The sequence below is a fragment of the Pseudorca crassidens genome, chromosome 2, assembly GCF_039906515.1.
Source record: "Pseudorca crassidens isolate mPseCra1 chromosome 2, mPseCra1.hap1, whole genome shotgun sequence".
In the NCBI taxonomy this organism is placed as follows: domain Eukaryota; kingdom Metazoa; phylum Chordata; class Mammalia; order Artiodactyla; family Delphinidae; genus Pseudorca; species Pseudorca crassidens.
In genome coordinates, this window is record NC_090297.1 from 151,943,113 (window position 1) to 152,061,765 (window position 118,653).

General features: G+C 38.2%; 4 protein-coding genes, 1 non-coding gene and 1 pseudogene across 18 annotated transcripts; 2 read left to right on the forward strand and 4 right to left on the reverse strand.

Moving 5' to 3' along the window:
- Positions 1-1,061: 1,061 nt before the first annotated feature.
- SNRPE (small nuclear ribonucleoprotein polypeptide E) lies at positions 1,062-62,773 on the reverse strand. 4 transcript variants are annotated; one of them, XR_010941332.1, is made up of 6 exons: positions 62,546-62,731; positions 62,022-62,048; positions 60,915-60,977; positions 59,887-59,965; positions 57,456-57,562; positions 52,994-54,037 (listed from the first exon to the last, which is right to left on the reverse strand). XR_010941332.1 is itself a non-coding variant. In XM_067729348.1 (5 exons), exons 1-5 carry the CDS (start codon positions 62,597-62,599, stop codon positions 1,462-1,464), a joined length of 279 nt encoding a protein of 92 aa, XP_067585449.1. In that variant the 5' UTR covers positions 62,600-62,773; the 3' UTR covers positions 1,062-1,461. The 4 variants fall into 4 exon arrangements, 2 of the variants coding, with proteins under 2 accessions (XP_067585449.1, XP_067585448.1); XR_010941331.1 differs by lacking the exon at positions 52,994-54,037 and adding an exon at positions 54,429-54,632 and having other exon boundaries at positions 62,546-62,729; XM_067729348.1 differs by lacking the exons at positions 52,994-54,037; positions 57,456-57,562 and adding an exon at positions 1,062-1,517 and having other exon boundaries at positions 62,546-62,773.
- LOC137219315 (small ribosomal subunit protein uS19-like) lies at positions 32,598-53,947 on the forward strand (annotated as a pseudogene).
- On the forward strand, positions 37,333-37,405 carry TRNAK-UUU (transfer RNA lysine (anticodon UUU)). Its single transcript has one exon. It is a non-coding gene; the product is annotated as a tRNA-Lys (tRNA).
- A 7,927-nt stretch (positions 62,774-70,700) lies between the features above and the next one.
- Positions 70,701-109,841, reverse strand: ZC3H11A (zinc finger CCCH-type containing 11A). Of its 11 annotated transcripts, none has more exons than XM_067729355.1 (20): positions 109,635-109,770; positions 109,061-109,122; positions 103,742-103,795; positions 102,338-102,400; positions 97,639-97,837; positions 96,434-96,553; positions 89,490-89,613; positions 86,956-87,159; positions 86,714-86,830; positions 86,347-86,427; positions 84,989-85,099; positions 84,117-84,179; positions 82,658-82,756; positions 80,515-80,583; positions 74,512-75,018; positions 73,923-74,002; positions 72,725-73,040; positions 71,950-72,116; positions 71,525-71,592; positions 70,701-71,107 (listed from the first exon to the last, which is right to left on the reverse strand). In XM_067729355.1, the coding sequence occupies exons 5-20, from the start codon at positions 97,690-97,692 to the stop codon at positions 70,849-70,851; spliced, it is 2,439 nt and encodes an 812-aa protein (XP_067585456.1). In that variant the 5' UTR covers positions 97,693-97,837; positions 102,338-102,400; positions 103,742-103,795; positions 109,061-109,122; positions 109,635-109,770; the 3' UTR covers positions 70,701-70,848. The 11 variants fall into 11 exon arrangements, with proteins under 11 accessions (XP_067585456.1, XP_067585455.1, XP_067585454.1 ...); XM_067729354.1 differs by having other exon boundaries at positions 109,616-109,757; XM_067729353.1 differs by lacking the exon at positions 109,061-109,122 and having other exon boundaries at positions 109,635-109,774.
- Positions 102,853-103,276, reverse strand: LOC137219964 (uncharacterized). The gene has a single exon (XM_067729362.1). The coding sequence runs from the start codon at positions 103,274-103,276 to the stop codon at positions 103,178-103,180; it is 99 nt and encodes a 32-aa protein (XP_067585463.1). The 3' UTR covers positions 102,853-103,177.
- On the reverse strand, positions 103,728-108,808 carry ZBED6 (zinc finger BED-type containing 6). Its single transcript, XM_067729349.1, has one exon. The coding sequence runs from the start codon at positions 107,882-107,884 to the stop codon at positions 104,942-104,944; it is 2,943 nt and encodes a 980-aa protein (XP_067585450.1). The 5' UTR covers positions 107,885-108,808; the 3' UTR covers positions 103,728-104,941.
- Positions 109,842-118,653: the final 8,812 nt, after the last annotated feature.

Genomic DNA, 118,653 nt, shown 5'->3' on the forward strand with positions numbered 1-118,653 from the left:
GGCAGCAAGAAAGGCTTCATCAGACTGGCTCCATGGTATGAGCTTGGCTATGTCTGTGGCTGCCTCCCTCCTCTTTATTTATATGCCCATTTTCAGAGCTTGAGTTCCCAGGAAATCCTATGAACCATCCAGCTCCTCCTTCTGGCTTCCCAGGCCCAAACTTTGGAGATGTCTTTGAGTCTTTTTTGTAACCCTATGTCCAATCCATCAGGAAATTCTGAAAGTGGCTTCTCTCCTCCACCAGTACCCCCTGGCCTGAGCCACCATTATCCCTCACCGGTTCCTGCAACAGCCTCTTAACTGGCCTTCCTGCTTCCACCTTTGTTCCCATACCGTTCTGTCTCCATGTAGTAGCTGGTGATCTTTTAAAATCTTAAGCCAGACCCTGTTACTCCTCTGATCAAAACCATCCCACATCTCTGATCTTACTCAAAATAAATGTCAAAATACTTACTGAGGTCTCCATGATTGGCCCCTTGCTTGCTCCCTTTCTAATCTTATCTCCCTTCTCTTCCTTACTTGCTCTGTTTTGGCCACACAAGCCTCCCTGCTTTGCTTCAAACTGCTGAGTACACTCCTGATCCCAGACCTTAGCCTTGCCATTCCCTCTGCATGGAGCACTCTTCCCCAAGATGCCAATGTGACTTGCTGCCTCACTCAGTCAGGTCTCTACTTAAATGTTATTTTATCAGGTAGGCCACCTTGACCACCCTATTTAAGATAGCACTCCTTTCCTCTGCCAGATCCCCTCTCTTTTTTTTTCTCACGTCTGAATCATTCCTCTTTATTTTTCTTCTTTAGCACGTGAAACATATTTATGCGTTAGTTGGTGGTTTATCTTCCCTACTACAATGTAAATTCCTTGAAAATAGGGACTTGGTTTTCTGCTATATCCCCAAGGGCCTAAATAAAAGCACATCGTGAGCACTCAAGAAATATACATTAAGTAGACGTGTTGACCAAATAAATTCCATTTCTGCTTTTACCAGCTACAGTTGGTTTCTGTTTCTTACAACATAAACTCCCAAGAACCTTATCTGATAGACATCGTGTAAGGCCCAGTACTCTGGAGCATCAAATTGATCTTTCGTTTAGCGACCCTAGGCAAACTTACTTAACATCCAGGGACTCAGTTTCTTTATATGTTGCCCCTCTTTAACATAACTTTACAATTTCTTTAAAAAGCCAAATTTCAAAGCAACAACAGAATAGTGGTTTTTCCAAATTACTTCATTCTTTTCTTTTTAATAAATTTATTTATTTTTGGCTGCATTGGGTCTTCATTGCTGAGCACGGACTTTCTCTAGTTGCGGCGAGCAGGGGCTACTCTTCATTGCGGTGCACAAGCCTCTCACTGCAGTGACTCCTCTTGTCGCAGAGCACAGGCTCTAGGTGTGCGGACTTCAGTAGTCGTGGTACTTGGAATCTAGAGCACAGGCTCAGTAGTTGTGGCGCAGAGGCTCAGTTGCTCTGCGGCATGTGGGATCTTCCCGGACGAGGGCTGGAACCCGTGTCCCCTGCAATGGCAGGCAGATTCTTAACCACTGTGCCACCAGTGAAGCCCCCAAATAACTTCATTCTTTAACTTTTACAATTAGCTAAATATCTTCTTAGAAACGAGTCACTTCTCCTCAAGGTTTTCTTATTCTCATCTAATTCTTTTTATTTATTTATTTGGCTGTGCCGGGTCTTAGTTGCGGTGTGCAGGATCTTCACTGCAGAGTGCGGGATCTGTTTTTTAGTTGCAGCATGCGGGCTCTTAGTTGCGACATGCGGGATCTAGTTCCCTGACCAGGAATCGAACCTGGGCCCCCTGCACTGAGAGCGTGGAATCTTAACCACTGGAACTCCAGAGAAGTCCCTCAGCTAATTCTTATATATTGCCAATGCCACTTGTCACTATTGCCACCCGTATCACCATCACAATCATCACTAAATAAAAGTAACAATCTAAAATATAGTATAGGATTTGGGATAAATAAACGCTAAGGAAGTTCAGAGCAAGGGAAAGTTCATCATGAATGGGGTTGAGAAATGGGTAGGACTGGAGCTAGGCTTGAATGAAAGGTAGAATTAAGGTGATCAGAGGGGAAAGGTGGTCTATAGGCACTTTATACACATGAAACGAGCACTGCAGGTATATGATGAGGGGGTGGAAGAATCAAGCAAGGTTTCATAGGGATACCCACAAGCTATACACTAGCTTCTCTTGATTTCTAGGAAAAGATTTCGATCTCATAGTTTAAAGCTGTGTCTCAGGCCTTTCTCTAAATTGTACCTCAACCAATCTTGCTTCCTTCATCTTCTTACAATCGAAGACTGTATAAACATTTTTTTAAAGTTCGTTTGCATCATTCATTGACTTCTATAAAATGGTAGTCCTTTACCTCTTTAACTGCTACCAAACCAAGTTTTTCCCTTCCTATACTTATTATATATTTTAATGTATATACTGGACTTTCCAATTACTCCTGTACATTTTTATCTTTTAGCCCAACATTAGAGCTTATTACTTAGTATTTGGAATTCTAACTCTCTAGGTCAGTATAGTACAGTTTATGTCACCTGATAATTTCATATAAGTATTTCTTATAGGTCTTTATCCAAGTTGTTGAGGAAAATATTGTATGAAGTAAGGCCTGGGCCCTCAGAGTTCTCTCACCAAGTTGAAATTGATCTTATCAGTATTTGGGTTTAACTTTTCAATCAACAATAAATAAATTCACCCAACTATTTTTGCAGGGAAGAGATTGAGGTTTGTTTAGTAAATAGAGCCACAGACTGAGATTTCTATGAACGTGATTTTGACACAAATTTGTCACTGACTTTGTCAAGTTAACTAACTTCTTTTGACTCATTTGGAAAATGAGAGGGCTACACTAAACTCATTACTTGTTCCAAAATTCAGGGATTTTATCATCTAGTCCATATTTCCCCATGAAAAGAGACAATATTGTACTATCTATTTAAGTATCCATTTTCTCTCTCAAAGACGGAGCAATAATATTTCTCTTTGGCCTAATTAATGGCATTTCAGCAAAAGTGAGTCTCACAATATTCCCAAGGATAGTCTAATTTCAATTCATTCTAAAAAACTTTGTTGAGTGCACGCATACCGTGCCAGGCATTGTACTAAGGGTCTTCTAAAAGAAATCACCAACAGTAAAAAACAAAGTTAACTACCAAATAAACCCTGCATTCCCCAAATGCCTCCTGCTTATTGATTTTGGATGTGTGCAGAACTATGGAAGTGTGTCTCAGACTCCTTTCCATTGACACTAGCCATTGTAGTTTCCACAGCATCAATCATTACTCATTTCATTAAAAGAACTGTATCTTGTCCTTGGATTCTCTGAGATATTCTCTCATTCCCTCAGCGGCCTTATGCAATTAATCGTTTCCTTCATTCTATTTTTCCAGTGTTCCTTCTGGGACCTTTAGGGAAATGGGAATTATATGAGTTAGGATTTGATTAGGGATGAAGACCACTAGGAATGACATAGCATAAAGGATTTATTATGGGGATTGGGTCTTTTACAATCCTGGCAGCCAGTTAAGCAATCTACGTAAATCTGTTGCTCCTGCATCCAGTGCTGGGCCTGCCTGAAGTCAGCAAGGCCAGCGGTTGCAAAGGGGAGATAGACTGAATGTGGGAGACACAAAGGCCCAAGTGCAACCTGTGAGGACAAAATGGAACTGTGTGTGGGTCTTTCTCACTCCTACTCTAAAAGCTGGTTTTCCTTAGCATACAGGAAAATTTCCTGTACATGCACATGGCCCAGAATTTGGAGAGAATGAAGGAGGATATCCAGTGGGAGATGTAGCCTGCACCAAACCAACAAAATGAGCCAGTAGATAACTGATGATGTGTGAACTGCGTAACTGCAGAAACCCTACACTGACCTTCAGAGCACAAAATTGGCTACTACTTCACTTCTACTTTCAAAATCTCATGCAAACTTCTCTTGTGGACAATTCTAACCAAGAACCTTGCAGAGAAGGAAGGAAATTATGGGAAATGTAGTTCTAGCTTAGCTACTGTTGACACAGTACAAAGCCATCATAAGAATCAAAACACAGCTGGACAGCTCTTACAAACTTTTTCTCTTTTATTGTTCAGAATCTTTTGAAGTATTCATTCCCAAATTCCCTGCTGCTGTACTTGTTTCTGTTATCAGGCTATGGGGAAAAAAAAAATGAAACCTACAGAAAAAAAAGACTTCAAATATTTTTACAGAGGAAATTCTAAAAATTATTTTAAAATATAAAAAAACTAAATAAAAAAACATACTCTATGTTCATAGATGGGAAGCCTCAATATTAAAGTTAATAAGAAAGTAAGTTAGGGGCAGCGGTCCCCAACCTTTTTGGCACCAGGGACCGGTTTTGTGGAAGACAATTTTTCCACGGACGGGGATTGGCGGGGGGATGGTTCAGGCAGTAACGCGAGTGATGGGGACCGCTGCGGAGCGGCAGATGAAGCTTCACTCACTCGTCCGCCACTCACCTCCTGCTGTGTGACTCGGTTCCTAACAGGCCACGGACCAGTACCAGTCCGCGGCCCAGGGGTTGGGGACCCCTGGTTAGGAGATTTCCCTAGTGGACCAGGGGTTAAGACTCTGCGTTCCCAATTCAGGGGGCGCGGGTTTTATCTCTGGTGGGAGAACTAAGATCCCACATGCTGCATGTCTCAGCCAAAAAAAAAAAAAAAGTAAGTAAGTTGGGACTAAATTAATCTAAAAATTTGATAAGATTCCAGACAAGGGCTTTCCTGGTGGTGCAGTGGTTAAGAATCTGCCTGCCAGTGAAGGGGACACAGGTTCGAGCCCTGCTCCAGGAAGATCCCACATGCCGCAGAGCAACTAAGCCCGTGCGCCCCAACTACTGAGCCTGCCCTCTAGAGCCCGTGAGCCACAACTACTGAGCCCACGTGCCACAGCTACTGAGCCCATGTGCCTAGAGCCAGTGCTCCACAACAAGAGAAGCCACCGCGGTGAGAAGCCCTCGCACCACAATGCTGCTCACCGTGCGCAGCAAGGAAGACCCAATGCAGCCATAAATAAATAAATAAATAAATAAATAAATAAATAAATAAATAAATAAAATTTATTAAAAAAAGATTCCAGACAAAATCCTAAAAGTATAAGTTGTAGAACTTATACTTCACATAAAAGATTAAAAGGTCAAGAATAGCCAGGAGTATCAAAACCTATAGGTGGTTGCCAGAGGTGGGGGTTTGGGGGAAGTGGGAAAAATGGGTGGAGGGGGTCAAAGGGTGTAAACTTCTAGTTATAAAATAAATGTCATGGGGATGTTAAAGAAAGGCCTATAATAAGGACATGATATTGAACACCATGGTAATAGTATAAGGATTGTCAAGGCTGCCAGTGAAGCAGAATAAAGAGGTAGGTGCAGATACATAAAATGTGATCAATGTGACACCACAAATTGTGTAGCAAAAAATTAATTATTGAAAAATTGATACTAGAATAATCAATAATCCACAACTGAAAAAAGTATAATAGATCTCTATTTTATATCATGTACAGAAAGAAAAATCCAGGTAGATCAAGACTTAAATGCAAAAAGCAAAATTTTAACATTTTTAGAAGAGAATTGGAGAACTCTCCAATTCTCATTGGAGAATTTTTTTATACTTCGGATGGAAACCTTACGGAAAAAAACCAATAATTTTGAAAGTATTATAATGTAAAAATTCTGTACAACAAGACACCATAAAGTGAAAAACAAGCCAAAGGCTAAGGGAATATAATTGCAATAAACGTAATTGACATGGGTTAACGTTTAGAATATGTAAAGAACACCTACAACACAATAAGAAAATGAAAAACAGCTTAACAGAAAAATGAACAAAAGATATGAGCAAGCAATTTGCAAAAGAGAAAATGTAACAGGCAAGAGCCAAATCTGACTACATGTTGGATCTGTGTCTTTAACTTTTGCTTCCCGTTACTTCTGTTCACTAAAAGGGTACTGTCTATACATAGTGGCCTGCCTCGAGGAACCCTGCCCCTATGCCTGAATGTTAAACCAAAGTGCCTTTGCTCAGGGAAACATCTGGACCCTGTCCACCTGTGGATGGCTGCAAGAAAGAATACTTAACACATCCCCTCCACGAAGCTGACCATTCCAGGGGATATTTGCCATTAGTCTGCCATCTCCTCAGTCTGCCGGCTTTCTGAGTAAACTCGTATTCCTTGCCTCAACAGCTTGTCTCTGATTCATCGGCTTGTCATGCGGCAAGCAGAGCGAGTTTGGACTTAGTAACAAAAACACAAGAAAGGAAACTCAATCTCTCTACTATGAGAAACGCACATTAAAATAACAGATCACTCATATTCATCAGATCAAAAAAAAAACATTTTAAAGTCTACAAAAACAAGTAGTGGTGAGGACGTGAAGAACTAGAGCCTTACACACTGCTAACATCTCTATTCCTAGGTATAAACAATCTACTCTAGAAAACCCTTTGTGTATGTACAATGAGAAATGTATAAGAATATTCATTGCAACATTGATGTAACATTGAAAATTGCTAATGATATAAATGTCCATTAATAGGTCACCAAATAAATATAAATTGAGGTATATTCATTCAATAAAAATATTCAATAGTTAAAATTAATGTATTAGAGTTACATATACCAACATGAATAATATATAAAAAATAATCTGGAATAGAAAAACAATTTGCAGAATTGTATATTTATAGTGTGACACCATTTAAATGAAGTTTAGACATACGTAAAACAATAGAATATATTATAGTATATAGTAAATGTATAAAGGCATGCAGGAAAATGATATATACTAATATAACGGACACCCCTGGGGGGAAAGAGAAGAGGATTATATCATAAAGAGCACAAAGTGGTTCAACTATATACATTAATGTTTAATTCCTTTTAAAAAAATCTGAAGCAAACATGGCCAAATGTTAAGATTTGAGAACCTGGGTGATGGATACCTTGTTTTAAAATTAGTCACTATATTTCCTGTTTGCCTGAAATAGTTTGTAATTTAGTGGAAGAAAAGAAGACAAGAAGTTTGTAATTTAAGTAGAAGGAAAGAAGACAAGAGCAATTCCAATAGGGGCACCCCACCCATCTCCTACTCAATGCCACAATTTTGCTGCTGTGTCTTCTTCACAGTAGATCACCATGGTAGAATGAAGAGAAAAAAGTCCTGTTTTTCATAGATTTGAGTTCTGGTCCTAACTTGGTCCCTTTTGAGTTGTGTGAGTTAACTCAAGTCACATGATTCAAAAGGTACAGAGCTAGGATTATTTGAATTAGTATTGAGTTGGTTTCCTTTCTGTAAAATAGAAAAAAAGTAAACCCAGTTTTCAAAGTGGTTGTGAAGATTACCTGAAGCAGCTTATATAAGATAACTCACAGAGTGCCTGTCTTATAGACATATGATAAACAAACGCAGAGTGAATGAGTGATTTCCTTCACCTATTTCTGACTTCCTGCCCTTCTGTTCCCACTCTCGGTGCCCTATCCTCAGCCTGATTTGCTGAAAGGCATGAATTTTCTTGGTTTTCTCATAAACCTTCAAATTTTTCCTGTCACTCCTAAAAGGTAAGGGCAGTTTCTTTTTCGCATTCTGTAGATGAGGAAACTGAAACCCATAAAAATGAAGGAATTAGACAAATATGGTATTTAGGAGAGTAGCTGGCACTGAATCTCCTGATTCTTGGCCTGCTATTCCAAACAGTCTGCCATAATATTAACAAAACAAAACCAAAAGTAAACAAACAAAGCAAAATCAAAAACCTTAGGACTTCCTAAAAGATGACAAAGATTAACTGTGCTCAGACCCTAAACTTCCCATACTCTTTTTTTTTAAACTATTTATTTATTTATTTTTGTCTGCGTTGGGTCTTCATTGTTGTACGTAACTTTCTTTAGTTGCGGCGAGCAGGGGCTACTCTTTGTTGTGGTGCGTGGGCTTCTCACTGCGGTAGCTTTTCTTGTTGCAGAGCACAGGCTGTAGGCATGCAGGCTCAGTAGTTGTGGTGCATGGGCTTAGTTGCTCCAAGAAATGTGGGATCTTCCTGGACCAGGGCTCGAACCTGTGTCCCCTGCACTTGCAGGCAGATTCTTAAGCACTGTGCCACCAGTGCTTAAGAAGTCCCCCATACTCTTTAAGTTTCAAAAACAAATCATTGAAACAGTGAAATTTCAGTATCAACAATAAGACTCAAAAAATTAAACTCAAGGCAAAAGTACACACAGAAGTTAATACAGGGCCTATAAAAATAGTAATACCACATTAGCTCACAGTTAACCCAACCATTGAAATGGCTGAGCCATAAGAAACACAAAAATATGTTAGAGAGGAGCTGAAAATTAATTCCTGAAGAAGATGCAAGGGAATATCCAGTCTAGAGAATTCTCATATGTATGTACCAAGCAACACCTGGTCAGATTTTCACATTACCAAGTAAGATAATTGTGTAAAACAGTGAAAAGCAAAATAGACTCAACAGGAAAAAGTCAAATCAGTGAAATGAAAAATAATTTAGAGAAATATATTAGGAAATAAAAAATATAAGTAGATTTTTAAATAAAATGAAAGAGGAAGGTAGAACCAAATTTTGAATAATAGAAGTCTCAAAGAATACAGAAAAACCATCACAGGTATGATCAATAAATGTATAAAAGAATATTTTTTCACCCCATAAAAGACCCAAGACTGGACACAAAAAAGTTCAGAGGATATCAAAATTAACTAGCAGAGACCAAGACCATGGCTTTGAAAAAAGAAATTAAATTACTAATAAAAATGAAATAGGGCTTCCCTATTAAGAATCTACCTGCCCCACTGGGTACCAAGTTTAGTTAGTATGGAGGCTCTGGGCAGGTCGAGCCTGGTCATAAAAAGGACTGGGGAAAGGACTGGAGGCCTGAAGTCATGCTTCCTTAGCCCGAGAAAGCATAGGCTCAGATCCCAGATGCGCTGTTTAGACAAGGCCTCCAACAACCACAGTGCAGTGAACTGAAGTGAGGCCAGATTGTGTGCGTGCATGTGTGTGTGTGTGTGTGTGTGTGTGTGTGTGTGTGTGTGTGTGTGTGTGTGTGTGTGTGGTGTTCGTAGCCTTAAAGGTGATATGGATTCCTGTTCTAGAGTCTAGAAGGTCTTGGATTCCTGGCACCTGTGAGTTGTTCCAAGTTTAACATTGCAATTAGGTTGAGCTTAGGGCCAAGCCTAGAGCAGACGCTTTCTTACCTGACAGCACTGGGGGCTGGGCCCTTAGGTTACTGGTCAATTGAGAAATGATGTTAAAGAGCAAAATCATTAAGTCACTTAAAAATTACACATTTGTATCCAATTTTTTAATTTAGAAGCTTCTTTTTTTAATTATTGTGGTAAGAACACTTAACATGAGGTTGATCCTCTTAAATTAAAAAAAAGAATACGTCTGCCAATGCAGGGGACAAGGGTTCAAGCCCTGGTCCGGGAAGATCCCACATGCTGCAGAGCAACTAAGCTGATACACCACAACTACTGAGCCCATGTGCCTAGAGCCCGTGCTCCGCAACAAGAGAAGCCATCTCAATGACAAGCTCACGCACCACAATGAAGAGTAGCCACTGTTTGCCGCAACTAGAGAAAGCCCGTGCACAGCAACGAAGACACAATACAGCGAAAAATAAATAAATAAAATAAATAAATTTATCAAAAAAAAAAAAAGAAATAATTCTAAGCCTTCCAGCCTGAAAAGAAAAGCAGGCTATAGGCAAGTTAGAGCAGCTTTACATTTTGCCATTAAAACAAAACTGAAGGAATCAAAGGGGAGAAAAAGACATTTATTTCAAATACAAGTTTCATTTGTAAATAAATGGACAAGGAAAGTGATATTAGTTTGGCAAAGTGTTGATAAAATCTAGGAAGCCTTTTTTTTTTTTTTTTTTTTTTTTTTGCGGTACGCGGGCCTCTCACTGTTGTGGCCTCTCCCGTTGCGGAGCATAGGCTCCGGACGCACAGGCTCGGCATTCATGGCTCACGGGCCCAGCCGCTCCACGGCATGTGGGATCCTCCTGGACCGGGGCACGAACTCGTGTACCCCGCGTCGGCAGGCAGACTCCCAACCACTGCGCCACCAGGGAAACCTAGGAAGCCTTTTGTATTTGGTGTCTTTAAAAGCACCAAAAGCTTTGAAAGCTACTGTTTGAAGAAAAGTGATTTTGAGGAAAAGTGATGTATTATGTGTCAGATTGGCTAGGCTATAACCCTGTTATTCAATCAAATACTAAACATTCAATATAACCCTGTTATTCAAACACTAAAAAGGTATTGCTATCAAGGTATTTTGTAGATGTGACTAACATTTATCATCAGTTAACTTTAAGTAAAGGAGATTATTCTAAATAATCTGGGTAGGTCTGATTCAATCAGTTGAAAGCTCGTAAGAGCAGAACTCAGAAGAAATTCCACTCATGGACTGAACCATCATTTAGCTCAGCAAAGAACTTCAGCCTGTTCTTCTTGATGGCCTACCCTATGGATTTCAGACTTTTCAAGCCAGTCCCCACAATTGCAAAAGCCAATCTCTTGCAATGAATCTATTAATATCTATCTCCTACTGGTTCTCTTTCGCTGGTGGAAGCTTGACTGACACAGTGATATTAACTATGGTTGTTGGTAAGTATCTTCATTGATATAATATTAGGAAAAGATATAAAAGAGAGGTTGATTTTAGGAATTATAAAACCTCATAGTAAATTAATAAAGAATGAGAAACTATGAGGAAATTATAAGACAAAGAAGCTAAATGTACTAAACTGCTCATCTTATAATGTGGTAGCCAAATTCTTATTTTTATTAGACGGTTATAAGTAAGTAAATATAGAGTTAAGGATGTTTCTGGACATAAGATATTCACCAGTAGAATTAAAAATAGGGTGCTTGAGCTAGCCAGCCTCCAAGATAGCTCCCAATATCCCTGCCTCCTGGTATTTACATTCTTGTGTTGTTCTTTCCCGCACTGCACTAGTGTTGGTCTGCATGACCAATAGAATATAGCAAAAGTGATAGTATGTTATTGGGGAAATTAGGTTATAAAGATATTATGGCTTCTACCTTGATTCCTCCCTCTCTCTGGATCATTTGCTCTGGGGAAAGCCAGCTGCCATGTCATAAACAGCCCTGTGAAAAAATCCATGTGGTAAGGAACAAGGCCTCCAACTACCAAGCCATCAAGGTCTTCTATTTGGCTGCATTGGGTCTTCATTACCGCACACGGACTTTCTCCAGGTGCAACGAGCAGGGGCTACTCTTCATTGTGGTGCACGGGCTTCTCATTGCAGTGGCTTCTCTTGCTGCAGAGCACAGGCTCTAGGCGCATGGGCTTCAGTAATTGTGGCATGAGGGCTCAGTAGTTGTGGTTTGAGGGCTGTAGAGTGCAGGCTCAGTAGTTGTGACTTACGGGCTTAGTTGCTCCACGGCATGTGGGATTTCCCGGACCAGATCTCAAACCCGTGTCTCCAGCATTGGCCGGAGGATTCTTAACCACTGTGCCACCAGGGAAGCCCCACCAAGGCCTTTTGACAACAGCCACTGAGTGAATCTAGAAGCAAACTTGCAGCATCTGCCCCTCCCCGCATCAAGCCTTCAAAAGACTGAAGCAACAGTAGACTGCAGCCTCCTGACACACCCTATGTAAGAAATACCCAGCTAGACCACTTCCAGATTCCTGACTTTTAGAAATTGGGTGTGATAATAAATGTTTGTTATTCAAGCTGCTAAATTTATCTTACAAATTGATTTAAAAGACAAAAGGAAACAAACTAAAACCTATAGAAAAGGCAGAACTGAAGAAACAAGAATAAAAGTTAGGAGACATAAAATAGAAAAAAAAAAAAAGAAAGTAAGATAAACCAAGCATAACAATTAAAATTATTCTAAACACTCGAAATCCTGCATTAGAAGGTAAAACAGCATAAATTGTTCAGAAATTAATTAAATAATATGTTATTACGATAGATACTTAATAGCCAAAAAGTCTAGGAAGGCTAAATATCAGAGAATGGACAAAGATAAACTAAGCTAAAATGGGCAAAGATAAAAAAGGAAAGCAATGATAGCAATATTCATATCAGATTGAGTAGAACTTAGGGCAAAAAAAGCACTTAAGGCCAGTGGAGTTATTGCATATGAGAAAAGGTAGTCAACAATGAAAATATAATAATAAGGAATTGATATGGATCAACATGGCATCTAAATATATAATGCAGATTGATAGACTTATAATGGGAAAATAATAAAAATACAATTATAGTGGGAGATTTTAATACTTAAATAGCAATGACAGATTAAGCAGATAATATATAAAGACATGGAAGATCTAAAATATTCATAATGTAGAATATTATTTCAGATTTTATATTCTACAAAAATGGCTACACATGTTCATATATAAAAATTGAGCATCCTGGGTCATGGAGAAAGTTTTCATTAAAGGCAATAAAGGAAAACATTTTATGGGCTATATTTTCTGTCCACAATTGAACAGTAGCAGCATATGTGTTTTCTTATAAATAGCCCCCAATCACCTGTAAATTAAACAAGTATCCAAGGCTATAAAATTGTATGGTAAATATTAGTGATTTTTATTAGTTACCTTTTTTTTTTTTTTTTTTTTGCGTTATGTGGGCCTCTCACTGTTGTGGCCTCTCCCGTTGCGGAGCATAGGCTCCGGATGCACAGGCTTAGCAGCCATGGCTCACGGGCCCAGCCGCTCCGTGGCATGTGGGATCTTCCCGGACCAGGGCACGAACCCATGTCCCCTGCATCGGCAGGCGGACTCTCAACCACTGCGCCACCAGGGAAGCCCTACTAGTTACCTATTTTTAAAAAAATAAGGAAAATGCCAACCTATCTAAATCTTTGTGATAAGTCAAAGCAGTCAAAGCAGTATTTGAAGGAAAATGTAGAGTTTTAAATATTTTATTGTTTCTTGAGAGAGAAAAAAAGATTGTATAAAAAGCAACAACAAACTCCCCAAAAGTAAATAGAAGCATGGGAATAATTAAAACCAAAATAAAATTAATTAGAAAATAAAAACAGTGTCATTATGTAAACATCATGAAATAGACAAGCCTCTGACAAATCTAATCAAGGAGAGAGAACATAAACATAAAATATTAGGAATAAGGAGGTAATATACGAACATGCCAAATTTTTCCCTGTCCTAAAGAAGAAACCCTTTCTTTTACTGTAGTTCTCTTTCTCTCTTCTTTTGAAAGACCCTCTCAAAACCAAACAATTTTTTGGAAATAGCGTATGCTTTCTGATTACAAAAGTAATACAAGACTTATATTTCTGGTAGTTTAACAGACTAGGCACTAGAGGACTAAACCACCTGTTAAAATCAACTAAAGTTACTACATTTTTTAAACTCTCAAATGTAATTTAAATTTCTTGTAATTTAAAACTTTTGTATTTACTGAAGGAGAGCTTTAGACTTTGTCATCTATTTTAATCACATATTACTCTTGGGCATACACAAACAGTAAAATATAAGTGAAAGAAATCACTTAAGTTATGCCTAAAATTTTCCATTTAATCTTACTTTTCTACATAATCAATGCTCTGTGACATCAAGAACCTTGGTGATATATTATTTCATAAAATAATTCTTAAAAGAATGAAAAACCATTGATGCTGGGCTCTTAAGCCTGACTTTGCAATTATGCAGTACTAACTTACTTTTGACTTAGGTTTCAGGAATGTTGCTAAATATGTGTGGTTCACTATGACGACAGCTTCTCTCCGCAGACATTTGATCCCTAGGGGTTAAAATATGCTCCACTATCATCCTCAAAATTTTCTTCTGAGTCACAGATGTTCATCCTGCAAGTTTTGATGCTTCACTCCTGATATTCATACATGCATAAAAAATTTGTTTATCTATGTTATGCCTGACCCTGGCTGACCATGATTGTAGGATGCCATCAATTTAAGATGCATGCTAATTTCAGAGATTTTAAAATGTTAAAGAATGTATATTTTGAATAATGAAATATGATAAAGTGGGATGAAGTGAAATATCTAGCAAAAGTGGAAGAGCTAAAGATTCAATTTATATAGCGTTGCATGGCATGCAAGTTAGAAGTCAAAGCCCAGGAGCATCTAAAATAGGGAAACTCCTTTTAGGAGATACTTCTGCTAACCACCCTCTCCACCCAGTAAAGCTGAGTTTTCAAAGTGTTACACTCTCAGTGTCAGGCAAATTACGAATCATCCATTTCCCTACCACAACTATCATCACCAGGAGACTACAACAAAAATTGCTCATCTCAAAAGTTTGTGCAAGTTGGGAAGAAGAGGAGAGTATATCCCCTAAGAATCTGTAACCAGACAATTTTAGTGCAAGTTTGCAGCCCAAACACCTCCAACCTGGACAGTTAAAAAACCTAAAGCCAAGTAATAGGTTTAAAGTAGTCCTAGTACAATGATGCCCTCAGGTGCCCAAAAGAAGCAAAAGCAAATCCCTCTGAAGGAACTCATCCTCCTCTCAGGTTTTAAAAACTTCCCAAAGAAAATGTTTTTTTAAAAAATCACTTCATAGTAAAACAACAATAACAAAACAAAACAAAAAACAAATCACAAAACCATCAGGAAACAAAGTACCATGAGCAAGAGCCAGCAGAAATCACAGAAAAATCAGAACTGCAAAGACATCAGATGTTGGAATTACCACACACCAAATAGGAAAATTAAAAAGTATATTTAATAAATTTCTAGAAGTAAAAGAGAAAGTTGAAAAAAGTTAAAAGCCAACATATATGAAAAGAAACCAAAAAGAACTAAATATATATATATATGAATTAAAAAATTTCTATACAGAACAAAGAGAAAAAGATGATAAATATGAAAAAGATAATGGAGGATATAGTGTAAGGATCTAACAAATGACTATTCAAATCTCCAGAAGGAAGAAAGAGAGAAAATGGGGCAGAAGAAATAATTGAAGAAATAATGGCTAACAATGTTTTAGAGCTAAAGAAAGAAAACAATTCATAGATCCAAGAAATCCAGGGAATGCCAAGTAGAGCAAGTAAAAAGAAAGTTATACCCAGACCTACAAAAGGGAAACTACAGAATGAAAAAAAAAAAAAAAAAAAGTTACTTGAGGCAGCCATTAAAAAAGAGAGATTACTCTCACATGTATCATAATTAGAATGACATATGACTTATCAACAGCAACAATGGAAGCTAGTGAAGCTAGAAGACAGTGAAAGAATATTTTTAAAATGTTTAATGTGCTGAAAGGGATAACTGTCAACCTGAAATTCTATGACCAGTGAAAACATCTTTTAAAAATGAAGGCTAAATAAAGACATTTTCCAAACAAAAACAGAAAGTTTGCCACCGAATATCTTCATTAAAGGAAATTCTAGAATGTGTACTTTAGGCAGAAAGTGATCACAGATGGATGGTGTGAGATGAAAGAATATATTAATAATAAAGAACAAAATAGTAAATACATAGATAAATTCAAACACTGGCCACATAAAACTATAATAATAACAATGCCTTAAGAAAAATTTTAAAATGACATTAAAATTAAAATACATGACAATATTAGCATATAAATTCAGAAGGAAATGTTTGGAGTGGGAATATTCTAAGTTCTTCTTTCTTTTTAAACTTGGCCTTGTGTTTTGGGGGGGAGGTGGCTGCATTGGGTCTTCGTTGCTGGTGCAGGCTTTCTCTAGTTTCAACAAGCAGGGGCTACTCTTCGTTACAGTGCACAGGCTTCTCATTGCAGTGGTTTCTCTCGTTGTGGAGCATGAGCTCTAGGTGCATGGGATTCAGTAGTTGTGGCATGCAGGCTCAGTAGTTGTGGCTCTCAGGCTCCAGTAGTTGTGGCACATGGGCTTAGTAGTTGTGGCTCCTGGGCTCTAGAGTGCAGGCTCAATTGTTGTGGCACATGGGCTTAGTTGCTCCATGGCATGTGGGATCTTCCCAGACCAGGGTTCAAACCCATGTCCCCTGCATTGGCAGGCAGATTCTTAACTATTGAGCCACAAGGGAAGTCCCTCTAAGTTCTTTTGTACTGTTGGAGAGGAGGTTAAAAATTCTGATTCACTATACATTTTCCATTTATCTCTTCATATTACCTTCCTTTAAATTCTTGAGTATATTTAAAATAACTTTAAAATTCTGTGCTACTAATTCCATCATCTCTGTTATTTCTGATTCTGTTTCTATTAACAGTTTCTCCTGGTATGGGTCACATTTTCCTTCTTCTTTGTATACTATTTTTTAATTGAACGCTGGACATAGTAAATGTTTCAATGTTGAGCAATGGATTTTGTTGCCTTCTTTTAAAGAGTGCTGAATTTTCTTTTAGCTGACAGTCAAATTTCTGGATCCTTTCAAGATTTGTTTTCAAGCCTCATTAGAGTGGGTCTACAGTAACCACTACTCTAGGACTAGTTTATTCCTACTAGTAAGGCTTGATCTTTCTGGAGTCTCTACTAAATGCCCCAGGTATTTAAAAATTTCTTTCCTGGCTGGCTGGTTAAAATTCAAATGTCTCTCAACTTCATGTATTCTCGAATTTTTCACCTTATTGTCCCTCATTAGTTCTTTGCCCAGCCTCAAGAAGGTTTTTTTTGTTTTTGTTTTTTTAATTTTGTTTTGTTTTGTTTTGTTTTGGCTGTGTTGGGTCTTCGTTTCAGCGTGCAGGCTTTCTCTAGTTGTGGTGAGTGGGGTCTACTCTTCGTTGCTGTGCACGGGCTTCTCATTGTGGTGTCTTCTCTTGTTGTGGAGCACGGGCTCTAGGTGCATGGGCTTCAGTAGTTGTGGCATGTGGGCTCAGTATTTGTAGCTCACGGGCTCTAGAGCGCAGGCTCAGTAGTTGTAGTGCACGGGCTTAGTTGCTCCGCGGCATGTGGGATCTTCCCGGACAAGGAATTGAACCCATGTCCCCTGCATTGGCAGGCGGATTCTTAGCCACTGCGCCACCAGGGAAGCCCCTCAAGGAGTTTTACTCTATGCATTCATAGATTGGTATTCAATCAAAAATATCAAGGGACCATGGCCCAAATGTCCAGAACCATTTCTCTATGTAACTACCTCTTCTCCAGTGCTCTGCTAAATAATTCCAACTGCCTCAGCTTCTCCAGATTCTAAATCTCTCTGTCTCCTTAACTCAACAAGTCCACTGTAATCTGATTGGGTTCTCCCTCTGATACCAAACAAGGCCTTGTGGGGCTCCTGGGCACAAAGCCTTTCTGTGTCCCCCATTTCTTTGATTACAGGAAATAACCTTCATTCAACCTCCATGACCTTCCCCAACTTCCAAGGGGCAGATTCAAGCAGTTGTTAATTAGGGAAGGGAGGGGATGTGAGACAAAGGAGAAACAAAACAGTCAAGAGAAACAATAGTGTAGCCTTGGGGCAAGGTCCTGGTTCCCCACCAAGGGATACACACAAAGATATCTTTGAGCTGTTTTGTAGATACTGAAAACCCCTCCAGGTGGGAGAAGTTAATGATTAATGATGGTTTGCTGCACACAAGCATGTAGACCCCAGACCAGTTGGAACCTGAAAGTTGATGATGCTGACTCCTACTTACCTCACCACCAACCCATCAGAAGAATGTAAGCCCATCATTGCCTTGATCCTATCACCTACCTCTGACCACAAGCCCTGACTATTAGACCTCTCCCTATTCCCCAGGGAGGGAGGCACATTTCTTGAGGTGCTACCCTGCTGTGTTCCCTCTTTGTCTGGCAAAGAATAAAGATACTCTTTCTCTTTCTTCCAAAACCCTGTCTCCGAATTTCTGTTCAGCATCAGTGCACAGAAAGTCAATATTTTGGCATCAGCTCCCTATGTCATATTCCAGAAAATGCCACCAAACTGAAAGCCGGAATGGTCACAGGACTGACCTTGTTTGTTTCTATTCTTTCAGGGATCCTAATCCTTTGCTGCCTATTGATCAATGTCTGAAAATCGTTATTTTTTATGTTTTGTCCAGTTTTCTAGTCATTTGTGATATATATAGGGAAGGGGCAAGTCCAGTACTAGCTACTCTGTCGTGGCCAGAACATTATTAACTTAGACTATGAGAAATTAGGCATACATGTTAACATTTCTAGGGTAATTTCTAAAAACATAAGAATAGATAGCATATACTTGTGGTAGATTGCAAAAATGACCACAAATTCTTCCCATCCCAAAAGAAAGTAGAGTCTATTTTTCTACTCCTTAAAAAAAAAAAAAATTATTTATTTATTTATTTTTGGCTGTGTTGTGTCTTTGTTGCTGTGCACGGGCTTTCTCTAGTTGCGGCGAGCAGGGGCTACTCAGCTACTCTTTGTTGCAGTGAGCGGGCTTCTCATTGTGGTGGCTTCTCTTGTTGCAGAACACAGTCTCTAGGCTCATGTGCTTCAATAGTTGTGGCATGCGGGCTCAGTAGTGGTAGTGCACAGGCTCAGTAGTTGTGGCGCACAGACTTAGTTGCTCTGTGGCATGTGGGATCTTTCCAGGCCAGGGATCGAACCCATGTCCCCTGAATTGGCAGGTGGACTCTTAACCACTGAGCCACCAAGGAAGTCCCTATTTCTCTACTCCTTAAATCTAGGTTGGCCATGTTATTTGCTTTGGACTTTAGCAAACAAGAGATAAGTGGAAAAATGAAGTTTTGTGTAGTGGAACTTATTTGCTTCATGCTCTTCAAACTTCAAGCTGCCACTGAAAGAAGTCTGAGTGAGATAATGGCTGACAAGAGACATGTGACCCTGTCAATAGTCACCCCTATTGGTCTGGCCAACACTCTGCCAACCACCAGACATATGAGTGAAGTCATCCTAGATCATCCAACTGCCAGCCAATCTGCTAAATGGCCACAGATTCAGAGATCCACCTAGACCAGAACACTCCCCAGATGGTCCAGGAATTGTGAGCCAAACAAACGATTGTTGTTTTAAGCCACCGTCTGTTTTTGTTTGTTTTTTGTAGAGGAGAGAAAGATCGTTGTACAGCAAGAGCTAATTATATATAAACTTCAAAGACTAGAATTAAAAACTAGAATGAGAGAAAAAAAATTATACAAGAAAAGCACAGGACAAAAACAAATAAAAAGCAAAACAAAAAAAAGCACAAAATGGCAGAAGCAAAATTTTAATTATAAGTGTAATAACTATAGTGACTACAAAAAAACTCAAGTGAACTAAAAGGTACAGCTAAGACAAAGATTGACAGATGGAATTTTTTTTTTTTTTTTTGCCGCTTCTATGCAGCATGCAGGATCTTAGTTTCCCAACCAGGGATCAAACCAGTACCCAGTGCAGTGGAAGTGTGGAGTCCTAACCACTGGACTGCCAGGGAATTATCCAGACTGAATTTTTTTTGAAAGATAACTATATGCTATTTCCTTGAGACATACCTAAAATAAGATGTTTAGGTCACAACTAAAAAGAGGAAATTAACCAGTATACTTTAAAAAATAACTCATGAGTAAAAATAAATCATAATTAGAAAAATATTTAAAAGAACACTAGCATGAAGACTATATCAAAACTTGTGGTATACAACTAATGAAGTATTTAGACTAAAATTTACAGTTTTTTTTTGTGTGTGTGGTACGCGGGCCTCTCACTGTTGTGGCCTCTCCCGTTGCGGAGCACAGGCTCCAGTCGCGCAGGCTCAGCGGCCATGGCTCACGGGCCCAGCTGCTCCGCGGCATGTGGGATCCTCCCGGATCGGGGCACGAACCCATGTCCCCTGCATCAGCAGGCAGACTCTCAACCACTGTGCCACCAGGGAAGCCCTAAAGTTTGTAGTTTTTAGTGCTTATTAAAGAAGTGAAAAAGCTAACAGTGAGTTAGACACTAACTTTGGAAAAAGACCAACAGAGAACAGAAGGAAGAAAGGAAGAGAATAACAAAGATCAGAATGGAAATCCATGAAATGTAATATAAACACATAATACAGAGAAAAAACAAAATCAAAATTACTGATGAAACTGACAAACTGCTGGTGAAATTGATCAAGAAAAAGGAATGGTGGCAGAAATAATCAGCAATACGAATGAAATAGTATATAACTATAAATGCTACAAATATTAAAATATAGCATAAACAATTTAAGGTCAACAAGTTTTAAGAGTTTGATAAAATGGACAAACTCCTAGAAAATATAATTCCTGGACTTTTCTTTGTTAGGGGATTTTAAACTACTGACACTCTCTTTGGTGATTAGAAGATTATGTAAGCATTCTACTTCTTGAGTCAGTTTTGGTAAATTACATTTTCTACAAGTTTGTCCATTACCAAAGAATTTATTCCCTAATTTATAAAAAGTTTCTAAGAATCATTGAAAAAAAATAAAATCAATAGAAAATCAATCAAAGAATATGAACAGGCAATTCACAGAAGAAATATAAACATACAATAAAGTACAAAGTATACTGTACTGATAATTCTTGATAAACGGCAAAGCATAATGCAAATAATGGATGTTGTTAACACATTACTATTTATGACACCACAAGTATTTTTTTCTCATTTAATATAGGTAAAACCTCTACTCATTCTTCTATCTCTCTTCCAGGTTTGTTTCCATTTTTTTTTTTTTTTCACTAGCTCTCTGCCTGTCTCTTATTCCATCCTTAGCCTTCTCTTTCTCTCGATCCATGTTTTTTCACATAGGGTGTTCACCACTTTCCATGGTTTCTACTATGCCTATTGAAATTATACTTGTTCTTCAATAATAATAGCTACTACTTACAGTGATTACTTAGTATTTTATCTTTATTAATCATATTGATGAGGAAACTGGGGCACAGGGCTCTTAAGTAACATGCCCAAGAGACATAACTAGTAGAACTCAGTTTTTTTCTTCCAATTTTATTGAGATAAAATGGACATATAGCACTGTATAAGTTTAGGGTGTACAGCATAATGATTTTACTTAACATATATCATTTGACTTAATGATTGTCACATATATCATTTGACTTAATGATTGTCACAAAAAGTTTAGTAAGTATCCATCATCTCAAATAAATATAACATTAAAGAATAGAAAAAATATTTTTCCTTATGATGAGAACTTAGGATTTATTCTTTTAACAGCTTTCATATATAACATACAGCAGTATTAGTTATATTTATCATGTTGTTCATCCCAAGTACTTATATATCTATATCTGGAAGTAGGTACCTTTTGACTGTCTTTATTCAATTCCCCTCCCCCCACCTCCTAATTCTGATCATCACAAATCTGATCTCTTTTTCTGTGAGTTTGTTTGTTTTTGAAGTATGATTGACATACAACTCTATGTTAGTTGCTCTTACACAACATAGTGATTAGCTATTTCTATGCATTTCAAAATGATCCCCACAATAAGTCTACTTATGTCACCATACAAAGATATTACATAGTTATTAACTATATTCCCCACACTATATACTTCATACCTGTGAATTTTTGTTTTGCAACTGGAAGTTTGTGCCTCTTAATCTCCCTCATGTATTTCTCTTCTCCTCTCATCCCCCTACCCTATGGCAACCACACATTGTTCTCTGTATCTATAACTCTGTTTCCATTTTGCTTTGTTTGTTATTTAGATTCCACACTTATGTGAAGTCATACAGTATTTGCCTTTCTCTGTCTGACTTATTTCACATAGCATACCTTCTGGGTCCATCTATGTTGTTGCAAAATAGCAAGATTTCATTCTTTTTTTTAATGGCTGAGTAACATTCCATTTGAAATATTTACCACATATTCCTTATCCACCTATTGATGGGCACTTATGTTGCTTTCATATCTTGGTTATTGTAATGCTGCAATGAACATAATGGTGCATATATATTTTCTAATTAGTATTTTCATCAGGTAAATATCCAGGAGTGGAACTGCTGGATCATATGGTAGTTCTATATTTAATTTTTAAAGGAATCTCCATACTGTTTTCTATAATGGCTGCACAAATTTACATTCCCAACAACAACACAAGGGTTTCCTTTCTTCACATCCTCTCCCAACACTTGTTAATTGTTGATAATAGCCATTCTGACAGGTGTGAGGTAATATTGTGAGTTTGATTTACATTTCCCTGATGATTAGTGATGTTGAGCATCTTTTCACGTGCCTGCTGGCCATTTGTATGTCTTCATTGGAAAAATGCCTATTCAGATCAGCTATACTTTTTCTAATCTGGTTCTTTGTTTTACTGATGTTGAGTTGTATGAGTTCTCTGTATATTTTATATATTAACCCCTTATTAGATATGTTGTTTGCAAATATCCTCTCCCATTCAGCAGGTGGTCTTTTTCTTTTGTTGATAGTTTCCTTTGCTGTGCAAAAGCTTTTTATTTTGATGTAGTCCCATTTGTATATCTTTGCTTTTGTTTCTTTTGCCTGAGGAGGCATATCCAAAAAAATATTACTAAAACCAATGTCAAATAGCTTACTTCCTATGTTTTCTTCTAGACGTGTTAAGTTTCAGATCCTTCATTTAAATCTTTAATCTATTTTGAACTTATTTTTGTTCATGGTATGAGAGAGTAGTCCAATCTGATTCTTTTGCATGTAGCTGTCCAGTTTTCCCAACATCATTTATTGAAGAGGCCGTCTTTTCCCTATTGTATGTTCTTGCCTCCTTTGTCATAGATTAATTGCACATATAAGTGTAGGTTTATTTCTGGGCTCTTTATTCTCTTCCATTGATCTATGAATCTGTTTTTGTGTCAGTACCATACTGTTTTGATGAGTGTAGCTTTGTACTATGGTTTGACATCAGGGAATGTTGTACCTCCAGCTTTCGTCTTCTTTTCCCAAGATTGTATTGACGATTTAGGATCTTTTGTGTTTCCATATTTGTTCTATTTCTGTGAAAAATGACATTGGTATTTTGACAGGGATTGCATTGTATCTGTAGATTGCCTGTGTAGTATGGTTGTTTTAACAATATTAGTTCTACCAATTTATGAACATAGTATATCTTTCCATCTGTTTGTTTCATCTTTAGTTTCTTTCATCAGCATCTTATAGTTTTCTGAGTATAGGTCTTCTGTTCTTTTTGATGCAATTGTAAATGGGATTGGTTTCTTAATTTCTCTTTCTGATAGTTTGCTGTTGGTGTATAAGAATGCAACAGATTTTTATATATTAATTTTGTATCCTGTAACATTGATGAATGTTAGTATTTTTTGGTGGCATGTTTAGGGTTTTCTATGTATAATATGTCATCTTCAAACAGTGACAGTTTCCTATTTGGATTTATTTTGTTTCTTTTTCATGTCTGATTGCTGTGGTTAGGAATTACAACATTGTGTAGAATAAAAGTGGTGAGAATGGGCATCCTTGTCTTGTTCCTGACCTTAGAGGAACAAGATCCTCAGCTTTTCACTGTTGAGTATGATGTTGGTCATATATGGTCTTTTTTTTTTTTCGGTATGTGGGCCTCTCACTGTTGTGGCCTCTCCCATTGCGGAGCACAGGCTCCGGATGTGCAGGCTCAGCGGCCATGGCTCACGGGACTAGCCGCCCCGTGGCACGTGGGATCCTCCTGGACTGGGGCACGAACCTGCATCCCCTGCATCGGCAGGCGGACTCTCAACCACTGTGCCACCAGGGAAGCCCCATATATGTTCTTTATTTTTTTGAGATATGTTCCCTGTATACCCACTTTCTGGAGACTCTTTATCATAAACAGATGTTGAATTTTGTTGAAAGCTCTTTCTGCATCTACTGAGATTATCCAATGATTTTTATTCTTCAGTTTGTTAACATGGTGTGTCACATTGATTGATTTGTGGATATTGAACCATCCTTGCATCCCTGGGATAAATCCCACTTGATCATTGTTTATGATTCTTTTAATGTAACGTTGAATTCAGTTTACAAATATTTTGTGGAAGATTTTTGCTATGTGTTCATCAGTGACATTGGGCTATAATTTTCTTTCCTGTGATATCTTTGTCTGGTTTTGGTATCAGGGTGATGCTGGCCTCGTAGAATACGTTTGAAAGCACTTCTTTATCTGCAGTTGTTTGTTTTTTTTGGAAAAGTTTGAGAAGGATAGGTGTTAACTCTTCTCTAAATGTTTGGTAGAGTTCACCTGTGAAGTCATCTGGTCTGGGACTTTTGTTTATTGAGACTTTTAAATTTTATTTCTGATTCAATTTCATTACATGAAATTGGTCTGTTCATATTTTCTATTTTTTTCTTGTTCAGTCTTGGGAGATTGTACACTTCTAGGAATTTGTCCATTTCTTCTAGGTTGTCTATTTTATTGGCATATAATTGTTTGTAGTAATCTCTTATGATCCTTTTTTTATTTCGGTGGTGTTGATTGTAAATTCTCCCTTTTCATTTCTGATTTTATTGATTTGGGCCCCTCTCTCTTTTTTTCTAGATGAGCCCAACTAACTGTTTATCAATTTTGTATATTTTTTCAAAGAACCAGCTCTTCAGTTTCATTGATCATTTCTGTTCTTTTTTTGTTTTTTGTCTCTATTTCATTTATTTCTGCTCTGAAATAAATAAACAAATCATGAAGATTTCTTTCCTTCTACTAAGTTTTGGTGTTTGTTTGTTCTCCTTTTTTTAGTTCCTTTAGGTGTAAATTTAGGTTGTTTGAGATTTTTCTTGTTTCCTGAGGTAAGCTTGTATCATTATAAAATTCCCTCTTAGAACTGCTTTTGCTTCATTCCACAGATTTTGGATTATTGTGTTTTCATTTTCATTTGTCTCCAGGTATTTTTTTTTTTTTTTTTTTTTGCGGTACACAGGCCTCTCACTGTTGTGGCCTCTCCTGTTGCGGAGCACAGGCTCTGGATGCGCAGGCTCAGCGGCCATGGCTCATGGGCCTAGCCGCTCCATGGCATGTGGGATCTTCCTGGACCGGGGCATGAACCTGTGTCCCCTGCATCAGCAGGTGGACTCTCAACCACTGCGCCACCAGGGAAGCCCCTGTCTCCAGGTATTTTTAAAATTTCTTCTTTGAGTTTTTCAGTGAAGTATTGGTCGTTTAGTAGCATATTGTTTAGCCTCCACCTGTTTGTGTTTTTTGCAGTTTTTCTCTTGTCGCTGATTCCTACTCTCATAGCACTGTGGTTGGTAAGATGCTTGACATGGTTTCAATTTTTAAAAATTTACTGAGACTTGTTTTGTGGTCTACCATGTGATCTATCTTGGAGAATGTTCCATGTGCACTTGAAAATAATGTATATCCTGCTGCTTTTAGAAAGAATGTTATATATATTTATATTGTATATATATTTATATTTATGCTATATATATACATATATGTGTGTGTGTGTGTATATATATATATATATATATATATATATATATATTCCATTTGGTCTAATGTATCATTTAAGTCCGATGTTTCCTTATCACTTTTCTGTCTGGATGATCTGTTCATTGATTTAAGTGAGGTGTTAAAGTCCTCTACTATTATTGTGTTACTGTCAATTTCTTCATGTCTGTTAATATTTGCTTTATGTATTTAGGTACTCCTATGTCAGGTGCATATATATTTACAATTGTTATATCTTCTTCTTGAATTGATCCCTTAATCATTACATACTGTCCTTCTTTGTCTCTTGTAATAGTTTTTGTTTTAAAGTCTATTTTGTCTAAGTGTTACTAACCCCAGTTTTTTTTTTTTCATTTCCAGTTGCATAACTTCTTCCATCCCCTCACTTTCAGTCTGTGTGTGTCTTTAGGTCTGAATTGAGCCTTTTGTAGGCAGCATATGTACAGTCTTGTTTTTGTGCGTATTCACCTACTCTATGTCTTCTGACTGGAGCATTTAGTCTATTTACATTTAAAGTAATTATTATTGATAGTTATGTACTTATTGCCATTATGTTAATTGTTGGGGGTTGTTTTTGTAGTTCTTTTTTTGTTCCTGTCTTCTCCTTTTACTCTCTCCCCTTGTGATTTGATGACTATCTGTATCTGTAGAGTTATGTTTGGATTCCTTTCTCTTTTTTGTGTGTATCTATTATAGATTTTTGGTTTGTGGTTACCATGAGGTTTATGTATAAAAATCTATACATACATACATGATTATTTCAAGTTGCTCATCTCTTAAGTTCAAACACATTTTCCAATCCTACATTTTTACTCCCCACCCCATGTTTACTATTTTTGACATCATATTTTACATCTTTTTGTTTTTTGTATCCCTTAACTACTTGTTGTGGATATAGATGATTTCACTACTTTTGTCTTTAACCTTTACTATCTTTATACATAGCTGACTTACTACCTTTACTGTATATTTGACTTTACCAATGAGACTTTTTCATTCCTAATTTTTATATTTCTAGTTGTGGCCTTTTCTTTTTTGGTTAGAAAAGTCCCTTTAACATTTCTCACAAAGCTGGTTTAATGGTGCTTGTGTCTTTTAGCTTTTGCCTGTCTGTAAAACTTTTGATTTCTCCATCAAATCTGAACGAAAGTCTTGTGGGTAGAAAATTTTTGGTTGTAGGTTTTTCTAATGCATCACTTTAAATATATGCCACTCCCTTCTGGCCTGCAGAGTTTCTGCAAGTCAGCTGATAGCCTTCTCAGAGTTCCCTTGTATGTACCTTGTTCCTTTTCCCTTGCTGCTTTTAATATTCTCTCTTTATCTTTAAATTTTGGCATTTTAATTACAATGTATTTTGATGTAGTCCTCTTTGGGTTGATCCTGTTTGGAACTCTCTGCTTCCTGGACCTGGATGCCTGTTTCTTTTCCCAGATTAGGGAAGTTTTCAGCTATTATGTCTTCAAATACGTTCTCTGCCCCTTTCTCTCTCTCTTCTCCTTTTGAGACTCCTTTAATGTCAGTGTTACTACACTCATGTTTTCTCAGAAGTCTCTTAAACTGTCCTCATTTCTTTTTATTCTTTTTTCTGTTCAGCTTCAGTCATTTCCACTACTGTTTTCCAGCTAGCTGAACTGTTTCTCTGTAGCATCTAATCTGTTGATTCCTTCTAGTGTATTTTTATTTCAGTTATTATATTTTTCATTTCTGTTTGGTTCTTCGTTATATTATCTAACTCTGTTTAAAACTTCTAACTTCTCACTCTGTTCATCCAATCTTCTCCTGAATTATTTGAGCATCTTTATCACCTTGAACTCATATTGGGTAGATTGCCTACCTCCACTTCACTTAGTTCTTCTTCTTGGGTTTTATCTTGCTTTTTTGTCTGGAATGTACTCTTCTGTTGTCTCATTTTGTCCAGTTTGTTATTTTTATTTCTATGTATTTGGTACGTTGGTTATGTTTCCTGACCTTGGAGAAGTGGCCTTTTGTAGGACACATCCTATATGTTCCAGTAGTGTTCTCCCTTCTGGTCATCAGAGCTATAGGGGTGCCTCCTATGTGGGTTGCATGAGTCCTTCTCTTGTAGCAGCCTAACTACTGTGGGCAGTCTGGTATGTGTGGCTGGCCCCTTGTTCAGTTAATTACCAGGCCCTGCCTTGTGCAGAAGTTGCTAGCCACTGGTGTGCAGGACCAGGTCATGGGGAGGCTGGCTTCAGAGCCCTGGGGGGTTCCAGGGCTAGTGCTGGCCCACTGGTGGGCGAAGCTAGGTTCTATTGTGGTTAGCTGTGGGACCAGGGGTCCTGGATCCAGTGTTGGCCTGCTAGTGGGCAAGGCAGGTTCCTGACATGGTTGGCTGAAGGGTCCAGTTTGTCCCAAAGCTGGTGTCAGCCTGTTGATTAGTGGGGATGGATTCTGAGGTGGCTGGTTGAAGGGTCTGAGGTGTCCCAAAGCTGGTGCTGGACAGTTGGTGGGTTGGCTGGGTACTGACATGGCAGGCTGCTGGGCTGTGTTGGTCCTAGGGCTAATGTCTGCTGACTGGTCAGCAGGGCTGGGGCCCAGGGGATCCTGGAGCTGGTGCCTGCTCACTGTTGGGTGAGGCCAGGTCCTGGGGCTAGTGCTAGCCAACTGTTGGGCAGAGATGTGTCCTAAGGTCTCTGGCTGCTGTGCCCAGGGGACCCAGAGCTAGTGTCAGTCACTAGTGAGGTGAGGTCCAGGGTGTTCCAGGGCTAGTGCCATCTCATTGGTGGGTAGAGCCAGGTCCTGGGGGTCTGCGTTCTTAATCACACAGCCATACGTAGAAAATATCACTTCCTCTGAATAGCTATTATTTTCTCAAAGAAGAAATAATTTATTCTTTTCCTGCATCATTAAAAAACTCTGATTTAAACAACAAGTAGTGCTGGGATTCAAGTGTACCTGACCCTTGCCACTTCACCACCCAGAGTAGGAGCAGGGGAGGTAGAAGAAACTGGACAGATTTTGTGAAATCCTGGATTAAGACCATTTGTGTATGCCTCTTGAGAAGCTGATAATGTGCCACACTTTTGCAGCTGTGTAGGGTTCTGGTTGGGGTGTTTGGGTGGTCAGAATTGAGAGAGTCAGCGTATTCCATTAATCTCTAAGTAATGGGGATTTATAGTAAGTGAGCCATGGGATACTCAAGCACTTGTGCTCAGGAATAGCAAGAACTTAGTAAAGTTGGGTGGTCTCACAGAAACAGAAACCAAAGGCAAGAAGGAATTTGGGGCAGTTAAGGAATTTGGGAATTGACCCTCCAGCACCTCACCCTCACCATTTGAGCATACTTCAGCCACTCATCACCTGTCTAATCCATTCTCCTCTTGCTAAGAGATCCCTTCCACTCTCCATATCTTCTCTCTGTCCTAGAACTACTCCTACTCATGGTGAATGCTTTCCCATGACTTTGTGTTCCCATGACTTCTTATTGCCCTCACTACACATTTATATCATAAGAAGCCAGGTTTTGGAGAGAAGGAACCAGAAGACCAGTTTTGGGAAGGAAGACCATGAATCTTGCTTCAGACATGTTGAGTTAGAGGTGCTCATAGGCCATCCAATTTAAATTTGGCCAACTGGGCCAATGTGAACCTTTCCTCCAATCTCCATCTAGGTCTGGAACATAGAGGACAAGTCTGGGCTAGAGATGTGGACTTGAGAGTCACTCCTAGGTAGAAACTGTTCTAAACTAACTTAAACTCAGGGTACTCTCTTAGTTCCTTCATTTTGTGCTTCTTCAGGGTTTTCATACACAGCTCATGAGGTCGCAGGTAGAGTGGCTAGAGTATGCACAGTCTTTTCAAACAGACAGAGCCAAGTAAACTCCTACTGAGCAACTTACTAGCCATATGAACAAGGAAAAGTCACTTAATGGTTTCAGCCTCTGTTTCCTCATCTTTAAAATGAAGCAATTATCTGAGGGTTAAAAAAAATAATTATACCAGAGGAGAATAAGGAGACATGACAACTAAGTGTAATGTGATATCCTGGATAAGATCTCACAAAAAAAAAAAAAAAAAAGGGGGGGGGGCATTAGTGGGAAAACTGGTGAAATTCAAATAAAATTAGAAGTTTAGTTAATAATAATGTACCTATGTTAATTTCTTAGTGTTGACAAATATACCTAGTATGTAAGATGCTAGCACTAGGGAAAGTTGGGCAAAAGGCATATAGGAACTCTCTGTACTACCTTTGTAACTTTTCTTTAAATCTAAACTTATTCCAAAATAAAATTTTATTAAAATATAATCAAATAAACAACTATTTATATATAATTTTATATAAATATAAAATTTATATAAAATTTAAGTGTGTATACTTTACATATATATGTATATTAAATTTTATAGCTCTGTTTGTTGAGATAATTAGAAGCAGTGACACCCCAGTAGCAATGAGCACGCCTGAGCCCAGATCTTGGTTTCTGAATACTATTCCCCAATAAAAAGAACCAAGGTTCCTTGAAGAAATGGGATTTCAGGGCTGGGGCAAGGAAAATACAAGATAGGCCTGGAGCACCTTTTAGTGCCAAAAGTAAGAAAGTGCTCAAAAGACAAAATGATGGGGAAGTGTCAAAGGGACACAGGAACCAACTGAAAGAGCTCCCAAAACCAAATTTGGAATAATTTGGGCAAGAAAATAGATAACACAGTATTAGATTATAACCTAAGGCATAACATAAATATTCATGAACCCATATGTATATAAATAAATGATTGAACAAATAAATAAATGAAGAGAAAATTTTTCCTTATAGAATTCCAAATCATGTATGTTGATATTTTGACCCCTCCAGAAAGTGAAGCCTAATTCCCCCACCTTGAGTGTAGGTTCCTCTTAGTGACTTGTTTCCAAAAACAGAGTATGAAAAGGGAAACATAGTAACTGTTCAGTTGAGAGATCTGGCAGACACCACCCTAACCAAGTGAGAAAGGTTAACTCACCAGCAGTAAGTCATGTTAACATCATGTGCCCCCAATATGATGCAATGAGAAGGTTGCTTTACTTCTGTGGTTTTCTTTCCAAAAATCTGTAGCTTTAGTCTAATCATGAGAAAATCAAAACTGAGGAGTATTCCACAAAATATTACTTGACCAGTATCCTCAAAATTGTCAAAGTCATGAAAAACAAGGAAAGACTGAGAAACTGTCACAGACAAGAGAAGAAAAGGAGATGTGATGATAAAACATAATGTGGCATTCTGGATTGGATCCTTGAGCAGAAAAAGGACACTTGTAGAAAAATGGTGAAATATGAATAAAGTCTGGAGTTTAGTTAATAGTGATATACCAATGTTAATCTCTAGTTTTGCTAAATGTACCATAATTATGGAAGATGTTAATATTAGGGGAGACCAAACAAAGGTATATGGGAACTCCCTGTACTATCTTTGTAACTTTTCTGCAAATCTAAAATTATTCCAAATTTTAAAATTTTATTGAAAAGAAATCATCTGGTCTATTGGATTCACAATGTGAATTATTTAAAACTTTCAAGAAATTTAAAATTTCCATATTATATAATTTATTCCAAAAAAGATGGCAAGATATAAATTCAATTTATTAGGCATATATGGTCCTGATAAAGGTAACACACACATTCAAACAGGATAATAATAATGACCAATGAAACGTGTTGAATATTTAGTATGTTCCAGGCCCTGTTCTAAGTAATTTATGTGAATTAACTCAATTCATCCTTATAACAATCCTGTGAAGGAGTTAATTTGATTATTATCATTTTATAGTTAAGAAAATTGAGATATAAGCTTAAGTAAGATTACTGAAGTAAGATGTGGTAGATTACAGACCCTAGGACACATCAGTAGACTACAGCCAGTCTTAAAATGGAATTTAACATTATATATAAGCATAGTGACAGAAAACACACTTTTTCTCAATGTAACACACTCCTAGTTGTCCACATTTTCTACTTAAGTGTCATAGTTTGTGTTCCTCCAAAAGCCAAGGCTGAGGTCAAGATTTGGGTACAAGTAGTTTATTTGGGAGATGATCCCAGAAAGCACAGTATGAAAGTGGGGAATGAACAGGGATGACAGGAAAGCTAACAAAATTGTTTTAATAAGTTGGTTAACCACTGTGGGTAAATGGGGCTCAATCTGCTGGGGACCCTCTGAGAGAATGTGCAGAATATGTCTCAGAATTGTAACATGGGTATTTTCCCTCATTTCCAGTTTCTTATTAGTTAAGCGTTGCTCTAAGAGCATTAAATCTCAGGCAGCACATGGACTGAGTGTGTGGCAGTGGCCAGAGAATGCCCCCAGGCAGAGATGTAAGAAGTGATTGTTGTGTACAGTAAATGGTCTGCAGGTGCCCTCAGTTTGAACCAAGGAAACATGGGCTGAACACTGATAGTCACAGTAACAAAAGAATGATTTTGTTTGGTGTGGTAATATGTTGAGCTAAAAATGCTGTTACAGACTGAATTGTGTTCCCCCCAGATTCAGAAGCTGAAGCCCTAACCCCCATTGTGACTGTATTTAGAGATAGGGCCTTTGACAAGTTAGTTGGGGTGGGGTCATAAGGGTGGAACCCTAAACCAATAGAATTTATAAAAAGAGGAAGAGACACCAGACACCTCTTTCTCTTTCCTTGCACACACAGAGATAAGGCCACGTGAGGACACAAGGAGAAGACAGTCTTCTGCAAGCCAGAAGAGGGCCTTTACCATAAACAGAATCTGCTGGAACCTTGATCTGAGACTTCTAGCTTCTGGAAATGTGAGGAAATAGATTTCTGTTATGTAAGCTACCAGTCTGTGGTGTTTTGTCACTGCAGCCCAAGCAGACTAATACGTTTACTTTTTCAGACATTCTTGTAGCTAGGAGTGAACAGTAAGTCTTGGTTATGGCTAATGATATACAAAGAAGCCTTTGGGTGGAAACTCTGAGAAAGTTTTTTTAAAAAGGTCAGACTCAAATGGCATGCTTCTTCAAGCTCCCTCCATTTTCCTAGTGGAACAGCAGTCCTTTCTTATGATCACAAAGGGAAAGGCATATGGATAATTCTCTCTGTGACAAAGGAAGCAGCAGGGAAAGATGGAAGTAGCCTGGGTGTCTGATGGTGTTGTTGGACTCCCATACTAGCACTGCAATGTGCTATATACCAATGGGTGGCACAGAGCTCGACTGCCTAGCTCAGATTTCTTACTGTGTGCTAAATAAATGTATATTTGTTTGAGCTACTGATACTTGGGTCCTGTGTTATTCACAAATTTCCATATGATATCATATTCCCAGATGATAAATCCAAGGAGAAAAGATGGAAAAACAAGAAGTTATAAAGTTGTGAAGCCACAGCATGAACTGAAGCATTCTTCTCCTTCAGAGAAAGAACGTGGAAGGTGAGTTAAGTTTTTTAAAACATTATTTGTTTTAAATAAAATATTAAGTAAAATGTTTTAAAATGTTAAACAATGATGAAAATAAATGGAAAAAAATATAAGCAAAATCTACATGATTTTTTAAGATAAAACTTAACACTTTAAAGAAATCTCTTTCTTTGATGCATATACAAAAGCCCAGGACCAGATGGCTTCACATTCTATCAAACATTTAGAGAAGAGCTAACACCTATCCTTCTCAAACTCTTCCAAAATATAGTAGAGGGAGGAACACTTCCAAACTCATTCTACGAGGCCACCACCACCCTGATACCAAAACCAGACAAAGATGTCACAAAGAAAGAAAACTACAGGCCAATATCACTGATGAACATAGATGCAAAAATCCTCAACAAAATACTAGCAAACAGAATCCAAAAGCACAATAAAAGGATCATACATGATGATCAAGGGGGTTTATCCCAGGAATGCAAGATTTCTTCAATATATGCAAATGAATCAATGTGATAAACCATATTAACATATTGAAGGATAAAAGCAATATGATGATCTGAATAGATGCAGAAAAAACTTTTGACAAAATTCAACACCCATTTATGATAAAAACCCTCCAGAAAGTAGGCATAGAGGGAACTTACCTCAACATAATAAAGGCCATATATGACAAACCCACAGCCAACATTATTCTCAATGTTGAAAAACTAAAACCATTTCCACTAAGATCAGGAACAAGACAAGGTTTTCCACTCTTACCACTATTATTCAACATAGTTTTGGAAGTTTTAGCCACAGCAATCAGAGAAGAAAAAGAAATAAAAGGAATCCAAATCGGAAATGAGGAAGTAAAGCTGTCACTGTTTACAGATGACATGATACTACACATAGAGAATCCTAAAGATGCCACCAGAAAACTACTAGAGCTAATCAATGAATTTGGTAAAGTTGCAGGATACAAAATTAATGCACGGAAATCTCTTGCATTCCTATACACTAATGATGAAAAATCTGAAAGAGAAATTAAGGAAACACTCCCATTTACCACTGGAACAAAAAGAAGAAAATGCCTAGGAATAAACCTACCTAAGAAGACAAAAGACATGTATGCAGAAAACTATAAGACACTGATGAAAGAAATTAAAAATGTTACAAACAGATGGAGAGACATACCACATTCTTGGATTGGAAGAATCAATATTGTGAAAATGACTATACTACCAAAGCAATCTATAGATTCAATGGAATCCCTATCAAACTACCAATGGTATTTTTCACAGAAGTAGAACAAAAAATTTCACAATTTGTATGGAAACACAAAAGACCCCAAATAGCCAAAGCAATCTTGAGAAAGAAAGATGGAGCTGGAGGAATCAGGCTCCTGGACTTCAGACTATACTACAAAGCTACAGTAATCAAGACAGTATGGTACTGGCACAAAAACAGAAATATTGATCAATGGAACAGGATAGAAAGCCCAGAGATAAACCCATGCACATATGGTTGGTCACCTTATCTTTCATAAACGAGGCAAGAGTATAAAATGGAGAAAAGACAGCCTCTTCAATCAGTGGTGCTGGGAAAACTGGACAGCTACATGTAAAAGAGTGAAATTAGAACACTTCCACCAGACACACAAATAAACTCAAAATGGATTAAAGACCCAAATGTAAGGCCAGACAATATAAAACTGTTAGAGGAAAACACAGGCAGAACATTCTATGACATAAATCACAGCAAGATCCTTTTTGACCCACCTCCTAGAGAAATGGAAATAAAAACAAAAATAAACAAATGGGACCTAATGAAACTTAAAAGCCTTTGCACAGCAAACGAAACCATAAAAAAAGATGAAAAGACAACCCTCAGAATGGGAGAAAATATTTGCAAATGAAGCAACTGACAAAGGATTAATCTCCAAAATGTACAAGCAGCTCATACAGCTCAATATCAAAAAAACAAACAACCCAATCCAAGAATGGGCAGAAGACCTAAATACATATTTCTCCAAAGAGGATATACAGATTGCCAACAAACACATGAATAGATGCTCAACATCACTAATCATTAGAGAACTGCAAATCAAAACCACAATGAGGTACCACCTCACACCAGTCAGAATGGCCCTTATCAAAAAATCAACAAACAATCATTGCTGGAGAGGGTGTGGAGAAAAGGGAGTGCTCTTGCACTGTTGGTGGGAATGTAAATTGATACAGCCACTAAGGAGAACAGTATGGAGGTTGCTTAAAAAACTAAAAATAGAATTACTATATGATCCAGCTATCCCACTACTGGGCATATACCCTGAGAAACACAAAAAGAGTCATGTACCACAGTGTTCACTGCAGCACTATTTACAATAGCCAGGACATGGATGCAACCTAAGTGTCCACTGACAGATGAATGGATAAAGAAGATGTGGCACATATGTACAATGGAATATTACTCAGCCATAAAAAGAAACAAAATTGAGTTATTGGTAGTGAGGTGGATGGACCTAGAGTATGTCATACAGAGTGAAGTAAGTCAGAAAGAGAAAAACAAATACTGTATGCTAACACATATATATGGAATCTGAAAAAAAAAGCAGCTGTGCATATGTTCCTGGAGCAGATTGCACACATCCAGGTTGGGTAAAAAGGACCCTGTTCTCCAAATACTGGAAAGTTGTATTCTAATTGGTGATGGCTGCTTCTGATCACAGAGGTGCAAAGAGGAGGTGCCATTGTTGTTGCACCTCCACCCATTGTTGCAAGCCACTTCCCCTACAGCTGAAGTGAACTTACAGGGGATTTAAAGTGCCAGTGCCCTTTTCTCCCTCCCTTTCATTTTTCTCTTTTTTCCCACGTTGGCAGCCAGACATTAAAAGACTGTGACATTCAAAACCAACTACATATATGGGGAAAATTAGAAAGTGCTCAGGCTCAAAAAAGAACTGAGAAGACCTTAAGTTTAAACCTCCAGCTGATCCTTGGTACTGAGACAACCCATAACAATAAAATAATAATAACAAAAAACCTCAGGTAAGGGGGAGAATCTGATTTCCAGAGATAACATTATTAGATTCAAATGTCCAGTTTTCAGCAAAAAAAATCACAAGACACACAAAGAAACAGGAAAATATTGCCCATTCAAAGGAAAAAACTAAATCAATAGAAACTGTCCCTGAGAAAGACCTGATTGCAGATCTGCTAGACAAAGTCTAACATATCATCTTAACAATGCTCAAAAACTAAGGAAGATGTGGAGAAAGTCAAGAAAATGATATAGGAAATCTAAAAAGAAACTAAAAATATTCTGGAGCTAAAAAGTGTAACTGAGGGACTTCCCTGGTGGTGCAGTGGTTAAGAATCCTCCTGCCAATGCAGGGGACACAGGTTTGATCCCTGGTCTAGTAAGATCCCACATGCCACGGAGCAACTAAGCCCATGTGCCACAATTACTGAGCCTGCGCTCTAGAGCCCATGACGCAACTACTGAAGCCCACATGCTTGGAGCCCATGCTCTGCAACAAGAGAAGCCACCGCAATGAGGCCTGCACACACTGCAACAAACAGTAGTCCCTGCTCGCCACAACTAGAGAAAGCCCATACGCAGCAACGAAGACCCAGCACCACCAAAAAAAAAGTATAACTGAAAAGAAAAATTCAGTAGAGGTATTCAAAGGCAGAATTGAGCTGCCAGAAGAAAGAATAGGGAAACCTGAAGAAGATAGGACAATAGGAATTATTGAGTCTGAAGAGCATAAAGAAAAAAGATGGAAGAAAAGTAAACAGAGCTAAGGGACCTGTGGCACACCATCAAGTGGACCAACATATATACTGTGGGAATCCCAGAAGGAGAAGACAGAAAGGGGCAGAGAGAATATTTAAAGAAAAGATGGCTGAAAATTTACCAAATTTGATGAAAGACATGAAAATAAACATCCAAGAAGCTCAACAAACTCCAAGATGAACTCAAGGAGACCCATTTATAATAAAATGTTCGAAAACCAAAGATAAAGAATCTTGAAAGCAGCAAGAGAAAAGTGATTTGTCACATACAAGAGATCCTCAATAAGACAATCAGATTTCTTATCAGAAACTCCGGAAGCCAGAAAGCAGTGCAGCTGATACATTCAAAGTGTTAAAAGAAAAAAACTTTCAACTGATAATCCTATATCTCACAAAACTATCCTTCAAGACTGAGGGAGAAATTAAGACATTCTCAGATAAACAAAAGCTGAAAAAGTTTATTACCACTAAACCTGCCCTGCAAGAAATGCTCAAGGGTGAAATGAAAGGACACTAGACAGTAACTCAAAACAATATGAAGGACTAATGAGAACACACTGTATAGCATGGGGAACTCTACTCAATGCTCTGTGACCTAAATGGGAAGGAAATCCAAGGAAGAGGGGAAATATGTATATGTGTGGCTGATTCACTTTGCTGTACAGCAGAAACTAACACAACATTGTAAAGCAACTATACTCCAATTAAAAAAAAAAATAAACAGAGATCTCAACAAAGGTAAATGTACAGAAGTAATTATGAAAGCTAGAATTATTTTAAAAACAGTCTCTATCTCCACTTTTTTTCTACATGATTTAAGAAACTAATGTATTTTTTAAAAAATTATTAGTCTAGGGGAATTCCCTGGTGGTTCAGTGGTTAAGACTCTGCACTTTTGCTGCTGAGGGCCCAGGTTCGATCCCTGGTCGGGGAACTAGGATCCCACAGGCCACATGGTGTGGCCAAAAAAAAAAAAAAAAAAAATATATATATATACACACACACACACAAAACAATAGAATTATTGTAATTTTGGTTAGTAACTCCACATATTGCTTTCCACAAAATTTAAGAAACTGATGCATTTAAAAGAATTATTATTTTATGTTTTGGGGCATAGAGTGTTTAAAAGATTCAATTTTGTGAATTGACAACTGAAACCAGGGGGACAGAGCCATAAAGGAGCAGAGTTTTTGTATGCTATTGAAATTAATCTGGTATAAGTTCAACTTAGAATGTTGCAACTATTGAATGTTAAATGTAATATCCATGGTAACCAGAAAGAAGATACCAATAGAATATACACAAAAGAAAATGAGAACGGAATTTAAAATTTTTACTACTAAAAAATCAACTAAACAGGACTGCAGGAAATTAGGGGGGAAAAAAACTATAACTCATAAAAACAAATAGCAAAATGGCAGAGGCAAGTCCCTTATTACCAGTAATTACTTTAAATGTAAATGGATTAAACTTTCCAGTTAAAAGACAAAGATTGGCAGACTGCATAAAAATACATGATCCAAAATATATGTTGCCTGCAAAGGACTCACTTTAGATCCCAAAACACAAATTGATTGAAAGTACAAGGATGGAAAGAGATATTCCATGCAAATAGTAATGAAAAGAGAGCAAGATTCGCTATATTAATATCAGATAAATAGACTTTAAACCGAAAAAGATTACAAGAGAGAAGGGAGATATCATATATTAATAAAAGGCACACTACAGTTCATAATAATTATGAACATTTAGGCACCTAATAACATACCAGCAAAATATATGAAGCAAAAACAGAATTGAAGGGAAAAATAGACAGCTCTACTATAATAGTTGGAGACTTGAATACCCCACTCTCAATAATGAATAGAACAATCAGACAGAAGATAAATTAGAAAACAGAGGACTTAAACAACACAATGAACCAATTACATCTAAGACATATACAGAACACTCTACCCAACAACTAGCATGCACATTCTTCTCAAGTGCACAAGGGCCATTTTACAAGACAGACTACACTTTAGACCTCGAATTAAGTCTCAATAGATTTAGAAAGATAAATGTCATACAAAGTTATCTTCTGTGACCACAAGAGGACAACGTTAGAAATCAATGAGAAGTAAAATTGGGAAATTTATAAATTGTGGAAATTAAACAACATACTCTTAAACAACCAATGAGTCAAAGAAGAAGTAACAAGGGAAATTAAACAACAGAGATAAATGAAAACAAAAACACAGCGTATCACAACTTGTGGGATGAAGTAAAAGCAGTATTAAGAGGAAAATGTATAGCTATAAAATGCTTACATTTAAAAAAAATCTGAAATCAACAACCTAAATTTACAACTTAAGGAACTAGAAAAAGGAACAAACTGAAACCAAAGCTAGCAGAAGAAAGGAAATAATACAGACTAGGGCAGAAATCAATGAAAAAGAGAACAGAAAAACAACAGAGAAAACTCAACGAAACCCAAAAGTTAGTTCTTTGAAAAGATCAACAAAATTGATACAACTTTAGCTAGATGAACTAAGAAAAAAAGACTCAAAATTACTAAAAACAGAAATGAAAGTGGGGACATTGCTACTGATTCTACAAAAATAGAAAGGATTATGAGAGTATTATGAACAACTATATGCCAACAAATTGAATAACCTAGATGAAATGGAAAAATTCCTAGAAACATAAAACCTACCAACATTAAATCATGAAGAAATAGAAAATCTGAATAGACCATAAAGGAGATAGAATCAGTAGTCAAAAATCTCTCAACAAAGAAAAGCTCTGGACCTGATGGCTTCAGTGTTGAACTCCACCAAACATTTGAAGAACTAATATTAATCCTTCCCAAGCTTTTCCAAAAATGAAAAGGATAGGGAATTTTTCCTAGCTCATTCTATGAGGTCAGCATTACCCTGACACCAAAGCCAGACAAACACACTATAAGAAAACTACAGATCCAATATTCCTTATGAACAATGACATAAAAATCCTCAACAAAATACTAGCAAACCAAATTCAGAAGCATATTAAAAGGTTATATGCCATGACTAAGTGCTATTTATTCCTGGAATCCAAGGATGGTTCAACATACAAAAATTGATTAATGTAATGTAACACATTAACAGAATGAAAGGGGAGAAAAACCCACATGATCATTTCAGTTGATACAGAAAAGGCATGTGACAAAACTCAACAGCCTTTCATTACAAAAACACTCAACAAATTAGGAATAGGAGGAAACCATCTCAACATAATAAGAACCATACCTGAAAAACTCACAGCAAACATCATACTCAAAGTTTCAAAATGGATTAAAGACCTAAATGTAAGACTGGAAACCATAAAACTCCTAGAAGAAAACATAGACACAACACTCTTTGACATAAATCATAGCAATATCTTTTTGGACCTGTCTCTTAAGGCAGAAAAAGAAACAAAAGCAAAAATAAACAAATGCCTAATTAAGAGTTTTTGCAGAGCAAAGGAAACCATCAACAAAACAAAAAAACAACCTACTGAATGGGAGAAAGTATTTGCAAATGATATGACCAATAAGGGGTTCATATCCAAAATATATAAACAGCTCAGACAACTCAACATCAAAAAAACAAACAACCCAATTAAAAAATGAGCAGAAGACCTGAGTAGATGTCTTTCCAAAGAGGACATAGAGATGGCTAACAGGCACATGAAAAGGTGCTCAGCATTGCTAATCATCAGAGAAATGCAAATCAAAACCACAACGAGGAACTTCCCTGGTGGTCCAGTGGGTAAGAATAATCCACACTCCCAACACAGGGGGCCCAGGTTCGATCCCTGGTTGGGGAACTAGATCCCACATGCATGCCACAACTACAAGTTCGCATGTTGCAACTAAGAAGGCTGCACACCACAAGTAAGAGCCCGTGTGCTGCAACTAAGAAGCCTGCATGCCGCAACTAATAGCCTGCATGCCGCAACTAAAGATCCCACATGCCACAACTAAACATGCTGCAACTAAGACCCAGCACAACCTAAATAAATATTAAAAAAAAAAAACCCACAATGAGGTATTACCAATATCACCTCACACCTGTTAGAATGGCTAACAGCAAAAAGACCATAAATAATAAGAGTTGGCAAGGATGTGGAGAAAAGGGAATCCTTGTACAATGTTGGTGGAAATATAAATTGGTGCAGCCACTGTGGAAAACAGTTATGGAGGTTCCTCAAAAAAACTCAAAATAGGGCTTCCCTGCTGGCGCAGTGGTTGAGAGTCTGCCTGCCGATGCAGGGGACAAAGGTTCGTGCCCCGGTCTGGGAAGATCCCACATGGCACGGAGCGGCTGGGCCCATGAGCCATGGCCGCTGAGCCTGCACGTCTGGAGCCTGTGCTCCACAATGGGAAAGGCCACAAGAGTGAGAGGCCCGCGTACCAAAAAAAACAAAAAAAACAACAAAAAAACTAGAAATAACTCACAGACATAGAAAACAAATTTATGGTTACCAAAGGGGAAAAAGGGTTGGGGAGGGATAAATTAGGAGTTTGGGATTAGCAGGTACAAACTACTATATATAAAATAGATAAACAACAAGGTTCTATGGTATAGCACAGGGAACTACATTCAATATACTGTAATAAACCATAATGGAAAATAATATATATGAATAACTGAATCACTTTGTTGTACACCAGAAGTTAACACAACATTGTAAATCAACTATACTTGAATAACATTTTTTAAACTAATTAATTAAAAAGGAAACTAAAAATAGAACTACCATATGATCCAGCAATTCCACTCCAGGGTATACATCTGAAGAAAACGAAAACACTAATTCGAAGATACATGCACCCCAATGTTCATAGCAGCATTATTTGCAATAGCCAAGATATAGAAGCAAAATAAGTGTCCATTAACAGATGAATAGATAAAGACTTGGAGAGAATTATGCTAAGTGAAATAAGTCAGACACAGAAAGACAAAATACTGTATATTACTTACATGTAGAATCTAAAATGTAAAGCCAACTAGTGAATATAACAAAAAAGAAACAGACTCACAGATACAGAGAACAAAACTGGTTACCAGTGGTGAGAGGGAAGAGGGGAGGGACAGGATAGGGTAGGGGATTAAGAGGTACAAACTATTATGTATCAAATAAATAAGTTACAATATATATTATATAGCACAAGGAATACAGCCAATATTTTATAATAACTATAAATGGAGTATAACCTTCAAAAATTGTGAATCACTGTGCTGTGCACCTGAAACTTATATAATATTGTAAGCCAATATACCTCAATTAAAAAAAATGTGAAAGCCTTTCCTCTAAGATCAGGTATAAGGCAAGGATGTCAACCTTCCTCACTTTTGTTCAACTTAGTACTGGTAGTTCTAACTAGAGCAATTAGACAAGAAAGAGAAATAAAAGGCATCTAATATGGAAAAGAAGAAGTAAAATTATCATCATTTACAGATATGATCTTTGATAGAGAAAACCCTAGTCTACAAAAAATTGTGACACTAAAATGTTAATTCAGCAAAGTAACAGAATATAAAGTCAACATACAAAAATCAGTTATATTTGTATCACTAATAATCACCAATAATAAACAATCTGAAAAGGAAATTACAAAAACAATTCCATTTACAATAACATCAAAAAGTATAAAATACTTAGGAATGAACTTATCTAAGGAGTTGAAACACTTGTACAATGAAAATTACAAATCATTGCTGAGAGAAATTAAAGAAGACATTAAAAAATGGAAATATCCCATGCTCATTTATTGGAAGACTTAGTATTGTCAGTACTACCCCACAGATGTCAAGACTACCCAAAGTGATCTACAGATTCCTAACAAATGTAATGCATTTCTTATCAAAATCCTGATATTTTTTCCAGGAATAGAAAAAAAACCCAAAACCCATCCTAAAACCAGGGACTCTGAATAACCAAAACAATCTTGAAAAGGAAGAACAAAGCTGAAAGACTCACTTCCTGATTTCAAAACATACTACAAAGCTCTAAATAGTGTGGTACTGGAATAAAAACAGATATATAGACCAATAGAATAGAGAGAGCCCAGAAATAAATCTTCACATGGTGAAATTATTTTTGACAAGGGTGCCACAACCATGCAACAGAGAAAGGACAGTCTTCAACAAGTGGTGCTGGGAAAACTGGATATTCACATGCAAAAGAAAATGAAGTTAAACTCTATCCAATACCATATACAATGAATCAAAGACTTAAATGTAGGACCTAAAACCATAAAACTCAGGAAAAAACACAGAATAAAAGCTACACAACACTGAATTTGGCAATAATTTCCTGGATATGACATGAAAGACACAGGCAACAAAAGAAAAAAATAGGCAAACTGGACTTCGTGAAAATTTAAACATTCTCTGCACTGAAAGACACCATCCAGAGTAAAAAGGCAACCCACAGAATGGGAGAAAATATTTGCCAATCATATATGTGATAAGGGATTAATATCTAGACTATATAGAGAATCCCTAAAACTCAAAAAGCAATTTGATTAAAAAATGGGCAAACACTTGAATAGATATTTCTCCAAAGATACACAAATGACAGATAAGCAAATGAAAAGATGCTAAGCATCAATAATCATTAGGGAAATGTAAATCAAAACCACAAAGTCAATTAATGTAAATTATTGCAGTATTGTAAGATAGAAAATTCATATAATCATTAATGAAAGCACTCTATAAAATTTAACATACATGCAGGATAAAAAGAAGGAAAAAGTATTGTACACTTACAATTTTGTTAAAGGGTAGATATCATGTTAAATGTATTTTCCACAATAAACATTTTAAAAAGAAAAAAAAAACAACACAATGAGATACCACCTCACACCCATTAGGATGGCTACTATCAAAAAAACAAAACAACAGATGTTGCTGAGGATGTGGAGAATCTGGAACTGTTGCATGCTGTTGGTGAGAATGTAAAATGGTAGGGTTGCTGTGAAAAACAATATGGTGGTTCCTCAAAAAATCAAAGACAGATTTACCATATGACCCAGCAATTCCACTTCTGAGGATATACACTCAAAAGAATTGAAATCAGGGTCTCCAAGAGATATACGTACACCCATGTTCAGAACTTTATTTACAATAGCTAAAACATGGAAGCAACCCAAGTGTCTGTTGATGGCTGAATGGATAAGCAAAATGTGAGATATATATATACGCAATGGAATGTTCTTTAGCCTTTAAGGAAAGAAATTTTAACATATACTACAACATGGATAAACCTTGAGGACATTATGCTAAGTGAAATAGCCAGTTATAAAAAGACAAATACTGTGTGATTCCACTTAAATGAGGTACTTAAATCATAGACACAAAAAGTAGAATTGTGGGGGCTTCCCTGGTGGCGCAGTGGTTGAGAGTCCGCCTGCTGATGGGTTCGTGCCCCGGTCCGGGAAGATCCCATGTGCCGCGGAGTGGCTGGGCCCGTGAGCCATGGCCACTGAGCCTGCACGTCCGGAGCCTCTGCTCCGCAGTGGGAGAGGCCACAACAGTGAGAGAGGGCTGCGTACCGCAAAAAAAAAAAAAAAAAAAAAAAGTAGAATTGTGATTGCCAGGGGTTGGTGGCAGGGTGGGGGAGATGAGAGGATTGTGGGAGTTATGAGCATAGGGTTTTAGTTTAACAAGATGAAGAGTTATGAAGATGGATGGTGACATTAAATATTGACCTGTACACTTAAAAATGGTTAATATAGAAAATTTATATGTATTTCACACAATAAAAATTTTTTTTTAAACCCATCAAGAGGTATTGAAACCTCAAATACTAACCTCTGGAAAAAGAACAGTAGAGATCCATAACCAAATTTTTGAAAATTTCCTTGCAATAGCCTGTCTTCAACAAGTCTATACAATTTCTTCACCTTCTTTTCTCTAGGCAAAGTTATAAGATCCCCAAACCCCAGGGTATGTATTTTCCAGGTTTCTTCCTCTTTCTAACCTACTTTTGTAATATATAATAAATATATAAAAATATATTTATATAGGTAAATATATATATTTACCTATATAAATGCTGGTAGTTTTTAAATACACAAACCCACTCATGGAAATATACCTCATGAAGTGCAAAAGAGATGCAAAAGGATGTTCACTGTGGCATAATTTATAGTAATGAAAAAGCTACATGAAGAAATATTTCATAAATTATGATTTGTCAACTCAGTGGAATGTTATGCACAAAGCCTGAAGGACAGCAGGAAACAGCTATTACAAGGAACCATCATTATGGGTGATAATTTAAAAATCCTTGAATGCCATAACAAACTGTTTTTAACAATGGAATCTATAGAAAAAGGAACCCTCTAGAGTTGAAACAAGGTAAAAAGACTGCAGCAGAAAGTACCTTTTCATTTCTTTAGCTGTCTGAAGGAAATTATGAAGAGGAGAAAAGGAAATGCCCTTATTGACCTTCCCTCCAGCCTTTCCTGCTGCTAATTCCTTGACACTCAACACTAGCCAACACTTTAAAAGGGAGCCTATACAGAAGTGGATTCAGCACTCAGGTTTCCTCTAAGAGGAGGTGGGAAGGTTACGTATGAAAAGATCTCAAGCTGAAGCCAAGAAAAGATCCACCTGGTAAAAAAAAAAACAAACAAACCCTCACGTCTCTTAAAAAAAAAAATGACCTGAAAAATTATTCCCAATCCAAAAGTTAAAAACTGATAAGACAGAAAAGATGGGACTTCCCAACCAGATATTCAGGTAGGTATATGAGAATCTTGTTACTGACTATCTAAAGCAAAGATAGCAACAATGTATTGAGGAATTTATAACACATCTAGAAGTATGACAGAGTATGAACAATGTGAGGAATAAGGTTCTAACGCCATACATGAAGCAGTAAAATACTATTGAAGGTAAACTATAATAAGTCAAATATGTATATTGTAATCCCTAGGGGAATCATGTAAAAAACTTTTTAAATGAGGTATAGCTAACAAGCCAATAGACAAATAAAATGGAATCATAATAAAAACAATCCAAAAGACAGAAAAATAGATAAAGGGCTTCCTGGTGGCGCAGCGGTTGAGTGTCCACCTGCCGATGCAGGGGACATGGGTTCGTGCCCCAGTCCAGGAAGATCCCACATGCCGCAGAGCGGCTGGACCCGTGAGCCATGGCCGCTAAGCCTGCGCGTCCGGAGCCTGTGCTCCGCAACGGGAGAGGCCACAACAGTGAGAGGCCCGCGTACCGCAAAAAAAAAAAACAAAAAGAAGAAATGGGACTAATAAAAAACAAGAAAGATGGATTCAAGAACTGTGAAGTATCTGAAATTTTACCCTACTTGCAAGCTAACAGGTTGGCCTGTCACAGTTTCATGGATGCTGGCAGAAGACATGAGGCATTTGAGTTACAGAAGGGCAGCTTATTATTCCTATCAATGGAAATACCCAGAGTATCAGTTTTTGTTTTTTCTACTGGTTCCCCAAATCTCAATTAGCACAGAGCAATGCAACTAGGGCCACATGACACTGACATATAGTGCTTTGTCAGGTTCAGAAAAACCGTGAACTTGGAGAACTAAATTTTTTATGTGGGCAGTAAGCATGCCTGCTCCTTGCTCTAGAAAGATACTATCTTCCAAGGCTGTTTGCTAAATAAACATCCTTGAAAAAAGACAGTCAGAAACAAAGGGCAGTCAGTACCTTGCTTGCAAGACACACAGAAATGCAAAAGACTTATGAAGCTCTGTCTCCCACTAGATGGCAGATTTATTTTTAAGTTTTTTGTTCTTTTTTGATTTTTAAATTTTTTATTTTATTTTTTTGGCCGTGCCATGAGGCATGCAGGATCTTAGTTCCCCGACCAGGGACTGATTCCATGTCCCCTGCATTGGGAGTGTGGAGTCTTAACCACTGGACCGCCAGCGAAGTCCCTAGAACACACATACTTTATAAGTGCATGTGGAATAGTCACCAAGACAGATCATGTGGGCTATCAAACAAACTTAACAAACTTAAAATAACTAAAATCATATAAAGTGTATTATCTGTACACACAGAAATACACTAGAAATCAATAACAGAAAAATAACTGGAAAATCCCCAAATATTTGGAAATTGAACAACACACTTCTAAGTAACTCATGTATCAAAGAGGAATTTAAAAAGGAAACTGAAAAGATTTTGAGCTTAATAAAAATGCAATATATCAAAATTTCTGAGACATGATGAAATGCTTATATTAAAAATGTAACCGGGCTTCCCTGGTGGCTCAGTGGTTGAGAGTCCGCCTGCCAATGCAGGGGACATGCCCGAGTCTGGGAAGATCCCACATGCTGCAGAGCAGCTGGGCCCGTAAGCCATGGCCGCTGAGCCCGCGTGTCTGGAGCCTGTGCTCCGCAACGGGAGAGGCCACAACAGTGAGAGGCCCGCGTACCGCAAAAAAAAAAAAAAAAAAAAAAGTAACCAATATTTTTATATCAATAATCTAAACTTCCACCTTAAAAAACTAGAAAATATCAAATTAAACCCAAAAGCAAGCAGACAAAAGAAAATAAAAAGCAGAAATTGATGAAATTGAAAATAGTAAAACATTACAGATTAATGAAATGAAAACCTGTTTCTTTAAGAAGTTCAATAAAAATGATAAATTTCTGACCAAGGAAAAAACTTTGACACAAATTACCAATATTAGGAATTAAAGAAAAGGTATCTCTATTGATCATACCAATATTAGGAATTAAAGAAAAGGTATCTCTACTGATCATACAGGCATTAAAATAAAATAAGAAACATTAGGAACAACTTTATGCCAGTTTGATAGTTCACATAAAATGGACAAATTCCTTTATAAAGTTTCCTCTCAAAACTCACTCAATAAATGTAGATAACCTGAATAGTCCTAGATCTATTAAAGTAATTGAATTAGTAGTAAAAAACCTTCTATCACAAAAACAAGCTGTAGAGATAGGTGAACTTAGGGGACAATGAGTTATTGGTTTTGAATACAGAGGCGTCCTAGGAGTCCTGGGGGATAAGGCGAAGTCCTGAGAGATAGATAGACTGTAGAAAGCATTGAAAGTCAGGCTAAGGACTTCAACTTCCATTACACAGATGATGTCTTTCTTTTTCATGGTGTGCCCCAGACCACCCTCCGCATTTATGCCAGTGAATCTTTTTTTCTTTTTTTTTTTTATTGGAGTATAGTTGATTTACAATGCTGTTAGTTTCTGCTGTACAGCAAAGTATGTCAGTTATACATATATCAGTACATATATCCACTCTTTTTTAGATTCTATTCCCATATAGGTCATTACAGAGCATTGAATAGAGTTCCCTACGCTATACAGTAGGTTCTTATTAGTTATCTATTTTATACATAGTAGTGTGTATATGTCAATCCCAATCTCCGAATTTATCCCTCCCTCCCCTTTCCCCTTGGAAACCGTAAGTTTGTTTTCTACATCTGTGACTCAGTTTGTTTTGTAAATAGGTTCATTTGTAGAATTTTTTTAGATGCCACATATAAGCAGTATCATATGTTATAGGATATCACTGTCATATTGTCATTGTCATATTGTCTTTGTCTGACTTACTTCACTCAATATGACAATCTCTAGGTCCATCCATGTCACTGCAAATGGCATTATTTTGTTCTTTTTTATTATGCCAGTTAATCTTTAGTATTTATATAGTGCCTTGTACTATTTTCTCTGTTGATTATATGTGTAAGAGTGCCCTAAGCAAGTCTGTAAATTCCTTAGGATAGGTCACATGATAAAGATTTCCAAGGGGGCAAAGTTACAGAAAACTTCCAACTCAGGTGGCTTCATAGGCAAAAATATACCAAACATTTAAGGACGTAATGATATGAATCCCATACAACTCTTCCAGAAAATAAAAGATGAGGAAACACTTCCCAACTTTTTGAAACTATTACCCTGATACTAAAACCAGATAAAAACACCACAAAAAACTACAGATCAACATCCCTCATAAGCACAGACACAAAAAACCTTAAACAAATAAGCAAACTGAATTTAACAATATATAAAATAGATAATACACCATGACTAAGTGGTGTTTATCTCGGAAATGCAAGGTTAGTTCAACATTGAAAACCAGTTAATGCAGGAACTTCCCTGGTGGTCCAGCGGTTAAAAATCTGCCTTCCAGTGCAGGGGACTCAGGTTCAATCCTTGGTCGGGGAACTAAGATCCCACATGCAGCGGGGCAACTAAGCCCACACGCTGCAACTACTGAGCCTGCGCATCACAACTAGAGAGAAGCCTGTGCACCGCAACAAAGAGCCTGAGCACTTCAACGAAAGATCCCGCATGCCACAAATAAGACCTGACACAGCCGAAAATAAATAAATAAGTATTTTTTAAAAAAGAGAAAACCAGTTAATGCAATTTGCCTTATCAGACAATAACAGAAAAACCATGTGATCATCCCAATAGGTGCAGAAAAAAGTGGTGACAAAATTCAACACATATTCATGATAAAAAACGCTAAGCAAATTAGATTTGGAGGGAACTTAACCAACTAAAGGGACATGTACCAAAAACCTACAACTGTATCGTACTTGATAGTATGTTTTTTCATTAATGGTATACTTTCTTGCTAAGATCAGGAACAAGACAAAGATGTCTACTCCTACCACTCATACTAGAATGGCCCTAGCCATTGAAAAAAGGCAAGAAAAAGAAATAAAAGGCTTAGTCTGGAAACGAAGGAATAAAACCTTTTCTTTGAATTTTTATTTCTTGCATTTTTATTTGCAGGCAAAATGATCATGTATGTAGAAAATCCCAAGCAATCCACAAAAAAGAGACTAGTATTAATAATTGAGTTTAGAAGGGTCACAGGATACAAGGTCAACTTATAAAACTCAGCTGTACTTTATAATAGCATCAAAAAACATGAAATATTTAGGAAAGGATAAATCTAACAAAATGTGTGCAAGAATTTTATGCTGAAAACTGCAGAACACTGATGAGAGAAATAAAAGAAAACCTAAGTAAGTGGAGAGATATCACGTTCATCAATGGAAGATGATAGTAAGATGTCAATTCTCCCCAAAACTATTTACATCATCAAGTAATCTCAATCAAAATCCCAGCAGATTTTTTTGTAGAAATCGACACGCTGATTCTGAAATCTATATGGAAAAGCTAAGGCCCTGGAACAAACTACTTTAAAAGAACAAAGCTGGCTGATTCCCACCACCTGATTTCAAAGCTTATTATAAAGCTGTAATAGTGAAGTCAATGTGGTATTGGTTAAAATACAGACCTACAGAGCAATGGAACAAAAGAGCCCCGAAAAAGTGACCCACACATACGGTCAACTGATTTTCAACAAAGGTGCTAATCAATGGAAAATGACAGTCTTTTGAACAAATGGTCCTGGAATATTGGTCATCCATCTGCCAAAAAAATGAACTCAATCTATACCTCACACTGTATTATAAAATTAACACAAAATGCATCATAGATCTAAAGGTGCACCTAAGATCTCTAGAAAAAAGCACCAGAAAAATCTTTGTCACCGTTGGTTTGGCAGAGAATCCTTATGACACAAAAAGCATAAACCATAAAAAAAATTTTTTTGATAAAGGAAAACCTTGAAAATTGAAAAAATGAAAAATTTGTGTTAAGACATTGCAGAGAAATGAAAAGATAGCCACAGACTGGGAAGAAATATTTGTAAAACCCCTCTCTAATAAGGAATTTTTTGTGCAGAATATATAAAGAACTCTCCAACACTAAAAGAGGAAAACAGCCCAAGTTTTAAAACAGCAAAAGGTTTGAAGAGACACTTCATCATAGATACAGAAGGCAAATAAGCACATGAAAAGACAGTCGGCCCTCCTCTGCATCTGAGGGTTCCACATCTGCAGAACAAAAATTTTCAGAAAAATAAAATTACATAAGTTCCAAAGTGCAAAACTTGAATTTGCCCCCACACCAGAAACTATTTGCATAGCATTTACATTGTATTTACAACTATTTACATTGTATTAGGTATTATAAGTAATCTAGAGATGACAAAGTATATGGGGAGGATGTGCATAGGTTCTATGCAAATACTACGCCACTTAATATGAGGGACTTAAGCATCTGCAGATTTTGGTATCCTGTGGGAGGAGGTGGGGGGCAGCCACCCAGAAACCAATCCCTCAAGGATACCAAAGAATGACTGTAGTACTCACAATTATTCAATATTAGGAAAATGCTAATTAAAACAATGAGATACCATTATATACCTGTTAGAATGGAGAAAATAAAATCTGACAATACCAATTGCTGGTGAGGATGCAGAGCAACTGGAACTCACATACATTGCTAATGGGAATGCAAAATGGTATAGCCACTTTCAAAAGTCTCACAGTCTCTTGTTAAACATACACTTATCATTTGACTGTCACACCACTCCCTTGCCAAAAACTGGAAACCCAAATGTCCATTAACTAGGTAATGGATGAACAAATTGTAGTATATCCATACAATGGAATACTTAGCAATAAAAAGGGAAAAAACCACTGATACAAGAAACATGTATGAATCTCAAAAGCATTACATGAAGGAAGTCAGACACAAAAGGCCATACATTGTATGATTCCACTTATATGACATTCTGGAAAAGGCAAAACTGTAAAGTCAGAAATCAGATCAGTAGTTGCCAAGGAGCTAGGGTGAATGAAGTGGATTGGCTGTGAAGAGCCTGAGGAAACCATTTTGGATCATGGAAATATCAATGTTATGTTTTGACTGTGGCAGAGGTTACATGACTATACATTTGTCAAATGTCATCAAAGTGCACACGTGTGAAGTGTGACTTTCAGTATCTGTAAATTATGCCTCAGTAAACTGAACCATGAAAAACAAAACAGATTCCCGAAGTTGTGATCTGTCTCGTTCTATGGGGAACAAGTTTACCTTTTCCCCACACATTCCTAAATAAATCTTTTAAACGACAGATCTATCCTCATTTGTAACGAGACAAATAATACTTCTTGAGCATTCCCGAGGCCTGATAGGTACTTTACATGTATTATCTCATGAAATTATTCCACCAGCCCTATGAAACTGAGGTTAAGAGGTTTGGATAATTCTAAAGTTGCTGTTTAAACCCGAGTATGTGGACTACCAAGGTCATTTTTCCCTCTGTACCTCGCTGCTTTCCCAATTCCCCAAAGACAAGGACTAAACTTTTTTTTTTTTAGTAAGTTTATTTATTTATTTATGGCTGAGTTGGGTCTTCGTTGCTGCGAGCAGGCTTCTCACTGTGGTGGCTTCTCTCGTTACGGAGCACGGGCTCTAGAGCACAGGCTCAGTAGTTGGGGCGCACGGGCTTAGTTGCTCTGTGGCATGTGGGATCTTCCTGGACCAGGGCTGGAACTCATGTCCCCTGCATTGGTAGGCGGATTCTTAACCACTGTGCCACCAGGGAAGCCCAGGGACTAAATTTTATATTCTTCACTATGTCTAACATATAACATGCAAATAAAAACTGGCACTGGTGAAAAACAACTTCCCAGAGTACCTTATCAAGTGTAGGATCTAAAGAAAGATGCTTTTCTGGGGAAAATCCTCCCTTTCCCACTCTACTCCTACCATCTCTGGTTTAGTATCAGCCCATCAAAAGGAGGCACTCATTTATTTATTCTCCCTAGTTCCTCTCTGCAATTTCCCAGCCCTGCAAAACATCACAAACTCAGGTGGCTCTGGGGATGAGGCTAATCTGTTAATACTCCAGAGACAGCAATTTCTATGGACATAGAATGATGATCCAAGATCATCTTTCTCAGGAATTATTTTCCTAACTAAGGAAGTTTACTGTTTTATTGAATAAAATCAGTCACATCACTTCATTCGTATTCCCTCCTACAGTCCAAGATTATCACTTCAATTGCCAACTTTCTTAACTATGGCATTTAACGAATCTTCATTAAACAACTAATCCCATCCCAAGTTTAAGAGGTACTGAAGACAAGTGGCCCCATTCTGACACTGTTCTCAGTTACAATGCTTTAATTGTAATCCAACCAGGAATTTTCTGCTATCACATAACAAGTTAGGTGGTAGGGAAGTTCCAGAGTTAATTCAGTGGTTCCAAAGTCATCAAAGGCCAAATTTTTTCCATTTTTCTATTCTGGCATCCTTAGGATGTTGGCAATTATTATTTCATAGTATCCTCACAATAAGCCTGTGAGTTTCATTAAAGCTGCTGCCTAACGGTTGCCTAGTATGAAGAAAACAATTTTCTCACATGTACTTTGGAAGGCAATTTAGAAGTACCTATATAATTTTTTTTAATGTGTATATCCTTTGATCTAGCAATTCCACTTCTAAGAATTCATCTCAGAAAATGTTAAGTGGACAAAGACAGGCATGAAGACGTTCATTACAAAATTTTTTTTAATGGTAAAAAATGAGAAACAGCCTAAAATACCCATCAATAGGGTGTGATTACTTAAATTGAGAGACTCAATTTTTGTTATACTTGTGCAAGTTTTGTTATAACTTGTGCAAGTTTTGTTATAACAGCAGAACTGCAAAGAGTATGTGTGTAGAAATAAATAAAAATACCTATGACACTAAAAAGGCAGCAGGGGATTCCTGGCGGTCCAGTGGTTAGGACTCTGCACTTTCTCTGCCAAGGGCCTGGGTTCCATCCCTGGTTGGGGAACTAAGATCCCACAAGTTGCAGCAAGGCCAAAAAAAAAAAGGCAACAAAAGCAAAAACAGATAAACTGGATTACATCATAATTAAAAAATTCCGTGTATCAAAAGACAATGAACAGAATGAAAAGGCAACCATAGAATGGGAGAAAATATTTGCAAATCATTTATTTAAGCCAGAATATGTAAAGAATTCCCTCAAATTAACAACAACAAAAAAAACTGTTTAAAAATAGGCAGAGGACTTGAATAGACATTTCTCCAAAGAAGACAAGCTAATGACCAATAACATATGAAAAGATGCTCAACATCACTAATCATTATGGAAATACAAATCAAAACCACAACCTCACAACCATCAGGATGACTGCTATCAAAAACAGAAGTTTTACCTCTCCGAAGAATCGACAAGACGGCAGAAATGGAGCAGAAGCAGCAGACCTTCGGCAATTTCACCTACAGCAGCGTAGGCCTTGTAGGACGTGTCCTACAAGCAGCTGGTACAGCTGTACAGCACCCAGCTACTGCTGAACCAGGACTGCCAAGGAAGCACACCCTGCTAAAGCGCCAGTGCAAGGCCAAGAAGGAGGCACTGCCCAAGGAGCCACCTGAGGTGGCAAAGATGCACCTGGAGGACATCATCATCCTGCCTGAGATGATGGGCAGCATGGTGGGCGTCTACAAGGTCAAGGCCTTCAACCAGGTGGAATCAAGCCTGAGTTCTCAATCACCTACACAGCCAGGTTGGCATCGGGGCCACTCCTCTGGCTTCACCCCCTTCAAGTAGCCTGCTCGGCCAATAAAGTCACAGACTTCTCTTAAAAAAAAAAAAGAAGTTGTTTTGCCAAGGATGTGAAGAAACTGCAACCTTTATGCACTGTTGATGAGAAAGTAAAATGGTGAAGCCGCTGTGGAAAACAGTATGATGGTTACTCAAAAATCTTCAGAGAACATACTCAAAAGAACTGAAAGCAGGGTCTCGAAGATTCACAGCAGCATTATTTACAAAAGTCAAAATAGTGGAAGCAACCCAAATGTCTATCGACAGTTAAATGTATAAACAAAATGTGGTATATATACATGCAATGTTATTCAGCCTTAGAAAGGAAGGAAATCCTGACACATTCTACAACATGGATGAAATTTGAGGACATTATGCTAAGTGAAGTAAGTCAGTCACAAAAAGACAAATATTGTATGATTCCACTTATATGAGGTGCCTAATCAAACTCAGAAACAAAAAATCAAATCCAAGGGCTGAAGGGAGGGATGGTTAAGTTGTTGTTTAATAGGTACAGTTTGTTTTTTGCAAGATAAAAAAGTTCTAAATATTGGTTGCATAACAATGTGAATATACTTAACACTACTGAGCTGTACACTTTAAAATGGTGAAGATAGGGACTTCCCTGGCGGTCCAGTGTTAAGGACTCCACGCTTCCATTTCAGGGGGCAGAGGTTCCCTGGTTGGGGAACTGAGATCCCGCAAGACGTGAAGCACAGCCAAAAAAAATAAAATAAATAAACAAGATGGTTAAGATAGTAAATATTATGTGTATTTTACCAAAATTTTACCTAAAAGAAATTTTAAAGTAATACCAAAATGAGAATCAAACCAAGCTATACATATCTGTAAAGAGTTCAGAAAGCACCTAACTGTTAACAGTGGTTATTTATGGAGAACACTGATAGGAAAAGAAGGAACTTCTGTTTTCTGCTCTGTATATTTCTGTATAGTTTACATTTGATCATAAACATGTATTAAGTTAATGCTTTTAATATTTAAAAATTCCACTGGATATAACTTTTAAATTAAAATTAAATTCTAAGTAGTAACAGACTTAAGTTCTCATGTCACCTTAAGTTTTACCAAGCATCCCCTCAAAAAAGCATGCCACGAGTATGTGGTTATGATCAGTTCTAATACAAATAATTAATTAGGGAAAAGATCCTGTGTCATCCAGTTAACATGAGATGGTGCTATTAGGTTTTCCCCAGAAAATGCCCGTGACACTTCCTGGCTAATAATGCCTTAATCCAAATTAGACAGAGATCCACTCTCTAGTCTTTAAATTGACAAATGTGATACAATAATATTTGGTGCCTGCATATACAAAATTCTAGCATTTTCAAACTATTCTTATCCTTCTTTCTCCCTACTTACTACTTACAGAACACCAGGCCCAAATCAGTACTTACTTTTTCAGAGGCTGATTCTCCTCCCACCCCTCACTTCAATAATGTTACAAGAGAGTTCGTGGGTGGTTAGCAAGACCCCCTTCGGAAACCAACAGCCATTCCAGAAAAATAACCGCTCACATACCAAGGGCTGCCAACAAGAGCAGCTTCCCAGCAGCATGTTTTAATAACCTTAATGAAGCAGACAGCAACTCCCTCTGTAATACAAATTCTGGTTGGAAGAAAAGATCTCCAGATTGTGGAAAAGTACAACTTAAAAAGTAAACACCACAGGCTCCAGTACAGCAGGAAAGCAAGCAGAGATTTCTAAATACAGAGCTCAATTTTAAGAGTTCACTGTACCTTATTTCTCACTATCACCACTTGCTCTGTCAAAAATAGACCTTTCCATGTCTTGATCCATTCAGGATAAGCCACAGCAGGCACAGCTTTGCTTACATAGGGCAGCCAGGTCAGAAAGGCCATACAGGGAACTGGAAAAAGCAGCCAGCAGGTTTTCTTAGGGATTATACTGCTCCAGTTTTTATCCTGCTTCCCAGCTATTTTGGTGCCAAGAAAGCTGCAGGGAGGTCTTTGCTCTGCTCTCAAAAAGCTTTTCACCAGAAAGGCTGAAGCAGTCTCAGGACTGCAACCCCCTCTGCTGCCCAATGTTTTCTTTGCATGCTGTAGCAGGTTCAATTGAATTTCAAACTCAAATATGTTAAAAGAGCTAAAGCAGCCCTTTATTTCAAAATATGACCAAAAAGGCACAAGTTCAAATGGAGTGGAACAGCTAGAATGCCAAGTTCTAAGCTAGACTGATTTCTACACTTACCGACAAATCTCCTCTGTCTCATGAAGTGATTCTTTTACTCAGTTTAAAGAAAAGTTCTGGGCTTCCCTGGTGGTGCAGTGGTTGAGTCCGCCTGCCGATGCAGGGGACACGGGTTCGTGCCCCGGTCCGGGAAGATCCCACATGCCGCGGAGCAGCTGTGCCCATGAGCCATGGCCGCTGAGCCTGCGCATCTGGAGCCTGTGCTCCGCAACAGGAGAGGCCACAACAGTGAGAGGCCCGCGTACAGCAAAAAAAAAAAAAAAAAAAAAAGGAAAGTTCTGTATCTCCCTCATAGGCACTTGGAAAAGCAGGAACTGGACTTTTTGATTCTTCCTTACCTACCCTTAATAATACTGCCCATTACCAGAATTTAAGGTAGGCCTTATTCATCTTTCAAGATTCAACTTAAATAACACTTAGCATGTGGTATTAAAGCTACGTTTATCAGCCTGTTTCACTGTATATATTCAACTAATAGCAGATGCTCTATAACCATTTAACAGAATTCTAACTAGAACAACCTTGAGATATTGGGGCAAGAGAGAACTGACCACATAATTTAATTAGGAAATAAGCAATTACTGGAGGAGGAACCAAAATTCTTGGAGATAAGAATAGGAGAGGTGTTTCCCCAACTAACATACTATTGTTCTGCCTAACAACAACTTACCAGTGTTGCCTGTGGGTCTTTTTCAGGTTACCAATCTCACAGTCTCCCTCCAGTTAACTCTTAACAGAGCTCCTTTTTAACAAACTTTCATTCTTTGCCTATATCCAAATACTTCTCACATTCTGATCTTAGTGATAAAAGAATTCACAAAGGCCTTACACAATAACTCTAAGAAAGTGCTAAGCAAAAACTGAGCTACTATAATGTCCCCAACCTATTGTGGTTAGAAACCCTTGTGTCCCAGCATTCAGAATTAGAACTGATGATATTGGCACCATAATCTTTACTTTTGTGAACACTCCCCTTCTCCACCACCCAGTATCAGAAGATTACATGTCAGGCAGAATTCCTACTCTTTGCCTTAAGAATCTACAGATCCCAGTTCTGTGAAAAGCAAATGCCCAGGACAAGTGCCATCTTCAGAAAACCTTAAAATAAATACTAACAGCTAATGGTGCCATTGTGTAAAAACTCTCTACAACTGGATAAAAGAAAACAATGTAAATATTTTAATAAAAACAATCCCACAGCATTTATTGTCATCTGGTAATAACATAAAGGTGAGCAAAACAATATGAATAAATGCTTTAAAACTACACTTCTAACAAAGCACACCTAAAAAAACTGTATTGCCTTCTCAACAATTTCTCACTTCATTGATCATTTCTAGTTGGAGACACTTTGGAGCAGAGTAATGTTATCTCCTTTTAGCATGATCCGACCTGCAACACAAAATTAAAAAAAAAAAAAAAGCTATTAATAGCCACTCAGACTACTTTGTAACCACCTTTTAGCCTCAGAATTTCATATCATTCTTGAGTGATTTTGAAAATGCTTTCTCTCTTGAGAAGGTATGTGACATTTTCCAATATTCATATATTGAAAGGTTGTGCATATCAGACCATGAGCACTTTTCCAACAATAACATAATGAAGGTAGAGAAATGTTACTTTACAAAAAGTAGTTTCTGTAGACTAAGTCAACTACCCCAACATTTCCTAATGCTCCGAGTTTGTAGAAGTTGAGAAATTGTTTTTTTTAGGAAATGCAGCATATTTACTATAATCCCTTTCTTACAGTTTTTTTTTTAAACATCTTTATTGGAGTATAATTGCTTTAAAATGGTGTGTTAGTTTCTGCTTTATAACAAAGTGAATCAGTTATACATATACATATGTTCCCATATCTCTTCTACAATTCTTAATATAATAGATTTCATCCTGTGGTACACAAATTTGTTTAAGTTTTACCTAACATTTTCTAAACTTATTTGAGCAGAGAATACTTTTTTCCTGAGAAATATCTATAAATATCTTCAGGAACACTGGTGTTCAGTAAAACAGTTTGAGAAATGCTAATCAACACCAATAGCAATTAAATTGTTTCACTTTCCCAGGCTTCTACAACAGGTAATATTAATCTGTTCTACAGGGTGGATATTACCATGGGAAATCAACATTTTGCAAATAATTTATAAATAACATCAATAAGGTTAGCTTGGCATTCCTGGCAAGACATGTTTAAATTCGAAAAATCCAGGCTTTCACAAAAATAGCCTAAGCAGGAAAAAGCAAAGCAAAACATTATACCACTCCTTAGAATCTACTTTCCACAGAGCTAGTATAGGCTCAAGAGAATCCTCAAGGACTGGAAGAAAGAGGCCCCTGAAACCCACCACTGATAAAAATACTAGTGAGCTCTGAAGTGGGGCATTAAACAATTAAAGACAAAATGTCTAAATAAACCTCAAGTTAATGGAGTTTTAACAGAAATGATTCAGTAGGTCTTGATGAAGCCATGAATCCTAAAGAACGTGGGTTAATAAACTGCCTTCACTGTTCAAATATTTTAAAATTTCTACTACGTGGCATGCACTGAGTTAGGCACTGAGCATATTAGGGAGCAAAAAAGACAGGACTCATGCACTAATGGAGCATGTGGTCCAGTGGCAGAGACATTAATAATCCCAGTAATGAATATTTTACTACAAACTCAGCACAGCACACCCTCCATCAATCCCCACCCCAAGCAAAACCAAACCAAACCCTGGCAGGAAGTGACATTTGGTCTGAGTCCCAAGAAACAGGTAACAGCATATACAAAGATTTATGATGGGACAAATGTACAGATTCCAAGAATTGAAAGAAGTGTGGGTGAAGCTCAGAATATGAAGTGCAAAGTGATACAAAATGAGCAGAGGGAGGTAAGGCCAGATCATGAAGGACCCTGAAGGATACATTAAAGATTTCCTTATCCTATGAGCAGTAAGAAGCCATTGAAGGCTTTCTAGCAAAGAGATAACAAGTTCAGATTGGTGTTTTAAATAAAAGATGACAGGAGCCTGCAGAGTAAACTGGAGGGAGCTGAGGTAGTTGCAGAGAAATTTATTAGCAAACTGAATAGAACTGGTGCCATTCAGCATGGCAGGGAACACTAAAACTGCTCTAAACAGTGTGTGAGGGGTTGGAACTGAGTTTGATTTCTGATATGCTAACTTTGAGGAGCCTTTGAGACATCCAAGTAGAAATGTTGAATAGGCTCATCAGAGAGGTCTAGAGCTACAAATGTAAATTTGGAAGTCAACATATAAATGTAATTTAAGGTGCAGTCTTGAGTGCCTAGGAAAATAATACTGAGTGACAGAAGGACGTAGAACCAAGACTTGAGCAACTCAAACAGTTAATGGCTGGGTCCTAAAGAATGAATATATAAAAGTCTGAAAAAGGAACAACTAGTAATGAAGAGCAAAAACCTGACTATAGTACCACAAAGCCAAATGTTGCTTAGAGCGTAACAAAATGAGGACCATTCGATTTAACACCATTAGTCTTTGGTAACCTTTGTGAGAGCTCTCTGAGTGGAGAGACAAAAGCAAAAACGGAGTGGGGTAAAGAATAAGTGGCAAAGGATGATTTCAAGAGTATATTTCTCTCCCAAATAATAACTTCTCAAATGCAAACTAAATTTAAACGTGAAATGAGTTGCAATTCAATTCTGTAAGTGAATAAAAATTTCTACAATTCTTTAAGGCCGTCTATAGTCTTACCCAGTTGTTTTCTTGACTTTGTTTTAGAATGAATTTCTTCTGCATCATCTAATACGAGGTTCATATACTCATCAAAACCCTAGAAAAATAAGCCAATTGACTGTCATCTTCACATAAGATCATATCCAAACCATTCTAAATGAAAATGGCTATATATAGAGATGCTAACTTCAGAAACTCACCTCTCCACTGATCTTTTAGCTGAAACACCACCTCCCCGTCCTAAGCCTTGTTTTTTTTTTTTTTTTTTTTTTTTTTTGGCCATGCTGCACGGCTTGCAGGATCTCAATTCCCCGACCAGGGACTGAACCCGGGCCATGGCAGTGAAAGCTCAGAACCCTAACCATTAGGCCACCAGGAAACTCCCTAAGCCTCTTTTTAAATAAAGGAAGATGGAATGTACTTCACATTACTTCTGGAACCTTTGGGACTTAAGATTTCATTAACTATGCCAAAGAGCCATTTCCCTTATCTTTTATAACGTGCTCAATATAGTGTGTGTACATATATGAATTAACTCTTCCCATGTTCCCCACAAGACACTACCACCACCAACCACTGTGCTTGTTTTCTAACTAGTAAACAGGGAAGGGGAGATTATTGATAGAATCTACACTGTCTAAAAGAAATACCAGAGTCGTAGCATAACACTTCCATCCATATCTTCCTTTTTAAAAACATTATTTAGGCTATTCTGCCATCGTGGACATCTTATTTAACTAACCCCACCCAGTTCTATTCAGGTATCACCTAACCCAGAACTAACACTCCATTAATCCCATCTCCCCGGCCCCATTTTATTTCTTTTGACCCCTCCTTTAAGGACTAATACTGTTGTTTAAATAATTTTCCCTCTCTTTTATGAATTACATAATCCCTATCAAGCAGAACAATGAGACAACGACAGTGGGTCCTGAAGAACTTTCCGTGGGTTGGGTCTTTGACTTTTTGTATATTGCTCTGCTATCTTTTGGTAAGTCTTTTTCTATAAACAAACTGCTCTGAGATAAAGTATCTTGGGTACTCACAATGATACAGCCCTCTATCCGCATATTCACTTGCTCATAAAGCCACACCTGAATCCGAGATCTCTGAAATAATCAACAAAAATAGAAATGTTAAGAAATAAGTAAATAAAATCCAACCACTTTGGTCAAACAACAGACAACCATGGCTCCTAAAAAAACCTTAACAAATAAAAGCCAAGACTAGTTACTTATCAAGAAACATTCTCACTTAATAAATGCTATATTGGAACTAAGTTAATAATTTTCCTGTGAACTTAGAACTCAATCATATTTCCACTGCTTCTAGTCTCTATACATTTAAAGTGAAAATTTGTGACAGGATAGCATTTAAAAGGGCTTCTTTCTTATCTCCTATAGCAAAATCCAGCTCCAAGACAGTTTTCTCTAGGTACTCAGTTCTCCATGTCTCACACCTAATAACCAGGAGGGGGACTCTCAATTCCTGTGATTAAAAATTACAAGAGCTTGAAATTAATCTGTTTTTCAATTGTGTTGTCACACACTAAAGTTTGTCAGAACAACAGGAGCCACATTTTCTTTCAGAGATAACTTAAATACTCCGCCTTGTCAAGTCAAATTTTGAGTTGCTAAAACTCCCCTCAAAGGAAAGAAGGCTGCCACTAAATCCTCTGAACCTATCCTTCCTGTCTTCCTTTTTTTGGGTCTTTTCTATAAATATGTGTCCCCCACCCCGCAAAGTGCTAAACACACCACTTTATGACCTAGTTTAAAGCCGACTGAATTTTTCTTCCAGTGTCTCATCCTAAAGGGAAGGGGGAAAGGTTCCAATGTTCTGGCCATACCCACTGCAACAAAAGTACCCAATTACCACTGTCATGTCAACCAATAATTACTTTTTGAAATTAGTAATTTTGGTCTTGTAAAGTAATTACGACACAATTCTTTGCATGCTTGGAGTTGGCATGGTTACACACCATTTTAACACATTAGAGCTTTCCCAGCACTCCTTCCCCTCAAATACCCTCACAATCTCCAGTTTCATCTACATTTAACTCTAGAACAATGATCAGACAGGATGAAACAGCCAAATAAATTCACCTTTAACTTAAAAAGTAATTATGAAACAGTTAACAACAAACAACTTACATTTTGCAAGTATCTGAAGATGAGATTCTGCAGCAGTAGTTAAGGAAAAAATACACGCATAGCATAGACTCTGCTTCCTGGAACTGGTCAACCCTACCCCCATCTCACTTTTCTGAACGCGACGTCTGTGCCTATGCAAAATGCCCAACTAGGCACCCATTTGGGGCTCCCTAAACACTGTAAACGAATCCCCTCCCACTCTCATTCTCCTGGAGTTTCTTCGGCGCCGACATCTTCCTCAGGCACGAGACCGGTAACTCCCGCTTTCACTGAGTACTTAACTAAGGTTGTCTTCCAACAGCTCACCCCCGCCATTCTTGCATTTCCCACCGCAGGGGTCTGCCAAGCCCACCTCCCACCTGTAATTGCTTCTTCAACTACCCGCGCTTTCTCCCAGTCTCGGCCGCCCCAGGGGCTCATGGGATGAGGGGCCGGACTCCGCTCCCTCTGGCCTGCTCCGTCTGCTCCTTCGCCCCCCATTTCCTGACCCGAACCTCCTCCTTCTCACATCCCGAGTAGGATACGATTGGCTGCACCATCACCTTCTGCACCTTCTGGCCCTGGCCTCGGTACGCCATGGTGGAAGCTCACAAAGACCACACTATCCCGCACACTACCTCAAAAAGCAACTTCCGGAATAAAGAGCCGGAAGCGGAAGTGCATGGTGCTCGCGGGGCGACCTGGGAGGCTCCTGGGAAATACCTCTCTAGCCACGGGCTCCGCTTATCTCGGTGCTTTGTAGCAACTGCGGCGACTGCATTTTGGAACGTGGGTTAGTCCTACAGCGCCATCTGAAGGGAGGCTGGAGGTGGAGCCTAGCGGCTTCGGTTGTGCCTCGGCTGCCGGGAGGCGGTGCACAGCGCTTGGCCATCGCGACTTCGTTTTCTGAGTCGGCTTTAAGAGCCAGATCGTCCCCTTGCGTACCTCTGTCTGTGAAATAGGTTGGTTTAGTGCTTTTTCTAAGGCCTGTTTCCCTGGAATTTAGGCTTGATAGCAGCGTTGTGGTGGACAGGGTAGGGCCGCAAGAAGCCCAAACTCAGGGCTCCCACAGCTGACACTTTCGGCCACAGACAATCCGAATTCACTAGCCAGATGCTCTGGTTTGCTCCAGTAACCGATTCAACTCTCATCAACTTTGTGAGGAGTTAATTGTAAGGTGGCAACAGAAGATCTATGTAGCATGAAAACCCTGAAGTCTGATTTCTGGCTTCAAATCTGGCACTGTTATAGTGTGTGACCAAGAATAAGTTATTCAGCCTTGGACTTCACTGGTGGCGCAGTGGTTGAGAATCCGCCTGCCAATGCAGGGGACACGGGTTCGAGCCCTGGCCCGGGAAGATCCCACATCCTGCGGAACAACTAAGCCCGTGTGCCACAACTACTGAGCCTGCGCTCTAGAGCCTGCAAGCCACAACTACTGAGTCTGCGTGCTGCAACTACTGAAGCCCGCGAGCCTAGAGCCCCGGCTCTGCAACAGGAGAAGCCACCGCAGTGAGAAGCCCGCGCACCGCAATGGAGAGCAGCCCCTGCTCGCCACAACCAGAGAAAGCCCACGTACGGCAATGAAGACCCAATGCAGCCAAAAATAAAATAAATACATAAATTTATTTTAAAAAAAGTTATTCAGCCTTGCCATGTCTTGGCTTAGTTGTTACCAAAGTGGAGATAACAATGTTCCTTCGGGGGCTTCCCTGGTGGCGCAGGGGTTTAAGACTCCGGGCTCCCAATGCAGGGGGCGCGGCTTTGATCCCTGGTCAGGGAACTAGATCCCACATGCATGCCGCAACTAAGAGTTCGCATGCCACAACTAAGGAGCCCGCTGGCCACAGCTAAGACCTGGCACAACCAAAAAAGAAAGTTCTTTCCTCATGGAGTTAAAGATTCAATGAAGTAGTAGTATACATGTGTACACATTAAGGTCTCAATGTTTGACCTTTTCTTTTCCTGGGTAACACAGCTGGAAGGGGAGGAGTTGGAATTTGTTAGGGTATGTTGTGGGCTGGCAGAAATTTCATTTAATTGGAATACCCATTTTATAGACAAGGAAACTGAAGCTCAGAGTTGAAGGGGCTCGTCAAAGGGGACACCACGTAGGGCAAGTAGCAAAATCCTAACTTGTTTAACTGAGGTTGTTACCAAACGAAACTTAGGTCCACTCAGCGGAGGAGCAGTAAAGCCAAGCGGTTGACGCTGGTTTGTGATGAAGGAAAGTACAGTGTTTATTGTGAGGCCAAGCGAGGGGAACAGGCAGCTCACGTTCAAAAGACCCGAACTCCCCAGTGGCTTTTAGGAAAGGATTTTTAAAGACAAAGTAAGGGAGAGGCTTGCAGGTACATGATCAGCTCATGCACAATTCTCTGGGTGTTGAGGTAACCACGTGAGGTCACAGGGGTCAGCATTATCAATCCTCAGGCTCCAGGTGGTCTGGAGGCTAGGTATTTATGGTCAAGATGCAGTTAGCTTCTTAGTTGTTTTGGTATCTGAAAAACAACTCAAGGATATGGCTCAGGATATTATCTATAGCCCTTGACTTTGTTTTATGGCTAAACTATCATGATTTTGTCTTGTTTGACTCTTTTCCTTTGTTTCTGCATTTTCTCACTTCTCTGATTAAATTTACTCTTAGAAACTCAGGGAAGTCCTAGGAGGTTAAAGCTTTTCTATAAACAAGAGGCAGGAGATACAAGGGGGTCTGTCCCCTGGAAGGCCTTGCAGGGTCCTGCTCAGTTTCAAGGCCTTCTGTTTAATGAGGATAATATTAATGGCAACCTCATAAAAATGTGAGATCAAAGGATATGAAAGTGATTTTTTAAAAAGGGCTAGATGGGACTTCCCTTGTGGCACAGTGGATAAGACTCCATGCTCCCAATGCTGGGGGCCTGGGTTCAAACCCTGGTCAGGGAACTAGATCCCACATGCATGCTGCAACTAAGAGGTCACATACTGCAAATAAGGAACTGGAGAGCCACAACTCAGGAGTCTGCCTGCCACAACTAAGACCCAGTACAACCAAATAAATAAAAATAAAAAAAGAGAGAGCTAGAAAACACACGGAATAATTATTTCTTTTTAATCAGCCCCCCCCAAAACCAAATAGAGGGTCATGATGTGCGTGGAGTAAAGTTGAGATTTGCTGAATTTGAAGACAGTGTGACTAGAACACACCAGTATACCTAGCCCATCTCATATGTAGAGATACTTAGCTACTTGTTTTTGCATTTTCCTGTTTCTGAAGTCATGATTTCTAAACTTTTAAGGATTGATCTCTATAACCAATCATTTGACTGATTATACAACTCAAATCTTTGATCCATCTAGAATTTATCCCAGTATATCCTAGAACTGATACAATTTTAAAATTTTCTAGGTGGCTACCCAGTTGTCCATCACTATTACAAAAAAATAATCCTTTGTTCCTCATTCAATTTTAAATTCCACTTTTATGATATACCAAGTGTATGTGTGTGTGTAGGTATGTGTTTTTATGTATAGCATTTATATTTTGTTCAGTTGATATTAGTGTCTATTTATAGACTAGTATCACTATCACTATCACTATCACTAGTTTCTTGCATATCAACCAGGAGCCTCAAAACTTGCTGAATGAAGCATGACAAAGAATGGGGTTGGGAAGAGACAGGGGCAGCCTAACAAAGATCAACAGCCCTTGAAATGGGCAGCAAGTATTTATTGAATGCTTTCTGTTATTTTCCGAAGTGTGCCCCCCCAAATTCATGTGTTGAAGGTCTAAACCCCCAGTACCTCTAGAATGTGACTATTTGGAAATAGGCCCTTAAAGAGGAAATTAAGGTTAAATGAGGTCATATGGGTGGGCCCTAATCCAAGGTGACTAGTGTCCTTCTACCGAGAGATTAAAATACAGACATGTGCCAGACTTGTACTAGGTGCTGAGAATATATAGGTTAGTAAGAATCTCTATCTCAAGGAGTTTATACTCTGCTGATGGAGAGGTAAACAATTTCAAAACAATGAGGGTAAACAAAGAGTATATGTCTAGTAGACAGGCACCAGAGCCCAGTTTGGGGAGAGGGAGAACAGGGTATTGGGAGAGGTAACCTGTAAGTCATGGAGTGTGTAGGAATCAGCCAATGAAAAGAGGAGAAAAGAGACCTTTAAATAGAGGACAGCATTAACAAAGGCAAACAGCTAGAGACAGATTGGTGTATAAGCGAAGTCGACTGTCAGTAATTTTGCTAGTGTAGAGCATGAAGGGTGAGTGATGGAAGAGGCTGGTACAATATGCTATTCTAAGGGACTTTAATTTTGGAGGGAAGGGGAAGGCACAGGAGGATTTCATGAAACACAGTGACTCAGATTCACATTTAAAATAGATCCTTCTTTCTTTGTAAAAGACCAGTTTATTCCTTAGCCAAGAACAGCTGACAGCAAACTGAGCAAGAATGAGACAAGACAGACTCTGAGAATACCAACAGGATTGTCAGAGGTCACTAAAAACAAACCTTACCTGCTCAATTTGGCTTTGTTTGCAGCTCAAATCATCTCCTTTGCTAAGCTACACAAAACTCCAGATCTAACACCTCAAGGAAAACTTCCCTGATCAGTCTTGAACTCATTGATTTCTCACTCATCCCCTTTATAGACAGCATCATCCACTTATTACTTGTACCCATTTCACTCTTGTTACTTTATCCTTAAAAGTATTTCAAAGGCAGGAGTTTACCTTAATCTATCCCTAGTGGCCAGCAGTGTTTAATGATGGTTAGAATTCATAATGTTCTAATTTGAGCCTCTTCAAGGGAAGGCAGTCCAAAACACTTTGCGGCAGTAACGTATTTCACATTTCCTTACAGCTTTTCTAAACTTGACTACCTTCCTTGACCTCTCAACCTAAATAAGTGACCTCACTAATCAAATACACCTACCAGGGAAGGGTTCCTTCTTATTTAGCTTCTCCTTCCCCTTGAAATTTCTCCTCCTCCTTTGAGTGTTCTTGATGCATCCAATGTCCTATTTCAGTCATTTGTCTATTCAACAAACAGCAGTCTTTTTTTTTTTTTTTTTGGCCGCGCCATGCAGGATCTTAGTTCCCCAGCCAGGGATTGAACCCACGCCCCATACAGTGGAAGCGCGGAATCTTAACCACTGAATCGCCTGGGAAGTCCCACAGTAGTCTTTTACTTAATCATTTTTCCTCCTCTGCATTCTTCAGTCTGAATATCGGGTGTTTACACCCTTAACTCAGTAGGCTATTGCTTTACTCCTATCTGAACACAGATCAGTCACAGAATCTAAAGACCAAAAAGCCCAGGAACAGGCATTACCAAGTTTTAATCCACTGTTGCTCGTCACGATTGACTCAGACTGCAACACTTTCCCAATTAAATCCAACCAAACTTTACTAATAGGCCCACTCAGTAAATTTTATGACTCCTATTTTTTAAAATATAAAATTTTAATTGCTGTTCTTATTTATGGCCATTGTTTATACTGTCAATTTTATTGTACAATGTTAAGAAAATGGTTGGGGCTTTCCTGGTGGCGCGGTGGTTGGGAGTCTGCCTGCTAATGCAGGGGACGCGGGTTCGAGCCCTGGTCTGGGAGGATCCCATATGCCGCGGAGTAACTAGGCCCGTGAGCCACAATTGCTGAGCCTGCGCGTCTGGAGCCTGTGCTCCGCAACAAGAGAGGCCGTGATAGTGAGAGGCCCGCGCACCGCGATGAAGAGTGGCCCCCGCTTGCCACAACTAGAGAAAGCCCTCGCACAGAAACGAAGACCCAACACAGCAAAAATAATTAAAAACAAAAGTACCAATGCCACCGTGGATGTGAGGATTAAATTAGTCAATGCTTAAAAAAAAAAAAAAAGAAAAGAAAATGGTCAAGTATTTTGTGTTGATGCCTCTAACATTTTGCAATTCATATAAATTAGTTTGGAGAATAAATTATTAATGCAGTTAGATGTGTAGGTTGTGGAAACTTCCACAGACTTACTGAGTAGCTTTCAAACACCAGATTTAAGAAAAAAAGAGTTCTTGAAAGGTTCAACGAATCAAACCCAACTGCACATAAAAATATACTTTCTTACTGTTATATCTGAACACACTGATTCTGACACTCCAGTGGAGATAAAAAGCAGTAATCTTCCAAGGCAGTGTAGGATTTAGTGTCAAAATGGATATGTGAATTAAGAGGCACATAATAAGTACTCAATATATGTTAGCTACTTTAGAGTGGTGTTACATAGCAACTGGAGACTACACAGTTCCTGTTGGTTCCTGACAAATTCAAAGCAAATATTTTAAAGAACTGCAGAAATATTCTGCAAAATGAAGCCACAATTTTAGAAAAGGATCATAGAACTTTGATCAATATAGAGAACAAGCTTTATTTCTGAAACTGTAATTAAACATCGACCAAAGATTGGTTGAGATGAAAACAAACTATGTTCTGGTCGTATGTGAGAGGATCCACTGGAACTTGAGGTTAAGGCCAGAACTTTAAGGATCATTTATTGAGACAAATACATGAGCTGCAAATTATCTTGAAAGTTCTGGCTATGCTATGACCAAGTTCTACAACATTTGGGCCCTTTTCCTGTTAAAACTGAAAACCATCATCACTCAAAACTGAACACACAATCGGTTCTGCTTTCTGTGAAAAGCTGACTCAACTTTTTGGGGACTACTTTTAGACTATTTGGGAAAATCTATACTCTCTGGTAAATTATAAAATTTATATGTATTCCCATAACAAAAAACTGGACTTTCCTGAAGTAAAAATTTTATATGCCTTCATGCTTGAAAATTCTAAATTGTTGGAACCATCTAAGATCACTTCTAAACCCTCTCTCCTTTAAAAAAATTAATGACATTACTCGAGTTACAATGCTAATGGCTAAGTATCAGTGTCAGAAAAAATCCTCACATATAATAGTATTTATTCTTACCTAAAGCAAATGCAACTAAAACTGAGCATACTTGTGGAGAAGTCTGGCAGTATATCTTTGTAAAAGGTTTCTAAAGACCAATAGTATCTGTGAAACTGGGCCTCTATTGAGGCAGATCCCAGGCTGAAGTGATGTACGACTACTTAACTCATAACATCAAGACTTTCCTACACCAGCTTTATTTAAAACACAAATAAAGTATTTCTCTTTCTGTAATGGCAAATGGTTCAAATAATGCTGAAAATGAATCATTGACTAATACAGGGCTTTAAATATGAAACAAAATTTTTAAAAAAGCAAAAGAATAAAGGTTATATACAAAAGGGACCTGGAATCTACAAGCCGATTCCAAAAATGAAATGAGTAGAAAATTTGCGGTGAAACCAGAACATTCCACCCTTGCTTTGGAGAAGGGCTATTAGATAACATTCAGTCAGCTGAAGATGGATTGGTAGAGAAGTGTCTGTACATAAATTTCAAGTCAGTTTTGCTTGTGTAGAATCATCCAGATCTTCCCAAAACTGAATGGGCAATCCTGTGGCTTTCTTCCTTTTCCATATTCCCAAAAACGCTACATGAAGTTCAACTCTTGATGAGCCGCTTACAACAGCAGTTCCTTAGGAGCCAACATGACAGGTGGGTCAGATTTCCCTATGAGAAACAAAACCAGCCACCTATAGCAAAATATCAAAATGGGCAGGTCCTTTCCTCTTCCTTCTGATTATGCACAGTATGTCTCCTTTCAAGACTATTATTCCCATCATACTTGTTCCTTCACAGTCTAAACCTTGAGGTGATATGAAGGAGACCAACATCAAGAAAAGAAAATTCAATTCGGAAATGAAGAAAACTGGAAGGTATACAATACACCCCCAGAGCATCTTGATAATCCCTGCTACTGTACAATTCAGCATACTGCTACAGTCCATAGATAAATAATGGCAGCTTGAATGAGTTCATTTCCGCCCCCCTCAGGTGTTTAAAGGGCACCAAATAAATACTGGGCAAGAGGAGTTTGCTAGGAGAATTAGAAATTAAAAGTTAACCAATTTTTATCCCTGTGATAATTCAATGCTAGTAAGGTGGCAAGTACTGAAGAAGAGAAGGGACAACTTTCTTACTAAAAAATAAATTCCTGTAATCATTATGTCACCATCTCTTATTAAGAATCCAAGGAATCCCAGAAATAGAAAATTAGTTTCAGAGGACCCCTGAGGCACTTTAAAGCCTTAAAAACTTACAGTAATAATAAATCAGCTATTGCTCTTCAGAGGCTTACAGAGCAGTAGAAGCATGAAAATCACATCCAAAAAGTTATGTCCAGATTACAGGTTTCCTGAGCTGCTCAGCTGTCTCTAGAGGCTTAGTTGAATTTTCCAAATACCTTTAAAAAGACATACAATTTAACACAGACTGAGTGGATTTTTTTGTTTAGTGGTGGCATGAAATTTGGTCCTTAATGGTAGCAGCTGTCTTCATCCTTTTCAAACTCAGGTAACAGTAGGTACATTAGGATAATACATAAAAGAAATAATACAACAAAGGGGAAAAAAGTCAAAACTGACAAACACCTCAAGGAGTCACTAAGTTTTCTTGTACCCTTTCACTTAGGTCTCCCGCTCAGTCTTTTTGTGGAGAGAGGGGTAAGACAGAACTTTTTTCTCAAAGATGCTAAACAATGGCATCAAATGGACAAAACGACTACCAAGGGACTTTAAAAATCTGACCCCAAGGAATCCAGAACACACATGGATAATTCAGAGGTATATTTCTTATTTGGGGAAAATTCTAGACTAAAGAAATGATCATTTTGGATAAATGTTATAATAGATGAAACTAAGTCCAGTTTTTGGTGAGTCTTTTTTTTGTGTTTTTGTTTTAAATGTTCTACTACAACCTTCAGCTATCAATCATTTCTGATAGCTCAAGCAGAAGGTCATCTTCATCCTTCCCAGGATCCAAGTCAATCTCAGCTTCTAATTTGCCTCCTGAAATCTCCCATATTAATTTCTCAAAATCATCCTCCATAGACAGTAGCGGCTTTCCTGTTGAGGCAGAGCTGAGTCGGCGAGTTTTTGTGGCCACCTGGGATGAGGAAGGGCCAGATACTTCTGGTGGGGAAGGATCTGAAGAGGACTGGGTTGGAGGCAGCACAAAACTGTAAGAAAAAAAAAACCCGAAGGATTATTAGATAATTGCCCTTCATCAATGGTTGGCTGGACCACCCAGTCTCAGGTACACAAAGAATTTTAGCAAAGAGTTGTTTCTGAAGACACACATAAACAAAGAATTGTTTTACTGATTTGGGATAAAGCATTTTCATCCTTTAAAGGAGAATCCAGACAGGTGTTTAAAAACTGCTTTCAATAATACAGGCAAAATATAAACAACAGCACCAAAAGAGAACAGCAACCTTGAATATCATGTTTTCCTGCAATTAATATGAAGTTTAGCAGATTTATTTAGATGTGGCTAAACTGTAAATTTTTCAAATTATTTAGCAGTGTTATTCTCTAGAGAGCATAAACAATAATAGCGGCCTAAACTTTGGTTAAAAAGAATTGCAAGGTATTACCTGTCTCTAGGTTTTTCTGTCTCAGGCACAGTGACTGATTTGTCTTCAGAGAGAAGTGGGACAACAGCCTACAAAAGTGAGAGTAAGGTAATTCAGTGGGAGAGTCAGGCTTTTAAATTTGAGCAGATTCATTTTCTCTGCTGCCTTCTTAGAACCATTCTTTAAGCCTGGGAATCCAAGAATAAACCCAAAGACTGAGGGTACAAATAAGCAAAATATCTTAATTAGGTTAAAAAAAAAAATTCACCCTGCCACTGCAAATGTTTAAGCTGTAAACATAATATACAGTAACAACCTAAACAACTAAAATGCTTAGGAACTGACAAACTATTAGACATAATACAGAGGGAGCTAACAGAGAATTCATCTTGCCCACTTTCCTACCACACAGACTAAAGCACCACTGAGGTGGATTTCCTTCTTACCACAGCTGCTTTTTTGACTGGGCTTTTCTGCAGGACACTGCTGGAGGTGAGTGGTTTCACAGATGCAATGACAGCAGAGTGGGGCTCCACTGCCCTGCGTTTTTGGGCCACTTTGTGTGATGAGACAACTTTAGCCACAGATGGCTTCACATTCATTTTAGGTTTAGCTACAAGACAGAAAACATCTGATTAAAAGCTAGAATAATCCCCTTTTTACATGGAGAATAACTCAGAATATCAAAATTCCTTCTCAGCAATTAGGAACAGCACAAGTAAGTAAAAAAACGAACCAACTAACCAAAAAAGAAAACCAGACTGAAAATTATCCACCAGCAATCTGCACTACACTTGGCCGTAATATATACACACACACGTGTATATATACACATGTATCTACATACATGTGTGTGCATGTACATATATGTATACACACACACACTCTCCCCTCTCCTCTCTCTCTCAAACAATTCCTTTCAGTGCCTCTTGAATTTGCTACTGCTCTTTGCTTCCCTGGTGTTTTTCTCCTTCAAAACCAGAGGGAAAAGGCACCATGGAAAGTTTTAGACAAAGCCTTATAAACAGCAATTTTAAATTGTGAAAAAGGAACTCATCTAGTCTTCCTGTCTTTTTAAATAGAATTTTCAGAAATATTACTACCCACCTGTGTGATCAGTATACAAAGGCAAATGAAATTCAACCCAATTATTGCCAGGCAGTCACTGAAACTTGGTAATTTTGAAATTCTAAAGCAAAATGCACTAGAAAAAACATTCACCTTTACCCCTTTTTTCCAAGGTCTGTGTTGCACCTTTCACATTCAGTTTTGAGTGCCCAATCCCTGAGGTTTCCACCTCTGTCTTCTGGGATATCTTTGAATGAGGCCGTTTAGTCAGGAGCCGTGTGATGTCTGGCACGGTAGCGAGCACTGGTTTCTCTGCTAACTGGGTGTTGCAAGTGTCTAAATCTCCCCGAAGGCGTGCCAAAACTGATTTTTGCTTCTCCGACAGTTTCTGCACATGCTTTTCTCTCACTGTCTCACATCTCTTGACTTGAATTTTAGTGACGTCAACTGCTGTGGTCTCATCTGAAGTCTATGGATAAATTTAAACGACAGAATTAAAATCTAGTACCTCCAACAATCTGTATGATGATAATTATTGTTTATAAGTTACCAAGCTAACATCTAAGTCAAGCAAAGTTTCACATGATCTAGAACACAAGAGCTTTTGCCTTTTATATGATATTAAATAGAAAGATCAAGATAAAAGATGTGTGGAACAATAAAAACCCAAATTCTATAAGCTAGACTATCAGGACCGTAAGTCTAACACAAATGGTTTCTAATCAGACACATTAGTATGTACAAAGACATTCATTATCTTAACTGGGTAAAACAAAATCCAGTCCAGAAACAGACTATATTTGTGTAATAGAACACTACGTGGCCGGTAAAAGCAATTGTCTTAAAGAATTATTAATATGGTAAAGTCAAAGCAGGCTGCAAAATGATACACTGTAGAGTTCTCGCCTATGTTCTAAATATGAGTTAAACATTAAACAAGTTCACGTACATACATATACAAAGAAAAGGCCTGAAAGAAATGCATCAAAAAAACTAAGGGTAGTGACATCTGGAATGTGGAATTATAGGGTTTCTCATTCTTTTTAAAAAATAAAAATTCATGAGTTTTATAAATGAGTAGCATTACTCTCAAAGGCAAGGGAAAACTTAGTTTAAAAAATATGAATGGCCAATTAAAAACAACTTTAAAAGGGCAGAAAACACCAATATACACAGAAGTACAGAAAACTCTCATAGAAAATTATAAGCATAGTGAAAGACTGTTTACCTGAATATATCAGTGAAGTGTTAAATAGAAAACTTATAAACTAAAACTAAAAAGCACATATACCATTCATCTAGCCTTTGCTTGCCATGGACAAAATTATAAAATGATTCTAAATAAACTCACCTCTTTAGCCTCTGTTCTAGTAACACTGCTCTGAGAAGCAACAACACTTTCTTCTTTAAGTTTCCTCTCTTCTTTTATACCTAGATTCACATTAAACACATCACTAGTAATTTTATTCGTGCTGCAACCTTGTAACAGATGAAGTTAAACAAAACTTTTCTTAATAAAAGTAATGATAAGATAGGACAAATAAAAATTGTGGACAAAATCTACTTAGTCCTCAAACAGATTCAAAATGCACATTAAAATATCAAGGTCTATATACAGCTGTTGTAAAGAGCGAGCTTTAACAACTTTTTTGGGGGGTGGGGTGGGGGTGGGTGTTGGCACGCCTCACAGCTTGTGGGATCTTAGTTCCCCAATCAGGGATCGAACCCATACCCCCTGCAGTGGAAGCACAGATTCCTAACCACTGGACTGCCAGCTTAACTTCTTTCAGTGCCCAGCTTAACTTCTTTTAATCCAGTGGTTTTCAAAGTTATCTGAGTAAAGAAAAGTTCTCACAGAATTCCTATGAATATCCTGTAGAATACCGCCCTTTGAAATATGATCTGGGGAAGTGGTACTACAGACCAAGTTCTTTTGTTACCTGTTCTTTTAGTGATCTGGAGAAGCCGTCTTGCCCCTGGGGTGGCCTCAGGCTGAGGCTGGGAGCTGGTTCTGCTCTCAGAACTCTGCTGCACCCTCAGAGCCTTCTCCAGTTTAATTTCCTCCAGCGTCTTGATATGCACTTCCTGCATAGACTTCGCTCTACCTGCAGGTTCCTCTGACTGTCCTCTGCTGGCTACTACAGGTGGCAAAACCACTGTTTTTTTAATTTCATTATCAGTCTTTAGCTTGATGCTGGTTACGTCCTTTTTGCTTTTTTGTCTCTCTGCTTCCTGCTGCCGGTGTTTCTTTTCAGCCAAGACCTCAGAGAACGTTTTGATTCGGACAGTGGAGGAGGTTCTTGTTCCTGTTGTAGAATCATCAACTTTTGAAGGTCCTTCTGTCTTGAGTTTAGTTTGCAATTCTCCACGTTTTTGACTGGCTCTTTCGAGAAGAATTTCTTCTAATGTCTTCACGTGGATCTCACCAACTTTAGTAACTCTCTCTGCTTTCATGGGGGAAAAACAAATCACTGTACTTGGATTTCATCTCTTAATGACTTACGATCTCTCTATTCTTGGATCAGGACAGAGTCCAATAGAGTGGTATCACTTAGGCAAGCAATTAAAATGGTCAAAAGCACATTAGTTTCAATCTCAATTTTAGATAGTGGCCCTCAAGGAAAACTCTCAGGAGGCAAAAATTAGTGATTTGGATTGCTATTCAGAAGCTTATTCTTGAGGATCCTGAAAGCCATTTACTAGTTAGAGAAGCTTGTCATTATAAATCTTATCAATAAAAATAAATTCTTCCATTCGTGCACAGATATAAACACATGCTAGACAGTATGCTAGAAATATAATGGCAAGCAAAATGCAAACTCTGCCCACATGTATTGATAGTTCGCAGTCTAACGGACCAATAATTAAACAACAACAAAGTATGGTAATGATAACAGCTTTGATAAAGGAGGTAAAGTTGACCCTTAAACAATGTAGGGGTTGGGATGGAGTACTGGGGCACCAACCCCTATGCAGTTGAAAACCCACATATGTGACTTTACAACTGGGCTCCGTATCCATGGTTCTACATCTGCAGATTCAACCAACCAACCATGGAACATGTAGTACTGTAGTACATACTTATTGAAAACAAATCCACGTATAAGTGGACCCACACAGCTCAAACCCATGTTGTTCAAGGGTCAATTGTATAATGCTATGTAGGAGCATACAGCAAGAACACCAACCTTTTTCTACAGATTGGTTAAGGGAAGCTTTTCAGAGTAATATTTAAGTGACATTGAAAGGATGAAAAGGAAGTAGAACATGTGACAAGACAGAAGAAAAATGAGAAAGGCCCAGAGACTGGCATGCCACTGAAGAGCTATTTTTAATGATACATTAATCATTCTATATTTGTTTAAACTAAAGAGAAAATTTCACACTTGGCACATATGCCTGTCCTCATTACTGAAGGGCCTAAAGAAAGAAATAATGAAGCGATGTGAGAAAAATAAGAACAATTTGGAGATTATACACACACATATTTAATCACCAACACCTTTTAAAGAAAGATCAAAACAAAAAATATCCTTTTACAACCTTAAACATATCACTTCTGTCTCACCTTCTGAATCTTTGAATATGCTGTCCCTTCTATATGGAATATTCCCTACTGGTCTCATTTCTCCTGCTGCTTAGTTAGTTTAAAGTGAGTTCAGCTTAGAACCTGACACCCTCCAGCAGTCTAGTTTGTTTCTCTGATCACAGCACTGATCACACAGTACGGGGTAACTCCTTGTAATTCCAACCATACTAGATACTTCATGAGAACAGTGACTATGTTTAATTATTTTAGTACAGTACCTGTTACAGAGGAAGTACTCACTGATTTTCTTAGGTTTTTTAAATAAAAATTCTTCCATTTCAAGATGGTAGTCTGATCTCAAAACCACTTTAAGAAAGTATGTGAATGGTCAGTGGTTAAGAATCCGGCTGCCAATGCAGGAGACACGAGTTCAATCCCCGGTCCAGGAAGATCCCACATGCCACGGAGCAACTAAGCAGGTGCACCACAACTACTGAGCTTGTGCTCTAGAGCCCGTGAGCCACAACTACTTAGCCCTCGTGCCACAACTACTGAAGCCCGCGTGCCTAGAGCCCACGCTCCACAACAAGAGAAGCCACCACAACGAGAAGCCCACACAACACAACGAAGAGTAGCCCCCACTCATCGCAAACTAGAAAAACCCTGCGTGCAGCAACGGAGACCCAATGCAGCCAAAAATAAATAAATAATACATGTATTAAAAAAAAAAAAGGATGTGAATGGTGACACAGAGACCCTGTTTCCCTACACTACAAAATTTCATCAAAACAATAGAGAAGACATTAAAAGAATAAATCCACAATAGCAATGGAAAACAAGGATGCTACTGGCAGAACATAAATCTTGAGGAAATTGAGACAGAAAGATGTCTGAAATTACAGAAACAGAAAAAGAATAGATAAAACCATAGGAGTGAGATCTGTTCTTCAAAAAACAGGCAAAGAAAACTGCCAAACTAGTATGAAAATTAACAGTGGTAGAAATTAAGGATGGTTTACAACAGAACAGCTGGATCAATCAAGACCTTCTCCTGAGAACTGCTCCCTAAAAAGAGGAGAATCTGTCAGGGAAGGGAGCACATTATGAGGATGTTGGGGCTGAAAAGAAGTAGAGCATGAAAATTTCAGGCTTTCACAAATACCAAGCAGAAAGACGAGAGGTGAGGGAGAAAAGTAAAAAGCAAAGCTAGAAAATGAAATTAGTTGCACTCTGAAAGTAAAGAAAGGCTTTCTTACCATAGCAATCATATGAGCCCTCAGCCTTGCAGCCTACAACCAACATAGGCTGCCATTTAGTGCACCCTCTCTACTTAGGCAAACAGACCTCCCAGCCAGGAGAGAGGACCACTTGGGAAAAAGATCCTTAGAATCACAGGCCCAGTGATTCTAGGTTGTAAGAAACCTCGGCCCAGTACTTACAACTATGAAAAAGCAACATTAAAAATGAACCAAAATGAAGAGAAGCAATGAGGAAGACAAAATAACATACAAACCCATTAAAAAAAAAAAGATTCAAATTAGAAACCCCAATCAATGAAACAGAATAAAGAGCCCAGAAATAAACCCACATGCCTACGGTCAATTAATCTTAGACAAAGGAAGCAAGAATATACAATGGAGAAAACACAGTCTCTTCAGCAAGTGGTGGTGGGAAAGCTAGACAGCAGCATGTAAAATCAATGAAGTTAGAACACACCCTCACACCACCATGTACAAAAATAAACTCAAAATGGCTTAAAGACTTAAATATAAGACATGACACCATAAAACTTAGAAGAGAACATAGGCAAAACATTCTCTGACATAAATCGTACCAATGTTTTCTTAAGTCAGTCTCCCAAGGCAATAGAAATTAAAGCAAACAAAAACAAAACAACCAAATGGGACCTAATCAAACTTACAAGCTTTCGTATAGCAAAGGAAACCATAAACAAAACGAAAAGACAACCTACAGACAGGGAGAAAAATATCTGCCAATGATGCGACCAACAAGGGCTTAATTTCCAAAATATACGGACAGCTCATACAACTCAACAAAAAAAAAAAAAAAAAAACCCTATTGAAAAATGGGCAGAAAACCTAAATAGACATTTTTCCAAAGACATACAGATGGCCAACAGGCACATGAAAAGATGCTCAACATCACTAGTTACTAGAGAAATGCAAATCAAAACTACAATGAGGCACACTGGTCAGAATGGCCATCATCAAAAAGCCTACAAACAACAAATGCTGGAGAGGGTGTGGAGAAAAAGGAACTCTCCTACACTGCTGGTGGGAATGTAAACTGGTGTAGCACTATGGAAAACAGTATGGAGGTTCCTCAAAAAACTAAAAATAGAATTTCTATATGATCGTGCAATCCCACTCCTGGGCGTATATCCAGAGAAAAATATAATTTGAAAAAATACATGCACCCCGATATTCACTGCAGCACTACTTACAATAGTCAAGACATGGAAGCAACCTAAATGTCCACTGACAGATGAATGGGTAAAGAAGATGTGGTACATATATACAACGGAATACTACTCAGCCATAAAAAAGAATGAAATAATGCCATTTCCAGCAACATGGATGGAACTAGAGATTATCATACTAAGTGAAGTAAGCAGAAAGAGAAAGACAAATACCATATACTATCACTTACATGTGGAATCTAAAATATGACACAAATGAACTTATCTATGAAACAGAAATAGACTCACAGACATAGAGAATAGACTTGTGGTTGCCAAGGGCGGGGGGTGGAGGAGGGATGGATTAGAAGTTTGGGATTAGGAGATGCAAACTATTACATATAGAATGTATAAACAACAAAGTCCTACTTATAGCACAGGGAACTATATTCACTATCCTGTGATAAACCATAATGGAAAAAATACGAAAAAGAATATGTATATATGTATAAATGAATCACTCTGCTATACAGCAGAAATTAATGTAACATTGTAAACCAACTATATACTTCAACAAAATAAATTTTTAAAAATAAAAAATAAATTACTTTTTAAAAAAGAAAGAAGCCCCAGAACTGCCTGAAATCAGGCTGTACAAAAGGAGAAATCAGAGAACTAAAAAAAGTTCTTGGAAAATAAAAAACCAAGTGACAAAATAAATCCAACCTAATTAAAAAAAAAAAAAAAAAAGACAAGGCTAGTAGAATATCAGCCATCTAGAACAGGGTCAGCAAACTATATAGTCCATGGGCCAAATATGGCCATGGTCTAAATTTTATAAATAAAGCTTTACTGGAACACAGCCATACTCATCCATTTACATACTGCAAATGGCTGCTTTCACACTACAGTGGCAGAGTTGAGTAGTTGCAACAAGAGATTGTGAACCTCAAAGTCTAAAACATTTACCATCTGATCCTTCATAGAAAAAGTGTGTCAATTCCTAATCTAGAAAATATAACCAAGCAAAAGTCATAGAAAGTGAGGCAAAAAAACAAAGGAATGGAAAGTATGAAGGCAAGGTTAAGATACATGGAGCGTATGTCCAAAAGTTCCAACATCTAATAACAATTCCATAAAGAGAAAACAAAAAGAAGGGTGGGGAGGACATGCTCAAAGAAATCAGAGGAATATTTTCTACAACTAAAAAAGTTAGTTAAAAAAAAAAAAAAAGTTAGTTAAGTCCTTAAATTCAAAGGACCCACTAAACACTGAGCATAATGAACAAAAAGATCCATGTTTAGATCTATCATAGTGAAGTCCCAGCCTAGTAGGAAGAAATAAGAGGAAATCCTCAAAGTTTCTGAAGAGTAAATTCAGGTTGTTTACAAAAGAATGTTTGACATCAGATTCCCTTTTTATGATACTTATCCTTATCTAAAGATAAGGATAGGATGAAAAAGGAAAAGCACAGGTTAACACCATTCATACATATAGATATTAAAAAACTGGAAATCATCTCACATGTGGACATTTTCCCTAAGGAATATGTTTCTATAATAAGAAAATAAATTTCATTCCCCACCCCCCCAAAAAAAAGATTCATATGTTGCCCTAAGACAAAAGCACTTGTATATACTTTCATAACCTTTCTTCGTTCAATACAAGGAGATAAGTTTCCCATATCATTATTGTTCAGAACATGACTTTTCATGACAGCAATTATTTTAGTACATAACTATCTTAATTCCTTTTTGTTAGATATTTAGATTATTTCTAATTTCTGGTTATTAATGCTATCATAAACAATCATTTTGCCACCTTTAACTACAAAAAGAGAACTCATTCCAGTGAGAAAACTATTACTTAAAAAGCAAACCCACAAAAAACAGAAAACGTAAGCCCCAACATAACTCAAAAGGTAAACTGGAGAAAAACCAAAGATTTTAACAGCAAGGAAAAAAATATCAGGAGCTGGCATTAGAGTTTACCTACCTGCTGCCTCCTCATTGTTTAGACCAGCTGACAAGCCTAATCGCTCCTTCAGAGACTTGGAAACTTGAACTGTTTAAAAAAAAAAAAAAAAGTTGGGGACTTCCCTGGTGGTGCAGTGGTTAAGAATCTGCCTGCCAATGCAGGAGACACGGGTTCAAGCCCTGCTCCGGGAAGATCCCACATGCTGCAGAGCAACTAAGCCCATGTGCCACAACTACTGAGCCTGTGCTCTAGAGCCCATGAGCTACAACTACTGAAGACCATGCACCTAGAGCCCACAGCAATCAATCAATCAATCAATCAATCAATCAACAAACACTGTCTTAAAAAAAAAAAGTTGAACAGAGACTTTCTATAGGTCAAAAATCTTTTTCAAAGGTCACGAATTAGGCTTATACTTGTTTTCTAATGAAAATGCTTTTCAAAAATCTATTCAGGTCTTACAACTTCTTCTTCACAGTACAGATAGATCTATACAAATAATGGATTCTCTAGAGCACTTTGGAAAGCACAAAGAAAAAGTCCTCTCTTTTACATCTGAAAAGCAAAAATTACTGAATTTAAGGAAATAATTTTGTTACTGTGCAACATTCTAAAATCTTATCATTCTAAAATCTTATTGGCATCAAAAGGCTTTTTCCCCCCTAGATCCATCTGAAATATGCTCTTTAGTTATGAGAGTCTTCAATACGATTGATAGGCAAAAGGGAAGGAAATTTGACTGCAAAGAAAAAAAAGTTAACTTCTGTTTACAGCTTTCAGAATACAGGAAAGCCCCCAAACAAGAAAGTCTACTCGTCAAAGCCTCTCGGGCTAGGGGAGAGGTGGAAAGAAGTGTCTTATCTTCGGCAGAAGTTGAAACTAAACACAAGAAGGAAAAAACATTTTTTTTTTCAAGTAATTAACACCACTGCTTCACTGCAAGTGAGACAAGGGGAAAAAAATCCAACCCTTTACTTCCTTCTATAAATAACACTTCAACTATAAAATCATTCTAACTTCCAAATCTCTCTCTAATTAGTCTGCATCTCTTCATACCAACTTCCAGAACACTAAATCTATGACACTAACTCCTCTTGCCTGGATTATTTTAACAGCCTGCTAACTCATTCCTGGACAGCACTCTTATCCCCTTTCTCCATATTTTAGATGATGGTTCCAAAATGCCAATATGAGGATCTCTGATCCTTGTTTATAACCTTCCCATTGTTTGCTACTATCTTAGGATAAGCCCAAACTCTCTAATATGGCTTAAAAGGTTCTGTTATCAGCAGTCCTCAAACTTTTTGGCACCAGGGACCAGTTTCGTGGAAGACAATTTTTCCACGGACCCAAGGTGGGGAGGGGGTGGTTTTGGGATGATTCAAGCGCATTACGTTTATTGTGCATTTATTTCTATTATTATTACATTGTAACATATAATTAAATAATTATACAACTCACCATAATGCTGACAGGAGGCAGAGCTCAGGGGGTAATGCGAGCTATGGTGAGTGGCTGTAAATACAGATGAAGCTTCACTTGCTCACCTGCTGCTCACCTCCTGCTGTGCGGCCCAGTTCCTAACAGGCCACAGACAGCTACCTGTCCGTGACCCGGGGGTTGGGGACTCCTGCTCTATACGACCAATCCCTTCTTCCTCTCCAGTTACCATGCTCTTCATTCCAATTCTGATTGAGTCACAGTGAGTCCCTTGAGCTCTGTGCCTTCTGTGTATTATACTCTCTGCCTCTGGCCCTTCAACTTTACCTGGCTAAATCATATTTCAGGTCTAAGCTTCAATATCATTTCCTCTGGGAACCTTTCCCTGACAGATGGTGAGATTAGGTGCCCTTCCTATGTGCTCCCATAACACTGTGTACTTTCTCTGTCACAGAATTTATCACAATATATGTAAAGATTCCTATCTGCCATTATACTACAAGCTCCTGAGGTCTGTGATGGTGTTTATTTTTATCCAATGGTGTCTACCTAGAATCCAGCAGAGTAAACATTCAAATGTTTGTTGAACGAATAATAAAACAGACACAAGAAGATAATAATCTTATTAACCTGAACAAAAAGAATGACAAACCATACCTGTTAACATTACAAGAGACAAGTGTCAAGATTACACACACAAAGTATATTAGAACAAAAGTACCTTTCTTTGGTGTTCTGTCAGTGTCAGTCTCTGGAGCTTCAACTTTCTTCCCTAGCCTTTGTGCAAGGCTATGCTTTAATGGAGGATCACTGTCGCAACCTACAAACAGAGAGAGGGAACTCAGTTTAAGATTTCAAGCCAACCTTCAGCAAGGTCAAGAAATACAGGCAAAAACAGACAATGTAGAATAATTCTGTAAGTTTTCTGCATTTATATGATGTGTTCATTCACTAGCTTCCTTATAACTCAATGTTAGAGAAGGAATAAAAATGTCCCAGAAAAAAAAGGTAAGGAAGGAGATAAAAAAATTAGAATGCACAAATTAACATTTACCAAATAACTAAAACTATAAATGGAGGATTATAAACCCTGATTAAAGCTGAAATTCAGGAATAGGAATATGTGAAAAAAAAAATCTTCATGCACAAAAAATATCTTTAACTGGCCAACTGTTGAATTCTAGGTCGATCTGTGATTAAATACAACTGGGATGATTAGGAGGACAGCAAAAGAACCATAAAATTAAAAATTTTCCAGGGACATGAAGACTCCAAAGGCCAAAGAGCCCCTTTCTTCGATTCCAGATAAGAAATCTAAGGTTATGAAAGATGCTGTATCTTACCCAAGTCACCAATTAGTGACAGAGCCAGGACTTGAACCAAGTTTCCTGACTCCTGGTTTATTGCATTACACTGGTCAATACAAGCTGTTTAAATGTCAAAAGTTTTTAAAAACTATTCTTTGGATCACTTGACTGAAGGTAGAACTTTAGCAGGGTCCCATAAAAACTTTAAAGACCCTACACAGAATGTACTTTTCTCTCTCCTCTTATTTGTAATTTAAATATACAACCCCAAATCACAAAGTTTATTACACATATGCTGATATTAAAATAGATTATTTCCGTAATTTTTTACCTAAATTTCTCAGGCAGCGAGAATGGTATAAAACAAAACACAAAACAGATAAGATTTCATATTCATAAGCACATTTTAAAGGAGCATGAAGGAACCTCTGAAGTCAGATAAGATTTTCAAAATAATTATTTTGAGACAGATACACTAGGGTCAGTACACAGTAATTCAGTTACATGGTAAAATACTTCCCTAAGTATAAAATAGCACTAATAAATTCAAGGACTGAATTTATATTAACTGGACACTTTGTTTTCCCTCTAAAAACTCAAATTTCAATTTATCCATACAAACAGAGGTATTCTTTACTCTTTTTTAAACCGAGTACCTTCTAAAAAGTTGTCCATAATCTAATTAAAACACTATAAATTTGTATAACTTCGCACATGTCAAAAACATGAAGAGATTTTATACATGCTTTCAGCCAGAAATACAAGGGAGTTAATATCAATATTGACACGGCATTTGTATAAAGAGAATTTTGGAGGAGATATGTAATGCACAAACAAGCAGAAAACAAAGGATATGCTCAAAACTTATCTCACCTCCTGAAAATTTGTGTTTCCCCAGTCTCTCCGTTAGACTCAATCTTACCAAAGGTTCTTCTCCTAAAATGGCAAAAACAGAATTTCTCTACCATTAGCCAATTTTTCCGTATTCAGTAACTACTAATGGGTACAAAGTATGCTCTGATATTAAAGTCTCTTGGAAATCAGATCTCAGTCTTAAGGAAAACTACCCACATTAAAAGAAAAAAAAATCAACCTATTAAATAATAATTTAAATAACCAAATGCACAGTCCAAAGGGAAGCAATAGCACAGTCCTAATTAATAGTAGCTAAGTACACAAAGACAAGCTGTGTCTAACCAATTGATTATAAAACCCAAGCTATACTTTTGCTTGTGCACTTCCATATGTTAAATGAAATCATACTTTACTCCACTGCTAACTCTCCTATATAACGTTCCTTGATCACCCCAGCAAAAAGTGAGATCTCTTTCCTCTGATTCTTTGTTGTCTGAATGGCACATTTTAATGTATCTGCATACTACAATTACTTGTGTCATATTCCCTATCAGATTTAAAACTATTAAGGGAAAAAGACTTTTACATTTTTCTATAACTTAAAAGGTATATTACAGTTCTTTACTTACAATGGACAGTCAATAAATTCGTTGGATAAAATAAACAGTATATGTAAAAATCAAATACAATACATAATGTGAGAGCTGCATGATTAAGAATTTCATCTTTTTAAACAGTAGGGGCAAATGCACTAATTTTTCATCATTCTATCCAATCAACATACTGAAGACTCCCTGCAAATCCACCAATATACCCAACCCAAGCATTTTGCTCTCCCAGTCATTTAAAAGTAGTAGGCTGACACCTCTTAAGACCTACCTATACCTCACCTTGTTTGTTGGACAGAGTTACTGTCCTCACCACAGTCCGGACATTCTCTTTTTCAGGACCTGGAATGGTCTGTGGTTGGAGTAAAAGACTGGAAACTCCTGAAGAACCTTCTAAATATAGAGAGTCAAAAACAGTAAATAATTTATGGAAAATACAGCTATCAGAAGTCAAGAAATTCTGTTTTTGAGACCAGGTAAATCCAACACAGACCACTGGACTACAAGTCAATCAGTTTTTGTGTTCCTGTTTGCCTACAGTGAAATGGAGTAGGGAAAGGGGAGATAATCTTATTTTTTATCTGCCTTTGGCACAATGTGAAAGTAAAATATAAAACTGTTTTGAGTGACTCAGGCACTCAATGTACTTTTATTTACTAGGAAGGCTAACATTATTCTAAAGTTAACCTCAGAAGCACATTAGCTATTAAGTGTGTTAATTCAATCTTTTCCATCTATATTCAATTATCTGCAAAACACAACTCCAAAGTTGCTACGGAACAATCCTTAGCAAGAAGGCACTTAGAACCAACCATTTGATTCCCTCTAAATGCATTTCACACTATATAATTTTTAGGGTTGGAAATATAGATCAACCAGGCTAAGGCAAGCACCAGAAGAAAATCCTAGCAGCTCTTGAGGAAGAATTCACCTACTACAAAATGAACTTTTTCCTCTTTTAAGTAATAGTTTAGGGAATTCCCTGGCGGTCCAGTGGTCAGGACTCCACGCTTCCACTCCAGGGGGCATGGGTTCAATAACCTGGTTGGGGAATTAAGATCCTGCAAGCCATGCAATGCGTTCAAAAAAACAAACAAACAAAAAAAACCAAAAACCTTATATGCTATTCTTTAGTTATATTTCTCAAAATAAACAAGTTCTTTCAGGTTCTTCATTGTATGTGCCTAGCTCTGAACAGTTAGGGACTGAAACAGCTGCAATGGGTTAAAAAAGCAACTGTGATTTAAATAAGACTGTGTTTTACTTCAAAGAAGCCACAAAAATCAAAATCTATTTGCTCATTTTGGTTGGTGTCAAGTGTCCTTATTATCAGAAGTATCTTTTTTTTTTTTTTGGCTGCATTGGGTCTTCATTGCTGCAGAAGTGTCCTTTCTATTCTTCTGTAGCAACATTCAATCCTCCGTGTCAGGATTTCCCTGGTGGTCCAGTGGTTAAGACACCACACTCCCAATGCAGGGGGCCTGGGTTCCATCCCTGGTCAGGGAACTAGATCCCACATGCATGCCGCAACTAAGGAACCTGCCTGCCGCAACTGAGACCCGGGGGAACCAAGTCAATAAATAAATAAATTTATTTATTAAAAAAAAAAATCCTCCATGTCAAAACTCCTGATAACTCACCACCTTGCTTCTTTGATTTTTCCTTCATTTTCTTTGATTTAATTTCTTCAAGAGTTTTTATCCCAAAATTCAAACATTCACCTAGGAATGCAAATAGCAACCACATGAGGAACCAGCACCATTTCACCTCTGCAGTTTATTTGTACACAGCTGGCATTCAAATGTTTGTTCAATGAATAAGAGAAATTAAGTGTGTGTGTGTGTGTGTGTGTGTGTGTGTGTGTGTGTGTGTATAATGGGCGCAAGGAAGATGGAGGTGGTGGTAATCATGAACTAAATTTCAGAGGTATTTAAAATAGTCTGGACTCACTCAACAGTGCTGTAAGATTTATGAGCAGGAACCAGCATCAATACAGCCTCTTCTTACCTTGTTTTAAATTGACCCCAGGTTTCCGGGCAGAAGCCACTCGTAATCCATTATGAACTTCAGGAGTTGGTTGCAGGGTAGGTGTTTTGGTTTCATCACCTTCCTCAGAAAACTGATCTATATCATCAAAATTTAAGGCAAATTCCCAATTAAAAACAGGTCTACTAGAGCTTCAAGTCTGATTCTAATTCACTAAGTTACCCTGATCATTTACTTGCCTTAAAGAAAGAGCTAAAGCTTACCATCATCATCTTCATCATCATCTGCAGCATTGATTACCACTGGTGGATGTGTAGGGCTAGGAACATTTTCTGAACTTTCTACTTTCATAATACTTCGCAGTTGAGGAGAGGGATTAGACTGGACAGATAATTTGCTCTGTTGAACTGTGAGCTGGCTAGCCTTCACTTCCTCTTCTGGTGACTCAGGCACAGTGGGCAACACAGCTAGACATACAAAGTTAGTCATAAATTAAAAATAGAAGATACAGTCCCAATTCATCAAAAATCTCTGACAGAACAGTATGGAGGTTCCTTAAAAAACTAAAAATATAACTGCCATATATCTCAGCAATCCCACTACTGGGCAAATACCCTGAGAAAACCATAATTCAAAAAGAGTCACGTACCACAATGGTCATTGCAGCTCTATTTACAATAGCCAGGACATGGAAGCAATCTAAGTGTCCAACAACAGATGAATGGATAAAGAAGATGTGGCACATATATACAATACAATATTACTCAGCCATAAAAAGAAACGAAATTGAGTTACTGGTAGTGAGGTGGATGGACCTAGAGTCTGTCATACAGAGTGAAGTAAGTCAGAAAGAGAAAAACAAATATCATATGCTAACACATATATATGGAATCTAAAAAAAAAATGGTTCTGATGAACCTAGGGGCAGGACAGGAATAAACACATAGACGTAAAGAATGGACTTGAGGACACGGGGAGAGGGAAGGATAAGCTGGGACGAAGTGAGAGAGTAACACTGACATATATACACTACCAAATGGAAAATAAATAGCTAGTGGGAAGCAGCTGCATAGCACAGGGAGATCAGCTTGGTGCTCTGTGACCACCTAGAGGGGTGGGATAGGGAGGGTGGGAGGGAGATGCAAGAGGGAGGAGATATGGGGATATATGTATAGCTGATTCTCTTTGTTATAAAGCAGAAACTAACACACCATCGTAAAGCAATTATACTCCAATAAAGATGTTTTTTTAAAAAAAAAAAATCTCCAACCACCTATCATAAGTTTGGTGATTTTCTTTGAGCATTATGTCCTTTTAATTCATGTCTTTTAATTAAAATTTTAATCTGGGCTTCCCTGGTGGCGCAGTGGTTGAGAGTCCGCCTGCTGATGCAGGGGACATGGGTTCGTGCCCCGGTCCCGGAAGATCCCACATGCCGCGGAGCGGCTGGGTCCGTGAGCCATGGCCGCTGAGCCTGCGTGTCCGGAGCCTGTGCTCCACAACGGGAGAGGCCACAACAGTGAGAGGCCCGCGTACCGCAAAAAAAAAAAAAAAAAATTTTAATCTAATTTTTAATTTCCCCATTTTCCCAATTAGGTTTTAAACTCCCAGGGAGGGAAAATGTGGCTTTCAACTAGTAACTATTCACTGCACATAAACACACTCAAAGTGGGTGCTCAAAACAGAGAATAAACAGGAAGCTAGATGCACAGCAACTATTTACAAATTCTAGACATTAAATTTTAATACTAAAATTCTAGGCTCTTTGATCAAGAAGCAGCTTTTTAAAGAGATAGCGGGCAATACTTCTGAATTATACCAGAAAGGGGTGAGCCTTTTTCCCCTTAAATAGAGATAAAAATATATATCCATCAAATTTTAATCACATAGCAGATGTGGCTTTAAATGGCTGATCACTCCACTAGGAAATTACTTTAAAAGGACTTTAAATACTAGCTTTTGGCAGAGTGTAAGTTTCATTTTAGATTACACCCTAGAGCAGGGGCAGTGTTAGCAAATGTTTTTCTGTAAAGAGGTATATAGTAAATATTTTAGGCCTTGTAGATCTTGTCTCAACTACTCAACTCTGAAGCAGTAGCACAAAATCTGGCCACAGGGGCTTCCCTGGTGGCGCAGTGGTTGAGAGTCTGCCTGCCGATGCAAGGGACACGGGTTCGTGCCCCGGTCTGGGAAGATCCCACATGCTGTGGAGCGGCTGGGCCCGTGAGCCATGGCCGCCGGGCCTGTGCTCCAAAACGGGAGAGGCCACAACAGTGAGAGGCCCGCATACCGCAAAAAATAAATATAAATAAATAAATAAAGCTTGTGTTTCCTTATTTTTAAAAAAAAAAAAATCTGGCCACAGAAAATATATAAACAAATGGGCAGGGCTTCATTTCAATAAATCTTTATTTTACAAAACAGGTGGAAGACCAGACTTGCCAACACCCCTGGCCTGGAGAATCAAGTTTCTTTTGAAAATCTCTATAGATATGATAAGAAAATGGGAAATGAGGTAATAAGCTGTAGTAATCTAAACTATCTTGCCAAGAAACATTTGTGAAGCAGCATGGATTTTGGAAACAAAGTTTTAATCGTGACTGCTATTTTATTGGCTTATGACTGTGTACAAGTCATTTAACCTTAATAAAGTTCAATTCCCTCATCTGTGAAGTGAAAATAATACTGCTCTCTCACAAGACTAAAAGAAGGCAATGTTTATAAAGTACTCTGTACATTGTGCATGTAGGTGTTCATTATACAGTAACTATTCTTTCAAAATTGAAACGAATCTCACTTTTGCTTGGAGGTAGGAAAAGGCCATCAACAAAACGTCCTCTGTTGTGATGAAAAGCACAGTTTAGTTTCTGACATCCCACTGGCTGATTTTCCCAATAACAAGGAATCTCACTGCGTTTTTTCTGTAAGAGGAAAAACACATTATTTTCAAATAAAAAATAGTGTGACCTGTATTAATTTGGTCATGTTTTCTGGACAAAGTTCATACAAGGTTAAAAAATCTGAGGCATGTGAAATGATTTTGAGTATGAGGAAGAAGGGCTGCTGAAAGTAACTTATTCTAGCATGACAGAGAGATGAAAGGAACAGGGAAGTAGTCTGCTATTCTTTCCTCCTTGCCCTAATCCTTGAACTCCTAAATGTCTACATTTAATTTAGAAAAGCAGGGTAATATAGTAGGTAAGACTATGGAATCAAGGATAAGAGTCAAGAATCTCTATTATGTTACTTATTGACCATGTGATGTCAAATAATTTAATACCTCTTAGTCTCACTTTCCTCAGCTATAAAATGGGAGTAACAGTAGCTATTAATTAGTTTCTCATGAGAGTTAAATGAAATAATGTACATGAAGCACTTAGCACACAGAAAAGACGCAATAAACTGCAGTTATTATTTGAAGCTGAGAGTTCAAGACTTGGAAAAATTCTTCCTCTTCCCATTCGTGACTTCTAAAGGTTCATGTAACACACTAGGATGGTTATCTTTCCTTCCCAAGCTACCTCGCTCTTATAAAGGGGAAAAAGAAAAACAAGAATACTGGTACATCTAGAATGATTTGCTGGATAACAGGATGTATGTCCAAGAGAAACACATACATAAGTTCTAATATACACATTAGATGTATATAAAGAATATTCAAAGAACACTATTTGTAACAGCTCCAAAATGGAAACAAACCAAATGTACATCAACACTAGAAAGGATAAATACATTGTAGTATATTCATAAAATACAATGCTATCCAGTAATGAGAGGGAATAAACTTAACACCATGGGTGCAGAACGAAAGAAGCCAGACACAAAAGAGCACATCCTGTGTAATTCCATTTATGTAAAGACCAAAACAGTTAAAACTCCTCTATTGCAGAGTAGTCAAGACGGTGATTAGTTTTGGGGGTGTGGTGAGTGACAATGAAGAGATAAAGGGGGAAGACAGAGTATTGGAAATGTTCTATTTCTTGATCAGGGTGCTGGTCTAGTAAGTATATTCACTTTGTGAAAATTCTTCAACTTGTAAGATTATGATATGTGCACATTTCTATATATACTTTAACAAACAGTTCAATAAAGAAAAAAAAAGACATGATAAGCACTTCTGAAAAGCAACTAAATTCTGATTAATAACCTGCATTATGTTGGATCTCTCATAATAAGCAGTCTAAGGATTAAATTTCCAGGAAAGAACAGAAGCACTACTTCAGAAATCTTTAAATATGGAGGAAAGAAACAGAGGAACAATGACCATTACAAAAAGATCCTTAAATGTATCAAAAGGGGCAAAGATCCCAATATCTACTATATTGGGAGACTGATAATTTGATAATACACTGTGTTGGTAGGGATGTGGAAGAATCATGGAGTCCCACATACTGATAATGAAAATATAAATTAGCTCAACATCTCTGAAAGTGATTGGGTAAAAACTATGTAAAAAATTTATGTCCTGCATTTACTGCCACATATTTTTAAAAAGTATAGCAAATAGGGCTTCCCTAGTGGCGCAGTGGTTGGGAGTCCGCCTGCCGAGGCGGGGGATGCGGGTTTGTGCCCCGGTCCGGGAGGATCCCGCGTGCCGTGGAGCAGCTGGGCCCGTGGGCCGTGGCCACTGGGCCTGCGCGTCCGGAGCCTGTGCTCCGCGGCGGGAGAGGCCGCAGCAGTGAGAGGCCCGCGTACCGCAAAAAAAAAAAAGTATAGCAAATAACTTTGCCTCTGAAAAAACTGGATAGAATTTATTAGTCTCCCGTTACACTTAAAAGGTAGGTATAATAGATACCATTGTTTTTTAGAATAACAACAATTACTCTATTACTCCTTGAGGCAGAATCTAATGCCAATCTTCCTTGCTCCTGGATTTGTGTTTGCTTAAGTTTTTACTTCTTTCCTGAAAGCAATCTTCAAATTACTGGATGACTACTGTGATAGCATCCTCTTTATACAGGAGTCACATGACGTTTATTTGATCTGTTTAATACTTTTACTGAATTTTGTTTCAAAATAAAAAGTAAAACATAAGCAAAGAAGATGACTTGGAAAATAAAATTAATGCCTGTTAGGCCATTACCCAGTGAGAGTCACTTATTTTGGTATAGAATTCTTTTTCTTAAAAAACAAAAACAAAAACCTGTAGAATGTATTGATTCACACTTAAAAGAAAGTTGTTCCATATAATTCTGTACATTTTCACTTAGCAACGCATCCTCCATAGTAACATTCTCCTGTATGATTACTCCTCTTTTTTTTTTTTTTTGCGGTATGCGGGCTTCTCACTGCCGTGGCCTCTCCCGTCGCGGAGCACAGGCTCCAGACGCGCAGGCTCAGCGGCCATGGCTCACGGGCCCAGCTGCTCCGCGGCATGTGGGATCCTCCCGGATCGGGGCACGTACCCACATCCCCTGCATCGGCAGGTGGACTCTCAACCACTGCGCCACCAGGGAAGCCCCTCCTTTAACTTTTTAACAGTAACATAGCACATGGTCGAAAGATATATAGTTAATGCTCACATTATTTAATTAGCAAATACTGAACAATTCTGCTCAAGGAAACAGAGTTGGGTTCCTGAAAGCTCTTGGTCACATTTTCATCAAGTGATCAATACATAATCTTGTTTGATGTGTGTCTGTGTTTAAAGACACCTTATTTAATAAATATCACTGGGGACTTCCCTGGTGGCGCATTGGTTAAGAATCCGCTTGCCAATGTAGGGGACACAGGTTCAATCCCTGGTCTGGGAAGATCCCACATGCTGCGGAGCAACTAAGCCCATGTGCCACGACTACCGAAGCCCGCATGCCCTAGAGCCCGCGCACCACAACTACTGAAGCCCGCACACTCCAGGGCCTGCGTGCCACAACTACTGAGCCCATGTGCTGCAACTACTGAAGCCTGTGTGCCTAGAGCCAGTGCTCCACAACGAGAAGCCGCCACAATGAGAAGCCCGCACACCGCAATGAAGAGTAGCCCCCACTCGCTGCAACTAGAGAAAGCCTGTGCACAGCAACAAAGACCCAATGCAGCCAAAAATAAATAAAATTTTAATAAATAAATAAGTATCATTGATTCATTAACACTGAACTCAAGGTCAACAGCGCTGTAACTCACACCTGAATGAAGCTTATCGAACACTCGTGTTTTCTACACAAGGCACATAAGAGCTTTCTTGCACTTAGGGACATTACATACAGCACTTCAGCACTACACTTGGGGGCCATTTAAAACAGCAAAATCACAAACAAAAAGCACAAAAATGCAAACAAACATGGCACTAAATAGATCATGAAGAGGACATCTGTACTGATTTGGGGGTTATAAATTTTAGCATATATACAAATTTGCAAATATGGAACCCATGAATAATGAAAGTCGATGCATCTAGAAAGGGGGGTATACAGTAAACCGACTCCTTACCATTCCCATCTCCACTCTCCTATAGCCATTGTTGTTAGGTTTCTCCTTTATACTTCCAGAGATATTTAAAAGGCATATACGAGTGAAAAACAAATATAAATTCTTTTCCTTATCTTTTTTTTAAACACAAATGGTAGTATATTACACACTTTATTCTGTCCTTTGCTTTTTCAGTGACACTATATCCTGATCTTTTCATATAAATAAATAAGTAGTATCCCTTTAAAATTTTTTGGTAACAGCTGCCCAGCACTCCACTGTATGAATGTAATAAAATTTATTTTAAATGAAGGTTCAGTTGCTTCATACACTTTACATATTACAAATTATGTTACAATGAGTAATTCTGCATAGATCTCATTTTGCACATGAGTACAGATGAGACAAAGGTTCAAGTAGTTAGTAGTTTTGAAAGATGCAGCCAAACAAGCCTCTGTGCAAAAAAGAGTTAACAGAGTAGCCTAGCCCTAAGCCTGCAGTCCTCAGATAGCCTGCTTGTAAGGCTGGTCCTTTCCCGGCATGTGGGAAATTGGCTCTTATAATGCTCCTGGTCAGTTAACTGATCACTGTGCCTGGACTGTTCATGCAAACAATATGGCTTATGCTGAACACCTGACATCCTTCTAGGAGACTAGAGTTTTGGTATGTGTTAGGTAGAGGGTGCCTATGTGACCAGCCCCAATAAAAAAATTTGGATGCTGATCTAATGGGCTTCCTTGGGCAAAAACACCCCACACATGTTGCTGCATTTTCACCACTGGGGGAAATGTATGTTCTTTGTGACCCCTTATGGGAGGGAAAGATAATAAAAGAAACCCACACATGGATTCCTCCAGTCTCTGTGTTTTTTTCTTTTATGATCAGTGTAACCTTACTATATCACTGTAATAAATCTTAGCCATGAATAAACCATATGCCAAGTCCCACGAGTTTTTTAGAAAATCTCCAAACGCAGATGTTCTTAGAGACTGATACACCTTTCCTAGGAGTTGTGCCAGTTTACACTCTGCTCGCAATGTTACAACATGATCTTTTGAAAGTTCCAGAGTATTTCTTTTTCTGAATGTATTTAGTGAATTCCCTATTTGGAAGACAGCATAGAATGTAGCTGAGAGACCATAAATCTGAAACCAGAATGGAGTAGTTATATAACCACAGGCATACAAATTGCATATTTAGTCTCTTTCTTCTTTCCCCACCCCCTCTCAAACAATTCAGTCCAAAGTCATTAGGTGAAGCTGAGAGAGGTAGGCATTCATGTTGGGAGAGGGAAGGGCAAGTGCCCCAGAGCAAGGTGTTGGAGGTTGACTGAGATGAGGAAGGTATCCATGTGACAAGGTGGAACCAGCTCATAGGGTGTCAGGGTTAGTAAGGCATTTGTGTAGGAGGATGGCCTGGCACAAGGTTGGCGCCTGAGAAGGGTGAGCAAGGCTTTTATGCAGAAGGGATCCTAATGTAGGGTGAGGAGGGTATACTCATGGAGTGTCAGCCTAGAATGGGCATCAAAGATCAAGTGAGGTGAGGAAGGCAGGCTCTTCTGAGTGGGTCCTGGTACAGTCAGAGAATGAGCAGGGTGAGGAAAGCAAGCATCTCACATGGGAGGGCTGCCCAACACACAGTATCAAAGCCCAAGGATGTGAAAAAGGCATCCATGAGGTCCGGAGCAGGGTGAGGAAGGAGTCCTCACAGTGGAGCAAGGTGGGAGGCCTGCCCTGGTACAGGATGTCAGAATAGAAACAAGGTGAGAAAGATGTCCTGTGCAGGAGCAGCCTCATGTGACATCAGAGCCTGAGAGGAAGAAACAGGCTGTAATACACTGTCTAGTTTACGTAACTAGGGGACTGATCAAGTAAGATTAAGAACAATGGAAATCAAGTTTTGGAGAAAAGAGTTACAAGTATGAATAAGGAGAAGCCTACACAAAACACTGTAGTGTTGGTAAATTGGAAGCATCTATGTGAACTCATGATTTTCAATACATAAAATAATAAACAATGATATAAATGTATGTATACACATTTATACATTCCTCTGTTCTGTCCACTGCATGCCTGGAAGCAGTGACACTCCAGAAGCAGTTACACTAGAAGGAACCAAGGCTCCTTGCAGAAATGGCTGATTCCACAACTGGAGGAGGAAAAGTACCAGATGAACCTGGATAATCTTGTTAGGCCACAAAGTGAAGACGTGTTCAAAGAATGATGGAAACATCAAAAAGACACAAAAACCAGCTTTAAGGTCTCTTACTGGCCCAAACTGAGTCAACCTGAGGATAACAAATGATAGTAGTGACATAAAACACATTGAATAAAATAGGAAACCATGAATTCACACATAAAAAGCTAGAAAAAAAACCTTGAGAACTTGATGAGGAACGGGATAATTACAAGGTCTCCAAGTTTCTCTCCAAAAAATACTTACTAAATACAAAAAGGAAAACTTTATAGTGAAGCAATCCGGTGGATACCACCTTAATGAAGTGATCGAAGTTAACAACATCAGTAATGGGATAATTAATATTGTATGCCACCCAATGATAAGCAATGAGAAGAATAATAAGAGGTGACTCTGTGATATTCCTGCCAAATATACATGACCTGAATTTAGTAATGAGAAAATATCAGATAAACCCAAATTGAGGAACACTCTACAGAATAACTGTCCTCAAACTACCAAAAATGTCAGGGCCAATGAAAGGCAAGAAAAAACTAACTGTTCTAGACAGAAGGAGACTGAAGAGTTATGGCAACTATATGCAACACTTGATTCTGGACTCACTCCTACTGCAATAAAGGACATCACTAGTACAATGGCAAAACTTGAATGGGATCTGAGGATTCAATGAAAATAATACATATATGTTAATTTTCTAATTTTGATGGTTGTATCACAGTTATGGAAGACAGTATCTTTCTTGTTTGTAGGAAACAGTCATGAAAGTATTTGGAAGTGATAGGAAATGTCAGTAATTTACCCCTAAATGGCTTAGAAGAAAGTTTTATAATACTGTACTTGCAAGTTTTCTCTAAGTTCAGATTGCTTTAAAATAAACATAGAAATATAAATACCCCCCAAATATACATATATAATTTTTACACTTTGGACAGATTACCAAACTACCTTTAAGAAATATGATACCAATTCATACCATGTAACATCTAGATATTAAGTGAACATTTTAATGAGAGAAATTTCAGTAGGTCATTAAAAAAATTTAACTCACATGTTATATGAAATGTTGTTTTTTACCCCCATATTTTTTATTGGCCCATTAGGACACAAGACTACTTACTATAATACAAACTGAAAACTTACATCAATCTCCATGTGCCGAAACCTGCACACCTGTCGAAAACAGCGCCCTTCCTGCCATAATGTGCAAACAGTTTCATTCCCTAATGCAGCTTCACAGTGACGGAATGGACAGCTGTCACCCTGTAAACAAGAGAATAATACAGAAAAGAACTGTGGTACCAAACTAGATCCCAGGCAAAATGTTCACTGTACATTTCTTGGTATCTAGACAAACACAAAGCAGTAAGGAGAGACAGGTAAAGTAGAAAACAACTGGGATGAGATGACACGAACAATGTGAGGTCAACAAATTTTTAATTTCCTAAAACCTATTTCTTGACAGCATCCTACATCTGATCTGACAACATGAATGACACAAGCTGAGAGACGGGCCTGAAAAAGACAAATGGTAGTATTAGGTACTGTTTAAAAATATATTTTACTGTTAATCTTCAAAACCATTTCATACATCCTGACTTGTGTAACTAGTTTTTAATGGAAAATCAGAAAGTTAATAGATTAGAATTTAAGTATAATTCCATACTTCACTATGTATTTCATACAACGTTAATATCTGAAACAAAATGCTACTGTTGTGCAACTTGCTATATAAAATCAAAGCTTTGCTCAAAACTGACAATTTTAAACATAGCACCAATATGATTTAAGAAAAATTTTTGAAAAAAAATACACATGCATAGAATTAGTCATAAAAGAACAACAGAAAACAGCAGACAGATCTAAATGGAGCTATAGAAGAATCAAGCTGAAAAACAGGAAGCTCTGACAAAGAAAAAGCAATAAAGCTGCAAAAGCTTATTTAGAAAATGGCTTTAGTATTCAGCAGGAAATCTTAAGCAAGAAGTCAAATTCAACCCACCCATTCATTTAACACAAAGTAAATAAAAGCAAAGTTGGCCAGCCACAGTTAAAGTGTTCCTAATTCCGAAAGCACCCTGAACAGATTAATTACAGCTAGAAGAACACTGAATGATGATTAAATGCTATGAACCTTTTTATTTTTGGAGAATATGGAGAACATAAAATGAAGAGAAAAAAATGATGAAGAATGAATTCCCTTAGGAATGCTACCCTTTACTAAAAACTGACAGCAGATCATAAATAGCTGAGCAAAACACAGAGACGACTTGGTATATTGGGAAAATCTTATCCAATTTTATTAGGGAAATCATAGAAAGAAATGATTTAGAGATGCCAATTCTTACTTTAGTACATGTAGAATAGAAAAAAAAATAGCAGTCTTCTCCTTGATTAGGCATGCTGAGTAGATCCTCAGATGAGAAGTGGCTTCTTGAAAACAAGCCACTGCTTCCTCAAGGCGAGGACCAGCTCCAAGTCCTCTTGATATGGGTTTAATCTTCCAAAAGACAACTCAATCACAGAAATTGTCTTTTAAACGTAATCCTAAAATGAGAAGTCAATGAACGAAAGTATTTCAGGTAAATTCTTCCAACTTTCTCCTCCAAATCACCTTGACCAATGAGATCACATTGTTAAAACCAAATTTTAATTGTATAAGTATGTCTATATTGCCTATAACAGAGCCTTATGAAAACTGATTCACATTTTATTCTGATGTGAAAGTTGTACATTCTCATCTACAATGTAAAAGTTTTGTTAAGAATAGTCATGCTTCTTTCTTTTGCACTCTCTACGGTGCTTCAGCATAACCTAGGTAAGCACTGCACGCTCAATAAATGATCTGCAGTTTAGATTATTAATGGGACTTGGATTATTTTACACAAGATAATTTGCTAAATCTACATTTCTGACAAACCAGATTTTTTTTCATCTAACAGAAGTTCCAATATTTTCACAAGCATTTTTGTTATTTCAAAAGTATATAATTATAAGTATGTGGGAAAAACTGTCTCACTAGAAAAATTGGTGAAACAATTACTCCTGAAAAATCTGTAGAGCTAATAGCTAATATAATTAAGATGGACAAAGAGCTGCACACCAATTGCAAACAAGGAGCAAAAGAAGTTCTCAGGGCTTGACCCATAAAATAGTGCTTATGCAAAATGACCAATATTCCCTCCCGCCTCAGTCCTTGCCATACCCTGGCCCCCTGCACTAAAGGGTTCAAGAAAGAAAGCTTCTAGAGAAGTAAAAATACATGACAAGAGCACAAGCCAGAATTTGGAAGGGGTTTCTACAAACTCCTACATCAGAAGATCAGGTTTCAGAAACACTGATCTAGGGACTTCCCTGGTGGTCCAGCGGTTAAGACTCTGTGCTTCCCCTGCACAGGGCGTGCAGTCGATAGGGGAAGTTCTGCATGCTGAGAGGTGCGGCCAGAAACAACAACAACAACAACAGAAACACTGAGCTACAATTTGAAATCAGCTGAATCAAATTCCTTCATATTTCCTACTAACAATTCCTAATCCAAGAACAGCAGGCCATGACAAAAACCAGCCTTTAAATCAGCAACCAAGGTTAGAAGAGTTATGTTACTAAACATACCTTCAAAATGTACATACCCTATGACTTCCAATTCCATTTCTAGAATTTATCCTGAGATTAAAATTCAACAAATATGCAAAATAATAGTGCATAAGAAAGTTCATCACCATCTTCTTCTAACAATGGAAAACCACTGAGAAACCTAAATGTTCAAACACCGATGCATCTATAAGCCAAGGAATGACACGGATTGCCAGCAAACACCAGAAGCTAGAAGAAGCAAGGAAGGATCATTTCCCTACAGGTTTCAGAGAGAGCATGACCCTGCCAACACCTTTTCAGACTTCTGGACTCCATAACTGTGAGATAATAAATTCCTGTTGCTTTAAGACACCCAGTTGTGGTACTTTGTAATGGAAGTCCTAGGAAACTAACACAGATTACAAATACAGTCAACTAAACTTTGACAAAGGAGCAAGGCAATGTCAATGGAGAAAGGATAGTCTTTTCAATAAACACTCCTGGAAGAAGTGGACAAAAGATTGAAACAGACACCTCACCAAAGAAAACATACAGATGACAAACAAGCATATGAAAAGATACTCAACATCACAGGGAATTGCAAATTCCTTTTAGAAGAGCTAAAATCCAAAAACATACCACCAAATGCTGGTGAAGATGAGTAGCAGGAAGAAGTCTAGAACACGGACCAAAATGTTAGCAGTAGTTACGGCTATGGTAGTAGAATTACAGGTGGCTACTGATTATTTTGTTTTATGCTGAGAATAACATTAAGTTTTCTAATATAATGCAACACAGACATAAAAAATTTAAGTTTGCCCTAACTGACCTGACCATCACTGATCCACGAAGGACTGGACCTTTAATAGCACCTCACCAATCCACTACCAGGATTCCTCTGACCGCAAACACAGGGAATGCATTCCACCTTGTAGGGTACACCAAAAGGTAACTTTAAAAATTGGGGGGGAGGGGGACGTCCCTGGTGGTCCAGTGGTTAAGACTCCACGCTCCCAATGCAGGGGGCCCAAGTCCGATCCCTGGTCAGGGAACTAGATCCCACATGCTGCAACTAAGACCCAGTGTGGCCAAATAAATAAATAAATATTTAAAAACTGGCAGGAGAGGGGCTTCCCTGGTGGCGCAGTGGTTGAGAATCTGCCTGCCGATGCAGGGGACACGGGTTCGTGCCCTGGTCCGGGAAGATCCCACATGCTGCAGAGCAACTAAGCCCGTGAGCTACAACTACTGAGCCTGCACTCTAAAGCCCGTGAGTCACAACTACTGAAGCCTGCTCACCTAGAGCCTATGCTCCGCAGCAAGAGAAGCCACCGCAGTGAGAAGCCCGCACACAGCAACAAAGACCCAATGTAGCCAGAAATAAATAAAATAAATTTTTTAAAGAAAATAACATGATCAAAGAGGGTTTATTCCAGAACAAAAAATGGTTTAATACTGAGAAATTCATTACATTAATAGAATAAAGGGGGGCTAAAAACAGAAACTCTATGGTATCTTAAGATTTCAAAAACAGAAAAACGGTGGAAAATAAAGATTGAAAATTATAATTTTTTAAAGTTAAAATGGCTTAACAAAAAAGAAAGCTACAACACAACATCTACTCCCAGTAAAAACTCTTTGTAAATTACAAGGAACCTCCTTAGCATGAATGTACTAATTCATCAGAAACTATCAACACATGAGACATGGTAAAACACTAGAGGTAAAGCACTCAAGGCAAAAAAAAAAAAAAAAAAAAGGCAAAAATAAAGTCTCGCCGTCTGCACCATCATTCAACACTGTTCCAGAGTCCAGTATATGCAATAAGGAAAAAAAAGTATAAAGATTAGAAAGGATGAGGCAAAAAATTTAGTATCTGCACATTATATGCTTGCAAACTATAAAATCTAACCATCAACTAAAGAAATTTAAAATAAGATATTTAAAAGATCAATAAATTTCCTGTGCCAGCAACAATCATTCAGATAATAACATTGAATGCAATTCAATTCAAAATCTCAGTGATACTTTATTTTTACTGGAACTTGACAGACTGCAAAACAACCTAGAGTAACTGAGAAAAATAAAGAAAATCTTAAAAAGAATGAGAGGCCTTGCGCTTCCTGATATTATCATAGATGTAAAAGATAACATTTAAATGTAATATTGGCAAATGAATGAGTACAAGATTAACAGAATCCAAGCAATTTCTGGAAAAGGTGGCATTTGAAATTAACCAAAAAAATTAGCTACCCATTTGAAAAAAACAATTACTACTTCATACAAAAAGGTTCCAAGGGAATAAAAGCAAGCATGGCAAAGAGGCTTTAGCTCACTAAAAGCACTATATAAGATTCTAAATTTGTAACTATGCTGAACAAAAAAACAAGCAATATTTGACAATGCTTAATGGGAGGAAGAGAGGCAATGTCATATAATTACAATCCTTAGACTACTTTTTTTTGGGGGGCGTTCGCGGGCCCCTCACTGTTGTGCCCTCTCCCGTCGCGGAGCACAGGCTCTGGACGCGCAGGCTCAGCGGCCATGGCTCATGGGCGTAGCCGCTCCGCGGCATGTGGGATCTTCGAGGACCGGGGCACGAACCCGTGTCCCCTGCATCGGCAGGCGGACTCTCAAACACTGCGCCACCAGGGAAGCCCAGATTACATTTTTAATATAAAATATATAACCACCCAAGTACTGGAAAAAAAAATGCATGCTATTTTTTTTATAAGCTCAGGATGAAAAACACCTGTCCTTAACATGACACCAAAATTACAAACCTTAATAAAACTGATGGATTTCACTACATAAAATGAAAAACATTCATATAGCAAAAGGTTTACCAGCAACATGGCCAAAGATTAATATCTTCACTAAAAGGGATGTGTTAAGAACTTCTAAAAATCAAAAAGACTTCATTAATTCAGTAGATTGGTATAATCTCTTTAGGAATTTTAACAATTCTACAAATTCGCATCTAAGAAGTGGTTCAAAGAAATAGTTCACATATATGTGTGTACAGAGCTGTTTTTGGATGCAGGGCTTTTTTGTTTTTAATGGCAAAAACCCAAATGTCTACCAATCAGGGATACATATATTATGGCACATCCATCCATACAAAGGAACACTATGTAGTCATTAGAAAAAGGTGAGGCAGAGCTATGTGTATGGACACTGAACTATGCCACGATAAACTATTAACAGTGCTTTTCTCTGAGGAGGTGGAATTACAGGAAGAGTCCACCTTGTTTATATTGTTTTTACCTTTTTTATAATGTGCATATATTATCAAAAAAAGAGGGGGTAGGGATATTTCCCTCAAAAAAACTAAAAACTCATGAACAATTACAAGAAAAAAATGTGTTGACAATATTTTTTTGATTTTCTTACTGATTCAGGAAAATTATGCCTTAAATTACAAAAATGTTCACTCCTTTAATCAGGGAAAAAAGAACACATTTCCACACTTACATTATTAGCTGGTTGCTCTCAGCAGCAATGTCTGTGTCTTCACTGAGTTCCAATCTATTACGCCTGTAGGTCGAACCAACACTCAATCCATGAATTAATAATAATGAGGCAGAAAGAATTTTCCTCCTCACATTGCCAAGGAAACCTCTCAGCCACAATTCAAACACAGGGCGTGTTTTTAAAACATCTCCCAACTACTGAGAGATTTAAGTCCATTCAAACAACCTTTGTCAAACTGGAGACAGCTAGGGTTAGTTATCTCCTCAACAAAAAAACAACAAAAAAGAGTTCATATAAAGATGAACTTGAGATTCAAAGAATTATTAAAAAAAAAAAAAAGATCCATCTTCCATAGCCGAACAATTAATTTAAAAAGAAAAAAGAAAAAGAAAAAGAACACCAAAATTCAATAAGATCCAATTTCTGGTCTTCAAGATTTCTTCACCTATTAAGAAAAAAACAGAAACCTTCCCCCATCTTTATTATCTGTATAATAAAAACATACTTGTATGTAAAAATATAAAGTGTTTTATGTATAATATACATATACATATATACTAACTGGCTTATACACACACACACACACACACATACACAAATGTGTAGAAATAAAACATCTGGGTAAGTTTTCCCTTTTAAAATATACTACAAAAGCTTTTAAATTTGGGTTCATTATAAAAATAGTGAACTTCCTCTTCTACCAAAGTATCATGAAGTATATTAATATGTTACACTAAATTTTGCCCAGCCCACAAAATAAAGATGAAGGGAAATCCTTACACATATATCGATGTGTACAATGTGGATGTATATATATCATCACATCATCTTTTATCACCTTCAGGGAGTGTTTAACCAAAAAAGATAGAAATGTATAGTTATAGAGTAACTACAGAGCGGTGCAGCAAGCTGTAGAAGGCAGAGCAGCATTATAGTCATCCTGAACTGGCACTGTCAAAATTACAGAAAGCTTCTATCTAATAAGGGAAGATGTTTTCCTTCTGTTATAGCAACACCAGTGTCACCGGCATGACATTCAATGGTGGCCCTGCAAAGGCTTGCTTATGCAGCCTAGTTCCAAATTCTTTACTAGTGATGGCTTCAACTAAAGACTTTATAATTATCCATTTACTCCAGTTAGTAAAAGGGTAAACTTTTGGAGTTGAAATTTTATTTCACAATGGTACATTTACCATTTAAGAATTTCAAAAAAACGAAAAACAAAAACAAAAAACAATTTTGATACATAGAAATGAGTTCTAAATTTTGAACCAGCCCAGTAACAAAGCAATTTTGATTCTCACGTAATAAATACTACATAATTTCTAGGCTAAATCTTGCCAAATACTACCCAAGACAAAACTAAAATCAAAACTTAAAAAAAAGTGGACACCTTTTACTCACACTTAATACTAGTCAATTTTCCAGGAAATTTTTGGGCAGGGAATATCCCCAAATCTAAAATGAAAAAAAGGAAAAATTGGGATCTTACATTAGTTATTCAGTCTGAAACTTTTAATAGACTTTTACTAAAAGTCATCATTTATGGCCTCCCACTCAATCACAAAAACATACTTCCAGAGTGGAAAGGGACAAGATCAATTGAGATCAATTCTCTCATTTTACCAGTGAGGCAATGATTCCTAACACATGAAAATATTGACTGCTTATTTTTAAATAAGAATTAAGGCCAAAATAACCTCATAGTTAAGAATACAGTACTATGGATCATTCAGTATAATTTTTAAATGACATTTAAGATCACTTAAATTCAGAGAAACATTCTGTGGGAAAGGGATACTGGTTTGTCACAGTATACTCATGGGGCTTTCATTCCAATTTCCATTCAATCTTTTTCAATTCTGTAAACTTTTTGTCATTTACCCATAAATAATATAAAAGTAGCTAATCTTTGTTTTTACAATAAAAGTTAAAAAGGGCAATTCAAAGACTAAAAGTAATTTCTTCCTAATTGTTTTCTAATGTTTCCTCTCTATATAGACCCAATCTTAAATATAAAGGGCAACTCTATCACACTCAGTAAGTTGAAATTATAACGCTGACCAGTATGAGGAGGCAATTAGGAATTCCTAAATATAAAACAATTTTGTGAACTTTGTTTTTGCCAAGCTGTAAGTATGAATCAGGGTTTTTAAAGAAATAGAAAAATGGTGGTGATGGGGAGAGATACCAGTTTAGTATGCTTTTTCTCTATTTCATTGGTTTCAGAGCAATCAAACCTCCCAGGTTGAGAGAAATTTTTACTTAAAACCAATTACTAGTTCAATCTACCAGCCAGAAATAGCCTAAGGCTTTTCAATGCTGCACTATATTTTTTTAATTAAAAAAGTCTTTTTTTCTCTCAATTGGTATAAACAAAATTTCAAGTGACAGCTACACTGAGTTACTACTATGAAATCTTTAATCTTCACTTTGTCAACATTATATTACCCCTGAGGAATTTTCAGCCCTTTCTGTGTTTTCAGGTTTCCCCAGATTGTGCATAAAGAATAATTAGTATAACTGTATACAACAATTATAGCAATTAGGACACAGTAACATAGCAATAAGTTGCCCATTTTAAATGGAGAAAGGAAAAAGAAATTAAGATAATATTTCTTTTTCATTGCTTTGAATAACTTCATTCTCAGGATCCCAGCTCAGAACCAATGAAGAATAATCATAGTTAACATTTTTCAAGTTCATTTTCAGAAACATCAGCTGTTCTATATTGTCAAAGTCCAGGCTCATGATCTGCTTTGGATGAAAGTGGCTATTTGCAGTAAAGATACATTCAGACTGCCAACTACATATGGGGCAGCTCAGATACTGAATGGCAACTTGGGTCAAAGCTGGCCATACGCTCACCTTCTTCTGCCAGTAAATCAAAGGGTCATCACCTCCTGAGGTCTCTGAATACTTCTCTTTGAAGTATTCATCCACTACTGCCATAGCAGAAGGAAACATGAAGCTTTTGCCTCCAATGGCAACATTATCTGCAGCTGAACTATCAACAGACCCTGAACTGGAGGTGCCTTCTCTTATAGATGAGGTAAATGAATCAGCTCCTACTATGGCTAAGGAACCAGAAGCTTCTGAAGTTGCAATATGGCAGACCTCTGATGAAGATTCCATATAGTTACAAACTTCTTCTGCAAGGATCTGCTTGTAAGTTTCCAAATGTGCACCTTGAGGGAAAAAGTCTTCCAAACTGTTTTTAAAGCAAGGGTCTAACAAAGCAGCCAAGATACAGGGCTTGGATTTGAGCATGGCACTTAATAGGGTATCAGTTTCAAGTTTCAGAGATAAACTGTCTACCAGATTGAGGGCCTGAGTAATACCTCTAACTTGAAAATCTTCTCTGAGTTTCTGCAGGGAAAGGAGTAGATGATGGATTAGGGGTAGCACCTGATTCAATCCTGTGGTCTTCACACTCACTTTCTGGGTGGCCTCCTCAAATGGTTTAAGAATATCACAAACATACGTCATTAGAGTCCACTGAAGGGAGGTGAGCACAACTCCACTGGCTCTACCAAGACTATGGTGAACTGAGTAACAATGCTCCAAGAGCCATTTTAACATATAAAAGGTAGAAATCCAATGGCCAGCTTCATCCTGCTTCAAATTTTTCCATGGAAGTTGGTGATCATTTTGGAATTCTTGTAGTATCTGACGGGCCTTGACTGAATGACTAAAATGATGACAGGTTTTCCTAGCAGCCACTAACATGTTCTCAATGCTTTTGTGCTCACAGAAAAAGTCTTGAATGACTGTATTTAAACAATGCAGAAAGCATGGCACATGGGTAAAACCACCATCTTTGATTGCATGTACTACATTAGAAGAATTGTCAGAAACGATGAAGCTAGGGATGAGGAAATTAGGAGAAAGCCACAGACCAATCTGGTCACTTAATTCTTGTAAAATGTTGGTTATCAAACAGTCTTTGGCCAAACCTGTTACACATAGAACTGCCCACTTTCTAAAATTGGGGATCCTGCCATTACTGGAAGAAGGTGTAGTTTGCAAAGAGACCCAGTGTACAGTCACAATGAAATAGTCCGTGGATGGGTCATGGGTCCATATGTCCACAGTCAGGTGGATCTTTTGGCTTTGAACATTCTCCAAAGTTAAGAAAATTTTTTCTCTGACCCAATCATATAATTGAGGCACAGCCTTAGTGAAAAAGTAAGTTTCAGATGGTAACCTATAGTCAGGGGCCACAATCTGCATGAACCTCTGAAAGGCTGGAGTTGAGAAATAGTTGTAAGGATGCATATCTTCCACAATCATTTGAATAATTGCTTGACTTATTTGACTTGAGGTTGAATTTTCACAATATGTTGTTTCTTGTTCCTGTGCATGCATTAGAGTGTCTTGCTCTGCAACAGGAATAGGACTCTCAGATCTTCTATTTTCAACCTCTAATACAGGAGGTTCATCTGAATCAGAGTCACTAAGGTCCTCAGCTGTTACATCCTGGCTGCCTGTAGACTTCTCTCCAGGCAAAGTATCACTCAAGAGATCATTTCTCTCAGTCTCAGCTTCATCTAATCCATTTCCAACTGCACCACTGTCTTTGTTGGCAACTGCCCAATGGATGGGATGTGTGGCCTGCAGGTGTCGTTGAAGTGTCGAAGTTCCTAAGTGAGAACCCGGCCTACCCCGGCTCACACTTCTTTTACATATATTACAGACAGCTCTTGAGATGTGCTGAGGATCAGTATAGAAAAAATTCCAAACTGCAGATGTCTTGGCTCTTGTTCCAGGAATTAAGGCATGCTTGACAATGTTACTTTTGATGAGAAATCTCCCTCTTTCTGCCTTCAGGGCATCAGATACTGATTTATCACGTTTCTTTCCCATTCCATTATTATCCAATGGATCAGTAGGGATATATTCAAAGCTTCCACTGCTTCCCGCGGAAGAGGGAGATAAAGGTACATCCAAAGTAAAATCCTCCTCCCCACTAGTAACTCCAAATTTGTTTGCCCTGGTCCAGTGAGGTGAATGCCTTGCCTGCAGATGTCGCTGAAGAGTAGATGTCCCAAGATGGCTACCTGGTTTACCCCTGCTAACACTTTTTTCACAGAGGTTACAAATAGCCCGCCAGGTGTACTGGGGGTCAACATGAAAGAAGTGCCACACGATGGAGGTCTTGGCTCTAGTACTAGGTAAATAGATCTGTTTTTCTATATTGCTCTCAAAAAGACTTTCTTCATCCTGCTCAGGGGCATTGGAAGCCAACAAAGCAGGGGCATCTGCAACTGGCCTCCCAGATACCAAATCCTTACTAAACTTTTTCGCAAGGATCAGTTTCTTTCGTCGTCTTTTCCCCTTAATTCGCAAACCCTTCTTTCTTTTCTTTTTCGCGGGCAATTTTGCCTCTTTATCCGGTCCTTCTGCCACCATCTTTCCCTCTACCACATCTTCATCTGTATTAGACGTAATAGGAACACATCCCAGAATCCCAGCACCACTAAAAGTGCTACATCTTCTGCCAGGAGAGAGTGAGGAAACTGGTACACTTAAGGTACATACACTCATTCTTTTTATGTCTCTGAAATTCGTACCAGAATCTATTGGTGGGTTTACTCCTCAAACAGATATACAGCTGTTCCTCTCTACTTGCATTACCTTTTCTCCAATTTCTATGGGGAGTCAAATTCCCGTTGGACCAATGACTTCCAAACCAGGTTATTTTTGGAGGAAAAATGACAGCAATGGAGAACATTCCCAAACGCTTTCACAGAGGGCTTTAAGATCCCTTCCAACTTTCTGAGTTCTGAATTCAAACAGTCCAATTTACTCATGTTACAGGAAAAAGAACTGAGGCCTACTTTCCCAGAGTAATAGAGTTGATCAGTAGCAGCTAGAAACCAGGTCTTCCAAATCCCAGGTTCATGTTCTTTCTGCTTCAAGAACTATACCTGCTTGAAATGTCTTCAGTTTTTAAAATATGTATTTTGTATGCTGCCTCATGATAGCAACATCAATTTCCTTTAATTCTGAAGTTAATTATTCTCAGTAAATTTCATTTAAACAAAAACATAGTGCATCATTCAACATTCATCGTTTAGGACTGTGATTTGGCAATAAAACCCAAAATGTCAATTCTGGAAAGCTAAATCAGACTCCACATACTGGTCATTAACAGCAAATTCTAGTTGAGGCCTTTCAACTCTAATTAAAAGTAACACAATTTTTTAAAAATGTGGGTACCTAAAAAAAATGCTTTGGGAGTAAAATTTTTAAATTTTACTCAGAAGCTGAATTTTCAATTTACTGTTCGTATGGAGAGTTAATCCATGCTTGGTTTTCAAACATTTTTAGTCTGGAGAAGCATTACAGCCTGCAAATGAGTAACTCCTAGGTTGGACTCTATATGAGCAGCAAAAACTGAAATATTAGCTTTAAACCACTTCCATGCCTTCTCGGTTGATCCCTCCCCTTCCCCCAATACCTACATACATTTACCCTAAAAAGCATCGCTATCACTAGTTCAGCCTCCTTCTCAAGGTCCAGAACCAAGGCCTGGAAGATGTCAACAATATGGGCCTTCCCCATAGGAATCCGCACCGATTATGGGAGTTTAGGGGGTGTTCTTCATTACGGTTTCATCAGTCCTACAAGGAGAACGGAAGTGTCCCTGTTGCTCTTGACTCCGATGCTGAGGGCGGGGAGTGGGAAGTGTAATTAAGGTAGGGAAGGGGTGTAGGATACCGGAATAAGGTCGGTGGCTTTCTGTGTGTGGAGTTTGAGAAAATCTCCCAAGTAGTGGGACCCTGGAGAGGAATGAGAGTAGGTAAAATCAGCTCCTGGCACTCAATTTGACTTAGGCAGCGGGGGTCCGCTCAACTACGGAAACTGTTGCCCCCAAAGAAAGCAATCTAGTGTCAGTTCTCCTCTGGGAGTAGGGAAACAAGTCGGCTTCCTGGGGCTGCTCCGGGCTCCTACAGTTTCACCAACACCGGATGTGGGGGAGGGGAAGAAGGTTCGTTGGGAAAAGGAGCAGGCGCCGTGGGGGTGGGGTGGGGTGAAGTGGGGTGGGGGTGGGGTGGATGGGAGCGGGAGCCTGGGGCTCCCAGCCCGCCCCGGCGACGGCAGCGGCCGGGAGGTGGGGGAGGGGGTCGTTACCGCGGGGCCAAAGGACCCGCTCTGACTTCCCGGGCTAGGCCGCGACCCAGGGGCGAGGGGAGGCCGTGGCCACTCCCCTCGCCCTCTCCCCCACCTCCCCGGCCCCAAGCCACCCGGGAAGCAAAAAACGGGTCTAGTTACCAGAGAACAGAAACTTTACCGAACCGTCGACACTATCCCCGACTCCCGTTTGCTGCCACGTCTTTCTTCTTTCTTAGCCGCTGCCGCCCGCCGTCCTCTCAGCAGCAACACCAGCAGAAACCCAACACTGCCAGAGTCAAAGATGGCGCCCAGCTACAGGCTCAGCTCTAAGACCCGGCCACTAAAAGTGCCAGCACGACGCAAAGCGCAAAGGTTCTGGGAGATGTAGTTTCCTCTATGAGGCGCGGCTTAAGATGGCTTCCCCGGGTAAGAGAGGGTCACGTGAGAGGAGAGGCGATAAACTGGTGGCGTCCCTTCCTTTCTAAAGCACGCGTTTTAGAAAGTTACGGGTGTTTTGAAACCGTCTTTGATTTAAAAAAATTTTTTTAATCAAATTCACGTAATAAGCGAGGAAATCGCGAGAATTGTCTCTACCAGACAGTGGGCGCTCAGTTTATTCTCACCAGAGTGTTTGCTTAATGAATAAATCGTCCAAATCCTGTGTTAATTTGATTTAGAAATAAACTACTTTTTTCTTGCAATGTTGAAGGATTTGTGCATTTATTTTTATTTGAAGAAGTGAAATGGGTTTGAGGGAAGTTTCTTTTATTTCTTAAAACAAATTTTCGTTTTGGAAAAACAATTCATGCTCATTAAGAAGTTGACAAGGATTGAGACGTGAAAAGGAAAAAGATCACTTGCCTACCCACTTCATTATTGATATTAGCCTGTATTTTCCCACTTGAATGTCTTTCCTTTTTTCCCCCGATTATAAAGTAATGCATGAGTTTTTTTTTAAAGGTAATAATAGAGAAATGTAAACGTAGAAAGTTTAAATCTGCGTTAACCTCATTCCTGAGAAATAATCTCTCATTAATTTAACATGTATTCTTGCTAACTTTTTTGTATGCAAATATACTTAAATATATTGCACTGATACAGCAGGAGCCCAAGATACCCCCTGGGTTATAGGCTCAACAGAACTTGGATAAAGGATCCATTTCTGCTACTAAGAAAGGATACACTTGATGGTAAAGCTGATGGGATTCCAGGCCTCTTTTATTTCCTCTTGGGCTTGTTTCCCCACCTGCCAGCCTAGTGAGAGCGTCCCAGCCAATCCAGACGGGTGAGTCTCTTCACACTTGAGCTGCTATCTCCTTTTAAAGTGAGAAGCCACAGCATTAGAATCGTAGCACCAATCCCTGTATAACATAACAATACTCTGTTGCCATGTCAACCAGCCCTACAAGTAGGTTCTTGGTAACCAGTTTCTGTCTATGCCACAACACCTAGGGTTTTTCAGTTTAACAGAAGGCTTTCCAAACAGCTGAAATGTTTTCCAGACTAGGACTTTCAAGCCGCATGCAAGACCTAATACGTAACCAAACTGTAGTTTCGGCCTCTCCCAGGAGTGAAATTTTAATTTCCTGGTCAGCACTAGTGAGGCAATCTGCCTGATAAGATTCCCCCCTACCTTTCTCTAAGAAAGGGTAAATTTCCCCAAAAGAATCCACTTTTAACTTCCTTGTCCCACCTGCTTTCTGCCTGTAAAAACCTTCCATTTTATACAACTCCCTCCTTCTATTTGTTAGATGGGATGCTGCCTGGTTCATGAAACGTTGAATAAAGCCAATTTCATCTTTAAATGTACTCGGCTCAAGATTTGTTCTTTAACAATAGTTATATTTCATCAAATCTAAGGTATCATTGATTATAGCGTGCATCTTATTTTACAGGCCTCTAAGAGAAAAAACTGCCGCTTAAACTCTGACAGGCCATTGATCAGAGATATTAAAATTTGATAGGATGTTCATCTCAGAATGAATGAAATACAGTAATTTCAGGATAAGAACAGGCTAAAACTATGCATATTGCTTTGCAACTTGCTTTTTTTCTTCCACTTTACCATTTATCTTGAGTATCTTTTAATGGTCATCAGTGCTTAGAGGCCTACCATATTCTTTTTAACAGCTCTCATACCATGGTAAGGCTGTTTTGCAGTAAATTTCACAAGTTCCTTTTTGATGGAAATAATCCTGTTTCCGTCTCCATTAGTCTCTCCCAAGGGGGAAAAGAGAAATAATGGAGTAATAGGGACACTGAAGAATGCAGAAGTTAAAAGCCTCTGGCTATTAAAAAGAGGGAGAACTAGTTAGGAAATCCTCTGAAGTCCAGGTGGGAACCCACATGGGGATCCCCCCACCCCACCCCATATATACAAACAGAATTCTCAGGGGTGGATGTGGGCTTGCCCCTTGTTTGTTAAAAGGGGATAAATTATCTAGGCCAAGGGCACAATGCCAGATTTTCCCTACTCATACCCCACCTTGATTCTAAATGAATTTCAAACAATCTTTAGACCTCTTCAGTAAGTAATTGACAAAACATTTTACCATGTGCAATGTGAGAGCAAAGGTTTTGTAGAGCCCTCTAGAAAAATAATGCAAAATTATTGAGAATTGATTCAAAAGTGAATATTTATTTAGACTAGGAAAGGAAATCACAATAAATTACACATAAAAAAATCTTGTACTATATATATTACAAACTCAAAAAAGTCATACTTTTTTTTAACCAATAAACTATAATCCTCTATAATAGACTTTTCTATATATTTAGCTGCATAGTTTTTGATTGCCTCTTCATATGACAATCTTGTAATATTTCTATAAAAAGAATAAAAAATACATCAGTCTTCCCTCTGGAATTTTTAATAAAAATAGTTTTATCAATGATAGTTTAGAAAAGTCTCTTATTTCACAGCTTATTGGTAAAATTGGTGAAAATTATAGATTTGTTGTCAAATTTAGGGAAACTTCCATCAAGTTTCTTACATATGTAAGCACTAAGACTTCATAGAATATTGAATTATTTAATATATTCTTGACCAGGAGAGAACAATCATTTTTGCTAGATATATTAGTTATCTATTGCTACATAATAAATTATCCCTAAATTTACTGGCTTAAAACAATGAACATTTATCACCTCACAGTTTCTGTGGGTCAGGAATTCAGGAGCAGTTTAGCTGGGTGGTTCTCGCTCAGGTTCTCTCATGAGATGGTAATCAAGTTGTTGGCCATCTCTACAAGTCATCTGAAGGCTTGACTGGGGCTAGAGGATCCATTTCCAAGCTCTCTCATATAGACCTCAGTTTCTTACCATGTGGACCTCTCCACGGGGATGCTCAGGATTTTTCCAAACATTAGTTTCTGGTTACATAAATTTCAAACCTTGTCTCTCCTCCACAATGTACATGCTACTTATATCAAGATATGACCTCTGGCCCTACAACTTTGGGTCATAATGCCAGATGAGTCTACATAGCAGGTAATAGGGGTATTGTTGAAAGCCATTTCTACACCTAAATGTCTGGCAATAACTTAACTCTAAGTGAAAGTGACTGTACACCACATAAATAAAACCCAAAATATTTGTATCCCAACTCAACTTCCTCTTAGCAGGATCCCAAAAATGTCCAACAAGGGGAAGGTATTGGAGAGAGAGTCTGAGTGAAAAGAAACAAGGATCTTAGTCATTGCTATGAAAATATCTTACTTATGGAATTTTATGATAACCACATGAGCATATTGCTAAGGCCTTGCCCAGAGCCTTGAAGGGGGCTTGTGCAAGTAGGGGGCCTGAAGGTTAAACTTCTTTAGCTTCATGTTAAATCCTCCTCTCTTGGTATAGTATGTTGACTGTGGAGCCATATGATCTAGATTCAAATCCTGGCCTGTCCCTCCTCTGAAGCTCTAGCCAACTCTGTGGGCTCCACAAGTTGGCAGTAGCCCTCTTTTTGTACTTCCCACATTAGAGAACAGAATGGGAGGGGAACTACCACATGAGTAGCTAGTCCCTTCTCTGACCCAGTGTCCATCACCACTATCCATCAACCTTCCTCTTTTTCTTCCTGCCTTTGGGTCTCAAATGTCTGACATGAGTAAGGAAATAGGAACCAACAGAGTCTCCTAGCAAGGAGCCTTGCACAGGAGTCACAAATACCTGTTAACTGCAATGGATAAATTAAAAACTTCTTGCTCTAGCTGCAAGACCAGAGCTGGTATCACTGAAATCAACCTTCCTAGGACTGCCTTCCCCTCTTCACTCCCAGTGCTTTTCTTATTTCCTTATATAGAATTTTTTCCTTGGTATTTAATTTTGGAGTGGGGTAACTGTAGTTCTGTTGGGTGATGGGTTAGTTAAGAAAAAGCAGATTAGGTTCTCATTCCCGTTTATCTTATACTAAGTATTCTTCTATGTTTAGGTTGCTGTGCTAGGCATTGTGAGGAATCCCAAATAGGCATAATATGTGGAATTGCCCATGTGGAACTTTTCCAGAAGACATGATAAACGTAAAGATAAGTAACTGCCATGTACTGTACATCAAGTGTCCAGCTACAGTTTAGACCTGGGATTACAAACTCAAATGCTTACGTGAGCCAGGCTCGTGTGTATATGAGAATGATGAGCCAGGTGTAAGAAGAAAACTCGAGGGACTTCCCTGGTGGTCCAGTGGTTAAGAATCCACCTTCCAATGCAAGGGACGTGGGTTCGACCCCTGGTCAGGGACCTAAGATCCGACATGCCGCGGGGCAACTAAGCCCACGTGCTATAACTACTGAGCTCATGAACTCTGGAGCCTGTGTGCCACAACTAGAGAAGCACGTGCACCGCAATGAAGAGCCCGTGCACTGTAATGAAAAGATCCCGCATGCAGCAATGAAGATCCTGCATGCCGCAAATAAGACCTGACGCAGCCAAGTAAGTAAATAATAAATAAATAATTTTAAAATTATTAAAAAAAAAAGAATAAAACTTGAGAATGCATGCCCTAGCTAAAGGTCCCACTGTTACATTCAACTCCAGCCTAGACTTGCCAGGTGGGAATGCCTGATTTTTCAATGGAAGCCAGGAACTCAGATTTTTATGTGAAAATTTATGATTGAGCTGATTCAAATGAAACAAACAAAAAAATCACTTCATGGCCTGGCCTGCAACTCTACTTTAGTTCTAGAAAGGAAGAGGTGGTCATTGAAAAGTGCAGTGTTCCAGGAAATACTTCCTGGAGGGAGTGAGACCTAAGCTGACCTTAAAGTATGACAGAGTGAGAGGTAAGTGAAGACTATGTTAGGGAGATCCCTGAAGGAGCTAGGAGAGAAATTCAGCTGGGGAAGAGTCTACAGACTATAGGAAGAGAGAACATTGTAAAAGTAGGTTGGAGAAAGATTATGGAGGCCCTTGAATGTTGGAAAGGCATTTGAATAATATTCCTTGGACATTAGGAATTCCTTGAAGACTTTGGAACAGGGACAGAAAGGTAGAGGATGTGACATTTGCAAACTTGTGTTTCATAAAGTCTAAACTAGTGGTGATGCTCAGCAGGAGTGATGACAGTAAAGAGTCAACGGGAGAATCGAGGAGTGGTCCCTTATTGATCCTACCCATGACCCCCTCTCGTCTCTTGTATTATTTTTTTTTAAGGTAAGACATAGCTTTTATTGTCATTGTTTTCTTTTCAAATATTTATTTATTTATTTTGGCTGTGTGGGTCTTAGTGGATTCCTTAGTTGCAGCATGCAGACTCTTGTTGCGGCATGTGTGCGGGATCTAGTTCCCCAACCGGGATCAAACCCAGGCCCCCTGCATTGGGAGCGTGGAGTCTTACCCACTGGACCACCAGGGAAGTCCCCATTGTCACTGTTTTCTAAAAAATGGCACTACACTGTACGTACCATTCTGAGACTTGTTCTTCTCACTTAAAACTATCTGGAGTTCTTTCTAAGCTGGCACGTGTGTGTCACCTCAACCCTGGTTCAGCTGCAAAGAGCTCTGCACGAAGAGTTTTGAGTCTCCCACTTGCAGAGTAGGGTACACCCAGAGCCATGCAGCAGCTTCTCTACTGACAACTCCACTAAGAGTGATCTTGACCCATTTGAGTCTTTGCTTTTAGGGTATGAGGGGGACACTATGAGCACTTAAGAGGATTCTTGTATTTAAAAAAATTTTTCTTTTATTGAAGTATAGTTGATTTACAACTATGTTAGTTTCTGGTGTACAGCAAAGTGATTCAGTTATACATATATATACATATGCTTTTTCATATTCTTTTCCATTATGGTTTATTATAGCATATTGAATATAGTTCCCTGTGCTATACACTAGGACCTTGTTATTTTTATACATAGTAGTGTGTATCTGCTAATCCCAAACTCCTAATTTATCCCTCCCCCTGCCTTTCCCCTTTGGTAGCTGTAAGTTTGTTTTCTATGTCTGTGAGTCTGTTTCTGTTTCATAAGTAAGTTCATTTGTGTCATATTTTAGATTCCACATATAAGTGATATCATACGGTATTTGTTTTTCTCTTTCTGACTTACTTCACTCAGTACGATAATCTCTAGTTCCATCCATATTGTTGCAAATGGCATTATTTCATTCTTTTTTATGGTTGGGTAGTATTTCCATTGTGTATATGTACACTACATCTTTTTTATCCATCCATCTGTCAATGAACATTTTGTTTGCTTCCATGTTTTGGCTATTGTAAATAGTGCTGCTATAAACATTGGGGTCCATATATCTTTTCAAATTATAGTTTTCTCCAGATATATGCCCAGGAGTGGGATTGCTGGATGATATGGCAACTCTATATTTAGTTTTTTAAGGAAGCTCCATACTGTTTTCCATAGTGGCTGCAACATAATTCCCACCAACAGTGTAGAAGAATTCCCTTTTCTCCACACCCTCTCCAGCATTTGTATTTGTGGACTTTTTAATGATGGCCATTCTGACCAGTGTGAGGTGGTACTCACTGCAGTTTTGATTTGCATTTCTCCAGTAATTAGAGATGTTGAGCATCTTCCAATGTGCCTGTTGTTCATCTGTATGTCTTCTTTGGAGAAATATCTGTTTAGGTCTTCTGCCCATTTTTCGATTGAGTTGTTTGTTTTTTTGTTATTGAGTTGTATGAGCTGTTTGTATATTTGGGAAATAAAGCCCTTGTCGGTTGCATCATTTGCAAGTATTTTCTCCCAGTCCATAGGTTGTCTTTTCGTTTTGTTTATGGTTTCCCTTGCTGTGCAAAAGCTTGTAAGTTTGATTAGGTACCATTTGTTTATTTTTGCTTTTATTTATGTTGCTTTGGGAGATTCGCCTATGAAAACTTTGGTATGATTTATGTCAGAGAATGTTTTGCCTATGTTCTCTTCTAGGAGTTTTATGGTACCATGTCTTATATTTAAATCTTTAAGCCATTTGGGTTTATTTTTGTGTGTGGTATGAGGGGTGCTCTTACTTCATTGATTTGCATGCGGCTGTCCAACTTTCCCAACGCCACTTGCTGAAGAGACTGTCTTTGCTCCACTGTATATTCTTGCCTCCTTTGTTAAAGATTAATTGAATGTGGGTATGTGGGTTTCTTTCTGGGCTCTCTTTCTGTTCCATTGATCCAGTGTCTATTTTTGTGCCAGTACCATGCTGTTTTGATGACTTCTTTGTCTGAAGTCTGGGAGGGGTATGCCTCCAGCTTCTTTCTTCTTCTTCAGGATTGCTATGGCAATTCTGGGTCTTTCATGGTTTCATATAAATTTTAGGATTATTTGTTTTAGTTCTGTGAAAAATGTCATGGGTAATTTGATAGGGATCACATTCAATCTGTAGATTGCTTTGGGTAGTATGGCCATTTTAACAATATGAATTCTCCCAATCCAAGTTATCTCTTGTATTTTAACTTGTTCCTCTCTAAGTTGTTCCCCAAAGGCTAGTAACATATATGACTTCCCATTCCATTTTTTAAAAAGGCTGGGGTATGGGTGTAGGCGAACATTATGCTCAATTCCTTGTTTCCCTCTGGCACACCTACTTTCTATTTTTTTTAAATAAATTTATTTATTTTATTTATATTTATTTGGGGCTGCATTGGGTCTTTGTTGTTGTGCGCAGGCTTTCTCTAGTTGCGGCGACTGGGAACTACTCTTCGTTGCGCACGTGGGCTTCTCATTGTTGTGGCTTCTCTTGTTGCAGAGCACGAGTTCTAGGCACACAGGCTTCTGTAGTTGTGGCACGCGGGCTCAGAAGTTGTGGCTCACAGGCTCTAGAGAGCAGGCTCAGTAGTTGTGGCACATGGGCTTAGTTGCATCCGTGGCATGTGGGATCTTCCTGGACCAGGGCTCGAACCCGTGTCCTCTGCATTGGCAGGTGGATTCTTAACTACTGCGCCACCAGGGAAGCCCCTACTTTCTCATTTTATCTTCATTGCCGAATTCCTTGGCTCTTTCTTCACCTCTCATACACGCTTCTATATATTTCATTTGGATTTATATCTGTGTGGCTTCTCTGAAATTACTGTAGTAGGGTCATTAGTTTTAAATTGAATGGATCCTTTTCTGTGCTTATTTTTCTTATTAATCAGCATTTATTGATAGTTTATTATGTGCCAGATATTGTGCTAATAGCTTTATATACATTATCTAATTTAATCCGGACAATAACTCTATTAGATAAGTAATATTATTAATCTCTTTTTGCAAATGCTTATAAAGTTCTGGTGATGTGTCCAAGGTGTCATTGTCAGTAAGTGGCAAAACTAGGATTTACACCCAGGTCTGTCCAACTCCAAATCATTATGCAATCATTTGGCCTCACTCACCATTTTCTTTCTTTAAACTCCTCCTCCCATGGTTTAAAGGACAAAATTCTGTCTCAGTTTCCTTCCAGATTCTCTGGCTGCCTGTTCTCTAGTTCCTTTGTAGGTTTCCCCTCCTCTATCATCTCTCACTTAGCTGTGATTCAGTCCTCAGCCCTCATCTTTTCTCACTCTGCATTCTCTCCGTGGGTTATTTCATCCACTTCCTTGGTTTCGACTATGAATTAATTATATGTGGTGACTCTCAGATCTGAATCTCCGACCCAGATCTCTCTCCAACTGGCTTTAGGAATCTTTGATCAGATGTTTCAGAGGCACTTTAAATTCCAAACAAAAACTGAAATCATCATCTTGTCCCCAACATCTATATTTCCTCCTGAAGTCTTTGTCTTAG

Coding starts and splice junctions, on each gene's coding strand:
- ZC3H11A (XM_067729357.1), bottom strand. CDS start 97,692: ATGCCTAATCAAGGAGAAGACTGCTATTTTTTTTTCTATTCTACATGT. Junction 85,100..86,346: donor AAAATCAAAGAAGCAAGGTG/GTGAGTTATCAG, acceptor CTCTATATTTAG/AAGGTTCTTCAGGAGTTTCC. Junction 72,117..72,724: donor CTTGGAAAAAAGGGGTAAAG/GTGAATGTTTTT, acceptor TCTGTCTTGTAG/CTAAACCTAAAATGAATGTG.
- LOC137219964 (XM_067729362.1), bottom strand. CDS start 103,276: ATGACTATAATGCTGCTCTGCCTTCTACAGCTTGCTGCACCGCTCTGT.
- SNRPE (XM_067729348.1), bottom strand. CDS start 62,599: ATGGCGTACCGAGGCCAGGGCCAGAAGGTGCAGAAGGTGATGGTGCAG. Junction 62,049..62,545: donor AGGTGATGGTGCAGCCAATC/GTATCCTACTCG, acceptor CTACTGCTGCAG/AATCTCATCTTCAGATACTT. Junction 1,518..59,886: donor AAAGTCAAGAAAACAACTGG/GTAAGACTATAG, acceptor CTGCCATTGCAG/GGGACACGGGTTCCAGCCCT.
- ZBED6 (XM_067729349.1), bottom strand. CDS start 107,884: ATGAGTGTATGTACCTTAAGTGTACCAGTTTCCTCACTCTCTCCTGGC.